The sequence below is a fragment of the Arvicanthis niloticus genome, chromosome 22 (assembly GCF_011762505.2).
Source record: "Arvicanthis niloticus isolate mArvNil1 chromosome 22, mArvNil1.pat.X, whole genome shotgun sequence".
Classification (NCBI taxonomy): Eukaryota; Metazoa; Chordata; class Mammalia; order Rodentia; family Muridae; genus Arvicanthis; species Arvicanthis niloticus.
This window is the reverse complement of record NC_133429.1, coordinates 4,748,011-4,889,619: the sequence shown is the minus strand read 5'-3', so window position 1 is coordinate 4,889,619 and position 141,609 is coordinate 4,748,011. Positions and strand designations below refer to the sequence as shown.

Sequence of the window (141,609 nt, the reverse complement as noted above, 5' to 3'; positions counted from 1 at the left end):
TTGTTTTTGTTTTTTTATCACTATTGCTCTGTAGTAGAGCTTGAGGTCAGGGATAGTGGTTCCCTCAGAAGTTCTCTTATTGTTGAGCATAGTTTTCCCTATCCTGGGTTTTTTGTTATTCCAGGTAAATTTGAGAATTACTCTTTCAATCTCTGTGAAGAATTGAGTTGGAATTTCCATGGGGATTGTATTGGAAAGCATGTGCTTTTTAATTTTTTAATTTATTAAAAACTTGTATTTATCTAATGTGTATATGTATGCGCTCTGGCTTCATGGTATTAGAGGACACCTTGCAGGGATTGGTTCTTCCTCTTATCACATGACTCAGGTCAGCAAGCAACGAGTGCATTTACCCACTAAGCCACTTCACCAGCCTTAAACCACTTTCACTTTTAGGGGCTGGAGAGATGACGCAGTGCTTAGAGTATTTGTTGCTTTTCCAAAGAGCCAGGGCTCAATATTCCTAGCACCCACGCAGTAACTTAAAATCATCTGTAACCAGTTGCAGAAGATCTGGTGCACACTTTTGATCTCCACAGGCATTGTATGCAAGTGGTACACAAATATACATGTAGGCAAAACTCTCATACACATAATTTTTGAGTTGTTTTAAAAGCAAAACAATAAATAAATGAGAGTGATAACACATTTATAACTCTTAGAACATTTCCATCAGGTTTTATAATTTCTAGAGAATTCTACACAAATTATAACACATCTTGCATACCGCTTATTTCTAGAAGTGGACTGCATAAAGAAACTTCACAGGATTTTGAAGCTATTTATTATAACTGAGTTTTCTTTTTTCCATTCCCAGAAGAGTTTGATCCAGCATGTATTCAAACATGTGGACCAGTGGAAGACTTCTATACACTATTCTAATGAACATTACCAAGCATAGTGTGGGATTATAAAGTTTTTCTTTAATGTATTGCATTTATTTATTTATTTACTTATTTGTATGTGGGGAGTTGGGGGGTAGATGCACATGCCACATGGTAGTGCATGTGCGGAGATCAGGGACAACTTTCAAGAATTGGTTCTTTCCTTCCCCCATATGGGTCCTGGGAATCAACTCATGTCATCGGGCTTGGCAGCAAAGACCTTACTCACTGACCCATCCCACCACCCCCATTCTTTTAAACCTCTGAATTGAGATAACTAGAGATGCCTCCACAGGTTACACTGACACCGGTTTTCTCATTAGCCAGTATCATGCTTGCCAGAATGGACTTGGGATAACTGAAACGTCCCACACTCTATCTTGAAAGATAGATGTGTGGATGTTTATACATTTTTGAAAGAAATCACAGCAAGATAATATGCCACACTTGATTGTGCCCATATGGTTTTTCTCCAGTGTAAGTTTAATAAAAGTGTAATTAAAGGTGTTCTCACATAATTTGCATCATAGAGGGAGTTCCTATCATTAACAAATCATTTCATGATGAAAGAAACAGTGAGTAGAAAGTTTGCCCATATTGATGTTATTCACAAGGTGTAAAAAATTTTTGATCCTAAGACAAAATATCAGACAAAGACAACTTACAAAAATGCCTATTTAATCTTGGTTTGAAGGAAAACGGTTTGCTACAGCTTGGAAAGCTTGAAGACAAATGATGCTGATCTGACAGCCTTGTCCTTTCTAAACTTTCATTAAGTCTGGGCCCCAACTCTGAGATGGCACAATGAAATCCAAAGCAGGTCTTCCCTCAGCAATTAAATCTCTGGATATGCCTCAGAGATTTTCCCATAAGTGATTTTCTTAAGTGATTACAAATCCAGCCAGGTTGACAATAAAAATCAGTCACTACCAAGTCTACCTCTTGTCAAGCTGACTCCCAGAAGCACCCATGTTTCCCCTGGCTCTAAAAGGTTTGTGGCCATCTCAGAAAGCAAAATTAATCCACTCTAACATCAAAAGTCCCCAGTGTCTTAGTACCTTGGATGCTTTAAAACTCCAAAGTCTCTTCTGAGACTGAGGGCAATCTTGGAACTTTTAGCCCTTAGGGAAAAGAAGTTATAAAATTTAAGATACAATGATATATATATATAGATATAGATATAGATATAGATATAGATATAGATATAGATATAGATATAGATATAGATATAGATATAGATATAGATATATATTAAACATTTACATTCCAAATCAGGAAACTGAGAATACAGCATGGACAGACCCTGTCAAAAGCAAAGCCAAAACCTAGAAGAACAATTACCAAGTCCTGAAGATCTGTGTCAGCACCTAGGTCTATTGGTCATCTCACCTGAGATTCACTAGCCTTGTGTAAACCCACTCCTCCATTTCTGTTGCTGCTTCTACTTCCTGACTCTTTAGCAGACAAGCCATGGTCTTGGCATCTCCTACAGTCTTTGCTGCTACACAGGCCTCACATTCACAGTCTCCCAGCAACAATAACAATGCTTCTTTTTGGGGAGTTTGTATGTGCTTTGTATGTGTAGTGTATTGCCTTCCTTATAGGGAATCAAACTGTGATGCATATCACCTAGTCATAGTGGACTCGGAGCAAGCCTCCATAAGTACGGAGTTGCATTTGCATACCTGCAAAACCAGCACCATATGATGGATTATGTCACATTCTGCTGCTTAGCTTAACGTGTAGAATGGCCCCCTTCTAGCAGAATAGTAGCCTGTGTATCTTGGTAGTTGAACCAGAAGAAAAATGCTCCCCTGGGCAATTATTTTGAGCAAGAGATCCCTGCAGACTCTCTTTTCACATTACTTCATATATTTACAGGTTGGAGTCTTCAATGGGTAGGTTACATCCTCAATATCCTTCCTATTGTCCCAGGGAAAAATTCATGGTTTATTCTTAATTATGCTAACCTTTTAAGCAATTAGTGTTCTCCACTGTGCATTCCTTTTCTGCAACATTAACCTTGTACATTTTTCATCTTTGTCTCTCTCTCCCTCACTCCTTCTCTCTTCCTCTTTCTCTCCCTCCCTCCCCCTCCGTCCCTCTTTCCCTCTCTGTTCCTCTCTCTGTCTCTCTCTCCCTCCCTCTTTCTCTGTCCCTCTCTCTACAAGCCCAGGTAAGAGTGGTGAGCAATGATCATGACACACTGAATTCAAATTTCCTTGGTCTAATAAAATACATACTTTAATTCAACCTCACACAAATTCTTTGAGCATGAGCAGAACTCTAGAGAACTCATTCCTTTCTGGAACCTAATGGGCAGAGTCTTTATTTTATGGATTTCTGTGGGCATTTTGACCTTCTATATTCTGACAAAATGGCCAGCTAAGCTCTGTTTATATCACTGTAGGGCTTCTCTAGCTTACAGTCACACTTTTCTGCACAGGGTGAATTGGTTCATGTCTTTGCAAGGAACTGCACTGCAAGAAGGCTTTCCCACATTGCTTGCATCTATAAGGTTTCTCGCCATTGTGAATCTTTTCATGGTAACAAAGTGAACTGTGGTAAGTGAAGGCCTTACCACATTGCTTGCATACATATGGTTTCTCTCCACTATCAACCCTCTCATGATCCCTAAGGGAACTGTGGAGAGTAAAGGTTTTACCACACTGACTATACACAAAGGCTTTAACTGAACTATGTGTTTGCTCATGTCTCTGAACCTGATTCATAGAAGGAAAGGTTTTCCCACACTGCCTACATACATGGGGTTTCTCTCCACTGTGAAACCTTGCATGATGTTGAAGGGAACTGGAAAAAGTAAATACTTTCCCACATTGCTTACATACACAAGGTTTCTCTCCATTGTGAATCTTTTCATGGTACTGAAGGTAACTACTTTTAGAGAAAGCTGCTGTGGATAGCCCCAGCCTCATGTTTTGATGGTAGTTCCACTTTCCTGGGAAGGGCTGCAGAGGAGTGAATCAGTACTCTTGTGAACCTTCTGTCCAGTGTAAAATAAAGGGTGGAGCCAGTGATTGAGCAGTAGAAGGGGAGGTGGAGAAAAAGGCTTAGGGGAGGAGTCGGAAGAGGAAGTCAACGAGAGAGAGAGAGAGAGAGAGAGAGAGAGAGAGAGAGAGAGAGAGAGAAAGAGAAGAGCCAGAGGACAAGGGAAGAGAAGAACGTGGCCTAGAAAAACCTCAAGTTATAAGGGATCTCATAGCTGGGGAATAGAGTAGTGCAATGGTAAATCTGCCCAATCAAGGCTTCCAGTTTATATCCATAAATATTGAGTTGTGTTTTCCTTGACTGGATTTATTTGGGTCGGAGATTTACCGCAACAAATTGGTGCCCAACTTATTACTTAGGACTCAACTAACCTCAGATAAAAGCTCATTGCCCCCCCCCCCCCCCCCGAATATGGCTCAGCAGCCTTCTAGGCTGCACCAGCGTGTATTGAAAGCTGAGTGTGTCTGAGGGGCCTACAAAGAACCGCAGAGAGACTCCCTCCCCCAACCCCTAGAGAGCTACGGCCAGGATCAGGAGCAGCACCTCAGCCTGCATCTGGGCTTGATCAGAGCCCTATAAAAACTGCAAGGAGGGACAGGTGATCCTAGAACACAACTGCCTGTGAGGTAGTTTTCAGGCAGAAACAGTGAACTGAGGGCTCTGGACCAGGCAATTCGTTGATATAAAAAAGACACATAACCTTTTGATACTTAAAGATGACAAAAACAATAAATATCTTTTGGGCTTTATGTGATGATATATCAAATGGTTAGACAGGAATCGATTTAGGGAACATAAACACCTTATCATTTATCGGTATTGCAATATTTATTCTCTATTTACTATATCCTCTCAAAAGACAGGGCCCTAGGTAAAAAATTCCTTGCCTTGGAAAAGACATTACAAGTAACACTAGAACTTAAGGTTCAGGATTTTATTGGTCAAAATAAGCAACAGCAAGGAGATAGAGATAAAATTTGGAAACAAAGTCTAGAAGATAATTTACTAAAATTAGCAAATCAAAATAAGCCAGATGATGCAATATTACAACATAAAGAAAAGTTAAGATTATGGAAGCAGGGCTTAGAACAGAAGATACAGGAAATTATAGAGCAGCGTGAACATCCGAAAGAGAAGCTTATGACTTGGCAACAAAGCTTAGAGGAAACAGTAGAACTGAAGACACAGAAATTATAGATCAGAATAAGAGACAGAAAGATGAAAATGAAGGTGGGAGACAGAAGCTTGAAAAGATGATAGAACAGAGGATACAGCAGCTCACAGATCAGACTGAGCAGCAGAGAGAAAATAATGAGGAATGGAAGCAAGACGGAGAATAACCTTGTAAAATTAATCAATCAAAATAAAATGGACAGCAAACTATCAGAGTTACAATATAAGAAAAAATTCAAAATGTTGAGGCAGAACCTTGAACAGAGACTACAGGAACTCAAGGAACAGGAAGAGCGACAAAAGGAGAGCTATGAAGCATGGACACAAACCTTAAGGGAGAAATTTTAAATTTCAGTTAAGGAAAATACACAGGTAGAGACAGAAGAAATAGAGAAATTAGGTTATTTTTCTAATAACCAAGGGTTATTAGAAAACAAACTTTAGTCTATCCCGTTAATATACAACAAAAACCTCCAGACATTGTTTATCCACAGGGTTATGAGGAATTTGAATAGTAACCTGTGGATGTGTTAGATCAGAAAATTTAAGGAAAGTGTCACTAATTTTGTAATGCACTCACCATTTGTCAAACAAATCCTGACTTCTTGGGCTATTAAAAATAGAATAATCCACCAAGACTGGAAAGATATGGCAAGAGCAATACTAGAACCTGTCGAAATTTACAATGGGTTGCATGGTGGAGAGATGAGGCGAGGGAGATAGAATGACAAAATAGAGCCAGGAGAAGACAGATTTCCATAGACCAACTGCTTGGTGAAGGTCACTTTGCTGAAATAGAGGTTCAGGCTCTACTTGATAAAGAAACTCTGGCATTGTGTAGATTGTCAGCCTTAAAGGCCTGGGACAAAGTTGCAGAATCCGGGAAGAGACGAACCATTTACTCAAGTCATACAAGGTCCAAAAGAAACCTTCCCTGACTTTTTCCAGCTGTCGAAAGGAGTGTATCAGATTCAGTAGCAAGAAAGGCAATAATTGAGTCTTTAGCCTTTGAAAATGCAACTGCTGAATGCAAGGAAGTAACCAGACCACTGAGGGCAAGGTCAGCATCAATAGATGAGTGGATTAGATACACAGCTGATGTTGGATCTCACTCAGCTGATATGACGGTAATAGGAGAAGCTGCCATTAGACACCTAGAGATGACCCAAGATTTCAAATGTTTTAATTGTTGTGAATGGGGTCATCTCAGAAATGACTGCGGGAAAAACCAAAGTAATACAAAACGGGGGCCTATGCCTTCTGGAATATGTCAAAGATGTGGCAAAAGCCAACATCTGACTAGGGAATGTAGAGAAACAACAGACAAATGAAGCAATACCCTGCCAAAGAACTCCCAGAGGGGCCTCTCGAAGGCCCCAATGCCAGGCAGGGAGAGTTCTCTTCCTCAGGACAATTAAATGTCACTGCTTCAAAAAAAGATGTTCTGAGACCAGATAAGGCTGAGGCAAGTTTTATAGACAATTCAGAAGGCATCACAGGGAGCCAAAAGCAAATATTTTGGCAAACTTCTATAGAGGATCAAAGACCAAAACTAAGAATACTAGTGAATAATATTGAGATTAAAGGGATGGTTGACATTAGAGCAGATGTCACCATTATCTCTCCAAATTCTTGGCCTGAAAGTTGGCCACATCTATTACAGCAGTGGAAAACCCAAATTAATACCCCTTCAGTGTCAGTGTCTAGTCATGAAACCCATCAGGCTCCTAATAAAAATTTAAAAGTAGTTAGGAAACATTATCAAAGGCAGTCACAGTCTGTCCAAGCTGTCCATAAACAAGATACGGCAGAGGCCGACAATTTAGCTCTACCCCAAGGAGCCATTGCTGCTAAGACACCAACAGCCTTATCACTAAGGTGGTTGACTGATCAACCAATTTGGATTGAGCAGTGGTCTATGACAAAAGAAAAATTACAGGTATTAGAACAGCTAGTCCAGGAGCAGCTGGAGGCTCAGCATATAGAAGAGTCTACCAGTCCTTGGAATTCTCCAGTATTTGTCATTAAAAAGAAATCTGGCAAATGGAGGATGTTGACAGATCTCAGAGCAATTAATAATATTATTCAGCCTATGGGTTCCTTGCAGCCTGGTATCCCATTGCCTTCCTTGTTGCCTATGAAATGGCCCATCATAGTGATTGATCTGAAAGATTGTTTCTTCATGATTCCTCGACATGAATGTGATAAGGAAAGGGTTGCTTTCTCAGTACCTATCTTCAATAGAGGTTGCCCAGTAAAAAGAAATCGTTGGAAAGTCTTACCACAAAGAATGTTAAATAGCCCTACCTTATGTCAATACTTTGTAAAACAGCCATTGGAGATGATTTGCAAACAATTTCCCCAATCCAGTATTTATCATTATATGGATTATATTTTGTTGGCTGATCCAGATATTAATATCATGGAAAGAATGTTTGATGAAGTAAAGAAAACCTTGCCTTACTCAGGATTACAAATAGCCCCTGAAAAAATACAAAGAGGGGATTCCATTAATTATCTAGGATATAAAATAAGTCTACAAAGGGTTAAGCCACAAAAGGTACAAATCAGAAGAAACCAGTTAAGGACCCTTAATGATTTTCAGAAGCTACTTGGAGATATCAACTGGCTGCGGTCAGTGATTGGCTTGGCCACTCAAGAGCTAAGTAATTTATTTCAAACTTATCAAGGTGATAAAGATTTAAATAGCCCAAGGAAACTGACATCTGAGGTTGAGAAGGAGTTAGCCTTGGTAGAAAGAAAATTGCAGGATACACATCTAGATCGTATTGATCCAAAGATGGCCTGCATCTTAGTTATCTTACCTTCTACCCATTCTCCTACAGAAATTCTTGTGCAGAGAGAAGATTATATCTTAGATTGGATATTTTTAGCTCATAAACAGAGTAAGAAGTTAAAAACCTACATTGAGAAGGTCTCTGAATTGATACTGAAGGGAAAAATGAGACTTCAACAATTAGTTGGAATGGACCCTGCTGAAATTGTTGTACCTATTGCTAATGCAGAAATTGCCTCGTTATGGACACAAGATGAACATTGGCAAAGAGCATGCAGTAACTTCTTGGGAGAGATTAACAACAGATACCCTAAAAGCAAGCAGTTTCAGTTCATAAAAAGAACTAATTGGATTCTCCCTCGTATATAAAAGGGATCCGATATCTGGAGTCCCTACGTTTTACACTGATGCTAGTAAATCCAGGAAAGGCAGGATATAAATCAGAAGACATAAGTAAGGTGACTGAGAGTCCCTATAAGTCAGTTCAAAAATCTGAATTATATGCAATAATCATGGTGTTGTCAGATTTTCAAGAGTCCCTTAATATAGTAACTGACTCTCAATATGCAGAAAGGGTTGTTTTATGCGTAGAGACTGCTGAACTTAACCAGGATGATTCTGAATTGACCTCACTATTTATTCAACTACAACAAATTATCAGAAATAGGAGTTACCCACTATATATAACACACATAAGATCCCATACAGGTCTGCCAGGCCCTCTAGCACAAGGTAATAATGAAATCAACCAGCTATTGATAGGAAGTGTGCTAGAGGCTTCAGAATTCCATAAAAAAAAAAATCACCACATTAACAGCAAAGGTTTAAAGAAAGAGTTCTCTATCACTTGGCAACAACCCAAGGAAATTGCGAGGCAATGTCCTACTTGCTCATTATATAACCAAACTCCACTGCCTACAGGAGCTAACCCTAAGGGAACCCAAAGAAATGACATTTGGCAAATGGATGTCTTTCATTTTACAGAGTTTGGCGACACAGAAGAAGAAAAGGGAGACTAACACAACCAACCAAATAGGTGATGTATATATGGTGATGTTTATGTCTCTTATATGGAGACAGCTCTGGAACCGGCTGGGACTAAAATGTCTATACAAAGCCAAGAACACGTAATTGGGTGCTAATTTCTTATGACTTGTTAATACATGCCATCCTTTATGAGGGCATGTATACAAAGTTATATTACTGTTTGATTAAGTGATCAAACTAACCTGAAGAAAGGCAGTTGCCTTTCTTTATTGATCTTCATTGACCAAGCTGTGTGCCCTACATGCTCCATGTGAATGTCCTTATAGAAATACCTGCTGCTTTTAAGTTTCATATGTTGCAGGATAAAAGAAGAGAAAGGCAGCCCTAACAAGATTCATACTCAGGGATGTTGAGACTCCAGGACCTTCTGTTCCAGATTCATGCTTGATTCTACTGCAACTACATTGAGGCTGCTTCTTTTAAGGACTTGCTTCCAGAACTTTTCCAGAACAGCTAGATTGTCTGTCTAGCCTTTCTGACTGTCACAGTCACGATGTTAGCTAAGCAATGAACTTTCTCAGTACATAGTGACTCCAAGGCAAATGATGCCCGCTAGCTCTCCTTTGACTAAGCCAATTTTCCTATTTCCCTTTGGGCCCCAGATGGGAATTCTTTGCCCCAATTCAGCTGGAAGCAGACAAAAGGAGATCATTATCCCAATTCCTTATGTTGGGGTGGATGGTTCTGGTTACTTTAGAAATTATACATGTGTTGTCATTTAAAGGATACTTTACAAATGTAGCTTTGGACAGGGAGGGAACTAGAGAACTTAAACTCAGAGATTTCTACCTTTCCTGTCCTCTTCTCTATCCTTCCTTCTTAGGGAGGGAAGAAAGAAAGGGGGGACATAGTAATATCATAGAAATAGACAAATAGGGTTAGGTTAGCAAATTTACTCTTCAGTGAAACATTACATAGGTATATCTTACGTTGGTGGAAATCTTTATGATTGTTACAAAGTTGAAGTTATAATCTCTTATATTGGTACAGAATTTATTTTGTACAAATTTAGGGTTTTCTCTGATGTGAGTTTCTTATTGATATAAAAGTGGGATTAATATTGTTACTCTCATATAGGCATTGTGCCTATATAACTCATTTAGAAATACAAGGCTTAGACCCAGTCCTTTTTTAACATTTTTTAAAACTGATTTGAGATGGTTGGCTTGTGGGTTAAGGGCCTATAGCAATTGCATGGCTCAGAGCTTACTGTTAGAGTGTTTTCTAGATTTTAATTAGAAATAGCGGAAAGGAGTTAACAGACAACAGTTCATATTGCTTTACATAGATAGTTGGTTTTCAAAAACGTCAGAAGTCCACAGAATTGATGTTACAAGCATTCCTGTATAAACGTTCATTTTATTAGAGACCTGTCTGCTCCTGACAGCTTCCCTGTCTTGGATTCTAAGAAGAAATTGAACATCTTTGGAGTTACTCCAGTTGTGGTGAGACAGCCACTACGCAAGAATTGCCTCTCTTCATCTACAGACAAAATACTGTGCAGAAAAAGGACACACTTGTGGAATAGTTGACTGATTATATCTGCCAAGACAGAGTAATCAGCCCTTAATAATTCTGCATTACTAGGTCTGTCAGATGATCCTGGGCCAGAAGGCTAAAGACCAGATGCTCCAACGTTTTGAAGTAAGGAACTGTCAAGGTGTTCAGCGGTCTCTATAAATTGGCTAAGTTTTAGAAGCCACGCTTTGTGCTTTCCATAATTTCAGTTAATTCAGTCATTCTGGATTTCTGATGGGGTTGAAGACTTATAGTCTCAAAGCCAACCCAGCCTATTTATTTTGAGAAGATGATTTTAGGATGCTATTCATTCTGAAGACAGAACTTAAGCCAGGTTCAGAACTAAGTCTTTTAGTTGAGAGAGATGGTAGAGGTTCTATTTAGTTAACAAAAATGATGGACTGGGTATTAGGTCTATCTTGTACTTTAACAATTACAACATGGTAATATAGTTTGTGTTCAATTTATATCTAAGAGTCTTTTAACTGGACAGAAAGGGGGAAGTGTTGTGGATAGCCCCAGCCTCATGTTTTGATGGTAGTTCCACTTTCCTGGGAGGGGCTGCAGAGGAGGAGTGAATCAGTACTCTTGTGAACCTTCTGTCCAATTGAATTGGTAAATTAAAGGCTGGAGCCAGTGATTGAGCAGTAGAAGGGGAGATGTAGAAAAAGGCTTAGGGGAGGAGTCAGAAGAGGAAGTCTGAGAGAGAGAGAGAGAGAGAGAGAGAGAGAGAGAGAGAGAGAGAGAGAGAGAGAAGCCAGAGGTGGAAGGACAAGGGAAGAAAAGAACGTGTCCTAGAAAAACCTCAAGTTATAAGGGATCGCATAGCTGGGGCATAGAGTAGTGCAATGGTAAATCTGCCCAATCAAGGCTTCCAGTTTATATCCATAAATACTGAGTTGTGTTTTCCTTGACCAGACTTATTTGGGTCGGAGATTTACCGCAACAGAAAGTTTTCCCACATTGTTTACACATGTAATATTTTATTCTGAAGTGAGTTTGTTCATGCCTTTGAACCTCACTCAAGCATGAAAATAGTTTCCCACAATGCTTACATCCACAGGATTTCTCCCCGCTATGAATTCGTTCATGTCTTTGTAAGGATCTGCACAGTGTGAAGGTTTTCCCACACTGTTTACATCCATGGGGTTTCTCTCCAGTATGGGTCCTTTAATGAAGATAAAGAGAATTCTGTGTTCTGAAGACTTTACCACATTGCTTGCATACATAGGGTTTCTCTCCACTGTGTGTCCTTTCATGGTGATGAAGGCAATTGTGTGTAGTAAAGGCTTTCCCACATTGTTTACATGCATAGGGCTTTTTTTCACTGTGAATCCTTTCATGGCATCTCAAGTAATTAAAATGAGTGAATACTTTCCCACAGTTCTTATAGTCATAGGGTTTCTCTCCAGTATGGATCCTCTCATGATACCGAAGAACACTGTGAACATAAAAGGCTTTACCACATTGCTTATATTCATAGGGTTTCTGTCCACTGTGAATTCGTTCATGTCTTTGCAACATGAAGGATTTCCCACATTTCTTATATTCATATGGTTTTTCTCTGGTGTGTGAATTTTCTCATGGCACTGGAGGGAAGTGTGTGTAGTGAAGGCTTTTCTACACTGCTTACATTCATATGACTTCTCTCCAGTATGAATCCTTTCATGACATCCCAGGGAACCAGAAAGAGTAAATGCTTTCTCACAGTACTTACAGGCTTAGGGCCTCTCTTCATGATGCATCTTTTCATGGCATTCAAAGTCAGCAGGATTATTACAGTCTTTACCACATTGATTACACACAAACAGCTTCTCTTCAATATAAGAACTTGGATGAATAAAAAGTGAAGTTGAATAGGGAAAGTCTTTAGAACATTTCTTACACTTACATGGACCATTCCACTCGTGTGTTATCATTTGTCTTTCAACACCTGCAGTGTTCCTGAATTCTTTCCTGTGCTGTTTAGCACACATCCAGTTTCTCTGAAGCATGAGTTCTTTCACGTACCTGGAAGGAATTATCATTAAAAGCTTTTGCACACTGCTTACTTTCATAATGTTTCTCTTCAGTTTGGATTTTCATATGCCTCAGAAGGCATTGGGGAAAACTCAAGTTGTTTTTACAGTCTTTACATTCATACAGTTGCTTTGCATATTTCTGCTATTCATATGGTTTGTGTCCATTTTGAACCCTGATAGGCACATTTAAGGATGACTGAGCACTGAGCACAATTCTGCACATAACCCTTTCCCATGGCTTGAATTCTTGAGGGTTATCTTTATACATAATAGGATGGAGAATCCAGCTGAAATTTTTTACATATTGATTATCTTCTTTATGTTCACAAAGACTCTGTCCCATTTGACTTCTGAAAAAAAAACCAAAGTTTTATTATTATTTTCCAATAGAATAATAATTTTGTACACCAAGAAATTTTATTTTTTAAATGTATTTTTATTGGATGTTCTACTTATTTACATTTCAGATGTGATCCCCTTTCCCCATAATCCCCCATGTAAGAAATTTTAAACATGAGTATATGAACATTCTACAGGGTGGCTTCAGATACTTATAATCAATAGTGATAACTCTAGAGAGTTTTTCTGTTTTCTTTTGATTTTTTTAACAGTGCATAGGTCTTTTGAGACAGAATATCAATCTGTGCCCCAATGGTGGGACAAGCCTATCATTTTCCAAGACTTGGGAGGTGAAGGCAGAAGGATTAGGAAGCTAAGGCCAAGGTCAGGTTCATAATCAGTTTGAGGCTGGCCTAGGCAACACAAAAACCTATTGTCAAAAAGACAATAAAGGGGATAGACAAATAGCTCAGCACTTGAGAGCATATACTGCTCTTCCACGGGGCCTGAATTCAGTTCCTAGCACTCATGTCAGGATGCTCACAACCCCCTGTAACTCCAAGCCCAAGGAAACCTGACACTCCTGGCCTCTGTGAACTCACATGGACATATTCAGGCATCTAGATGTAATTTAAAATAAAACAAGCTGGGTGGTGGTACACACCTGTAATCCCAGCACTTGGGAAGAGAGGAAGAAGGATCTCAGGGTTCAAGGCCAGCCTGGTCTACAGAGCAAGTTTCAGGTCAGCCGGGCTACACAGAGAAACCCTGTCTCAAAATAAATGAATAAATATATAGATAGATGATTCATACATACATACATACATACATACACAGATAATACATGAATAAATAAAAATAAAATTACTCTTTAAAAAGGTAAGTATCACAGAAACACTTTAATGCTATAGACATTTAAAATACAAGAATATGTTGAGAGGGAGGATTTTCTGAATATAAACCTGTGTGAATTTTTGGAGAGTTTTCTAAGACTACATTAACTGGGGTTCAGACTATATCCATATTTGTTTCTTAAATTGCTTCTCATTCAAAGAGAAGTATTGTTTCGGTGTTTTCTGGGGACAACTTACTTTAGATTTCTCTGGGAACAAAAGTCGTTTTGAAAGTTCTGGTCTTTCTGTTCCATTCCTAAAATACAGACCCAGAAAAATAACTGATTATTATAGAATTATGCAAATGTATGAAACTCTATGTAATTTCATAATATAACACAGAATAGGATATATTGACCAAATTTCTGTTTGCATATTTCATAACATATGGGTATGAACTAATGAGCAAGTTATATTTGATTACATCATAGGTGAACTCTTACCTATGGTATGGGCCTTGAATTCCTGATCGTTCCAAGACTTTTACCATGAATGGATGTTGAATTTTTTCAAATGCTTTCTCAGCATCTAGTGAGATGATCATGTGGTTTTTTTTTTCTTTGAGTTTGTTTATACAGTGGATTACGTTGATGGATTTCTGAATATTGAACCATCCCTGCATTCCTGGGATAAAGCCTACTTAATCATGATGGATGATTGTTTTGATGTGTTTTGGATTTGGTTTGCAAGGATTTTATTGAGTATTTTTGCATCAATATTCATAAGGGAGATTGGTCTGATGTTTCCTTTCTTTGTTCTGTCTTTGTGTGGTTTAGGTATGAGTGTAATTGTGGCTTCATAGAGTGAATTGGGTAGTGTTCCTTCTGTTTCTATTTTGTGGAATAGTTTTAAGAAAATTGGTATTAGGTGTTCTTGGAAGGTCTGATAGAATTTTGCACTAAAACCATCTGGTCCTGGGCTTCTTTTGGTGTGGAGACTGTTAATGACTGCTGCTATTACTTTAAAAGTTATGGGACTGTTTAGATGATTTATCTGCTCCTGATTTAACTTTAGTACCTGATATTGTAAGGCCCCCACGAATGGAGGGCCTCACCCAAGCCTCAGGAATTCGAGGCCACCCATTAACTGCAAGACACCAAACTTGATGTAATCAACAAGAGGCATAATTTAATCAGTATAGTGAGGTCAAGACCCATGACCCACCCAGGGGCAGTGGGGTCTGACCCCGGGGCTTTGGAGACAGAGAGAATTTAAAGCTCAAAACCACAACTCGGTGGGGGGGACCACAACCCAGGGGGAGTAAGGGAGGGCTATTGGAGAGCACCTGTGGAAAGTCCCAGCCCATTATTTAGTTTGTGACAGGGTACAAGGAACAGGCTATTCTCTAAGAGCCTATATGTAATCAGCCATCTATCTTGTGGTCAGCCAAGTTCCTGGTATCCAGGGTGCACAGGCACGCTAACTTGAACTCCCAGCTCAAACTCTATTCAATCTATCTTATGGTTAGTTTTTAGTTCCTGGTATCCATAGTGCTTGGTCACGCTGTCCTGAACTCCCAGCTCTGAACTCTTATTTATTTTGTCTTGTGGATAGCTAGTTTCCTAGGACCCAGAGCGCAGAACAAGCTGATCTACACTCTTGACTCCATCTGTGGAAGGTTTAAAAATTTTTAACTCTTTCAGTATCTGTCTACAAAATTTCATCTATTTCATCCAGATTTTCCAGTTTTGTTGAGTATAGCTTTTGTAGTAGAATCTGATGATTTTTTTAATTTCCTCAGTTTTTGTTTCCTCAGTTTCCTCAGTTTATCTATCTTGTTGATTTTTTCTGGGTTTGTTGATATTTTGTATAGTTCTTTTTGTTTCTACTTGGTTGATTTCAGCCCTGAGTTTGATTATTTCCTGCCATCTACTCCTTTTGGGTGTATTTGCTTCTTTTTGTTCTAGACCTTTCAGGTGTGCTGTCAAGTTGTTAGTGTATGCTCTCTCCAGTTTCTTTTTGTAGGTACTTAGAGCTATCAGTTTTCCTCTTAGCACTGCTTTCATGAAGTCCCACAACTTTTGGTATGATGTATCCTCATTTTCATTAAATTCTAAACAGTCTTTAATTTCTTTCTTTATTTCTTCCTTGACCAAGTCATCATCGAGGAGAGCATTGTTCAGTTTCCACATGTATGTGAGCTTTCCATTGTTTTTGTCATTATTAAAGACCAGCCTTAGTCTGTGGTGATCTGGTAGGATGCAAGGGATTATTTAAATCTTTTTGTATCTATTGAGGCCTGTTTTGTGACCAATTATATGGTCTATTTTGGAGAAGGTACCATGAGGTGCTGAGAAAAAGGTATATTCTTTTGTTTTAGGATGAAATGTTCTATAGATATCTGTTAAATTCATTTGGTTCATAACTTGTTAATTTCATTGTGTCTCTGTTTAGTTTCTGTTTCCAAGATCTGTCCATTGCAGAGAGTGGGGTGTTGAAATCCCCCACTATTATTGTGTGAGGTGCAGTGTGTGCTTTGAGCTTTAGTAGAGTTTCTTTAATGAATGTGGGTGCCCTTGCATTTGGAGCAGAGATGTTCAGAATTGAGAGTTCATCTTGGTAGATTTTTCCTTTGATAAATATGAAGTGTTCTTCCTTATCTTTTTTGATTAATTTTGGTTGAAAGTCGATTTTATTTGTTATTAGAATGGCTACTCCAGCTTGTTTCTTGGGACCATTTGCTTGGAAAATTGTTTTTCCATCCTTTTACTCTGAGGTAGTATCTGCCTTTGTCACTGAGGTGTGTTTCCTGTATGCAGCAAAATTCTGGGTCCTGTTTATTTATCCAGTCTGATAGTCTATGTCTTTTTATTGGGTAATTGAGTCCATTGATGTTAAGAAAATTAATGAAAAATGATTTTTGCTTCCTGTTATTTTTGTTGTTAGAGGTGGAATTATGTGTGTAACTATCTTCTTTTGGGGTTGTTGGAAGATTACTTTCTTGCTTTTTCTAGGTTGTAGTTTCCCTCCTTGTGTTGGAGTTTTCCATCAATTATCCTTTAAAGTGCTGGATTTGTTGGAAGATATTGTGTAAATTTGGTTTTGTCATGGAATATCTTGGTTTCTTTATCTATAGTAATTGAGAGTTTTGCTGGGTATAGTAGTCTGGGCTGGCATTTGTGTTCTCTTAGTGTCTGTATGATATCAGTCCAGGATCTTCTGGCTTTTATAGTCTCTGGTGAGAAGTCTGGTGTAATTCTGATAGGTGTGACTTTATATGTTACTTTACCTTTTTCCCTTACTGCTTTTAGTATTTTTTTCTTTGTTTTGTACATTTGATGTTTTGATTATTATGTGATGGGAGGTATTTCTTTTCTGGTCTAGTCTATTTGGAGTTCTATAGGCTTCTTGCATGTTCATGGACATCTCTTTCTTTAGGTTAGGGAAGTTTTCCTTTTTAATTTTGTTGAAGATATTTACTGGCCCTTTAAGTTGGGAGTCTTCACTCTCATCTATACCTATTATCCTTAGGTTTGGTCTTCTCATTGTGTCCTGGATTTCCTGGATGTTCTGTGTTAGGAGCTTTTTGCATTTTGCATTTTGCATTTTCTTTGACAGTTGTGTCAATGTTTTCCATGGTATCTTCTGGACATGAGATTCTCTTTTCTATCTGTTGTATTCTGTTGGTGATGCTTCTAAGACTGTGATTTTGATCCATCCTCTGTTGTGTGAAACATCACACAGCTCCTTCTTTTTTGAAAGCCTGAGAACAGGCCAATCTCAAGGGATAAATTCTAGAGTCTAATTTTGCTTTATTTTTTAATCTTTCCTAAATAAAAAGTAAAGACTTCAACTGTCTAACTCTTCACATGCCATGCCTAAAGACCTTAAGGACTACTATTTCAATATGTTCAGACAAAATTAGGCCCAATCATGGTCAACATTTCTTTTTTTAAAAGAGCAACCTGTAGGAGCTGGGAGAGAATTCTCATGGTTAAGAAAACTGTCTGCTCTTCCATTGGACCCAAGTTCAGTGTTCAGCATCTGCATTCATGTGCACATACCCACACACATGTACTCATAAGTAAAAATGAATCTTTTAATGAAAATATAAACAGAGAAGAAGAATGGAGAAAGGAAAACAATATGTAGATATGGCTCTTAGAATAACAACTACAAACTCAGAAAAGTAAATACTTCTCTCATTCTATGCCAACCATATGCAAGTGGATATCCTAGTTTTCCAGTGTCTCATTACCAAGGGACTCACTTCCAGTAAGAAAGCACAGACATCTCCAGCATGGGCTCCCAGAAAGAGACAAAGGTCTTCCATGACTTCCTTTGCTGACTCAACACTTCTCCTCACTTGAAGTTACTGGACATAAATTTCTGATCCCCAGTGAAGAGCAGTCAATTACTTTATTTTTTACCCCTTTGTTTATTCAGCTATTTAATATGGGTTGGAAATGTGAGTTTGTGGAGGCGAGCACATGTCAGAGGACTTTTGGAGGGAAGTCAATTCTCTTCTACCATGTGTAAGTCCTCAAGCTTGTCAGTAAGCACCTTTACCCAATTAGCCATCTCACTGCCCCCACCACCACCTCTCTTCCCCCTCTGTGTGTGTGTGTGTGTGTGTGTGTGTGTGTGTGTGTGAAAGAGAGAAAGAGAGAGAGAGAGAGAGTCAAAGAATGACTTCAAATATTCACCTTCCACCTTGTTTGAAGCAAGTTAGCCAGCTCAACAGCTTCAGAGTATTCTGTCATCCAAAAATGTATTTGCTTGACAATCATTGAAAATTAATTTTCCCCATTTCTAAGATACTTATTTCCAGTAATATTCTGAAAACTGCACCCTAAAATTCCATTTGAAGTCCCCCCCAAAGGAACAGACCCTCCCATCCCACCCCACCGCCAGGAAAAAAAGACATCTTGGTCGTGTTGTATCAGTCAGGGGCAGAGCAGGTGGCTGTCCTATGTTCATCCTAGCTTGATGCCTGGCTTGGTGGCCAAAGCTGCCTTATGCCTAGGACAGGTAAAGTCCAATCAAATCAAATTCAGGCAGCAAAGCAGAGGAGGAGGAAGATACACAGAGACCTGAAGACTGCTGCATCCACATACGTGCCCTCCAGAGCATGGCACAGGCAAGGCCTAGACACCCGCTTGTGGCCACGCAGCATGGATCGAAGATGTCACCCAAGAGCCAGACTGCAACAGGAGACACCACGATGTGTATGTGGTAGTCAGATGGGAAAAAAAGAGACATGGAGCAGCTTGAGCATTATGAAGAGAGATGGAACTGGAGAGTCTAGGATGTCGAGGAGTACCTGTTGCTGCCGCTGAGGGCCATGTCTGAGTCTGAGGCTACACAGCAGCAGGAGTCAGAGTCAGCGTCCATGGCTCATATTACCACTACAGAACATGGGGATGTGATTGCTCAGGACAGCCACAGAGATCATGTCAATGTCCAGGGGCTGTACATAACCTTGTCAACCCTGATGGCAAGAGGAAATCAAGAAAGCTTGCCTTCCTCATCTTCCCCTCACCAACTGCAGTCCTCTGAGAGTGCTGCCCTGTACCTTTCCTGAGCAACACAGCAGAGCTGGCCCTGGTGGATGGGACAGGGGATGAGCAGGCCCAAAGACATGGAAGAGCCGGTCCCACCACTCTTCCAACGTGAGGTGACCTACACTTGCCACCTACAGTAGATGTGAGACCGTGAGGTCATAAGAACAGGAGAGTTAGCCCTCCCTCCCCTCACTACAGCGCTGGGGAGAGTGGGCCACGCACCTGAACTGGGCAACACAGTGGAACTGGCCCTGAAGGCATGGGTGTGCCAGCCCTAAAGGTGGTAAGTGGCAGAGTTGCTCCAGCCCCTCACAGGCTGCAGCACTTGGCAGGATGGGCCCTGCACCTTGACTGGGAAGCATAGTAGAGCATGCACCCTATGCATATCAGACTAGTGTTGACCTTGTGATTGTACTGTCTCCACCTCCCAAATGCTGAGATCACAGGCAAGCCCAGTCAGACCAGCATTTTAAGAGAAGTCATACTATTTCCTAGGTTGCTCCTGTTCATTGAAGTATTCAGTATCAAAACCATCAGGCATCCAACTGTGTTGTACAGGCCACATATGTAACCAAGGAGGGCTATGAATGTAACACAAAATAGAAAATTCACCTAAAACGTGGAGATTTTTTGTTGTTGTTGTTGCTATGACTGTGCAGTTCTAAAACGTGAATTATAGAGATGACAATATCATGTTGCAATGTTTAAAAGTTACACCCTGTGTGCCCAAAACTGGGATGGTCAGGGCCTGGTACTTCTTTTAATGTGGTCAATTTTTCTTGTCCTTTGAGATTGTTTTTCTCCTTTAACATGTAAAAGTTTAGAATGCAGAAGCATTTCTACCTGTCTTCTCAATACCAGTATCTAACTAGTGAGCCACCCACCAGTACCCAAAAAACATAAAATTTTATTAGAAGTAAACAGTAAAGACCCAGGATATATGAGGAGATTTCTCTCAATATGTTTCTCACAAACATATGTGCAGGCAAAACGTCTATACATATAAAAGTAAAGAAATATGGGTGTCGTTACAGAAACTAAGATGCACTAAGATGTTTTCCATGAGCTTGTCAGGTCTGCTTTCCTACCACATGAGGAGAAAAGGGCTTTTAAAAAATGTTTATTTATTAGTCTATGGGAAAACAACAGCTATAGAAAGGAATGTGAATCAAATGATGTTTTTGTATAAATGGCTGATAATGATGTCTTAAATTATAATAGGAAAGGTGTCTGGGCATGTGGAAAGATATCTAGAAAACTGAGGATTTAACTTGTAGGTCCCTTGCTATGGTTTGAATATATCTAGTCCCTTGTTTAAAAAAAAGCTGGAAATGTAACACCCACTAGGAAATTTAAGAGTTTGGAGCTGAGCAGGGAGGATGGCTCCATGGGTATAAAGTACCTATTACCAAACCTGAGGATGTAGGTTCAGTCTCTAAGATTCACAAGGCAGAAGGAAAGAGCCAACTCCTGCAAAGTTGTCCTCCAACTTCCAGACACATGTCATGGAGTGCTCTTGCCTACACACACACAAACACACACACAAACACACACACAGACACACACACAGACACACACACAGACACACACACACACACACACGCAGACTCAATGAGTAAATGCTGTAAGAGTGATTTTTATTTAAAAGGAGGGGCCAGGTGACATCTACAAGAGGATTTCAGCTCACCCTCACTAACAGGCTGCTAGACTCCTGTCACACATTAGTCGCCTATGATGGGTCTGCCATAAAAACTAACGCAGCTAAGCTTCTCCTGAACCGAATGCATTGTTTTTTATGGTTACTAAATTAGTGCATGGAGTGATGGGAATTCTGACATTTCCATACACACTCTGCTTTGGTTGACTCTGCTCCCTCAGTTTCCTCTCCTGCACCATTATCACCAGTCATGGCCGCCTTCACTTCCATATCTCCTGTACTCTATGACCCGTTTTGCTTGCCCTCCTCATCCCAACCTGCCATGATCTGGTTTCTAGCTTCATGACCTGTAACCTATGCTCACTCCAATACACAAACACATATACAAAAACCTCAAGTTTGGATCTGCATATGAGAGAGAAAATGTGATATCTGCTAGAGTCTAGGATGCCTTGGTATAATAATTTCCTGGTCCATCCATTTGTCCTGCAAATTTCAAATTTTTACTTATAAACTACATTATACAATGGAATGCATCTTTTTAACCCTCATCTTTTAACCCATTTAATCTGTTGGTACCCTGACCCTCTTCTTCCTACTGGAAACAGGTCTGAAGTCTGCTCAGGGAATTCCCTCCTCTATGTCTCCTTAAGACAATAGCTGATGTTGTAACTTTATTTGAATTAAAATATTTTCTTCTGGAGCAAGGATCACAAGACTCAGGAAGTAAAGGTAACATAGATGGGAAGAGATGAAACGTACAAGAGCATCTGATTGTGAGAATGTTCAGGTATCTGAAGGGGCCAGAAGAAGGTATCAGATCTAGAGCCATACTTAGAATAATGAGCCATCCAGCAAGGGTACTGGAAAGAGAACTCAGGTCCTCAGCAAGAATACATTGCACTGAGATCTCTCTCCATATCCTAATTAAAATTCCTTAACAAAAGAAGTTCTGGAGCCAGGAATGGTGGCTCACAGCTAAAATCCCAGCAGTTGGAGACAATAGAATCAGGAACTCAAGGCCAGCCTCAGTTACGCAAAGTTCAAAGCTTACCTAGGCTATATGAGAATCTGTTGCATGCCCCACTCCTACATACACAAAATAAATACATAAATAAAATTGTAAACAAAAATACATTTCCACACCTAGAAATTAGGACTTGGACTGTCATAAATGGACCTGGAGAGATGGGTGAGCAGTTAACAGCGCTTGTTCCTCTTGAATGGCACCTGAGTTCAGTTCCCAGCATGCTTATCAGGTATGTCAGAATCACCTCTAACTCCAGCTCCAGGAGGTCTGACACCAGGCACCCTCTTTTGTTTTCTAGGGGCTCCTGCTCACATGCAGGAGTGCATATCCACTCTCCTCCTATGTACATGAAATTGAAAAAGTAAATCATAAAATGAGCTGAGAAAGACTTGCATTCGTTTCGATCTCTTGCTGACATGAGGCTCAGTATTTACCTCCTCTAGAACAGCAGGGTGCTATCATGGAGTCAATGGTGTTGCCCACCAAACCCTGAACCAAGAACCTTGATCTTGGAGTTTCTAGTTCTCAGAATTTTAACAATAGCAAGTAATCTACTTTATAAGTTAGCCAGTCTTCATTATAGGAACAAACAAACAAACAAACAAACAAAACAAGCCCAGAACAAGCAGATACACAACTCTGAGTAAATGGGGACAAGGAGTTGTTGAAAGTTTGGTGGGCATTTTTTGATTGACAAGCCAGGGAATTAGAAAGCATTAACTGGCATAGCCAGGATGTACACGGCAATCGGCCGGTATAGTGCTTCCAGATCTAACAACTTCCTCTCTACTGTAAGTGAAAAACCAACAGCAAAAGTCACAGCTGTACATCAGAGCACCAAGCAGAAGAGGATAAAAGTTCACAAGAAAGTGTTCTATTATGAATGACATACTTACACATAGAAGCCAATTATTATTATCTTAATAATAATTAAGGTGACCAGTGCCTTGGGGACTGTGAGAGGCTCCAGGAGAAAGGGCAGAGGGCCTTTTTCCTCAAATGTGGTTTTTGTTCCCTGGATTGTTCTTAGATGCGATGTTGTGCCTTCTGTGATGAACATTTACATTCAATGTATAAGACACATTCATTCTTGCTGGATGTCAGAACACAGCTAGAGAACCATCTGATGAAAGGCTATGCTGAGTGCTGTCCTCAGTGTGCCCTGAATCTGGATATGGCCCTCTGCCTTTCTGTTGTGCTTTCCTGGATATAATCTATAGTATGTGTCAGGCTATTGTGTTAGAGTTGGTCTGTCCTGAGAAAGTTCTGGGAAAGGCTGCTCTGTTGATATTTAGTATGTGCTTACTGATGTTTACAGACTTGTTTTTCTGAACTCAAACAACCTTCTTTGGATCATTACTTTCTCCGTTACATTCCTGAATAAAAGTGGACTTAGCCTGAAATAAAGTTGTCTACAGCATCAGGCTATAGTTTGTCTCATTCTTTCTTTTTTTTTGGGGGGGGGGGGTGAGACAGGGATTCTCTGTGTAGTCCTGGCTGTCCTGGAACTCACTCTGTAGACCAGGCTGGCCTCGAACTCAGAAATCCGCCTGCCTCTGCCTCCCAAGTGCTGGGATTAAAGGCGTGCGCCATCACTGCCCGGCTGTCTCATTCTTTCAGGTCCTTAGGTCCCAGGTCCAGTAGACAAGATTTGCAGAGGTCAGCTGAAAAGCAGCAAAAATTAATAAGCATTATGCCACAAATGAAAGGAATAGTGCTTTTCCATTAAAAACAAAGATAGAACATGTAAAACACATAAATGACACCCAGAACCACCCCCTGAGGCCAGTAACAAAATCTCAACAAACAGTAAAGTTTTCATTTTAATCAAAGAGTAGTTTTGAAAATACACATTCAATTGACTGCATATTTTAATCACATTGCATGCAGCCTAAATCTAACTCACTTAAATGAAATTAAAACCGGCTATGATGGCACAGCCCTGTAATGCCAGAAGACAGAGATGACATTTCAGACAGGCAGACATTCACTGGGAATAAGCAACACACATGCCTACGCATCCCACATAGGGAGCCCAAAAGTACAGATAGCACTAAAGTCCAACCTGCAGGCCTCTCAGCTACCCCAAACCTGCATCTCCCAGAGTGCCTAGAGTCCACTGGAGCATCTTGGGATATGTAACCACAGAGCCATCTCACCGGGATCTTGAGAGGAATCTGTTATGATGCTGATGCTGGACTGAAATTTCCTGGTCCTGTTGATCTTTCTATCTCTGCCTCCTGAGTTTCTGGGACTGCAGACATACAACCTCATCCCTAGCTAGTGTATAACTTTAATAGGAGTGCTTTAGGGTAAAATTGTTCTCACTCCTTTTTGTTTGTTGGTTGGTTGGTTTTGAACCAGGGTCTTTGCAGCTTGGACTGGACTCAAACTGAGGAGGAAGTTGAAGTCCTGATTTTCTGCCTCCCCACCTGGGAGATGGAATTACAGGCATGTGCCAATATGCATGGATATTTTGTTTTGTCTTGTTCAATAGAGCTTTGCTGAGAAGATGAAGCTGGCGTCTTGTGCTTGCTTTGTGGCCCAGGTAGCATCACACTCACCATCCTCCTGTCCCTTGTTGTGTAGCAGTTTCCTTGTAGATTGAAATGTTCCACCCTGCAGGGAAGCTCCTGAAACTCAAAGATAAGCAACTCAAATAGCTTCAGGGCGTCCGTGAAACTGCTGGGATTCACCAGGCCGCTGCTTCCCAAGCAGTACAGCTTCAAAGAATCACTCTCAGACAAGCCATAATGAAAACTGTGAGAGCAGACCAAGCAGCCACCAGGAAGGAGCAGACACTAGTGGGGATGCCTGGAAGAGATTTACACCAACAGAGTCACATGGAAGGCATGGATATTCTCCAACTTGGTGAGCTGCCCACAGGCTTGCATAGTGTGCCCAGGTTCCCAGTTTTTGTGAGTTCTCATCTATGCTGTGGTAGCCTGTGGTTATGCAGCTGTCTTTGAAATCATATCTACTCTGATCTTATAAGACACAGACCAACTGAGACACAGGTGACTTGACACCTAGAACAGCAGCCACAGGTTATAGAACATAAGCCATCTTCCCACTTTTGCCTTGGTTGGACACCTTGTACAGACTTCATGCTCTATTGGCTGGAAATCTTGGATCCACACTCTCCAAATGACAGGACACCTAAGCTGGGAGAGATGAGAAAACTTCAGGAACCTTTATAGCTGTTCTTATGATCAGAATGACCCACATTCAAACTTGCTGAAGTCAATAGATACCTCTTTCTTAGCCCAATAGGACATAAAGATCTGCTGAACAACTTAGGACCTCTGTACAGTGACAGCAAAAAGAAGCAATTCTGATTGTTTTAAAGGTTTCTACTGAGTTTCCTGCCAGTTCTCTGGAACCAGAGCCTTGGTAGCCTGGGACCAAAGCAGCAGCTAGCTGGCTAAGCTAGAAAAGGAGGAGGAGGAGGAGGAGGAGGAGGAGGAGGAAGAGGAAGAAGAAGAGGAAGAGGAAGAAGAAGGAGGAGGAGGAGGAGGAGGAGGAGGAGGAGGAGGAGGAGGAGGAAGAAGGAGGAGGAGGAAGAAGAGGAGGAGGAGGAGGAAGAGGAGGAAGAAGAAGAAGAAGAAGAAGAAGAAGAAGAAGAAGAAGAAGAAGAAGAAGAAGAAGAAGAAGAAGAGAAGAGGAGGAGGAGCAGGAAGAGGAGGAGGAGCAGGAAGAGAAAAAAGAAGATGGGGAAGAAAAGGAAGAGGAAAAGGAGGAGGAGGAAGAGGAAAAGGAAGATGGGGAAGAAATGGAAGAGGAGGAAAAGGAGGAAGAGGAGGAGGAGAAAGAGGAAAAAGAAGATGGGGATGGAAAAGGAAGAAGAAGAGGAGGAGGAGAAAGAGGAGGAGGAGGAAGAGGAGGAAAAGAAGGAGGAGGAAAGCCATCTCTTAAACTGAGTGCTTTTGAAATGAGATTCCAGCCATAGCCCTTCACAACCCTGTTTGCTCCCATATGTGGCCAGAAGAGGAGAGGGTTTTAAGTGGGGATGGTTTTTTTTTCATTGCAAGAGCATTTTGGCAATGAATACCATGAAGTCACGCCATGCAACAATCCTCATACAAGAGATTACTGGGAAGAGGAACAAAACCATGTCTGCCACTGACCAGGAAGAGACAGCAGAGGGCTGGACAGAAAGAAAGTCTTTTATAGGTTTTTTTTTTTTTTTTTTTTTTTTTTTTTTTTTTTTTTTTTTTTTTTTTAGTATGTTCAGTGAGCTTGATGGGAAAGTACGAAAGGATAGGAAGCATCATTTGTCCATTAAACTTGAACCAAGCGCAGTAATCGAGGTCAAGCCAGGGATAGGATGTTTTCCTTTTAGGCCATGTCTTAGGTTTGGGGTCAAGTGAGGGTCAGAATGTTCTTTCCCTGGCCCTTTTACTCTACAATGATGGCTGGGGGAGGGGAAATGTGGTTTCACACAGCCCAAGATGGACTCTTAGTATCTATGTTCAACTTCTAATCCTCCTGCATCCACCCTCCAAGTGCTAGAACAATTGTGCATTACAATGCCCAAGTTGCAAAAAATAGGTTCCTGTTTCCACTGCTACTGGTAGTGTCTGTGCTAGGCTAACCAGGTCCTTGGCATCTTGCTCAAAGAATTTAAGAAGGGCTAAAGCTTGCGCCTGAGGAAATGGCTCAAGGGTTCTGATTCCCACGCAGCACCCAGGTCTGGAAGCTGACAAGCTGCCTGGAACTCCAACTCCAGAGGATCAGCCATCTTCAGCAGGCCATCCACACACAAATGACATAGTCACACAGATAACATTAAAAGTGGTAAAAAAAAAAAAAAAAAAAAAAAAGCCTAGGGCTGTGGGCCCTAGACGACACAAAAACAGAAAATGAGATAGTTTTAGCAATGGCAGAAAAGCAGCAAACTCTAAATTCGTGCTGCTTCTCCTGCCATCCTTTGGTCCAGCACCCATTACTATAATCCAGCTGATCTCTGCGCTGTAGCTCCGTAGTGATCTAGTCCAGCAGACAGGCCACGCTCCACGTAGGCGGAGGCAGCCCGTGGTTCCAAGCGTGCGCGGCAGTTGAATTCCAGTTCTAATCCGAGGGAGAGACAAAGGCTTCTGGGAGTTGTGGGCAGCGAGCAGTGCGCACGACCTGGTTAGTGGTGCGGTTGCAACTGTCCTACACCCCGGCCTGGGCCTTGAAAGCCGAACCTCTCGGAGAGGGAAGAGGTTACAGGACCCCAAGCCGGAGTGGGAATGGTATAGGGCCATAGCCAGCCACATGAGATATGGGTGGGTCTGTTATAAGGAGTTTTTGTCAACTACTGTGAGGTCATTTCACACAGCACCCCGTGGTGATTGTGGCATAACATTAACCTGGGTTTGAATCTGAAAGACTGGTAAGGAACCACAAAGACCTTTTTTCAGTTGCCAAGAATACCAGATGTACAACTATCTCTGCTGTGAAAGGACCTTCTAGTACTGCGGCTATTTAAAGACACGTTGGTCTTTAGTGAAGATGTAGACGGAAGTTAAGTTTCCTGGCAGAAGTAGATTTCCACACTGGTAAGTCTTCGCATTAGAAAATTTAGAATATGAAATGGCTCAAAGAATGTCAAGATAAAACAGTAACAATCAAGTCAAGCTGTTGAGAAACACCCACTTTTGAACCAGATCATCTGAAATGAACTAAACAAAATTAAAACTCAAAGTTCTTTAGAAATGCAGGTTTAGGCTTCCCCCACCCACCTAAAATAATTGCATCACAGTCATTGAAAATTAGGAAGAAAGGAAGAAACTCATCTCAGTATCAGATATCTCTGTATTTTTGATAGTTACTAAAGAACTTGTTTTACCTGTCATTAAGAAGCAGGAACTACCCTTTACTGAGCAGAACCCAAGAAAATCTGCCCCATACATTTCTCCATTAGTAGGTAAGACTGGAGACCTCACTGGAGTCATGGCATTTACCAGTTACAGCAGTCTCAACCGGGCTCAACTAACCTTTGAATATCTACACACCAATTCAACTACCCATGAATTTTTGTTTGGTGCACTTGCTGAACTGGTGGATAATGCAAGAGACGCTGATGCCACCCGGATAGACATTTACGCCGAAAGGCGACAGGACCTTCAAGGAGGATTCATGCTTTGTTTTCTGGATAATGGGGTGGGAATGGATCCAAATGATGCCATCAGCGTGATCCAGTTTGGAAAATCAGCCAAACGAGCACCAGAGTCCACACAGATTGGGCAGTACGGGAATGGGCTAAAATCAGGCTCAATGCGGATTGGGAAGGATTTTATCCTCTTCACTAAGAAGGAAGACACCATGAGCTGCCTCTTCCTGTCTCGAACCTTTCATGAGGAAGAAGGCATTGATGAAGTGATAGTCCCTCTGCCTACTTGGAATACTCAGACGAGGGAACCTATCACAGACAACATGGAGAAGTTTGCCATTGAGACGGAACTCATCTACAAGTATTCTCCCTTCCACACTGTGGAGGAAGTGATGACCCAGTTCACGAAGATTTCTGGGACTAGTGGAACCCTGGTGATCATTTTCAATCTCAAACTCATGGACAATGGAGAACCCGAACTAGACATAACCTCAAATCCCAAAGATATCCGGACGGCAGACATCTCCCAAGAAGGCATGAAGCCAGAGCGGTACTCCTTCTGTGCCTATGCTGCTGTGCTCTATATCAATCCTCGGATGAGAATTTTTATTCATGGGCACAAGGTGCAGACCAGAAAGCTCTCCTGCTGCCTGTATAAGCCTAGGAAGTACACATTCACATCAAGCCGTTTCAAGACCAGGGCGGAACAAGAGGTAAAGAGGGCAGACCAGGTTGCATGGCTCGCTGAAGAGAAGGCCCGGGAAGCAGAGAGCAAAGCTCGTACATTAGAAATACTCATAGGTGGAGACATCACGCGGGACTCCAGGGTGATGTTGCGTCAGGTTCAGAATACAGCCATCACCCTCCGAAGAGAAGCTGATGTCAAGAAAAGGATCAGAGACGCCAAGCAGCGAGCGCTCAAAGAACCTAAGGAGCTGAATTTTGTTTTTGGTGTCAACATTGAGCATCGTGGCCATGATGGCATGTTCATCTACAATTGTAGCCGGCTGATCAAGATGTATGAGAAAGTGGGTCCACAGCTGGAAAAGGGCGTGGCGTGTGGTGGGATTGTTGGAGTCATTGATGTGCCCTACTTGGTCCTGGAGCCTACACACAACAAGCAAGACTTTGCTGACGCCAAGGAGTACCGCCACCTTCTGCGGGCGATGGGCGAGCACCTGGCACAGTACTGGAAGGACATAGCCATTGTCCAGCATGGAGTTACCAAGTTCTGGGATGAGTTTGGCTACCTTTCAGCTAACTGGGACAGACCCCCATCTGATGAGCTGCGTTTCAAACGCAGGAGGGCTATGCAAGTCCCAACCACTATACAGTGTGATTTGTGTCTAAAGTGGAGAACCCTCCCCTTCCAGTTAAGTGCCGTAGAAGAAGGTTACCCAGACAACTGGGTTTGTTCCATGAACCCTGATCCTGAACAGGACCACTGTGAGGCTTTTGAAGTGAAGCAGAAGATCCCTCTGGGGATATTAAGAAAGGCCCCAAAGACACAAGAAGAAAGGCAGAAGCAGCTGGCAGAGAAAATCCGCCAACAGCAGAGGAAGCTTAAGGCCCTTAAGAAAATCAAGCCTATCCGTTCTCAAAGTGACCTAAAAAAATTACCCTTGGAAGTGACTGCCAGACCTTTCTCCAAATATCCTGCTTATAGATTTCAGAGTCCTCAGCCATCTTTCCGTGCAGTGAAAAAGAATGCCCGAAGAAGATCCCAGTCCATGCATGCTACTAGATCATTCAGACAGCTCCAAAAGTCTTCTGTCATCTGCACCAACCCAAAATCTCCTGCTCTGGCAGCCCAAACAGAGACCATGCTGCTCCAATCACCTGAGACACCCCAAAACCCAGTGAGTCTCCTGGTCAAAACTATACCCCAGCCCACTCCTCTGGAACAATCCCTGTCACCATCTGCAGTTCCCAGCTGCAGCAACCTTTGGAAGGTTGAGACCCCCAAAGCCATGAGCACCCCAGTGGCCGAGATGCCAGCTCCACTTGTTAATCCTTCACCGGTAACGTTTAATCGTAAGCGGAGTCTTGAGGCCTCTGGTGAAGTAGATGAGGACAGGAGGAAGGGGATGTGCAAACGGGGCAGGTTTACTGTGAAGAAAGAAAAGATTCAAGTAAGTGAGCTCTCAGACAGTGCTGAGGAGGAGACTCCAGCTGACCTCAAGACAGTTCAGAAAGATAAAGGGCTGTATGTAGAGGTACGTGTGAAGGGGGAGTGCTACAAGGGGCATGTCACAGCCGTGGAGGTGGGTGACAACGTGGTCTGGTGGAAAGTCAAGTTTGAGGATGTGCCCAAGGATAGCACACCAAGAGACTGCTGGGTGGAAAAAGGCAGTGAAAATGTCTGGCTGATGAAGCCGTCCCCAGAGTATCAGAGCACTGCCGAGCAGCATGAGCAGGTAGCGTGGGAGGAGGACACTGTGGTCCAGCAGGCTCTGGCGCTGCAGGAAGCCCCCACCTCAGAATGCTTCTGCACTGAACCTGACACTACTGCATCAATGGCTAACCACAAGACCATTGACCTCCTCGTCCAAATTCTCTGGAACTGCTTGCGTTATTTCATGCCTCTGAGTTTTCCCATATCCAAGAAGGATCTGGGTGCTATGAATTCAGAAGAATTATTGTCTCTCCCCCTGAAAGAGTGCTTCAAGCAGTATGAAGTCGGACTCCAGAATCTCTGCCATACCTACCAAAGCTGTGCTGACTCACAAGCCAAGGCCTCTGAGGAAAGCCTGCGCATCTCCCAGAAAAAACTTGAGGAAACAGAGGAGAAACTCCAGAAGCTGCGGACCAATATCCGGGCACTTCTGCAAAAGGCTCAGGAGGACATAAACATCAACGCAGACGACGAGCTGGATGCCTACATTGAGAATCTAGTCAGCAGCGGTGACTGAGGGGCGTGGCTACATCGGCTCCCCTCCTCAACACTTCAGCGGCCTCTGCGGAGGGAAGGTCCATCCCTGCGCTGTGGGAGGGAAAGAGACTCTGATTCTTTGAATCTTCCTCCCTCAATTTATAAATATTTTCAAAGATTTATTTTGCTTCTCATTTGTGTATGTGTGTGTGTCTATCCCTAAAGCACTGACCTCACAGGCAAAAAGAACCAAAGTTCTAAGAAGACCTGAGCTGCCTGCTGTAGGTGCAGGAAACTGAGCTCTCTCGGGTCCTCTGTGTTCACAACAATCACTGGTAACTACTGAACCATTTCTCCTGCCCGCAGATATTTGCGGTTCTGTTTTGTTGTTTAAAGAGGCCATACTTCTTTTATGTGACCTAAGCAAATGCCAAAAATCTTTGCACTGTTTGGGTTGTGGAATCTGAACCATTCAGCTCACAAAGGGAAACAGCCATTCTGAAGCTGGAAAGACTCTGTAGGGCAAGGGTGGTTTTTCTCCTAGAGGGTCGACAATGGGACATTTGATGTAGGTAAGTGGTGAAGGGCCCAGACCTGCCTGGACCCAGGGGCTCAGACCTGGTGGTGGTGGGGATCTAAGGGAGTTGAAGCAGGCAGACAGACTCTTCCCAATGTCCTCCCAATGTCCTGCTCCTTGATCAGGAGTGTGAGAGGCTGCAGTCTACCCAGGTAGCTACGAGGGTCCAGGCAACTTGACGAATGGATGGTTCTTGCCATTCAAACATCTCATGCATCAATCACTCAAATTCCTGTTGAAGGAGCAATTTCCTGAGGCTACTACAGACTCCAGGTTCAGAAGATGACAACTCTGACTATCTAGGTCATTGGCCTGGGTGGCACTGCAAGAATTTCTCTGAAAAGGTTCAACTATGAAGGAGCCTTGTAAAGGAGGAAGCTACATTTACAGCTGCCTCAGTGAGGCTTCCTCCCATTGAAAGCCATTGCTGCTGCCTGTCTATGTATTTCTCTGTTAGGCTGCACAGTACTCTAACCCCTGCTCTTGAGCTGTGAGAAGGTCTCGAGCCCAGTATCTTACTTGTTATGAGCAGGTTGTGATAAGGTTTAGTATCCCCACGGGGAGAGGAGCGACAGGTCCTCTCCACTCAGGACTCAAAGGCAAAAAAGATCCTGAGGATTGACTGTGAGATTTATCAGTTCCACGAGAGGGGAGAGAGTACGCCAGAGATGGAGGTTTGATATTTAATTGCTCTTTAATAATGCACAGCAAACAATATATTAATACCAATGATAAAGCTATCCCCACACTGAGATATTGCCACATTTCCTATACATTGCCTCTATCGATATCAGCACGTTGAACACAAATAATAAATTGCTAGTTACCAAGGAAATAAGCATAACAATAAATACATCATCATTCATGAGTTATATGACCTGAGTTCTTATGACTGCAGTTTCCAGCAGCTCAGGTCCGGAAAGTGCTTGACCACGAAGATGGAGGCATCGGTCTCTGGCTGCTGCTTTGATGGTTGGGTGCAGAGGAGGTGGAGGAGCACATGAGGCAGTCCATGGCTACTAGTGTGATATTGTGCTCCGTCAGGGGCTCCCCTTTTATGCTGAATTTGGGGTTACTTCTGATGTATACGTCAGATAACCAGTCATGTCTGGTTGTCTCTGGGCTGTGACTTCATTACAGCTGGTTATCATACTTACTCAAAACAACTTGTTTTAATGCACAAATATTTTGATTCATAAGGTTTCAAAACAACTTCTGGTTATCACAGCACTTCAAAACAACTTCACTTCAAAGTTGTTTTCTTTCCTATTACGAATATGAAGTCCGTCCTGTTAAGGGCCTGCTCCTTACAGAAGGGAAGGTCTGGGAAGCACATCAGGCCTCCACTCCCTGCCTAGGCACAACCTCAGGGTCTAAACAAAAGCAAAAGCTCCTGAGTTTTGTCTAACGGTTCCAACCCCTCAACTCATCTTATTCTTATTCAAAGCTACTAAGACTTGAAGATGGGGATGTATGATTTGAAGATGGAGACATAGCAATGGAGGACCCTGACTCCAGAAGCCATGAGTGTTTCTCTACTTATGCACACATGGCTTAAAAATGCCTGTTGAGTTCTGGGCTTCTGCTGTGTGTGGTGGGTATGGGACAGGAAGAGGGAGACCACACTCGTAGGGCTTTTTGAGAATACCATTCAGAACTACTCTTTTCTCAAATGTTCTCCAAAAGAAGGGTTTTCCTGAGCTGATGAACATGTTCTGCCCCCCAAATCAAGCTCTTTGTTGATCCCAAAGGCAGGGTGGCAGGGTGTGGTCTGTTTTTGTTCCAAGACACACTACATCTCTCTCTCTCTCTCTCTCTCTCTCTCTCTCTCTCTCTCTCTCTCTCTCTCTCTGTGTGTGTGTGTGTGTGTGTACCTATAGAGGCCAGAAGAGTGCATTGGATCCCCTGGGACTGGAGTTACAGGATGCTGTGAGTTGCCTGACGTGGATGCTGGACATTGAACTTAGATCCTCTGAAAGAGTAGTTTGTACTTCTAACAACGGAGCCAACTTTCCAGCCTCTCATTAATGCTTTCTTATAGTTTTGCTCCACATACCCCTGTGGCCATTGCCAGCAAGAATAAGCAGTTCAAGTCCTTCTACCCTTCTTTGAGGACTGACTCTCTGCATCATTCCAAGAGGCCAAAAAGACTGTGACTCAAAGTGAGGGGAAAGAAAGAGAAAACAAAGTAGGTAGACTCTGCTGAGTAGTTACAAAAATTGGCCAGGATGTGAAAGTAAAGTGTATCCATACCTTTTTCCTGTTCTGACACAAATGGGACACAGACTCTTAACCAAAATGGAAACATTGGCATTGCCTTGGAGCATGTGAGCCACAGTATTGTAGGCACGGATCTGAGCCTGGAGAGCACCTAATAAGATATCCAGGTTCTTGTGTTGGTACAAAGAACTGCATGAGGAACATAGAGTTGGTAACAGTAAAAGAAACAGTTTTTAAATAAATACGAAGGGGCCAGTGAGATGGCTCAGCAGGTGAAGGCACTTGTCATATAAGCCTGGTGATCTGAGTTCAATCCCCAGAACCCACATAATGGTGGTTGGATGGTGGTTGGAGAGAACTGACTCCACCGGGTTGTCCTCTGGCTATCACTAATGCATTATGGCACAGATGTCCCTCCTCCTCCCAGCATCATGCATGCACATACATAAACACACCTAAAAAGAGAAGAGAACAGCAGTCTGGAGAATAGAGGTGGATTAGAGCTGGAGGAAGATATATGCTCAAAAATATTAGGTCACGAGACCCAAAGGACATTTGCTTGCCTCTCACACATACACATATTATAAGCTCTTCTTGGGTAAGCTCTCCTGGTTGTATGTTGCCTGCATGGTAAATGGCTTCCAGTCATTTTTTTGTCCATTGGCTTCTTTTTATACGCTATCTTGACACCCAATGTTCCTGCCCCTTACCAGTCCCTTGGTTGTGGTCCCAGAAATCTATGTAGTAGGCAGAAAGCTAATGATTAATAAATCTTCCATAATTTCCTCCATGTTATACTCCTGGACTAAGGGGGACCATAGCAGTCTCTTTTTCTTCCTTATCCAAAGCTGGAGAGGAAACTTTGGATTGCTGTAATTGACTTGAATCTCTGTCATAAGAGTTTAGTTGGAAACTGTCATATATCCTAGAAAATACAAATTTTACAAGATTGAAAATACAAGGTCTGGGACTGGAGAGTTAGCTCAAGCAGTTTAAGAGCATTGGCCACTCTTGTGGAGGAACTGGGTTCAATTCCCAGTGCCCACGTGGCATCTCACAAGAGTCTGTAACTCCAGTACTGAGTATCCAATGACTCTTCTTGCTTCTCTAGGCACCAGGCTTGTACATAGTAAACAGGCATACATGCAGGCAAAACTCTCATGTACATAATTTTTTAAATAGAAAAAATAAATTGGGAGCTGGAGAGATGTCTCAGCAGTTAAGAGCACTTGTTTCTCTTCCAAAGGTCATTAATTTGATTCCAGCACCCATGTTGTGGTTCATAACTATCTGTAATTCCAGTTCCAGAAGACCCAATGCCCTCTTCTGAGCTCCTCAGGCACAAGCATGTACTTGGTATACATGCATATGTGCAAGTAACACATTCATAATAACATAAAATGAGTAAGTCTAGCAAAAAATAGTAAATAAAAATAAAATATATAAATAAAGATGTGTGTGTGTCCCATGTGGCCTGAGGAAAGTAACATGGCTATGTCAACCAATGACCTCAGGATGGTGAGAGTGAGGAAAGCCAAGGACATACTTATCCCAGAAAAGACATCCTTCTGTAGTTTATTCTCAGGAGTATAGTTCCCTTTACAGTAAAATAAATAAAAGCATATGTATGGTTAAGATCAAGAATATATCAAAATACAAATGAATGATTTTTTTAAATCTAGTCATAGAATAGATTAAAGAGAAAATAGCATAAGGTTGTAATCACTGAGTACCAACTATGACAAAAAATAATAATAATGATGAAGAAAGCTCACTGAACTGGCTGGTTTTGTGTCAACTTGACATAAGCTAAAGCCATCAGGGAAGAAGGAGCCTCGGTTGAGGAAATGCTTCCATGAGATCCAGCTGTAAGACATTTTCTTAATTAGTGGTCAATAAGAGAGGACCCAGGCCATTGTGAGTGCTGCCATCCCTCAGCTGATGGCCCTGAGGTCTATAAGAAGGCAGTCTGAGCAAGCCAAGGAAGCAAGCCAGTAAGCAGCACCCCTCCATGGCTTCTGCATCAGCTTCAGGATCCTGCCCTGTTTAAGTTTCTGTCCTGAATTCCTTCAAAAGAACAACAATATAGAAGTGATGCCAAATAAACCCTTTCCTTCCCAACGTGTTTGTTGGTCAAGTTGTTTAGTCACAACAGTAGAAATGGTGACAAGACAACCACACTTGAAGTGGGCTGGACAATGCCAAATGCCTTTAATCCTGGCACTCAGGAGGCAGAGGCAGACGGATCTATGAGTTTGAGGCCAGCCTGGTCTACAGAGTGAGTTCCAGGACAGCCAGGGCTACACAGAGAAACTGTCTCCAAACACCAACCAACCTACGATTATCCTGCCATGTCTACATCCCATAGTCAGAGTTTAAGAGGAAATCCTGTAAAGACGGAGTTATCTTTTAACTAGTTAGTGAGAGGCAGGGCATCTTGCACTCAATACCCATGAGCAACTGAGCTCCTTCAGTCCATTCTCAAGTTCTCCTGCCTCAGAGTCAGAGACTGACAGTCTGTGAAGCTACATTTCATCTGTCAGTGTAACTCTGAATTTTGAGAATGTTTTATCTTCCTGTGTGGGGTGGGTCCCATCTCAGGTAGCTCAGGCTGGCTACAAACCCCTGTTATCACTAAGACTGTCCCTGAACTCCTTCCTGATCCTGCTGCTTCCGTCTCTTGAGTGCTAGGAATATGCTCCCATGCTGTCAAGTCCGGCAAGTTCTGCCTTCTGTATGCATATACCCCTAGAGTAAGTGTGGGTCTTGTTTTGACTAACAGGCTTGAGTTTGTAAGTTACTGTTCAGTAAGCATGTCCTTGCCCGTAGTGTCCTTGCTTTTAATAATATGCATAATCATGCATAGGCAAATATGGTAATTACAGGATTCCTCCTCTCCCTTTAATTGTTCATCCTGGAACTTGGTTTGCCCTATTATAATATGTACCTAAAAACAGTTTAAGCTGGACTGACACACTGCCTCTAGTTCCAGGTTTATTTGATCATAAACTAAATGCCAAACTAATAATAAAAGGTAATACCAGGATGGGGTTGAAATATTGCTTTGTTGAGCAAGGGATGTGTGTGACGACAGCCAAAACTCACCCCCCCAGGCCCTGTCCATGAACATGTGATGGTGGGATAGATTTGGGGGAGACTTCACAATCTGGAGTGTCGGGTTTACACTCTAGAGGTGGGGTGGGCTGTGGGGTATCTAGTTTCTTCCTCTCCTCTAGACATATTCAATTGCCCCAAAATTTCAAATTATTTGAAATCAGTCCTTCAACCAAGCTCTGGACCCTCTGGCCAGTGCCACTCAAATGGAGAGGTGTTTTTCCACCTCACTAAACTTTTTGAAGTGGCGAATGAACATGTATTTGGATTTCCAGGAGAAGGGAAGTTGTATACCTTTGTTGAGCCACTGACCTTTAGATGTTAGTTGATATCTGGGCCAGCGAGCATTTCCCCTTCCGCTGGAGTATGAGCCCCCGAAGCAGACACTGAGTAGACACATAATGAAAGCATAAACACAGGTATAGCTTATTACCAGATTTCCAAGGGAGGAAGCTGGACTGAGCAGGAAGAAAATTCTCTAGCTTAAGGGGGTTTGGGTTCATTAAAATATAGAGTCCATTTCTTTGCAGACTACCAGTTGCACATTCCCATACACTTCTTAGGTCATATATCATTAGTTTCAACAGTCCACTCAGAACATGGCTACAGAACCTGAAGAGGCCACCTTCTTGTAGCCGGGCAGGAACATGAGTAGAGCAATAGTCACCAACCCACTCACAAAATTTTGAACCCAAAATTTATCCTGTCTACAAGAAATACAGGGACTGGAGCACACACACACACACACACACACACACACACACACACACACTTAAAACATTACATATTGCCTCATAAACAAAACAACCACAAAAAGAGTTCTATTTAACCAGGCTTGTATTTTAAGACTGGCTCACATTCTGGCCAAAGCTGACCTCTAATTCCTGTAAATCCTCCCATTTCAACCTCCCAGATGCTGGGATTTTTGGCCTAGGTGTCAAATAAAACTTTTAAATTTTATTCATTATTTGTGGGTATGTGTGCACACACACTACAGTGTACGTGGAGGTCAGAAGACCACTTCTGTGGAGCCATTTCTCTCACCTGTTATATGGATTCTGGGGACTGAACTCAGGCGATCAAGCATGTGTAGTAAGTAAGCACTTTTACCCAGGGCCGTAACAGCCCTTTGTGTGGAGTGGTGGTGTGGCCTGTAGATGTGGCCAAGGGTGTGGGCTCAGTCGTGCTCATAACTGGGAAACAGGTGTTGAGTCTCACCTTGTAGCCTCACACTTGAGATCCTCCTGCCTTACCAGTGTGCGGATTGGCAACCACTTAGCTGGGTCCTCAACTTGCTACCCCTTGGCTGCTCCAGTCACATGTATGGCTTCAGACAAGAGTCTCATGTATCACAGGCTGGTTTCAGTAGATAGCTAGGGATGACTGTGAACTTCTCATCTTTCTGTCTCCATTTCTAGAGTGTTAGAACTGTAAATGTGAACCACCATACCAGGTTTCATGTAGTGCTGGGGAACTAGCCCAACATGCTGGGCATGTTAGACAAACACTCTACCTAGTGTACTAGAGTCCTATCTTAACACTACAGCCAAGCTGTGTACTCATGGTAGTCCACGTACCTTGGTTTTTCTCCATGGTTAGATTACACATTTGAATTACAGGTACATGCCACTACACCCAATTCTAATATCACTTAGTGCATCCAATAGTAGGCCCATTAGAGAGTTAATATCCAGGGGGAACATTAGAAACGTTTTATTTGTGTGTGTATACATGCTTGTGAGTGCAGGTATAATATAATAGTATAACAGTGATAGATATAGTATATAGTTGTCTTAGTAAGGGTTTTATTGCTGTGAAGAGACACCATGAGCAAGGCAACTTGAACAAAGGTAAACATTAATTGGGACTGACTTACAGTTTCAGAGGTTCAGTGCATTGCCATCATGATGGGAAGCATGGCATCATACAGGCAGACTTTGTGTTTGAGAGCCAAGAGATCAGAGGCAACCAGGAGAGACTCCTTTCTGCAGGCAACCAGGAGGAGGTCTCTTCCACATGGGGCAGAGCTTGAGCATAGCATCTCAATGCCCACCCCACAGTGATGCACATCCTCCCTCAAGGCCACACCTTCTAATTGTAGCACTTACCATGAACCAAGCATATTTAAACCACCACAATAGTATATAATATACTATAATAACAGTATAGGTGATGTATACAGTAATACCTAATCTCTAGCAGACGCTATTTCATGTCTCTACTATTACTGGAGAAATAAACAAATAGGCTCAAGCAAGAGAAATAGGCTTCATTGTGTGTCAGGATGCAATAGAAAAGACAAAATACAACTCTCCTTAAGAAGCCCACACCCACAGTTACTTACCCCACCAAGACCTTTCTCTAATCCCTGTGTTTAAAATCTATACAGCTTAGTAAACTTCAGTGTCAGGGGCAGCTTTGCTTATACACTGAAGACCTAAGCCAGCCTGCTAGCACAAAGTCTTGGGTGTCTGTGGAAAAACACTGAAACAGATGACTAGAAGCTATTGCAAAGAAGCAGCTTTGGTGGATAGTTGCCAGGCTTTAGCCATAGACCTTGTAGATATGTGACCTTGTAGATATGGATAGTACCAACTTAGATTAGGACAGGTGTATCATAGGCGGAGTCATAGTGACCTGTTCCCTGAACCTTCACCCAGTTGACACTCTGTTCTGGAAGATATCTCTACTCCCCCTAAACACCTACACTCCTGCTTCATCCCCTTCCCCACATCCTGCCTTTTTGTGTATATAACCCCTGTGTGAAAAAGTAAAAATTGCAATTTGATCAGCCTATGGACAGATCGCCATTCTTTGCGTCAGCCTGTTTCCCCCACTTTCTCTTTCAGGTGACCTCCCCAGACCCCTGTTTAATGCCCTGCTGGACAGGACACTTCGGCTCTGATAAGAAAGAAAAACAACAGGAAGGAATAAAGGAAGGACAAGTGAGGGTTGACAACATAGTGCATCACACATGGGACAATGACAAACTGTTATCTCTCTAAACACATAGATACATCTATCTTTGCCAATCATTATTTACTGTGTATGTAAATGAGAACTTCACACTCAACGCCTTTGGAAAATCATAACCCAAAGTCTTATTGAGGCAGGAGTAGAATAAGTTCTCATAAGAAAGAGTTAGCCATAAGAAGTGTTTGGATAAATTAAAGGTATCAGGGCCAGGAGGATGGCTCAGTTGGTAAGGGCATCCTTCATCAAGTCTAAGGATTAGAGAAAGGTCTTGGTGGGGTAAGTGTGCTGTGGGCTTTTGTTTGTTTGTTTGTTTGTTTGTTTGTTTGTTTTTCAAGACAGGGCTTCTCTGTGTAGCCCTGGCTGTCCTGGAACTCACTCTGTAGACCAGGCTGGCTTCAAACTCAGAAATCTGCCTGCCTCTGCCTCCCAAGTGCTGGGATTAAAGGTGTGCGCCACCACTGCCCAGCCCGGCTGTGGGCTTCTTAAAAAGATTAAATGCACACGAGCTGGAGAGTGTGTATGAGGCACCTAAGCTGGTGCTGTGATTTGTCCTCTGCAAGCACAATATGCAGTGTTAACTGTTGAACTCTCTCCAGCCCTAGAGGGAGAATTTAGTTGGCTGTATCTATTCAGCATGTACCTACTCAGGAGCAAAACTAGCTTTCCAGGGGAAATAGAAGTGAAGCAGATGATACACTGTTTATATGTATATAAGCTGTTGTTACAAATATGCTCCTGACAGGCAAACAGATGAGATCCTTTCCAATACTAGCTGCCAGACGGTAGTAAGGAGGTAGAAGGAATGAATGGGTATTTTCTCAGGATATGGACACTTGAGAAAACTACACTATCCATGTTGTGTATACAAGATAGGGAGACTTTTTGCTAGAGTCTCACTGTGTAGCCTAGAATGGCTGCTGAGACACTAGTTGGTAGTTAGACTTTGACATGTGTCCAGACACACAGTCTACACAGCGGAGCGGTGTTTATTAACTCATCATTGAGACAGGTGTTTTTGTTCTGTACCATGTTCATAAAAGTGTTCAAATCCAGTATTGGAAAAGTTCTGTGAATGTGGGCAGAGAGGAACAATCAAATAACTAAGTCATTCAGTTAAGAGTTAGGACTTCATTGACTCTTCCTAAGAACTGAGTATAGTCTCCTAGATACCTGTCAGTGTTCTGCTTCCTAAAACATATTTATGATGCTTTAGGAGGCAGTGACAGCTGAGGATGTGTTGGTGAATTTAACCCTGGGGGAGTGGGCTCAACAAAATCATCCCCAGAAAAATCTCTTTAAAGCTATGATGTAAGAAGCTGGTTTCTGTGTGTGAGGCTGTCCGTATTCCTAGACTTAGTTACAAAGCAAGTGTTTCCTGCTTAGCAACACTGCTTAAAGATTTGGAATATATATGTGGAATAGTTTTACGAATAAACCTGGAATTGTTGTAATTTTAATTTAAATCTTAATTTTTTAATAGTCTTTCCTAATTCAGTGGTTTTTCTTTATCTCCATGTTAGGACAAAAATGTGGAGGAAAGGTCTTTGAACACAAAACTTTCAGACAAAGACAAAGGTAATTACTACTTGAAGAAAAAGCAATGTTCCTGGGGAAATGTGGAGTGGAAGGAGATATTTAAAACAATGAGCTAAATAAATTATTCCAGCTCTCAGAAATTATTCTTTAGAACCTCAGATGGGTTGAGTGTCCTCATTCCAAAAATTAAGAATCTCCTAATTCTCTAATCTTGTAAATTCCTTGAGCACAAATACTTTGCTAAAGTGATTCTATCTCCCCTTCCCCGACCTCTGTGTGTGTGTGTGTGTGTGTGTGTGTGTGTGTGTGTGAGAGAGAGAGAGAGAGAGAGAGAGAGAGAGAGAGAGAGAGAGAGAAGGATCTTATGATGCCTAGGCTGTTCTTGAACTCAAAACCAAAGTTGGCACTGAACTGAACTGCTGATCTGCACCCAGCTACCCAAGTGCCAAGATCACAGGCTTGTGCCATGCCTGCCTACGAGTGATACTTCCTTTCCTTCTTTTAAAAATTCATTATTATTCTTTGTGAGAGAGTATGGAGGTCACAACTTGTGGGAGACAGGTTTCTCCTTCTACAGTGTGGGTTCTGGGGATCAAACTCAGGTCATCATGACAGCCAGAGGCTTTACCCACTGAGCCATCTCCTCAGTTCCCTCAAAAGTGATACTTTCTAATGGTTCAATGTATATAAACTTCATTTCATGTTAAAAAAAAATCATTAAAAATGCTTGCTAGGGGAGATGGTTCAGTGAACAAAGCAAGCATGAGGACTAGAGCTCAGATCCACATAAAAAACTGGGCAAGCATGGTGGGCTGCTTTAATCCTGTTGTTCTAGAGGTGGAGATAGGATTCCCAGGGCAAGCCAGCTATCTAGGCTAGCAGTGTCAGCTAAATCTGGATTCAGCCACAGACTGAATCCAGTAAATAAAATAAAGAGCTGCCTCAGTAAATAAAATGATATAAAGAGCAAAATACACCAGCTGTCACACACTAACAGAGAGAGAGAGAGACAGAGAGACAGTGTGTGTGTGTGTGTGTGTGTGTGTGTGTGTGTGTGTGTGTGTGTGTGTGTTAGGATTGCTACTGCTCTGATGAAACACCATGACAAAAAGCAACTTGGGGAGTTTAGGATTTATTTTGTCTCTGTTCCACATTGCTGTTTAACATCAAAGGAAGGCAAGACCAGAACTAAGTAGGGTATGAACCTTGAGGCAGGAGCTGATGCAGAAACCTTAAAGGGGTGCTGCTTACTGCTTTACTGTCTACAGGTTGCTCAACCTGCCTTCTTATAGAACCCCAAAACACCAGCCCAGAGGTGGCCCCACCTACAATGTGTTGGGCCCTCTTGTATAATTACTAATTAAGAAAATGCCTTACAGATGTTGGGAACAAGCAAAACAAGCTTAATCTTAGTACTACCATTTTTTATTGGATATTTTATTTACATTTCAGATGCCATCCCCTTTCCCCATTTCCCCTCCCTAGAAAACCCCTACCTCATGCCCCTTTCTCCTTTTTGCTTTTATACAATTTTTTAAATGTTAACCAAAGGCTTTATAAGTTTGGTAGTGTTCAATATCAATCAGAAGTGTAACCCAATATCCAACCTAGATATATCAACTATATTTGACTGGTGGAGACATGTAAACATCCGCCTCCATGTCCCCCCCTCTTTCTCTCTCTCATCACCTAGATCCTCCTCTCCTTCTCCTCCTCCCCTTCTTACTCTTCCTCTCCGTACTCCTTCCACCTTAGCTCCTCCTACATATCACCTTTCCTGTTAAAATAAAACTTTTCTCTCAAAACATCATTAGAGCATAACTATACCAATTTGTGTCAGTAAAGTACAAGATAGACCTAATACCCAGATCATCATTTTGTTGACTAACCAGAACCTCTGTCATCTCTCCTAACTAAAAGACTTAGTTCTGAACCTGGCTTTTTTTTTTTCTTGGCTTTAGAATGAATGTCAGCTGAAAACCATCCTCTCAAATCTTTTCTCTCAAAATAAATAGCCAGGATTGGCTATAAGCCTATAAGTTTTCAACCCTGTCAGAAATCCAGAATGACTGAGTTAACCGAAATTGTGGGAAGCACAAAGCATAGCTTCTAAAACTTAGCCAATTTATAGAGACCGCTGAACACCTGGACAGTCCCTATACTACAAAACATTGGGGCACCCAATCTTCAGCCTTCTGGCCCAGGATCATCTGACAGATCTAGTAATGCAGAATTATTAAGGGCTGATTACTTTGTCTTGGCAGATATAATCAGTCGACTATTCTGCATGTGTGTCCTTTTCTGGACAGTAATTTGTCTGTAGATGAAAAGAGGTGATTCTTGCCTAGTGGCTGTCTCACCACAACTGGAGTAACTCCAAAGATGTTCAATTTCTTCTTAGAATCCACGACAGGAAGTTGTCAGGAGTAGACAGGTCTCTAATTAAAATGAACATTAATATAGAAATGTTTGTGATGTCAATTCTGTGGAATTCTGATGTTTTGAAAACCAACTATCCATGTAAGGTAATCTGGACTGTTGTCTGTTAACTCCACTCAGCTATTTCTAAATAAAATATAGAAAACACCCTAACAATAAACTCCAAGCCATGAGTATGCTATAGGCCCTTAACTCACAGGCTAACCATCTCAAATCAGTTTTAAAAAAAGTTAGAGAAGGACTGGGTCTAAGCCTTGTATTCCTAAATGTGTTATACAGGCTCAATGTCCATGAGAGTAACAATATTCATCTCACTTTTATATCAATAAGAAGCTTGTACCAATGAAAACCTTAAATTTGAAATCAAAGTAAATTTTGTACCATTTAAGAAATTATATTTGAGTGGATGGTCGTCAGCTGACATTCATCCTAAAGCCAGGTTCAGAACTAAGTGTTTTAGTTAGGAGAGATGACAGAGGTTCTGGTTACTCAACAAAAGGATGGACTGGGTATTAGGACTATCCTGTACCTCACTGGTACAAATTGGCATAATTATGCTCTAAATGTATTTTGAGAGAAAAGTTTCATTTTAACAGGAAGGGTGATGTGTAGAGGGAGCTAAGGTGGGAGGAGTACTGAGAGGAAGAGAAGGAGTAAGAAGAGGAGAAGAAGAAAGAGAGGAGAAGCTAGGTGATGAAAGAGAGAAAGAGGGGGGAGACAGGGAGGCAGATGTTCATGTATCTCCACCAGTCAAAGATAGTTGCTATATCTAGGTCGGTCAGTGAGTTACACCTCTGATTGAACAATTCCAAACTTATAAAGCTTATGATTAACATTATTTTTAAAAAATGTATAAATGCAAAAAGGAAAAGGGGGCATGGGATAGGGGTTTCCTAAGGGGAGTGGGGGGGAATGGGGAAAGGGGATGCCATCTGAAGTGTAAATAAAATATCTAATAATTAAAAAAAAGAAATTATAACTTCATCTTAATAACAATTATACAGATTTCTACCAGTAGGTTATGGCTATGCAATAAATCCTAGCTAATCCCCCCTGTTCCAACAAAACCACTACTTTTCCCTAGAAAGACAGCCTAATATTAACCACCTCAGTCCCCAAGCCCAGGGAATAGAGGCGCCGACTCTTCATTAACTTCTTCAAGCTGATTATGGGTGTTGAGATATTAGAAGGGGGGGGGAGAGAGTAAATTGATAAGCCTCTGATGCTGTGTCTTCACTGCATCCAGCTGAAATTCCAGGACATCAGAGGTTCAAGCGGGTCTGCTCAGCTCACTTGATGAATAGATACACCAAGGCTGTGTGTTCTGCAATATACAATTCTCAAAACAAATTTTAGTATCAAGATAATTTTTTGTTTGAATTCTGGAATCTAGTCTTCTGGCAGCCTGCCTCTCTCATGTCTAATTCATATAATTATGGGAGTTTCTATGAGGGTGTGCTCCCACCATCCTCCCATTTTCACCTCCCTACTCTCAAATTCCCCAACACTAGGGAATCCAAACTTTCAGGCACCAAGGCCCTCCACTTTCACTGATGCCTGGCAAGGCCACCTTCAACTACCTATACAGGTGGAGCCATGAGTCCCTCCCTTTGTGTTCTTGGACTGGAGATTTTAGAATGGCTACTCCAGCTTGTTTCTTAGTGCCATTTGCTTGAAAAATTGTTTTCCAGCCTTTTATTCTAAGGTAGAGTCTGTCTTTGCACTGAGGCAGGTTTCCTGTTTGCAGCAAAATGCTGGATCCTGTTTATGTATCCAGTCCATTAGCCTATGTCTTTTAATTGGGGAATTGAGTCCATTGATGTTAAGAGATATTAAGGAACAGTGATTGTTGCTTCCTGTTATTTTTGTTATTAGAGGTGAAGTTATCTTTGTGTGGCTACCTTCTTTTGGATTTGTTGGAAGAGGATTACTTTCTTGGTCTTTCTAGGGTATAATTTCCCTCCTTGTATTGAAGCTTTCCTGCTGTTATCCTTTGTAATGCTGGGTTTGTGGAAAGATATTGTGTAAATTTGGTTTTGTCATGGAATATCTTGGTTTCTCCATCTATGGTAATTGAGAGTTTTGCCGGGTATAGTAGCCTGGGCTGGCATTTGTGTTCTCTTAGGGTCTGTATGACATCTGTCCAGCATCTTCTAGCTTTTATAGTATCTGGTGAGAAGTCTGGTGTAATTTTGATAGGTCTGCCTTTATATGTTACTTGGCTTTTTTCCCTTACTGCATTTAATATTCTTTCTTTGTTTTGTGCACTTGGTGTTTTGATTATTATGTGATGGGAGGTATTTCTTTTCTGGTCTAGTCTATTTGGAATTCTATAGGCTTCTTGTATGTTTATGGGAATCTCGTTCTTTAGATTAGGAAAGTTTTCTTCTATAATTTTGTTGAAGATATTTATTGGCCCTTTAAGTTGAGAATCTTCACTCTCATCTATACCTATTATCCTTAGGTTTGGTCTCCTCATTGTGTCCTGGATTTTCTGGATATTTTGTGTAAAGAATTTTTTGCATTTTGCATTTTCTTTGACAGTTGTGTCAGTATTTTCTATGGTGTCTTCTGCACCTGAGATTCTCTCTTCTATCTCTTGTATTCTGTTGGTGATGCTTGCGTCTGTGACTCCTGATCTCTTTCCTAGGTTTTCTATCTCCAGCGTAGTCTCCCTTTGTGATTTCTTGATTGTTTCTACTTCCATTGTTATGTCCTGGATGGTTTTGTTCAATTGCTTCACCTGTTTGGTTGTGTTCTCTTGTAAATCTTTAAGGGATTTTTGTGTTTCCTCTTTAAGGGCTTCTACCTGTTTACCTGTGTTCTCCTCAGATTCTTTGAGAGTGTTATTTATGTCCTTCTTAAAGTCCTCTATCATCATCATTAGAAGTGATTTTAAATCTGAATCTTGCTTTGCTGGTGATATGGGGAATTCAGGACTTTCTAGTGTGGGAGAACTAGGTTCTAATGATGCCAAGTACCCTGGGTCGCTGAAGCTTATATTCTTGCTCTTGCCTTTTGCCATCTGGATCTCCTTAGTGCTACCTGCCCTGTCTCTGACTGGAGCCTGTCTTTCCTATTATCTTTGTTGTATCAGAACTGTGTGGAGTGGGTGTTACTAGTGGGGTAAGAGCTGGGGCCCAAAATCTACTCAGTGCTCAGGCACAGACAGGAAAGTACCAGTGCTCCTGGCCAGGAGTGACTTCCTGGGTCCTAGTGGGTCCCAGTTACTCCCAGTTTGGGACAGACTTGCTGTCTGCTCACCTAAGATACTGCCTGGGTTAGAGCTCCTGGGAGGCCTGCTTCCTCTGGGTTCTTAGAGATTGGGGACAGAGCTGCCACCCAGGATCTGCTCAGTGTTCAGGCCCAGACCGAAAGGATAGTACCACCATTTTGTTTTTAGACTCCATTCTTCCAATAGGGAGAAATTACATTCCCCTTTCGCCTGGGAAATATTCTAGCTCCCAAACAGTTCCACGCTGCTTCTGCTGAGAGGGCTCTTATGTGCTTTTGTCTGTAGTGGAGACTTGTAGGCTCCTGTAGCCAGTAGGGTGGATCCTGAGCCCCAGAAATGTTAAATGTGAGGATTCCAGTCTCAAGCCAGTGGTTCTTGGTGTGCCCGGTTCCTCTCTCCTCCGGGCAGATTTAACTGCCCTGAATTTTCTAATTCTTTGCTGCAGGATTTTAAATCCGCAGAGACTGTGAATGCTTGGGCGGTTCAAGTGCAAGGGGAGAGGTGTGGTCCTCTATGAAGTAAGTGTTACTGAGCTTTTGATACTGGGATTGATAGCCCCTCCCGCTCCTGGAATTCAGGTTCTTGGGTCCCCATACAGCATTGGCAGCAGAAGCAAGTACAGTTTTTTCAGGAGACGCACTTTCAGTGGAGAAAGCCAGGTGGAGCAGGGGCTGAGAAAGGGCAGCAGCTTAACTGGTTTGCATATCTGCATACTGAGGGCTTTTCTGAGCATCCTGTAATGTGTACTTCTTTGCACAACTTAGTTGGTCACAGCTCCACCTAGGGATGTGTCTTTGAATATTATACACCACTGGTTACTTTGCAGCCTGCCTTTGCTTGCAATAGTGGCAACAGCTACTTTTAGGTTTTTGTTGTTGTTGTTACTTTTAATTTAGTGTGTCAGTTTAGTGTACGTTGTCAGAAGACAACTTTCAACAGTGCTGTCTTTCTACAATGTGGGACTCAGATACTGAGTATCAACTCAGATACTGGTTGTCTGACTTGGCAGTAACTCTTTACCAAATGAAGCATTGTATGTACAGGTCTTTTCTGAGTGTTAAACTAATCCTACTTAGAATTTCAAGCTTCTCTTAGCATCCTAATCCTCCACCTCAGGTGTGTTTTAATATTAAAATGTCTACCTACTAGGTTTTAGCCAGTCTTGCCTGGTGGTGGTGGATGGGGTCCAGTCTTTCTTTTTGGTTTCTTGTGGTTTTCATATATTAAATTTGCAAACGTTGTCAGATGCTCTGATTTGTCCCTGTCCCATCTGCCTCAGTATGACTGTTGCTGTGGTTTCAGAAACAAAATGCTTTTTCGGTGAGATGTAGAGGGCTTAGTGAAACCCACAAGCTAAGATCAGGAGTCTCATCACAGTCCTGCATGCAGATGCCAGTGAAGAGGTTGTGATTGGGAACTGAGAGATGGTTCTTCTGTATAATGTCTTGCTGCTCAGCCTGATGACCTGAGCGCTCAACCCTTGGCACCTGCATGGTAGGAGGAAAGGACTGCTGTCAAGCTGTCCTCTGACTTTTGCAGATATACTATGGCATCCATGTGCCTACACATGTATGTACACTTGTAATTAAGAAAAAACTTGATGGGGCCTTGTACCTTAGAAATGGGAGAACATGTTAGTGGTGGGAAGGGTGCTTTTGTGCAACTTTAGGCAGCATCTGGGTTTATGATAAGGTGTCATACAATGCCAACTCTAACTTCACGTGGTGAATGAAGACTGTAGAGAGAATACACATACACACACACATAATCTCAAGAGTGAGAATATATTCTATATATATTTATATGTGTGTTATATTTAATTTTACGTGTGTGTTTGTGTGTGTGTGTGTGTGTGTGTGTGTGTGTGTATGCCAAGCTATGTGAACACAGGTCACAGGACAAGTTGGGATACTCTTTACTTTCCTGTCATGTGAGTCCTGGAGATTGAACAAAAATTAGCTGACATTACCCTCTGAGCCATCTCTCCAGGCCTCACGTGTATGCTTTAAATGAGTATGTACAGTGGAGAATACTGTGGTAGGACTTAGCTGTAAATTATTCACTTATTTTAAAAAAATTTTTTTTGAAACAGGGTTTCTCAGTGTATCCCTGGCTGTCCTGGAACTCACTCTGTAGACCAGGCTGGCCTCGAACTCAGAAATCCGCCTGCCTCTGCCTTCCAAGTGCTGGGATTAAAGGCGTTCGCCACCATTGCCGGGCTCTTATTTTAAAATTTTATATGTATGGGTGTTTTGCCTGCATGTTTGTCTAGTGCCTGAGAAGGTCAGAAAAGGGCATTGGATCTCCCAGCACTGGAACTATTCATGGATGTGAGTTACTATGTGGGTGCTATAATCCTCTGGGGGAACAGCCAGTGCTCATAACTATTGAGCCCCGTCTACAGCCCCACATGTGGGGGACTTTTTACACTTGTAATCTCATCATATGTATGTAAGGTTGAGGTAGATTGATTGCCTTCAGCTTGGCATCAGCCTGGGTTACAAGTGAACACCAGGTCAGCTACTGCTGGGTAGGGAAGGGGAAGAGGAGGATTAGGAAGTAAAGGCAAGACATAGTGAATTTAAAGCTATTCTATGCTGCATAAAACCATATGAATATATGTGTGTATGTGCATACATATGCATATATGTGCATATACATACATATATTTTACAAAACTAGCAAATAATATATTTACAAAACCCCATTTATCTTCTTTTGTTAAAAATAGATTTTTATACAGTACATCCTGATTATGGTTTCCCCTCCCTCTACTCTTCCTAGTTTTCCTCCCCTCCCATCTATATCCACCTTTGTTCTTTCTGTCCTTAGAAAACAAACAGGCATCTAAAGGATATTGATGAAGTAAAGTGTAATTAAGATTAAAAACAAAACACATCAGACTAGGACAAAACAAACAAAAGGAAAGGAGGGAAGAAAAGGCATAAGAAACAAATATAGGTGCAGAGACACACATGTTCACACACTCAGGAATCTCTTAAGAACACACTATAAGCCATAATGTATACACAAAAGACCTGAAGGTTAAAAGATATATTCTAAAGAGAAAAGAAAAGGAGAAAAGAGAAGAGAAAAGAAAGGGAGGGGAGGGGGGAGAGCAGAGGAGAGGGGAGGGGAGGGGAGGGGAAGGGGAAGGGGAAGGGGAAGAGGAAGAGGAAGAAAGAGGAAGAAGAGAAGAGAAGAGAAGAGAAGAGAAGAGAAGAGAAGAGAAGAGAAGAGAAGAGAAGAGAAGAGAAGAGAAGAGAAGAGAAGAGAAGAGGAGAACACCACCCTCTGGCTGAGCCTCAGGAGTCCGGGGCACCCCCTCCCAGCCGCTGGGCAGGTATGTGCTGCTGGAAGATGGTGCCCTCGGGCCGGGTGGAGTGAGGCAGCAGGTGCTGGCGGCTGCTTTACTGGATCCCAGTGATGTTCATCAGCTTGTTGCTGGGCTTGTCCTACTAAGCTGGCAGTATCCAACAGAGCGTAATGTCCCTGAAAAACATTGGTGAACAAGTTGTGTATGCCTCATGGCTCATCTACTGTTTGCAATGTTTGCCTGGTCATACTGGAAAACCGTTTTTACATTGCCTATGAATCCTTCAAAAGAATCCCATCTGGCTTATGCAGAGAAAGAATTGCTGGAGAGAGAGCCATCAGGAAATTTTATAGAAACTTAAAATTAATTAAAAAGCTCCGATTTCAGTTTTAAACTCAAATATTAACTCCCGCCAGGGACATATCCCAGGAGAAGCACATTTCAAAGGCTCAAACAGACATTCCAGGAAGAAAGACGCAAGATAGAAATGTGTTAGCCCTTAACACAGTAAAACCTGGGTAAACAGAAGCTACTTAAGCTGACCTTCTTTTAAAGATAAGATGTAAATTTGAGTTACTTAGCAGCTGGACATGGGAACGGAAAACTGAGCAGGTGAGAGAACTGTGCTATGCACTCATTATGAAGGCCACATAGTCTATACCTGACGTCACCATCCATCTGTGGGAGGCTTTCAGTCTACACTTTGTCTCCGTTTGGAAAATTGGAGTATGAACACTGAAGCTCAAGTTCACTTTTCAAAACAATTAGATAAAAACTTTTGGCTGAATTAATATAACATTTTGACAACTTATATTTGTGTAGCAGAGGATGGCCATGTCAGACATTGATGGAGGAGAGGCCCTTGGTCCTGTGAAGGCTCGATGTCCCAGTGTAGGGGAATGCCAGGGCAGGGAGGCAGGAGTGGGTGGGTGGGTGGGTGGGTGGGGGAACACCCTAATAGAAGCAGGGTAAAAGAGGATGGGATAGGAGGTTCCCAGGGTGGGGTGGGGGGAACTAGGAAAGGAGATAACATTTGAAATATAAATAAAGAAAATATCCATTAAAAAAAAGAAAAAAATTATTTTCATATCTTCTAATTTGAAATTAAAGGGGAATAATGCTAATTATTATGAAGAAGATTGCCTGGCAACACTCTATTGTTGGCTTGGATGTTATCAAATCTGTTTTTTTTTAACTACTTCCTCTAATTTATTGTGAAATTACTGAGTTTCTAAGCATTTCTGATGTATTATTCCTCTGCATACATCTTTATCATTACTGTGACCTTTCATCAAAACTCTAATTGTCGATCATACATATTTTTTCTTAAATGCCTGTCAAGATTAAATTATGCAAATCATTTAAAAATTATATACCTTTGGAAGTTTAGTTTACCAAGAACTAAACAAAATGCTGTTTGGAAATGTAGTTTAAGGTAAACTAAAATAATGTGTTTGTTGATGCCACAGCGTTCAGCCTCAGTAGGCATACTCAGAAGCTCGGTGCCTTATAGTCATTATTTTAAAAAAGGAAAATGTCTCATTTAAAAAAATACCTGGGAAGTAAGTTTTATAAATCAACCATTAGAACAGTAGGCTATGTGGTTCCTTTGGTACTGCTGGCTTTGAGAATTTCAAGTACATCAGCCTTTTAAAAAGACAGCTAACTAATTGAGGTAAGGAAGAATTCACTACAAACGGAAAGCCTGGGCGGGAATAGAATACTGAGAGATCCTTGCGGCCACTCATCCTTGCTAACGCATCTGAGAGCTTTGTATTGTGGGTGCTTAGAGAGAACTGACGCCAGCACAGTTCACTGTGGGATCCACGTGGGTGCAGCTCTGTGGATGAGGGTGATGGTTGCTGTCACGTATCTCAAGCTCGAGCATTTGATCTGACAATCTGCTTCAAAGACTCAGAGGATGAAGTATGCTTCACTTTTGGATTCAAGCATGTTTTGATCATTTGTCATTACCTGAAGTGCCAGAATTGAGCCCACAGCTCCTGCTAGAAGTCTTTTTTTTGGAAGCAGCATGTGGTATATTTGCAGATCTATGCAGCAGGTTTTTCTGATAGCATAGTGTTCCTGTATCCATTTTCCAGTACAGGAGTCTATTAGGCACGTCCTTGTATCAAACTGGTAGCTATGGTGAAGGGGAGGGTTTACATTTTACCTGCTAGAATACTGCCATTTCTATTCTCCTCGGGTTGTTTATGTACTTATTTTAAATATCTAAGTCCATACACCTTAGAGTCAAATTAGAAAAAAAAAATTAGTGTTATTCTTTAATCTTTCTTTTACAGTCCAGTCGGTATCCCCATCCCTGTCCATCCTCTGACTGTCCCTCATCCCATTCCTCCTCCACCTTCTCCAAGAAGATGTCCCTCCACTCCAAGCCTCCCCACTCCCTGGTGGCCTCAAGTCTTCTCTCACTGAGGCCAGACCAGGAAGTTCTTTGTTTATGTGTTGGGGTGGGGGCCGGGTGGTGGGCTCAGAACAGCTTATATATATGCTGCCTGGTTAGAGAAACATTTTTAAAAAATTTTTTTCAGTAAAAAAGAAAAAAGGAAAAAAAAAACTCAACATGACTTCATGAGAGAAGGAACCTTCAAAGAACCACTGAGTTTGTTTTCTGTTGGCATCTGTTGACCTATCCTGAAGAGTGGTTCATTTCCCCAGAGAGACTCCCTAGGAGAAAACAAAATTTTCCATCTGCAAGTGGTCATCAATTGGAGATAGCCTCTAGTTAGGGATGGGGCACATGTCCACTTCTCTTTTTAGTTCTATGTAGACCCTGTGCATGCTGCCTCCATCTCTGTGGGATCTTATGTGCTTTGGTCCTATTGTGTTTAGAAGGCTTTGTTTCCTTTGTGTCCTCTATCCCCTCTGGCTATTAACTCTTTCTGCTCTTCTTCAGGGTTTGATGAGCCCTAAGGGAAGAGATTTGATTAGGCATCCTATTTAGGGCTGACTGTTCTAAGGTCTCCCATTCTTTGTGTATTGTCTGATGCAGAAGGAAGCTATTTCAATGATGGCTGAGCAAGGCACAGATCTATGAGTATAGTAGAGTGTCATTAGGAGTCATTTATTGCTATGGTCTTTTCATAGAATAGTAGTATTTGATTTTCTTCTAGGTCCCTGAGCTGTCTAGTCTCATGTCCTTGGTCAAGAAGTTTCAGGTTCTATTTCACATAGTAGGCCTTAAGTCAATGAGACACTATTGGCTCACTCCCACGAGCTTTGTGTCACCATTGCCTTAGCATATCTTGCAGGCAGGGCACCACTGTACATGAAAGGGTTTGTTGCTGGATTGGTGTTGACATGTTTAGTAATGTTTGGTAGTTATGTGCATCTATTGTTTGATAGTTTCACCATATATCTGGCTAGCCTCCACATATGATTCCCCTGCTCAGCACCCCAGGTTTGGGATTACAGATGTCCACCACCATGGCTGGCATTATGAATACCTTGGTTTAGGATCAAGAAATAGCTGCCTGCGCTCACTGTCTCTGCCAATTCTTTCACACGAAGCGAAGCTGAAAGTTAATGTGTTGTGCGAGAAGAAAGCAACTTGAAGATTGGAAAGTAAGAGACTGGGTCTCTGGGAGGCTGAGGCAGGAGTGGTTTGGGAGGTGGCTCAGTGGGTAGCTAGAGTGCTAGCTGTGCAAGCATATGAGCCTGCGTTGGACTTCAGCACCCACGTAAAGCCTGGTGTGGTAGTGCAAGCTTTCAACTCGAGCTCTAGAGGGGACAGAGACATCTCTAGATCTTGTTACCAGTCAGTGTAAGTGAAGTGTCAAGTCCAAGGTTCAGTAAGAGACTCCATCACAAACAGAAGGTGGACAGACAGTGGTAAAATAAGACCTATAAGGTCAACCTCTGGTCTCCACCTGCCTATGTATCTGTGTTTGTTCTATTTAATCTCAAATCCAGGTTTCTACCTCGCCCTTTGATTATTCAGTTCCCAGATAAAACCCTAAAACACATAACCTTTATATTTATATATATAAGCCTTTATAGCACTAGAGCTGAGGGGTGAGGAGACACCACCTCAGGATGCAGCTCAGCCCTTTTGTTCCCACTTGATGCATCTCCCAAGTCGGAAGGGTGGTAGATGGACCTTAGAGACTATGAGCAGGAGCAGTGTCCCGGTTGTCCTGAGCACTCCTTCCCTGGAAAGGTTCCTAAAATCTAGGACAAGTCCTCTCTACCCAGGGCCTATCTATTAGTAATGCCAGTAAATCCTGAGTTTTCAGGCACTTCCTCACATTTCCAAACTCACTGAAAATGACAATCCACACTCACTGATGGTCTGCAGTTGAAGCAGAGAAGGAGTGTGTTGGACCTTTGATATAATGTTTACTGTGTCTGGATACTGTTAAAAGGGGATGCTTGAGCTTTGTCCATGAATTTACTTCAAAGTAGCACTGCAACAGGGGAAAAGCCTGTGAGGCCTGCAAGCCCCTCAGGGATTAGGGAGAAAAGGAAGCTTCAAAAGCTTCATTGTCCATAGCATGGGGGGCGGGTGTTGGGAGTGGGTTGGAGCAGACAATAGGCGGGGGAAGTGGAAGGCAGTGAAATCAGACTGAGGCTTTCCTCTGTGGTGAGCCTGCTTTGTCTGTGGAGGAGCTGCATGCTGGGTCCCCCTGATGAGTGAGAGAGTGAGCAGAGACTCGGTGGAGGCAGGTAATATGTTTAGTGTTCTGTTCCTCTGATCGGTTCAACATCAATTTTGAGCAGAAAGCCAGCATGTGAAATGTCTCTGGTCAAGTTTTAGGTAAAGTAAATGCATGAATAAAAGAAAACAGCACACGTGTGGCATCATTTTAAGTGTATAAAGGGTGTTTCTTCAGCAGAGAAAGAAAGGAATGAAGTGTGTAAGCACTGCCATTCACCAGAACCCCAGTGCGCAGGAAGAGTGCACTTTCCTTACTTGCTTTCAAGATCTAGGTGCTTGGTCTAGTCATGATGTATTCTGTATGGAATTATAATATGTAAGTTGTAACTGTTGACTGTCAGTCTGAGAAAAAGATACCTCTGGGTTCTGTCTCCTGGACAAAAGACTTATGAATTCCATAATAGGTTTATACATGTAGTCTAATAAGAAAAAACTGTACTTGTCCAGATTTAGGCACAGAAAACCTTAAATTCTCAGAGTTTCTTCAGCAACAAGAAGGTCTTAGAGCAATACCTGGATTCATGCTAAAGGTGTGACTCACTACTTGTGACCTCAGAATGGCAGTGGTGACCAGGTAGAGCACATACATGTTGTGGACCAGGATCTGCTGCGGGACTGCTTTGAGGAGAGTGCACTGAATATGTTGAAACTTGGGACATTTGAGTGCCAGTGGGTTGAATTCTGGGCATTCAGCTGGTGTTGGAGAGGTAGTCAGTGTTCAGCTAACATCACACATTCTTTGTCAGAAATGACATCAAAAGATGAGATCACAGGTCACAACCTTCTCTAGTCTCTGGATGCTTTCATTAAAATTAAAAATACATTTATTCTTTCATTTATGGGTGTGCGAGCACATGTGTGGAGGTCAGAGGGTCACTTGTAAGAAAGAGTTGGTTCTCTCCTTTTGTTGTGTGGGATTAAACATAGGTCACCAGGCTCAGTGGTAAGTGCCTTTTCCCACTGAGTTATCTTGCTGTCTCTAAGAGCTTGATCACTGGTCAGAATCATGAAGGACAGTCCTTTTCACACTAACAGGAAATGAAAGTACGATGTCCAAACCCCCTCTCTCCTCTTTCCTCCTCTTGCTGTTTGTGTTGAAACAAGGTTTCTTGTAGCCTAGGCTGGTCTCTAGCTTGTGGAATAGCTGTCCTGAAGTGCGGGCTCCTCAGTGCTGGCACGACAGGCATGAATCTCTTTCCTCTCCTTCCATCCCCTCCCTCCCTTTCCTTCCCTCTCTTTCCTCTATTTTTTCCTTCTTCTTTCTTTCTTTTTCTTTTTTAAATAAAACACTATTTTACAAAGCCATTTCATGATTTGTGTGTAAGATACTGTTCTTAAGTTGATCTCCTCTCTTCCTTCTCCCTCTCCTCCCTTTACCTTCCTTCCCTCTCCTCTTCCTCCTATCCCCTCCCTTGCCAGTCCTCCTCCTGTTTTGTTTCTTTTTTTTTCTTTTCCTAGTCTCTTTCCTCCTCTTCCACCTCCTCCTTTTTTTTTTTTTTTTTTTTTTTTTTTTTTTTTTTTTTTTTGGAAATACGGTTTCTCTTGAGTCAGGTTGGTCTCGGATGTTCTGTGTGGCTGAGGAATGACTTTGAATTTTTGTTTCTCAGGTTTCTTCTAAGTGGTCTGATCCACATGAGTCCTGCTGCCTGCCTGCTGCCTGCCTGCCTGCCTGCCTGCCTGCCTACCTATTGATCTGTAGGCAGTGTTTACCTTTTTTTTTTTTTTTGAGAATTTAATATTTCTGGGCATGTGCTTACGTTTGAATGTAGAAGCACACATTGTGTGTATGTCTGTGCATCATGTGAATGTCTGGTGCCAGAGAAAGCCAGAAGACAGTATTAAATCCCCTAAGACTGGGTATTAGAGACAGGTGTGAGTTGCCATGTGGGAATTGAGTCAGGTCATCTAAAGAAACGCCAGTGTTCTTTATTGCTGAGCCACTGTAGTATTCTCCAGTCCCCCTTAGGTTTTGCTTTTTTTTTTTTTTTTTTCAGTGCTGGGGAATCAAACTAATAGCATCACTGAGTAAACATGTAGCCCCTAATTATTATTATTAGCTGTATGTGCACATGTGCACATGTTCTGGATGCATGTGAAGGCCATGGATCAACTCGGGGCTATGTAACAACATGTTATCTTCAGTTGCAATCTACAATGTGTTTAGAAGCAGGACCTTTGACTGATGCCTGGGCTTGTAAATTTGGTTAGACTGGACTGGCTGACAAGTGAGACCCATCAAAGAGCCTGAATCAGATCAATCAGTCCTGCTTTCTGGGAGGGATCTGGCTTGGGCCCAAATTGTTTTGGTTAAAGTAACTATTATAGCTCCCACGTACCTGGTTTCATCTTTCATCTCCTGACAGTCATGGCTATGTACCTGCTGTGTCATCATGCAAAATGGTAGCCATTTTGATGGCGGTGGGTTTCTCAAACTGGACTTGAGGGTGTGCCAGGAATAGGGCCTGGAACTAGGTCACACAGCCACTAGACAGTAAATGTTCTATTACTCCTCAGAGGAGGGCCTCAACCATTCATGGGGTGTTGTTAACATGTCTGCATTCTTTCATTAAACCAGCAGTACCTGTCATACCTCTGAGATAGGTAGGCCATCTTGTAGCTACAGGGTCCAACCTTTTGGACAGCTATGTTACAGGGTGCTTCCATGGCCCCAAAGTTTGTGTTAACGCTACTTTTGTCTTTTATGTCATGAGCAAACATGCTGAAAGGATTGGAGGATCTGGAAATTGTAGGCTGGAGCAGAAGTCGGCTGGTTTAAAGTCTCAAAAGCCTTTGTGTTTAGTCTCAGCCTCAGTCCAGATTAGGGATTCAGTACCTGCTTTGTGCCATTTCCACAAACTCTGGTATCCAGTGGCACCTGGGAACTCTTTGAACCTGTCTCTTCGTCTTTGGAGATGGGCTCTGAAGGATGGCAGCAATCCTCCTCTGAGACAGGCTCCTTTTGCCGCCCTTCAGCTGGAAGCCAAGATGGGTAGTCTTCTACAAAGTTGGGCTTTTTAGTCCAAGGCTTGTAACTCTTTCAACAGTTCCTCAATGGCTCTTTTATAATTTATTTTCCCAGGAATCCTCTGACAGAAAGGTAGGAAGTATGTATTTAGTGTCTTTACATTCTGGGGTAATCTGGTCCAGGTATGCTGCTCACTGTAATTTCCCAGTGGAGACACTGGGAGGTGAATTGACTCACCTCTGCCAATGTGATGCTGAGAAATGCATGGCTCAGGTCCAAAACAGTGTATACCCATTTCTCTGGAAGAATCAGACTCAGATCAGAGATCTCAGATTTTTTTCCTAAGCAGGAGAGGTATACTCCATGCAGAACATGAGGATGCCTGTTCTTCAAGTCAGGCAACGTGGACAGTGATTTCCCCTTTTGTTTCCAGGGTCACTGAGTATTAGTTGATCTAGACGGAGGTAATTGAACAATGGTAAGAGCTCGGTGTTGGGCTGGTCCTGGGGTGGGGGTTGGTTTCTTTTGACAGAGGTTGGGACACCAGAATTTTGCTGGGTATCTGTAAGTATAACTGTGTCTTATCAGAGATGGTAACAGTTTATGCAAAAGTTCTTGTCCCAGTCAGTTTTCTGTTGTTAAACACCTTTTGAGCTAACTCTAGCAATTTAGACGTACTTATATCTTTACATTTTTCTAACTTTTACAATTTTTTCTAATATCTGGGGCGACTGGATGACAAAGGAAATCTCTTAGTTTCATCTTTTAGAAAGGACCTAGCAAAACATGTTTAAAGTGTCCTTGGTCAGTGTTGGACAGAAGTGAAAATCTGTTCTGTCCAGGCTGTGTGTCTGGCAATGATCCCTTACTCCAGCCCAGTGGGTTTGTTTTTTTGTTTTTTTGTTTGTTTGTTTTTTTGGGGTTTTTTTTTTTTTTTTTTTTTCACTTTTTTCAGAGAATGGTGGGGTTTTAAAAAAAAGACATAAATCATGAAAGAGAAAGAAGTGAAACTTTCTATTTTCCTTCAGGTCAGCCCAGGGGGAACTTTCCCCTTTCTGGGACTGCTTATAGAAGGTACAGAGGAGAGTGGGGCAGAGGGAATGCTCACATCACATAGGGAAACTATTTCCTCCTCCCTGTGTGCATTCTGCTTAGATCAGAGGGGGCCCTGGATGAGAGGTCTAGCCTCTTCCCCACCTTCACAAGGGACCAACCCTGACTATGAGCAGGAGTCAAGCATCAGAGCAAGCAAGTTCTCTTGCTCCCACAGTGGGACAGGACAGGTGGAGGGTTTTTTGGGGGGCAGGGGGAGTTTCTGGGTGACCAAGCAAAGCCAAAAGGATTCTGATCCCCAAAAGGAGAAGGCACAGGTCTTAAGCCAGCTGGAGGGAGGGTCTCACACCAGAGAAAGCCACTGGTCAGTACAGGGAAGCAAAACCAATAGAAACACATAGAAAGGTACACACATATAAATAAATACACACACACACACACACACACACACACACACACACAGATACACACATAATGTTGAGGTAACCTTCCTTACATTACATTAAGGAGTGTCTCTATTTTCAATTGTTAATTCTGTACTGGCAAAGAGTTAAGTTCTGTAGAATTTTGGACAGATAACTAAGTGTTGGCAGGATCTTGGTATTGTTATTTTTATGGCCCATTACTGGGTTTTCTATATTGTAAATGTTTGTCCTTCCTCACCTACCTAAAGAAAATCTCAGAGTGTGTTTTATTTATACCTCAGGGGGATCCATAAAAAGTTTCACAATACACACACACATACACACACACACACACACACACACACACACACACACACACACACGAGGGGCGGGGAGCACATCACACATTAAAAACAACCAGAGGAAGCTGGGCATGGTGGCTCATGCCTTTAATCCCAGCACTTGGGAGGCAGAGAGCAGGTAGATCTCTGAGTTCCAGGCCAGGGGACAGATCGGGTGACTTTCTAATTTGTTTCCTTTTGTGATAGAGGTGTCAGTCCCCTCTTAAGCATTAGGTCAAAGCATTAAGCATTGGCTAAAGGGAACCCTGGGACCTTGGAACATCTCAGGTTTCGAACTCCCTATGAGTCTCCTGACCGCCACACTCTTCCTCACTCCAAGAGGCTCTAAGACCCTCCGGCTGGAATCTGGGATCTTGCTGGGACCTCCAGAAATGCTGTGTGATACTCACCAAGAAAGACTGCTTGGATTTGAGTTGAAGGCATTAGAAAGTCTTTATGAGCCAGCCAGCGAATACACTGGACATTTGAGATCTCACTGTAATCCAGAGCCTTTCTCACAGTGAACTTTTAATCACAAAAACCATGTCCTGTGTTGACATACTTCAGTTAACAAGAACAGTCAGCCAGAAGCAGAGCTACAGAAGCCCAAAAGCAAGGTTAGTACATTTCAAGACTTTCCCATTACTGTGAACTTTGATAGATTGGGCTTTTTAGTTTGGGCAGGTGGGGCTGTCTACAAGCTGCATTTCATTGCCTAAGTGTTTCTTCCACCATGGAGTCGGTTGTGCCAAGGTCTCAGAGTCTACTACGATCTGGAACCCTTTTACAAAGCCATTGTGAGCCAACCACCATGGGTGGTAGGAACTGAACTCCAGTTCTCTGCAAGAGCAGTGGGGGTTGTTAACTGCTGAGCCATCTCTCCAGCCTTTTTAATTTATTCTTTAATACTTCATACAACATAGTTTGCCTGTAATCACCCCACTCCCCTGCCCCAATTCCTCCTATACATTCCTACCCATCCAATGGTCATGTTCTTTTTCTTTTTAAAAATTGAATCCAGTGAGTCAAGTGTGATAATGCATGCCTTTAATTTCAGCATTCAGAACGCAGAAATAGAAAGATCTCTGAGAGCACATAGCCAACCTGATCTACATAGTAAGTTCCAGGCCAGCCAGGGCTGCAAAGTGAGACTCTTTCTCAAAAGTGAAACTGTCACAAGGAAGAAAAGAGATTATGCATAGTAAGTGTAACAAAAGCTATATTTTATTATGCTGAGAATCATCAGACACTGTTCACACTCTACATTCCTAACCAAGTCCTAAGCCTATCTCCCCATGGCTGCTCACCTGTGGGACAAATCTTAGCTGAAGGCCTGGTCCAGTTTCTAACAGAAGTCTCTGATTTGAGAGTCAGGATCCTGAGAGAGACTCTCCAGCTGCAGGACAGATCAATGTGGCATTTCCCCAGATGCGCAGAGAATCACTGGGTTCTTAGACTGTGTCTGGTTATCTTGAATGAGGAATGTCACTGAGTTCTGGTTATCAGACGCAGTCTTGGGTGTAGCAGAGATCCTGACTAAATTATTTTTACATGTCTAAAAGGCATTTTTCTATTCTCATTTTAAAAAATCAAAATAAAATAAAGCACAGAGGTCAATTAGTGATACTCAGACATGCATGGGTGTGAGCCACTCACTGGAGGGAACATGGCCAACCGACCATGGGTTGCACTCCTGAAAAATAACTGATTCACATTTCCGTACTGGCCTTCTACTTACAACAACCCCTGGAGGTGGAGCCTCATGTGCCTCTCCCCATACACGCTGGAAAGTCAACTGGCTTGATCTTGTACAGGTAACCACAGCTGCTGTGAATTCATGAGTGCAGTGGTCATGTCATGTCCAGGAAATAATGTTTTGTCCTGGTTATTAGCATTCTTAATAGATCCCAGTTAATAATTCTTATCAGAACTATAACAAAGATTCTGTATGCTGCCTCTTTGAATTGCTGGTCATCTCCTTTGCTATACAGACACTTTTTGATTTCATGAATTCCCATTTGTCAAATTTGGGCATTATCTCCCATACTATTGAAAATCCATCCTATTTAGAAAATCTTTGGTCAAGCTAGAGAAATGGCTCGGTGGTTAGGTACATGTACTGTTCTAACAGAGAGCCCATTCCCAGTACCCCACATCAGATGGCTCACAACTATCTGTAACTCACCTTTGTCCTTTCTGGCACATGTGCACTTGCCCACTGTGGTGGTTTGAATAGGCATGGTCCCCATAGATTTATGTGTTTGAATGCTTGGCTATAGGGACTGGCACTATTAGGAGGTGTGATCAATACGGTGTGACCTTATTGGAGGAAGTGTGTGGGGCTTTGAAGTTTTAAATGTTCAAGTTACAACCAATGTGAAACACATTCCAGTCTCCTCCTGGCTGCCTTTGGATCAAGATGTAGTACTCTCACGTGCTTCTCCAGCACCATGTCTGCCTGGATGCTGCCTTGCTTGATGATAATGGACTAACTCTCTGAAACTGCAAACCAACCCCAATTAAATGTTTGTCATTATAAGAGTTTCCTTGGTCATAGTGTCTCTTCTTCACAGAAATAAAACTCTAAGACATCTACACACAGACATAAACATACAAATTAAAATAACAAAAATAAACCTTCAAAAGAGATAAAGTCCTTGGACGGACCTACATCTTGAAGGACTTTGCCTACCTTTTGCTATTGCCATTTCAGAATTTCTGGTCTTATATTAAGGTTTCTGATTTTGAGTTAATTTTTATGCAGATTGAGAGGTATAAACATAACTTACTTTTCTACATGTAGCTATTCAATTGTCTCAACACTGTTTTTTAGAAGGCTATCTGTTTTTCAATATGTTTTTTTTAAAAAAATCATATTTTGTTTGTTGGGGCTGGAAAGCTACCTCAGTAGTTAAGAATGCTGCTTTTGCAGAGGACCCGAGTGTGCTTCCCAGGACTTACACTGGAAACACCTGTGACTCCAGCTCTGGGGATCTGAGGCCCCCTTCTAGACTCTCTGAGCACCCACACTCATGTGCACATATACATACACATATCTATGAATAAAATAAAATAATTTAAAGAGAAACCCAATGAGCCTTTTACATGGGTACTAGGATATAACCATCAGTCATTATGATTGTGGAACAAGCATTTTTAACCAGCAAGCTATCTCTCCATCCCAGCACTGCTTCTTGAGAAGCTGTGAATATAAATAGCAAAAAAGAGGACATAAAGAAAACAGGATTGTCTGAGTTTCTTCTCTCTCTCTCTCTCTCTCTCTCTCTCTCTCTCTCTCTCTCTCTCTCTGCTAGAGACTAATGCCATTTACACATACTAAGCAAGTTTTCCAGCACTGAGCCATACCTCCAGCTCTTTATCACCTGCTAATGAAGTAAGGACAGTTCTATAGTGTAATTCTCACCCTTCCTCCTGGAAATGTATGTGGGATATTTTAGGAGTCAAAAGATTTAGTGATGTGCCTGTGAACTTCACCCTAAAAGAGTGATCTGTGCTGGATCCTCCCAAGACATTCTACAGAAAAGTGATTCAGGAAACCTTCAGAAACTTGTCTTTTATAGGTGAGAGTGAGTTGCCTAGTACCTTATGTAGTTAGGATTTTTGGAAAGGTTCTCTGTACATCAGTGATGCCCAGTGATTTGAAATATGGAAAAAGAACATTTTAGTGAATATTTCAGGAATGATCACTTTATGCTATGGATGCAAAGAAAATATATGGGGTTTTTTGTAATGTAATTTGTGACTCCTGAATCTTTACTTTAGAAAAAATTCTGGAAGACCTGAACATTGAAAATTGCCTGGAGAAATCTAAGGTAATTTGCACTTAAAAGAGAAAGCAGTGTTCTCCAATAAATGTGGTGTGACAGGAAACTTGAAAAATAAGCAAGCAATCATTAAAAAGCCTGTGTTTAAAATTGATTTGATCTAAAACAATTCCTTCAAACAGCATTCATAACAACATTTGCAAAGACAAAAATCTCAAATCCACGTGGTTTTATACTGGAATATATGGAGCACTAACTTGTTGCCACAGTATGGCACTTTCTGATGGTTCAGTGGATACAGACATTATTCCAAGCATGACATTATGATAGTATTAAATTACAGTCAGGCTTAGGGTCCCAGAGAAAGTAAATTTCATGTTTGCACTGAGGTCATTTTTTTAAAGCATTGTGCATAGACAAATATTTAAAAATTTCAATACTTTTTGTCCTAACAATCTTCCATAAGAAATATTAAATATGCCAAGTGTGGTGGTACATGCTTCTAGTCCCAGTACTTGGGAGGCAGAAATAGGCAGATCAAGACCAGCCTGGTCTATAGAGTAAGTTCTAGGACAGACAGGATACTCAGAGAAAGTCTATCTAGAAAAATCAAGAGAAAAAAGAAAAAGAAAAAAGGAAGAAAAAAGAGAAAAAACATACTAAATGTAATAAGACTTTATAGCCAATGTTAGCAAAATAAATTTCTTAGAAACACTATTGAAGTACTGTATAGCAATATTGCTGTTTTGACAATAGCTACCTTTAAACCACCAGAAGTGTATTCAGTTTATTCATTTCATAAAAATCTTATAGAGGACAAAAGTAAAATTTTTCCCTGTAAAAATCTCTAAGAATCAAAGTCTTATTATTGAGCATTTTGTTTTTTCCAGAAGTCAAATAATATATGAACGGTGTGAACATAAAGAATACAATCAATGTGGTGAGAACTTCTGGCTACTACAGCAAGAAAACCTTTCTTGAAGTAAAATCACATGAAAGTTAGATGTATAAGAAAGTCCTTACTGATTATTCTTCTATAAATGTGCCCCTCAGATATCACCTCCTATACAATATTTGTACGTGCCAGGAATATAGATAAAAGTCACATGACCTTTGTAGTAATCACAAGAATGCATAGCAAAGAAAGCATGTCTGTGATAACACTTACAGTCACTAAAATTCAATTTGTAGGTAAAAAAAAAAAAAACACAGTAAGAAGAAAAACTGACTACAGCAGCGTGCAGAGCTGTTCAGTTAGCAAACATAGAATGTCCTACTGAACACCCAACCGTCTGAAACAGGGGCATTTGAACGAGTACTGAAGTCCTTGAGATCCCTTATGGAGTAGAATCTCCTATCATATGACGAGTTTGATGCAAGGTAATTTGAGTAGGCTAAAACAGAAAACACACAAATCAAATGAAGTATTATAAATGTTATAAATACATCATGGCGCGGGTTACTGCTGAAGTTAGGTCCCTGGACTATGGACTTCTTCCCTTCACCCCTTCCTATTGCTTACTATTCACTGAATAAAACAATGAATTTAATTATAACATTTTCCACTGATATGTCACATACCACATCCACCCATATCATTCTCTCCCTGCATTTTTGTTACTCTTTTTCAATTTTCCAATTAGCTCTACTTCTACTATTGTTGTATATTCATCTTATGTTACATATAATGTATATGTATGAACGCATAAAATCTACAATCTGCATGTGAGACAAAACATCAAGTTTTTGTGAGGCTGGCTTATTTGACAGGGTGAACTCTAGTTCTGTACATTTTTATACAATGACATCATTTCATTCTTCGTTATATCTAAATAGAACTCTATTGTGTATATATACCACATTTACCTTATTCATCTTTCGACATCTAGTTTGATTTCATAACTTGGTTATGACAAATAATGCTTCAATAAACATGCATGTTCATGTGTCAGTATTTTGAATTCTCATGCTGTCGTCCACTAGCTGCACTAAGTTATATTCTTGTCAAGTTTGCACAAACACTCCTTTCAGCATTATTGTTATTTTCTTAATGCTAGCTGTTTGACTGGTGACATGGGATCTCAGTATAACTTTTACATTTCTTTATGTCTAACAATTCTGAACCTTTTAAATATAGTTTTGGATATGCGTCCTTCATCTTTTGGGAAATATCCACTCATTTTACTTTCCCATTTATTATTTGGGTTGCTTGGAGTTTGTTCATATTTTAATTGTTGGTTCTCTCTCTCTCTTTATATTGTGGGTGGGTGGGTGGGGTGGTCAGAGGACAACTTGTGGGAGTCATTCTCTCCACTTTGTGGCTCCCAGAAATTGAACTCAGGTTGTCAGGCTTGGTGGTAAGTGCACTTACCTGCTGAGCCAGCTTATTGGTTGTAATTTTAATATATATATATTATATTATATATATATATATATATATATATATATATATATATTGATCCCTTCTCAGAGGGATAGCTGGCAGAGCTTTTCTGTCCGTCACCCTGCAGGGTGTATCATCTGTCTCCTATTCGCTTCCTATACCTTGATGTTTCAGAATATTTGAACCTGTTTCCAGCTAGGGTGTGGCTCAGCCCTTGGCACTCACCTTTAATCCCAAATGATGAATGCAAAGTTAGTTTGTAGAAGGAAGCACCCATGTTTGAAAGTCATATCTAATTGAGTGGCAGGAAAAAAAAAAGATGAATCAGAGAAAGATTTGCCAGAAAGGGTATTGCCAGCTCTAACAAGAAGAGAAAGGAAAGGGAAGCTGTGTAAGGGAGAGACAGACAGGACAAGAGGAGAAGAGTATAGGAACACAGTAGAATCTGTGGAGAGCGGTACAGGGTTGAGAGGGAGAGTAGAGCAGCCCAAAGATGGAGAAGGAAGCAGTTTTCCACACGTAATGTAGCAGATGTGCAGCTTGGTCTTCGTGTGGGTCCCAAACAACTGGAGCCGGGGCTATCCCAAAAGCTGTTGCCTGTATGTGGGATATGATACCTTGTCTGACCTCAATGGGAGAGGAAGTGCCTAGCTTTGCAGAGACTTGAAATGCCAGGGTTCAGGGATACCCAGGGGGACCCCACCCACTCAGAGGAAAAGGGGATAGAGATAGAGGAAGGACTGTTGAAGGGGGTAACCAGAAGGGTGGCAGTGAGCAGGATGTAAAGTGAATAAGTAAAAAAAATAAAATTAAATAAAAAACAAAGGATAGCCTTCACACATTGCATAAAAGTATTATGCCTACAGACATCTACATGGTGTCCAGCGGCAGCCCAGACCACAGACACCCATTTGGCCTTTGGTTGTGACAGACATTGACACAGATACCAGCTGCAGCAGGGTCACAGACTTAGATATGGCCCTTGGTGGCAGCTCTTGGGCCAGGCCCTCCTCCTAGCTGCCTGTTCCTTACTGCTGTCAAGTCTCCAGTTACACCTTTCTCCACATTGTTTGAACCTCTAGGCTTCACTTTCTCTTCTGTATCTCCACTGGCTACTCCATCCTTCCCAACTTTCCGTCACACATTCACCCACTGTAGTGGCACTCATGGCAGGTGTCCTCCTTCCAGCCCAGGCAGGTGTCTTTCTGGAGGCTGGTGTGGCTGGTATGGGCACCTGAGTCCTTTCTGGGTTTTTTAAGTTTAAAGATGTATTTATTTATGTGTATCTGTATGTATATGTGCATGTGATACCCAAAAAGCCAGAAGACAGTATCCAATTCCTTCCCAGAGTGGTTGTGAGTTGCCCAGTGTGGGTGCTGGGAATCTATCTCTGCTCATGTAAGACCAGCTAGTGCTCTTACATGGCTGAGCCATTTCTCTAGTTCCCTTTTGTGTTTTAAAGCTTTATATCTCTTGGTTTTTCATTTATATTTCCTATAAGCACACTTAGTACATGTGCTTTAAACTTAAAACACACACACACACATAACATTTACACATACATAAAAACATCATGCCTACAGACATCTACATGGTGTCTAGCTACATGTCAGGTTTAGGTATGGTTCCGATGACTCGGAGTGAGAGACTGGTGGAGATGTTATTGGACAGTACAGAAGCCAGCTCATATGGAACATGATGAAGTCACAGTACCAGAAGTAGGCATTAGCTAGTAAGGACTATAAGCATTACCAGAACCCACAGAGACCCTGAGTGATAGAAGCTGTGGCCTATGGTAAAGGGAAACAGACCCCTGCCATCCACCCCTTGAGGCAGATAAATAGCTCCATTTATTTTCCTATTGTCGGCTTTCTGGGTGGCATCTCTCATGATATGAGGCATTTTGAAGTGCTCAGCCTGTGGGAGCACCTGCATATTTTTGATATTATTCCACAGTGCCCCAGTCCCACGGGACATTAAACTGGGATCAGAAGACCTGGAAGAGAAAACTGGAGTACAGGGGACACAAAGAACAAGTGGCTTGTCTATAGGCTGATCAAACCACTGATTTTACTTTTTTCACACAGGGGTTATATACACAAAAAGGCAGGATGTGGGGAAGGGGATGATGCAGGAGCGTAGGTGTTCACGGGGAGTACAGATATCTTCCAGAACAGAGTGTTAGCTAGGTGAAGGTTCAGGGGACAGGTCACTATGACTCCACCTATGATTCTCTTGTCCTTATCTAAGTTGGTACTATCCACCAAGGCTGCCTATTCACAAGGTCTATGACTATCCAGGCTGGTAAATTTTCATCAAATCTGTTTCAGTGTTTTTCCACAGAGACCTAAGACTTTGTTAGCAGGCATGTATGTCAGGCCTATTGCTGTTTTTAGGCCTATGGCTGATTCTAGACCTTCTGTGTATAAGCAGGGCTGCCCCTGACACACAGCTCAGTGAACTCATTCATATCTTTTTGCTTTAAGATGTGCCAGGATTCCTAACACTAAACTAGTTTATCAGAAGATCCAGCTACAGCCATAGTCATTAGAAAACCCTAAGGGAACAGTGGAGATTGAGGGGAGGAAACGTGTAAGGGGCACTGGGAAGAAGGGGTCTGCTGTCGGGATGTAATGTGAATAAATTAATGGTTAAAAAAGAAAAAACCCTAAACCTGAATTAATTCTAATACAAGAAACATGGACTGTTGGTGATGCTTGCTTTCATGGATGTGGTAGCATATGTATTTCATCCCAGCAAAGGAGATAGAGGCAGGCAGATACAGGCAGTGTTTGTGAGTTGGAGCCCAAGCTGGTCTGCACGGGTTCCAGGCCAGGTAATAAAACAAAGGAATAAATATTAATAAATGCTTAAGGATGACCAAGATATGCTTATTTAATAAGAAGCTAGACACTGACCACAAGTGGTATTATTTTTGTTTCTCCTAGGCTTCTATCTTAACAATTTACCTAAACATACTGCCCTCATATGGTGTGGAACCAAAAGAGGGGCCAGTGTTGTTACAGACCCATACTGTCACTGTTACAAGTCTCCACACCTTACAAGGATACGTTTCTGCTCTTTAAGCCTAATGTAAGAAGCTACACTGTCGTAACTGTTATTAAGTTTTTATATCCTACAAGAATACGTTTGTTTTCTAAGCCTCCGGCAATTCATGCTTTTCAACCTATGATGAATTTGCAACCCCATGATATAAACTCACCCACCCTTTTGCCTTACTCTGAACTCCTGAACCTGGGATGGCAGCCCTTTTGCCTTATGAAAGTGTGTCTTCCCAGACACCTTGGTGACTGCCCTTCCACATGGTGTAGTCTTTTGCTATTTTTATTGCCTCCTTCCTAAAATCCAACTATCCTGGAAGCTGTTTTGCATGGCATTTATTCACCTCACAGGCAGCCTTGAGCCCTAAGTCCTCCAGTCTTCTGTCCAGGTACTAACAGCCAATTATCTTGACAGGTCTTTTCTATCAACCCTAACCCTTTCCCATAAAAGGGACCCCTAAAACCAGTGAGAAGCTGTTCTCTGAAATTCCAACTTTGGGAGAGGCAGCCAGATGGTCAGTTCCAAATTTGGCTTGCTTTAAAGAGTCATAGAATTTTGCTTCAGGTCTAACAATAGACTTAAAAATTGTTATGGTAATACTAAGAAGTGAGTGAGTGCTTTATTTAACAGTATTTTAACAGAAGGATGATCAGTGACTCACAATAGTCTTTGTTTAGAGTTTTTATTTTAAGAGGTTGGGAAACAAAAATCACTGATTAGAAAATGCTATCAAGGGGCTGGAGAGATGGCTCACTGCTTATGAGTGCTAACTATTTTTTCTAGTTTCCTTTCTGTTGCAATAAAATACAGACTAAAACCACCAATAACAACAAAAACTTGGGAGTGGCAAGACTTGGATTAGGATATTTCACTACCGAAACAGAAAATAAACCGATACCCCACTGTTGCTAAGGACGCAGGTTCAGTTCCTAGCACTCACATCAGGTGACTCACAACTGTCACAGTGATCAGGGGGTCTGACCCTGTCTTCTGATCTCTGCTGCCACATACTTATGTAGTACATACAAACTCAGGGGCAACAAACACATGCACACAAACAAAAAAATACGAAAAATACTACTAACTTTCAAAGGGTGATCTTAAACTGGATATCAATATGCAGTGTACTTTTGGACAATCCTGACACACAGAAATCAGATAGAGCACAGCTCTTATTGATGAGCATAAAACTGCCATCACATCATACAGCAGCATGAAACATTCCATTCATTAAGCTATTCAATGTGTTATTATCAAACGGGTGATTCTGTCCAACAGGTGTTAATGGAAATGAACTTGTCACTGCAGGTGAAAGACAGTTTCACAGCATTCTGTCACCAAGCAAAAGTGGGATTTGTGGCTTTGGTGAAGAAAAGAATTTCAAGGTGAGCCAATGTAGATTTAGAGATTAAAATAGAAAGGTGCTCCAGGGAAGAAAATAAGTTCCTTAAAGGTTGCTTAAACCCCTTCATCCCTCCCCCCACAATAAACAAACCTTTAAAAACACTTCTTAGAGAGTAGAGTGCATGACAAAAGTTAAAAGTTAAAGAATAGTTTGATAAACAAAGGCATAGTGAGGCAGATCTCTGTGGGTAATTGCACAGATTTAGGAATGAGAGGCAAGTGCTAGAAAGTCAAGATTATATGTCATTTTAGTCTTAAACAAGAAATTCTGTTTTCTTCTTTCTTGTTCTTCCATTTCTGACACACGGTCTCACTGTGCAGATTAGGCTGGTCATGAACTCATAGAGAACCTCCCAAGTGCTGGGGGGCGGGGGTTAAAGGTGTACACCACCATAGCAGGCTTTTCAATTTGGGTTTTATTAATGGTCTAGCAAAGAGAACCAGAGAATGGGTGGGAGGGTGGGGGGGAGGGGCAGGGGGTTGTTTTCCATAATTTTCTCATTCTGGCATGCTTCAATTTGAACATTTTCAAATTTAGCCTCAACTTCACTTTGAAATTCAGTAACTTAAAATTTCAATTTACAGACTCATTTCACTGTGAGTTTATGAAAGCAAGAATTACCAAATTTGTAGAACATTTGTGTTTACTGGAGGACTGTCCATTGTATCATAGAAAATATTTGAATATCTAAGTTATAAAAGCTAAAACTAGTCCAGATGACTGGAATTAGCCACACACTCACAGAAGTGGCATATTTCATGTTAACACACCTGCAAAAATATATAATTCTGGTCTGGGGCAATAGCTGTAGATAGAGGACTTGCCCAGTGAAAAGACTTGAGTTAAAAACCCCTCCAGAACCTAAGTAAAACCCAGATGCAGCAATCGTACACCTGTAATCCTATATTCCTGTGACAAGACAGGAGATGGAAGCAGAACCCCTAGGAGTTCCCAGGCCAGCTATCATATGCAGCGGAAACAAGAAAGACCCTGCCTCAGCAAGACGGAAGGTGAAGGCGGGCGGACGCTAGAAGCTGCCTTCTGACCTGCGCATGTTCTGCAGCACATACATGTTCACACACACAGATGTTTAAACAGTAGATAAACAGTAGTATGGATTGAGACCAAATAGCCAAACAAACTAAACACTAAACAAACCCCCAAACATTCTGTACATGTCTTTGAAATTTGTAAAATTGAATAAATTTTGCAAAAGCTGAAAAAGAGCAAAATTTCCCTCTTTCAATTAATCAGATCATATTAGGGTTTTCCAGAATTGAACCAAGAAAATTATTAAAGGAGGCACTGACTAGATTGTCATACATGATAGGGGCTGGTGATACAACAATGGTTGGTTGTACCAGAGAAGCAGAGAACTTGGTGGCTGCCCACTGTAAAAAGCTAAATGCCTCAGTGGGTCCAATCTGAGGTCGAAATACTGGAAGCTCCTGGGGAGTCACTAGAACTGTGTCCAAGTTAAGAGGAAGAAGACAGCAGAGGATCACAGTAGCATCAGTAGATGTACTCAGACCAATAGGAAGGCAGGGATGTGCCTGCTGCTTTTGCCTGAGACTTCATCCAGGAAGTTGGGAAGTCACTGTTGGGAGTTGCAGCCCACATTGAGTATGAGTTTCCCCTCCAAGTCACTGCCCGACATATCACTACTTCTGTGGAAATTTCCCCACCAATATACAGGTGCATTTCACCAGTCACGTGAACAACTAAGATCAACTACTACAAGTCCCTCCTTTATGAACTTGATACCTATGATATACACAATTTCTAAATAAAGACAATAACAAAGTTATTTCACCTAACATGATTTTCATGTACAAATGAAAACACATTGTTTCCTTAGGTGTCAAAGTCCCTTGAGGAAAGCTTATTCACTTATTATACCATAACGAAATACGACAATACCAATACATAGCAATACCCAGTATTGTTAAATCAATAAATATATTACATGGTAAAGGAAGAGATGAAAGAAAACATGAATATCTCCTTAATATGTGTGTATATGTCTTAGCTTCATTTCCTGTTGTACTGACAAAATATCCAGGTAAAAGTGACATAAAGGGAAGGAGGTTTATCTGGCTCATAATTCCATCACTGTGGGAAGTCACTATGGCAGTAACGTGAGCAGCTTTCACCTCACACCCACAGTCAAAAACAGAGAGCAGTGAACTAACGCATGTGTGCTTGGGCTCAGACAGGTAACTCCCCACTTTTATACACTTGTAGATTCCAGTCAGGAAATGGCACTTCCAACAGTGGTGGGTCTTTCCACCTCATTAATGGAATCAAGATAACTGGCCACAGACACTCTCAGGGGCCGTCTCACAGGTGATTCTAGATTTGTCACATTGGCAATCGACACTATCAAGTACAAAAATAAACATAATTCTTTTTTTGTTGTTTTTGAGTCAGGGTCTCCTTATGCATCCCTGGCTGTTCTGGAACTATGTCAACCAAGTTGGCCCTGAACTAACAGAGATTCATTTGCCTTTGCCTCCTGAATGCTGGGATTAAAGGGATATGCCACCGCACCCAGCCCAACATATATACTCTTAATGAAATAAGACCCAATATAACTAGAATCCTCACTTCTATAACTGGTCTCACAGACATAGCATATTTATAAGTACCTTGTGATGTCTTTTTGTATTTCTTCCTCTTTAGCAACGGCTAAGCATCCTGATTTTTAAATTTTTAATTTAAAATACATTTTAGTTTTAAAAACCTTGTAAGTAAATAAAAACATCACGCACCCAAATCAACTAGTTCTTTACCTTGGGATGTGATTCACACTTCCATTCTGAGTATCTGGGCCATTTATTACCCTGTTTGGACTGAGTTGTATCCTCCCATGGGTTTTAATCACCAGACATGGCAATAATAAGGAAATCCAGGAATAGAACGTCCTTTCCTTGAGTCCTAGCTTGATTTGTTATTGTTGTTACTAAAACACCGACCAAAATCAACTTGAGGGAAAAAAAGATTTGTTCAATTACACTTTATATTCCAGCCCAAAGAGAAGCCAGGGTAGAAGAATCTCAAGGCAGGAACTTAAGAACTTGGAAGTAGGATCTGAAGAAGAGACCATGGAGGAAGACTTACTCCTCATGGCTCATTCAGCCTGCTGTCTTATATAAGATGGGGCCATGTACCCAGGAGAGGCACTACCCACAGTCGCCCTGTCCCATACATCAGGAAAAAAAAAAAAAAAAAAAAAAAAACGCCCCCATAGACTAGCCTATAGGTCAATCTAATGACAATTTCTCTGACCAGATAACTCTAGCTTGTGTAAAGTAGACAAAAAGTAATCAGAACATCTCCATTGCTGAATGGTAGTCTCATTCCCCATTGGTCATGTGGATCTGTCACTCCAGTGACAGTAACGGTTTTTAGTTAACTCAAGGGCACAAGGAACCCAGAGTAAATGGGTGTGGGTATGTGTGGGTGGATGTCTTAGTTTCTAGTTCAAAGGAATGGGTGGGTGTCTTCATTTCTAGTTCAAAGGAATGGGTGTGTGTTCCTCCTGATGGAACCATAGTATCTACAGAACAGGGAAAAAAATTGCTAGTGAGTTAAAGGGATGATCCCATGCCCCTTGATTCCTGGACCCATAAGAGAAACAGAGTTGTATGAGACACCAATTTAGAGTACATCCATCATCCTGGAGAATCTTGTCCTAGCACTGTCAGCTAGTACCAACTCATTTGTTGTTAATATATTTGCTTTAACTACATCTCAAAAGGCCATTCTACCATTCAAACAACCAAAATTCTTCAGAATAGTAGGAAACAGGATAAAAAAAAATATTCTCTTGTTCCATTGCTTAAGCAAACTTCATAGAATTATGCCATGCCACCATTTATTTACAAGACTTAAACTTAGAAATAAATAGTTTGAATATTTTAGTAATAAACTAATCAGTGTAATATAATTTTAGGACACTTCCCTTCAGGTTATGTAATTTTTGGAGCATTCTATATAAATTACTTTGCATTGAATCTTTTATAATGTACATTTATGGTCCTCTATTACCTGAGGAATTTCACAGATTTTAAAACTATTTCTTACAGTCAACTTTCTGAACAAGTTTTGATATTGGGTGCTTTCTTACTTTGTCCTTTATGTTTGTTGATTTAACAACATGACTAGTGTCAGCCCTCCTAACTTTCTATTGATACTTGTTTTCTTCCCTAAACATTGTAACTTTTTTTTTATAGAAAGGGGATGCAGTAAGAAGTCCTTTCCACACTTTATGCTTAGGAATTCTCTCTAGTATGGGTCTTTTCATGTACTCGAAGGGAACCACAACGAGTGAAGGCTTTCCCACACTGCTTGCATATGTAGGGCTTCTCACCAGTGTGAATTTGCTCATGTCTCTGACAATCACCCAAAGCAGGAAAGGCTTTCCCACACTGCTTGCATGCATAGGGTCTTTCTCCACTGTGAATTCTTTCATGGCGTCGAAGGGAGCTGTAACCACTGAAAGCTTTCCCACACTCCTTACAGTCATAGGGTTTTTCCCTAGTGTGAATCCTTTCATGGCGCTGAAGAGAACTCTGTATAGTAAAGGCTTTCCCACATTCCTTACATCTATAGGGCTTCTCTCCAGTGTGAATTCGCTCATGTATCCGGAAGGTACCAGAAGAGATGAAACCTTTCCCACACTGTTCACAGACATAGGGTTTCTCTCCACTGTGAATTCTTTCATGGTTTCGAAGGGAAGTACGAGTAGTGACAGCTTTATTGCACAGGTTACAAACATAGAGCTTCTCTCCAGTGTGAGTCCGCTCATGCACTCTGCAGGTACTTGAAGAAATGAAACATTTGCCACAGTATTTGCATACATAGGGTTTCTCTCCACTGTGAATTCTTTCATGGCGTGGGAGTGAACTTTGACCAGTGAATGCTTTCCCACAATACTTACACACAAAGGGTTTCTCTCCACTGTGAATCCTGTCATGACGGCGAAGGGAACCACGACTAGGGAAGGCTTTCCCACAGTGGTTACACATGTAGGGCTTCTCACCAGTGTGAGTTCTTTCATGTCTTCGAACCTTACTTGAAGAAGAAAAGGCTTTCCCACATTGATGACATTTATACGGTTTCTCCATGGTGTGAGTATTTTCATGCTTCAGATAGCAGGCAGGATACATGAAGGCTTTCCCACCTCCCCTAAATTTATAGAGACTGTCTTCATATATCTCATATTCATATCCTTTATGTCCCGGTTGAACAGGAATGTGCATATTTAGGGGTGGGAGACCAATAAGTATGTCTTCACACAGTTTTACTCCACAAGAGGTTTTCTTGCTCATAACAGTACCTGGGAACTCGCTGAAGATTTCTTCACATTGTCTACCTTCACTGGGTTTAAACAATAATTCCACCAGTCCACTTCTGTAAAAAGTAGAAGGCACAGTACTCAAATTTCATTTGTAAGTTACCAGTCAAGACAATTGTTCATATTTTACGTGGCTAGAATTCTTTAACATGAATGTGCTAAGTGTCCCACAGGATATCTAGGACATGTGATGTGAAGATAGGTATTCGTATAGATGCTACCACTTCTACCAAGTAAAATAGTCTGCAGATACTGAATGCCTATGCCAGTATGTTTTTTAGTTACTTGTTTATTTTTCATTATTCATTTGTTCGGGAGAGTCTTGCTCCTTGCTGTGATGCTTAAGCTGGCCTTGAACTAACTGCCACCTACTGCTAGAACTGTAATTAGTCAGTACTGAAGGCGACTCTCTATGACACATATTTTTTAAACAAAATGCTTCTACAAAAATGCTTTCAGATTTTAAAATACTTGCATATATTCAGGATATTTTGAAGATGAAAACCAGTGGAAGAAAGACATTCCTTTAACCTTTAAATTATTGTTACTCGGTAAGTAGAAGAGACTGTACAAAGGTCTTGGAGGAAAACTTTGTGGAGTCAATACTCTCTTCACTTTTTAAAAAAATATATCTCATACTCAAAGTCTCAAGATAATGTCATACATTCTCTACTTTTATTATTTATTTAATCTTTAAAACAATATTTTTTTTGTATTTTTAAAAAACTATAAAGATTTGTTTTATTTTTAATTATGTGTGTGTGTACATAAGTGTAGTACCTGTGGATTGTCTAGAACTGGAATACAGATGTCTGTGAGATGCTCCAACATGGATGCAGGGAACCAAACTCAGAGTCTCTTCAAGAATGGTATTTGTGAGCTCAGTCTTCGACCCACTACAATTCTTTACGCATGCGTGCGTGCGTGCGTGCGTGCGTGCATGTGTGTGTGTGTGTGTGTGATGGGTCACCACGCATGCTTTGGGGTGGAACAGAGGTCATCAGGCTTAGGAGAGCACCTTCCCTACTGAGCCATGCTCGTCAGACCTCGCCGTGGGGCTGTGGTAGTGTGTGCATCTGCGCTGTCTGCACGGGAGGTCAGATGAGAACACCAGAGAGCCTCCTCTACCACTTCCCTTCAACCTCCTGAGACAGGGACGTCTTACTGGATCTGGAACTCATGCTACTTTTCTCACCCTTCCAGCTTAGCTGACAGCCAGAGAGCCCTAGGAATATTTCAGTCTCCCCTTTAAGACACTGTGAGTGCTGGGGATTCCCGAACTCAAGTACTAACGCTCACACTGCACGTACGCTTACCCCCAACTCACTATCTGTCCAGCAAATATCATTTGTTTCTTTGTTTTCTTCCCAGGTAACTTTTTTTTTTAATTTATGTATTCCCTTTATGTACTGACCACTGCCCCCATTCCTGGTCCTCTCCTCCCACAGTCCCTCCCCCTACCCCCTTCCCCTTCTCTGAGAGGGTAGAGGACTCCCTGGGTATCCCCCCACCCTGGCACTCCAAGTCACTATATAGCCCATATCATTTTAAAATAATTTTGTACATAAAACAGATTTTGCATATACTTGGTGATCACAAATCAACTGTATCATCTTACTAGTATTATGAATTTTTATAAAATTATTTGAGATTAAATTATTTTGAAGCTGGGTTTATTTTTAAATTTTCTACATTCTTTTAAAAAAATTCTTATTTAGTTATTTATTTTTATGTGTATAGGTGTTTGGCTTGCATGAATGTCTGTGTGACACCTGCATGCAGTGCCTGAGGAGGTTAAGAGAGGGTGTCCAGGGATTTCTAATCCTGGGAATCTAATCTTGGTCCTCTGAAAGAACAATGTTATTAACTACCGAACCACCTAACTACCTTCCATCCCCAAATCCTTAAGCAACAGTCCTCTTATTGGAGGGAACAGGTTACCTTAGATTTCTCCTAGAATCTTCATCGTCATCTTTACTCATCTGGCCTTCCTCAATTTGTCCTAAAATGCAGAGCCAGAAAAATTATTATGAAATCTATCAATATTAACTTCTGTAAGTTCATAGTATAATATGTATATGCCTGGAATATTCACATTTACCCTTTATATTCTAAATCACTGAACAGCATTGGCAAGCAATATAGCTCTCTCACTGTTAAGCAAGAAAATAGCCTCATCCTTACCTATAGCAATCAGGTTTCTGAAGGTTTCCTGCATCACATCTGTGTAGAGTTGCTTCTGGGATGGATCCAGCAAATCCCACTCCTCCAGGGTGAAGTTCACAGCCACATCCTCAAAGGTTAGACAGTCCTAAAGTACACCAATCAGGAAGAAGAATGAGGTCCACAGCGCTGTAATGTAGGTGCACTCCCCAAAGGTCAAAGGTTAGACTGTCCTAAAGTACACCAATCAGGAAGAAGAATGAGGTCCACAGAGTGGTACTATAGGTGCACTCCCCAAGGCCACTCCTTCACTAAGCACACCTCCTCTACCTCTTACACAGCATTCCTGCATTGGATTGGAACTCTTTTTTAAATAGTAGGATAGAAATACCACGAGTATGCTGCTGAATCTTGCAATCTAGCAAGATTTTGGGTGTTTTTTTTGTTTGTTTGTTTGTTTGTTTGTTTGTTTTTTGGTACACATATTAACACCTCTCAAGACAGTCCTGCTACTTACTTAGTGCGTTCACAGCTAACACCCACTATCCTGAGTCCACATATTTTTAGAAATGACTCAATCCAAAGTTTGATTTTTGCTGGTGTCGGTGTACTGCTCTTGGGATGGATGTCAACAGACTGATAGCAAGAGGTGGGGACTTAAGATGTTCCCGTAGAGTTTCTGTACACAGTATGTTAGGTGCTTAACTCCTGCGTTCCTTTTAAATGCTTGAAAATTTCCAACATGATCACCACAGGGAGACCACTTGATCATTCCTAAATTGCCATCTGAATGATGAGTCTTTACTGCATTGCTTTGAGAGTAATTATCACTTTTTGTCACAATTTGTTACAGTTTGATTATATTTATTGTGCCTGCAGTAAGAGAAAAATCCTGGAAGGTACTGGGTTTCTTATGAAGTAACCACAGGCATTCTGGAGAGTAATTTACTAAGCTAATAACCAACATTACCTTTTAAAAATAAATTGGAAAATGTCAAAGAACAATGAAATGATAAGAATGATGTCATAATTTTAGATGCAACACAATCAGTTCAAGATAGCATCCCCTTAAAAGTTACTTACTTATTTTTGTTCAAGTAACTGCAAATAGAAACCAGGCTGGGACAAACACCATCCCTTCCCCACAGAACAAGGAGAGAGGTGGTCCCTACACCCTGTTCCCATTAAAGTGGGCCCGAACTGCCCTATCCAAGTGGTAGAGCACCATGTTCCCTGGGGTGGGGCAGAACCAGCCTGCTGCTCGTCAGCCCTGCTTTTCTGAGTGTCTAGGTGGGGAAATGCATTCAGAAGGGAGGAGGAAAACTTGGTGCTAGCAGTAGCAGCAAATGGTGGGTGTCTAAGAATGAACACTGAACAAAAAACAACACAACTGTCCAAAGGTAGTTTCTGAACAGAAGAAAAAAATGGAACCAGAACCTTGGGGGTAGGGAGCAAGGAGGCACAAAAGAAGTGAGCAAAGCTAGTTCCTTCCTTACTGCCCCGTTGAAGGAGTGAAGAGAGCCCAGAGTGGAACCAGGGGAAGTGCATTAGCACCATCTGCCATAGGCGAAGAGAAGTCAGAGAATAGGACCTTACCTTGGAGACAGTGGTAACTCCCATCTGTCACCTCATTAGGTACCACAGGAGAGCAAAGTAGGTGGGGCTAACATCTGTCCTACTTCTTGTAGTGTAAGGAGCTTACCCAACCTAGTAAAGGATCTAGGTAAGGTGAAAAGTGACTGAGACTGTCACCTGGTGAGGGTTTGGTGCATGCTAGCATCTATGCATCCCCTGCACTGACCACGCCTGGTACTGCAAGGTCAGCCAATGGAGTCTGTCAGAAGAAGATGGGGCTGGGACCCCTTAAGGCCAGAGAACACTTCCAGGACCCTCCACAGTAGCAGTTCTCAACCTGTGGGTCATACATCAGATTTTCTACATAATCAAATATTTACATTAAGGTTCATAACAGTAGCAAAAGTACAGTTATGAAGTAGCAATAAAAATAATTTTATGGCTGGAAGTCACCACACATGAGAAACTGTATTAAAGGGTTGCAGTATTAGGAAAGTTGAGAACTGCTGTATTATGGGATCTTCCTGTCTGATAAGTGAAAGGTCACAAAGACAGAAAAAGAAGGACGTATCCCTTGAACGAACAGCTTTAACAAATCTGGAACTTGGAATAAGCTTAAGAAGGTAGCTACAGTCAAACAATATTCACTGAATTGTCAGTGTGCCATAGCTAGTATCCATCCTGAGAAGAGACCTATCAATAGAGTCTTTCTCTAGAGATCAGCCAATCCATTGTAAACTCATCTCAGTACTGGCGTACATTCATCCACAATAACTGTGTGTGGTACCACATGGAACACTTTGGGGTAGTATCTCTGACACAAACATCCTGAGAAACTAATTCTGCATGGAGCATGGGTTACTAACAAGGTGATCCTGCCCTCTGTCACATGAAGCAATACCAGATGTATGTTGTTTCTGAAGGCATTGGGGACAAACCTAGAGGCTTACCAGGACTGGGGTAAAAAAAAAAACATAATCCAGCACACAATTAGGTGCTTCAGTTGCTACTTGTAGTGTTCCAGCAACCCACTAGGGTTTGGATTCTTCCCACCAGTTCTTGGCAATAGTGAAAAAAAAAAGTTCAGAGCAACCATTACTTTGATCTGTCTTAGGTTTCCCCTTCTGGGGTAGGTAGATGTGTGTATGTTGCATCTCCACAGGAAAAGTCTCTATACAACAATAGCACAATCCTGTCTGACATGAGAGATGAGTTTAATACAAAAAAAAACCTTGTGAACCATGTGGAGGACATGTTCTAGGACATGCCTCATTGTCTGACAGAGACTCATAAAACATGAAGTTATATTTAAAAATGCTCAATGTCAAAGATAATCAGTACAAATAGCATACAATCATAAATTATGTGTGCTATTATACTTAATGCTAGGCAATAAACTAGATTATCTGGAGTGTTGTTAAATCACACAATATATATACATATATATATGTATATATATGTGTAATATATATACATATATATATATATATATTACAAAATTTCTTGCTAAATTTGACTTTACCCATAGTTGAAAAATCACCTACATTTTCCCATTGTGTAAAAACAAAATATGCACCTAGGGACAAAATAATATCATGAACATCATCAAATAAACACAAAAAAGCAACAAAGTAAACAAAATGAATACAGAACAAATCCAATTAACAATTCCAAATAAAAAAGACAATTCCAACTAGCAGAGAAATGAGACAGTGGGCTGACTTTATTACAGATTAGTTACCAACACCACTAGAGACTTGGACAAAGAAACCATAATGCTTAAAACAATATTAACTGCACTATTATCTCGTTCAAAATTCAAAGGAGGTGAAACCAAATGAGATGTCACTTAGTGATAAACAACTTGTGAAACTGTTAAGAAGGACAAACGGGAAAGAAGAACAGGAGAGGCCTCTGTGTAAGGAGCGGCATGAATGAAAGCGAGCCTCTGGAAGCAGCCAGGGCCTATCTGCTCATCAACAGTGTGACCACATGGGAATAAACATGCTGTCACTCAGAGTGACTGCTAACGAATTCCTTAGTTCAAGGATTCCTTGGGTTAGCAAAAATGGTCAGCAGACAGAAGGGTTTGTTATGAAAACCTGGTGATCTGGCGTTAGTCTCTGCACCTGTACAGAAAGGTGGGCGGGGAGAACCGCCTCCATAAACATCGACCCCAGGACTCTATCCACTAGGGATCTGAGCAGGAATGAACATCACCGACTCTTTTATTCTTTATTATGCTTTAGATGGGAGAGAGAACTGAGGCAGGGTCTCACTCTGCAGCACTTGCTGGACTTGACTTACTATAGAGATCAAGTTGTCCTCGACCTCATGGCAACATCCCTGCCACAGCTTCCTGAACGCATGGTTGCAAGTGTGTACCCCCACACTGAACTGAAATATCACCATTTTATACTCAAATCACTCAAGAAATTTAAAGTAGTTTTGTATACTTTTATAGAGATACAATTCTGCAAGGAAAACAAAAAGTGAGATCAGAGAAACTGCCTGTTTCGCTTTTCGTTCACAAGGATGAACCCACCTCTGTGCTTAGACACCATGGTCACCATGTAGGTACAGGTCAAGGTGCTTCACTTCTAGTGAATAAGGGAATCCTGAACATCTAGGAATGTCACTGAAAACTTCCACTTTGCACTGTTATCAGTGTTAACAGCTTCTTTCCTGTACAAAATCAATTCAAGGTGGTGGCCAAACACCTAGAGTTGGCTGAGGATCTTCAATCGTGCTGATGTTCCATGCCATCGGTGCCATTAACAGACTCTCCAACACCAGTAGGATGTCCTACAATTGAACTCTGGCACCTACATTTGGCACTGTCCTGAGAAGTTCCAGCCACTAAGATGGCTTGGCAGGTCTAAAGGGGCTTACCACCAAACCTAAAGACCTAAGCTGGATCCCTAGAACCCATGTGGTGGAAGAACACACACACACACACAGACACACACACAAAGAGACAGACAGACAGACAGTCAGAGACGGACAGACATGGGGGAGGGACAGGAACAGGGAAAGGGATTGAGATTAAGGCAAGTAGCAAGAGAGACAGCTCAGTAGTTAAGAACACTGTACTCTTGAAGAGGACTGGGTTTTGGTTCTCAGACCCCACAGGGGGGCCTAAAACTATCCGTAACTCCTGCTCCAGGACATCACTGATGCCTTTTTCTGGCCACTGTGGGCAATGGCCACACGTGAGATATGTACACACATATATGCATACAAACATTCATACACATAAAAGTAAAGGAATCTTTAAAACAATGAATCCTGACAGTTTTAAGGCCTAGTACCACTCTACTATCTCACTGCAGCCACCAGCCCATGGATACATATACTCTGCTTCTCTCCATCCTAAAGCGACAGAGGCTAGCACTCTAAATGTCTAACTAGCATGAGGTCAGATGCTGCCTGAAAGAAGAAAAGATACATGCATGCTTTTAATCTCTGTACTCAAGAAGCAAGCAGGCAGACCGCTGAGCTCCAGGTAAGCGTGGTCTGTACAGTAAGTTCCAAGCTTGCTAGCCAACAATACATCGTAAAACTCGGTCTCCAGAAAAAATAAATAATTTAAAGATATACTTTTGAAAAAGGAAAAATTCAAAGGCATTCCTACAGTTCCGCAGAGTCAAAGGTCATCTGTCCTAGGCAGAATCTTGCACATTGTCCAACTTTTAAGATTATACCAAAATATACTGTGAAAATGATAAATCCTTTTCTTGACGTACTTTTCCCTCAAACTGTGCAATACAGACATTCTTACAAGGCACACGTTATATTCTGACTATGCCACATGCCTGCTGTTTGCCTGGTGGCATACAGAAAGAGCTCAGGCTGATGGGTTTTGCCCACGCATGTGATCCCGGTAAGCAGCAGTCGCAGACCTGCTATCTCACAATACTTTCTATGCTTGAGAAACACTTTCCCCCCTACGCTTAGATGATGTTAACTCCAGGCCTATTCCTTTAAATCTATGACCAACTCAGACACAAACTTGACAAACGCCCATTTGCCACAGGCTGGAGAGATGGCTCGGTGGTTAAGAGCACTGGCTGCTCTTCCAGAGGAACTGAGTTTGACTCCCAGCACCCACAAGACAGCTCATAGCCCTCTGTAACTCCAATCCCAGAAGAAGGAGGATCTTCTGGTCTCCCTGGTCACCAGGTATACATGTAGTACACATACATATAAAATAAATAAAATTTTAAAAAGAAAAAAAATCCAAATGCCCACAAGTCCCAAAATGTATGGCTGAATGGAATAGTGAAAAACTACTAAACCACCTTTTGAATGTTCTGTTCCTCCAACACCTGCCATCTCTGACCCTCTCAGTAAAAATCAGCACACAATCTTTCCACCCAAAGAACAGGATGACCTCAGGTCAAAGTCCCTCCCCTTTAGCCTTCTTTCTCTACCCTAGCTTACTTGCGGTAGCATGTAAGTGTTAAGCCCTTTTCTGCCTAATCACTGGAATGTATGAAGGCCTTAAAGAGTTTGGGCTTATCGCTATTGCAATACTTCTCACAGTCTAGTCTTCCTCCTATTAGTATGTAATCTTTAAATCACCATCAGTGAACGACCCGTCAAAGGACAGTAACAATGATGTCAGAGAGAAGCACACATCTACTCAAGCGGCGCAGTTACTTGTGGATTCTTTCTAACGAGTTGGGCAGTGTGAGGAAGCGCCTGGATACAGGATTTCTTTTGCACTTTACACATCACTAGGCTGCAGCGGCAGCAAGGTTGAGACTTCAGATGAGCCTACTCATGAATTTGAAAGGTTTTTCAGGAAAACAGAGCCGGGAACCCAACACCACAGCAGCTCCAGTCCACAGTCCACATAAAGGCGAAAACTCCCACAGGACCCTCTGGCGGGTACCACAACCTGAGGGGATCTAGCATAGCGAGGGCGGAGCTGCCGACAGGAAACCGGGTGACAGAACGATGGAGTCACACAGCTCAGGAGCAGGATTGGGAGCCCAGCACCACCCCCTCCCCCGCCCCGGGGTTAGGGGGACGATCGTTAACTTACCGGAGGCCCGCCCACCTCACAAACCCTGCTCGTGCTCACCATGTCTGTGCTCAGAGCCTCCTGCGGCCTCACACCCGATCCTGGGACCAAAGGTCTCCCGGCTACAGTGGTTGAGCCCCCTAGACTTCCTCGGCTGACAGGACCGCTGCACAAGTACCGCTGTGCCAGGAAGAAAGATGGCGGGCAAAGGACTTCCGCCCCGCCCACCCATGCTCCTGAACTGACAGTTCCCACATCCTTAGACACATCTTATACCTGCTTTCTAGGCTTCTAGTTAGTCTGAAGCCTGCTTCTGGTTGACCACAAGAACTAAACGGCTGGACTCTGTTGCTGAAAACAACACCCTTTGGTTGCAGGAAACAGAAAAATCAAGCCAGAACCTTGCAATAGAGAAAGTCATCAAGTGTCCTAGCTAGCGTTGATTCCTATAATCTACACTACCAATCTGCCAGTCAAAGAGTGCCCATTGGTATAATAGTGGCATGGGAGTTGTTGTGGTAACAGTTTTCTGATTGTATTGAGGCCCTCGTTCCAGAAGGGAACTCAAAAACCCTTAGATGGAGAGGTCACAGGCCCTGACCTATTGTTTGGCTACACAGACACGATGTCAAACTGTCTTATAAATATTTACGATTATACTCATAGATTAGTTCTGCTGTCAAGATTAGTGGTGGCCAAAGAAGCTTCTATGTGCAGTGTGGATGATGTTTAATACAGAAATTCACAAATGGTTCAAGTCCTGAGTATAAGTACCTCTTAAATACTTGCCCCGCCACCCCACCCAAGGCATGGAGAACATGACAAATGAAGAAAAGAAAAACATCAGCACTGGAAGGTGGGAAGCACGTCGTGAGTCCTGCACTCTGGACATGACAGACCTGTTGAGCTTGTGAACTCTAAGCCACTATAGTTGCCTGTACAATGGGCTCCCAGCATCCCATTGTTAGCCCCTCCCCCATATGAGGAACTATTAGAAGTTAAAGGCTTGCTGGAGAAGAGTCGCTGTCTTCTTCAGAGATGTAGCCACTGATAAATTGGCCATGCTTCAGTAAATAACTCTCACCCATCTTCATTCAGGTAGACATAATTAAGGTCATAAGGTCACAAACAAACACAAGCAAAACAGTGAAAAGCAGGAAGGGAACTAGCTGGGACCAGGGTTCAGCAGAAGCAGGATAACCAAGTATAATGGTGGGTAGAAAAGATCAAAGTATCTGTCTACAAAATTACAAAATTGTGTAAGAAGAAGAAGGAGGAGGAAGAGGAGTAAGAAGAAGAAGAGGAAGAAGAGAAGGAGGAGGAGCAGGAGGAAGAAGAGAAAGAGGAAGAGAAGGAGAAGGAGAAGGAGAAGGAGAAGGAGAAGGAGAAGGAGAAGGAGAAGGAGAAGGAGAAGGAGAAGGAGAAGGAGGAGAAGAGGAAGAAGAAAAGAACAGAAGTGCAGAAGTGACCAGTATCTGAAGGAGGTATGTTTCAAGACCTGCAATGGAAGACTAAAATAGTGACAAGTAGTTACCTAAGGCACACTATGGTTTTCCCTACACATACATGAGAAACTTTAATTTGCTGACTACTCACAAGAAGATATTTACAACAATATACAACAGCAATCTATGACAAGCCGCAGTGCACTGCCCTCACCTTTCTTCTTGGGCTGATGTGAAGTCACACAGCTGCTATACGGTAAGATTATATGAGATGGATGATGTACTAGCATGGCTGTGTATCCCACGATGCTACTCAGATCTACCCAAGATTTAAAGTTACAAATACTTACCTCTAGAAAATGTCATTTAATGTTTTCAGACACCAGTTGTACTGAAACTACAGAACCCATGCTGCAAGTTAGAAGTAGTTTGACCAGAAGATACTGGCCATGCTCAAAGTACACAAAACTTGGGTAGAGCTGTCTAAAACTCTCTGGGAGCTGAAGCAAATACTTTAGTTGCCATGTACAGAGCAAATGTCCATGTGACTGCCACAGAGCTATGCTGTGTGCTGGTGAAATATCTCTGAGGTCTTGAGGGTGACCCTCCTTCCAAGGACTCCCATGCACTTCACTGTTGAAGACTGCAACAGCCTCATCCACAATTTCCCTGGGCTTTGTCCTGGTTGGGGTCTGTGCCAGCTCTGCTCCTACCATACCATACAATTTCGCCTTGGCTTTAAGAGTGCTAGAGAGATTTCTCAGAATATACAGGGGGAAAAAAATCTACCCTTCTCCCAGCTTTTATACTCTGGACCTGGAGTATTAGAACCATATATTGAGATTTGTTTGTGTTGTCTCATCAGGAGACAGAAGGGGAACACTGACTCATTTAAGCACAACAGGGGGAACACAGACTTATGGTGGCCTTAGTCAGCCTCAAGGTTAGTTGGTACCCTGACTTCCCTCTCCTACGTTAAATTCCGTACCAAGGGAATGGCATGGTGATACACTCCTATAGCCTTAACACTTAGGAGGTTGAGGCAGGACTGTTGCTTTGTGCCAAGCTTAGGCTATATAATGAGACTATGTCTTAAAATAAAACAAACAAAAATATCACCATAAACAAGGTAAACAAACTAACCCATGCTTTTGCAAATATGGGGAGGAGAGCTTTGAAGACCTGCATACTGCCTTCCAGGTCATTTTCCCACATCTTTCATGGATAGCACCAGACTTCCTTCTAGCTCATTAGGCTGGAAATTTTCTAGATCATTACATTCAACTCTCCTTCGATTATAGTAACAGGTTTGATGCCCTTTCTCTCCTCTTGCATTTCCTTAGAAGCCAGTTGTCAGGTCCCAAAGAAACCTGGGAAAATCTCACTGAGTCCTTGTGGCTCTTCCCGCGCTTCTCACTCCAGCCCCGACTCTAAACCTCTCCAGCCCAGGGGCTGCTGGGCTTTACTTCCCTTTCCCCAGCTTCTGATCCCACACAAACCATTTGGCAATGTGCTCTCTTGGCCATTTGGCTCCTGGCTGGCTGGCCCTTGGCCTCTTGCCCTCTTGGTCTCACCTCTTCCTCTCTTGCTCAGCCCCCAACCCTGCACCTAAATGTCAGTCTGGAGCTGTCCAGATGCATCTGGCTAAACTCTTCATTTCTACAATACAACCCTTCTTCTCAACCATACCTTGGAGCACTCACACCTTCATTTTCATTTACCAGTCAGGGAAGCCATGCAGCCACACAAACACTGTAGCTGAGAGACCTTTTATCCCAAATATAAAAATTCATCACTCTGAAGGTCTGTTCTCCATACTGTCCCTGGACACACAAAGAACTCAACCTTTTAGTCACTTCGTAGTGAGCATGGCAATTTCCCATTTCTAATCAGACATCATCACTTCTTATCAAAAATGTCATCAGTATAACTTCATTGTCCATTTTTTCTGCTAACATTCTGCTAACTGTGTTGGTTAGCTTTAACTGCCAATCTTACAAAACCTGTAACTACCCAGGAACCAGGTCTTAATGTGGGACTATCCATATTGGATTGGTCTATGGCCATATCTGTGAGAGAATGTCTTGGTTGTGTTAACTGATGTGAGAAAACCCAGCCTAAAAGTGGGTGACATTACTCGGAGTTCTTTTCTCAAGGAACAGACTGTAACCTGGACTTGTGAAGTAAATAAACCATTCTTTCAAGTTACCTTTTTTTTTTTTTTTTTTTTTTTTTTTGAGACAGAGTCTCGCTATGTATGGAATTATCTGGGACTTGCTATACAGATGTTGGATATGATAACAGATATGATGATAGTCTCACTTATTTACACACTCAATGTGCACAGAGAAGAAAAAAAAACCAGCCTTTTTTATTTTGAGATGGTCTATATAGACCAGGCTGACCTTGAACTTGAAGAGAGCCACTTGTCTCTGCCTCCCAAAAGCCGTGACTAAAGGTGTGCAACCACTCCCAGGCTGAAACTCCAACTTCTGTATATCACCTGTCACTTACTCTCCTTAACTTCCTTAATTTTACAAATGGACAACTGACTTGTATCACCCTGTGGACAGTACTAAACGTCCCACTTTGTCCTCACAGTCTTACTTATGACACATGAGAACTCCATCATAAATTCCTAGGTAGAAATGGAATTGTGGTTCTGGGGTATCTTTCTTCCGGTTATATAATGGGTCATACCCTTGGCTCACACTGTAGGGTATTCTTGCCCACATGCAAACTAAGCAGCTTTGACAGTGTCTGTTCATCTACCAGCTGGACTCTGGCTATGGTTATTTATTTATTTATTTAGATTGGGTCTTATTATGTAACCCTGGCTAGCCTCAAACTTGTGATGTTCTTTTCTTCCAAGAAAGATTTCAAGCTATGGCACCTTGCCCTGCTTAGTTGTGGTTTCAGAATTAACTTCCAGATGACTGGGGACAGTAGACATTTGTACATGGGTATTAAAATCTCTTGGCAGAGTTTTGTGGCATAGAGCTTTATTCCCAGAACCCCAGAAGCAGAGGCAGGTAAATCTCTATGAATTCCAGGCCTGCCTGGTCTTTACAGTAAGTTTCAGGCAAGCAAATGAGACTCTGTCTTAACCTCAACTCCATGTGACTCCATAGTTTTTGTATTAGCTGTCGCCCAGACATCCAGCAAAGTTTTTATCCCATTCACGTACAAAAAAAATTTTTTTTTTTGTTTTGCATATGGTGTTAGTATTGTATCTAGTTCAAGCAAACACTCTCTGACACTACAGTCCATCCCAGCTCCTTTTATTTTATTTATTTTAAAACAGGCCACCACATCAGGCAAAACCGGGCTTTTTTTTTTTTTTTTTTTTTTTTTTTTTTTTTTTTTTTTTTTTGGTTTTTCGAGACAGGGTTTCTCTGGGTAGTCCTGGCTGTCCTGGAACTCACGCTGTAGACCAGGCTGGCCTCAAACTCAGAAATCCGCCTGTCTCTGCCTCCCAAGTGCTGGGATTAAAGGCTGTGCGCCACCACCGCCCGGCCCCAGACATTTTTTTAATGGTAATTGGTTAGCAAAAATTTAGTAGCATATGGTTCCCATTATTTCACCCAATTTTGCTTTACTCCAGTAAACGTAAAACAACTAATCACTGTAGAAGAGAGTTATAATGTACTATAATGCACCAGGGCAACTGGCTGGATATGGGGTTCTTAACCTATTTCCAAGTTAATCAATTTGAATACACTGAATGTCTACATCACTTTGGTTTGGTTTTTGACACACTCTTGCAGCTAGCTCTGGTTGGCCCCGAATGTGGGATACAATCCAAACTGGCCTTTGATTCGTTATCATCTCGCACGGGCTGGTGTTGTGGGCATGTGCTAACATGCTCAACTACATATACTTTTCAGGAGGTGTCCCGTTGGGGAGACAGGAGCACAGGATTCTGCAAGAGTTAGGGTTGGCCGCCGGGTCCCACCACCTAGAGAGCAGAGAAACCATGGGTCCCGCAGCACCCAAGGTGGGTTGTAGGACTGAGGCATCTACCCGGGGAAGACCCGGCGCCTCCTACACTTGCCCCGACATTCACCTCGTCTGCGCCCTGGTTTCAAGAGGGCTCCTGAGGTCGGCTGTCACTGAGCCGAAGAAGCTTAACCGTACGCGCGGCGCTCTCAGCTGACCAGACCGTGCCAGGAAGAAAGATGGCGGGCGAGGCACATCCGCTGTCTGCCGGCTTCCTGATTGGACAGCTGGCCGCAAGGACACTTACCATATCTGAGCCCAAGGCTTCCTGAGGCCCGTGGGAATGGTCTTGGTGTTGGCAGCCACACAGCACACCCTGAACGGCTGCCTGTGACTCCCTCAGCTGACAGGACAGTATCACCACAATGGCCAGGCAAGTAAGAGATGGCCGGCGAAGAACTTCCGCTCCACCAATCGGCGCTTCTGATTGGATAGCTCGTGCTGTACTCCGAGGTACTAATTGGATAAGCGATCAGAGCCCACCCTACCCCCCTACAGTAGAGCATGGTGGTAAATTTTCATAAGTGGGGCACAAATGCCCTGTTGCAGCTATAACTCTCAGAGCCCAGGCAAAAATCCGCTCATCTTGATAACTGCATTTAAACAGAATTTAGACTTGGTTTTTCCAAAGAAAGGCTTTCTCGCTTCCCTCTGGAAATTAAGTTCAGAGTCTGCTTATTTAAAGTCAGATTTACCATGGACACAACCTTAGAGAAAGAGTTCCTAGGCCTGCCGCAGAGAAAAGGGGATGCCCAGCCAGGGCAGGACCACTGGAAAAGAAGAGGTCTAATGTCATATATGAGAAACTTGACATGATGTAGTTTGCATCATAGCAAAGATTTTCCCTACCTTTTCACTCAGTCCATACATTTTTTCAACCAAGAAAAGAAAAATATGGCAAGAGAAAAACAGTTATTCTGTTTGTTTCCGTGTATGTGAAAAGTGCAGTTACACAGCAATCGGGTGCAGGAACCAGTTCGTTTGCTCTGCCAATTAAAGCAATTTTATTAGAATTTTAAAGAAAAATCCCAGGGAAACAAAGCTGTAAGTCACTGCAGGTGCTGGAACAGGAGAGGAGGAGAAAGACATAGCCATGCCACTTGAGTTAAGTCTACATGGAGGTCAGCCACGCGGAGATGTGCAGTCATATGGCAGGGAGGGAACCTTAATGGGAAAAGTAAGGAAGCCCAAAGCTGGAGACTAGGAGTTAGAGTGATCCCAGATAGGCAGAGAGATTAAAAAAAATAAAAATAAAAAATGGGAGAGGGGCACAAATAGATAATAAAGATGACAAACTTACAAAGGCTTAAAAGGCCTACTGTGCTTTTATTCCTGTCATAGGGACCATTGTCTGAGAACAGGTACTATAAGTTCAGCGCCACGGAATAGAAGTATGAGCCTATCAGTTTTCCTGTCTTTGTTCAAACTGAACATCTCTAAGTTAGAAAAGACTCTTCAAAGCTTCCAGATCCCTGACCCCTGCTTTGCAGAGGGTCTTTCTGTATGTTCCCACCCCCTTCATCTATGTCTGTTTCCTTACTACTAGTAAGAGCCTTTCTTTACAGTTTCATTCTGCCTGCAGTGTCTGAGATTCCCTGCTGCTACTTGTTTCACTGAGAATTTTCTTTACTTTTAATTCTTTAACTGGCAGAGAAAAACAAACCCTATCAAAGATGGTAGCAAACACATACTTAGGTTATGACCAGTATCTGAAATAAAAAATAAAAAGTTATCTCTTTCTGAGATTGTGAGTCAGAAAGGTGGGCTGAACCAGCTGGACCTCAGGGAGGCTGGTATGATCTGCAGTGGGAGCGGGGGGAATTCTGGTGAGGAAAAATATAGCCCTGTCTGTTTGTTTGATGTCACCATTAAAACACCAAGAGGGTAGGGGGTGGTGTTCTTAGGGCCTCATGCTCAAGGGAATGTCTTGCCTACAGCAAACAGACAAGGAGAATTTGACAGCAGTAAGGGCACAGCTGAACTGAAGAACAGCAGAAGAGAATGGAGCCAGGCTCACTAGTGGTTCTGAGGGAACCACAATGGGAAGAACCTTGTGTCCCACCCTGATGTGCATCATTTCCCAGAAATGGGTTCAGGTTTCAGAGAGCATTGGTTTAGCTGCCCTCCCACATTGCCATCTCTCTGCTGCATCTCTCTGCTGCATCTCTCTGAAATGGGTTCTAAACTTTAAGCCCCTTTCCATGCTGGGGGTCTGTCCTGATGATCAAATTGTAAAGCTGGACACAACCAAGAAAACCAGTGTTTGAAGATGGCAGGAGGGCTGGAGAGTTGGCTCACCAGTTAAGAGCACTGACTGCTCTTCCAGAGGTCCTGAGTTCAATTCCCAGCAACCACATGGTGGCTCACAACCATCTGTAATGGGATCTGACGCCCTCTTCTGGTGTGTCTGAAGACAACTACAGTGTACTCACATGCATACAAAAATAATAAATTCAAAAGAAGGAGAAGGAGGAGGAGGAGGAGGAGGAGGAGGAGGAGGAGGAGGAGGAGAAGGAGAAGGAGAAGGAGAAGGAGAAGGAGAAGGAGAAGGAGAAGGAGAAGGAGAAGGAGAAGGAAGAAGAAGAAGAAGAAGAAGAAGAAGAAGAAGAAGAAGAAGAAGAAGAAGAAGAAGAAGAAGAAGAAGAAGAAGAAGAAGAAGAAGAAGAAGAAGAAGAAGAAGAAAACAGGAGTGGGTTCCTGGGGGTGTTCCAGGCAGGTCAGATGGAGGACTTAGGAACAAACTGCCGCAGTGCTGGCTGGCATCAGAGCCCTGTCTAAGTCTGCTATTCTCTTCCTGTAGCCCCAGCAGAGCTCTGGTAGTTGAAAAAAGAGAAGAAGTGGGGGTTGGTAAAAATAATGCTAGCAGAGTGCGAAAGGTGGAGTGGGGCATTGAGCCCCTGAGCAACCATGTAAGCATCACTGTTTTTTACTAGGACCATCACAACCAGTCCTAAATGGGCGCTATCATCTCTGGTCATGTGGCTGGCTGGCTGTGGGTGGAACACATGCATGTATAAGTCAATGTATCCTTGAAGCATGAGTCTAAGAGGGGAGGAATCTTGGCCCTGCACATTTCCAAGGTTTGACTGGGGTTGTTGATCTGTTCAGTCCTCCCAGTTTAAAGGTACAGACTCTTTTGGGCCGTTACGTCAGTTTAAGGTGGGGCCTAACATTAGCTTGTGGCCAATTCATATGCTCGTTTGCTTTGACTAAATATCCTGTTGTACAGGAGAAAAGGCTCTTGTGGAAACTTGATAACAATTTTCAAGTGTTCAAGAAGGGAAGGAATACATGCTATAACGGATGCTGTTGCTAAGGAAGGAATCTGACAGCATTCTGATTGTACCTTCTACCTGGCTGTTCATCACCTGTTATGGACGCAATTCTGATTTTGGGGAGCACTCACTGTTTTTTCTAGGTTCTTGTCTCCAAGCAATGATTTGGACTGATATTTGGACCCCTGGATAATACAGGAGACCATTTTTTTTTTCAAGTAGAAAACCAAATGAAGTTGGAAATGTGCCAGTTAGAAACTAGCTCCAAGTTCCAAGAGATTGACTTGGAGACAGTCCTTTTATGAATCTTTTACATATGCATTTTCTACACAAGCTCTTTTATTGCATACAGCTAGCAGTCAGAAAGATTGTCATTCTTGTCTTAATCTTAAAAACTAGATTTGTCTTTGTGAGTGTTTTGTCTGCATGTGTGCAAATATACCACATATGTGCCTGGTGCTCAGCTGGGTCCTGGGAACTGAACTTCAATCATCTGCAAGAAACAGTGTTCTTAACCACTGAACCATCTTTCCAGCTCTTTCATGTTAATCTTGATGCTTCTGAAACCTTTTCCTACACCGTATCCTTCTACTTCAAATAAGTCTCTATAGCGGATGCAGTCTCTTCCTAGACTCCTATTTCCCTGATTAGACCTACAGAGGACATTTAAAAAATATTATGAGCATACTGGGAAGTGTATTAATACTCTTAACTGACTCAAAGATGAACATGGATTTATAGTAGTTTTTGTTCTGAGTTTTTCTTGTTAAAATGCCATGGAACAAATATATTGGACAGGAAATATCTTTTATTTTCTAAATCTGGGGAAGTAATATGCAGTATATTTCCTTATGATGCTGGCCAGTAGCATCCAGCAACAGCACAGTCTGTTTGTTGCCTGTTCAGGGACACAATAACATACCACATACTACTGAATGTCCAGTGCCCAGTCATAGACTAACAGAGGTGATTAGGACACAGTCAAGTTAATATTTGTTTTATATTTGAAATTCATTAGGTTAAGTGCATTTTCAACTTTCTGTTTTCATTTTGTTATTAGCTTTATTGAAACAAAATTCCACCAAAATTGAGATGTATCTCTTTTATTAGAGAACAGAATCCAATGTACATTGTAAGAAATACTTGTGTTTTGATAACATCATAAAGGCAAAAATAGGTCCAGAGGGAGTTAGCTTTATAGTCAGAGGCAGACCAGATTTTATGAGAAAGTAATATTCATTAATGCCTAGGGTGAAGCAGCACAAAAACAGACAGTCTGTTTGCATATGTATTTTAAAATTTGTAAAGCATTATATTCAGAAAAGAATCCAAAATTCCCCTGTTCTCACTAATGTATCTAACGGGTCTTTAGTTTAGTTTTTTTTCCCCGTCTCATTATTTCAGCCTCCTAAGAACTACTTTGATTATTACCCAGGATAAACTAGCCTTCATATCAGTTTATGTACTGAAGGAGGACATCTCATATGTGTAAAATAAACACCAGTCCTGCCCAAAGTTAAAGCAAGAAGAGCCTTAATGTTGAACCATGTTGTCAGTTATGGTTTGTGAACAGATGCACAACTCATTACATGTTACTTCACAAGAAGTGTGATTCTTGTGTTCTCTGGCAAGAAGTCACATATACTAGAAAATGTATCTTTTGGAAGAATGAGCAAAGAAAAAATAAGTGAAAATTGAAATTACCATAAGGGGGAAAACCACCATTATTTGTAAGCACACAATAACAATAACTCAATAGGAAAGAAAAAACTTAAGCCAATAATGAAGTTTATCTAACTTACAGTTATTGCGGGATGTTTGCAAGGATTGACTCAGTAAATGAAGATAACATTTGATAAATGACAAACACACTGGTTAAAATAGTTAAGAAATTCTAATATACAACAAATCTTAAGGAAAACATTTATCAGAAAGTAAAAAATACAAAATTCCCACTACCATTTTATCTGTAAAATCACTGTGATGATTAATCTACATTTATCAACTTGACTGAATGGTGAAAAGTCTAGAACATTAGTAACTCAAACATCTGGGTATGTCTGTGTTATCATCTGAAAAGAATGACTGGGTTGAGACAGCTCTGGTCTAATTAGTGGTTTGGGTTGATTGTAATGCACTGGACTCTTCCTGTTAAAGACCTTTGACTCTTTCAAGACCTTTGTGACGTCTATAAAGTGAACCCCTCTGCTCCACAATGCCGTGATGAACCCAAACAAATCAATTCCTCCCTTTGTTTCTCAGATAGTCACTGAAACTAGAAAATTAACCAACACAGAGAATATAAAATGCGATGGGGGGAGGGAGGGACCACTGCTTAAGGACAGTAAAAAAAAATTCAACAATTAACAAAAATTTAGTTTTCAATGACCCATCAATGAAAATATTTTTGTTTGTTTTATTTTGCTTTTTTTTTTTTTTTTTTTTTTTTGCAGCTTTTAGGAACTTTATTTTCCTTCCACCTTTTCCCCCATTGCTCAGGTGTCTCCAGAGCAGCTCAGGACCACTCAGTGGTGGCTCCAACCCACTCAGTGGCCTGTGCTGTGGGAGCTGCTGACCTCAGTGGCTGGCTGTGCACTCCAGTCTTCCGTGGGGAACTGCTGGATGGGCACAGAGGGTACCTGCACACCCTCAGACCAGTCGGCCACCTCAGGCGGAGCCGCAGTGAACTCAGGAGCCGCACCAGCTTGGTCACAACCATCTCAGCAACAGCCTGTTCCTCCTTCTCAATCTCCTCTGGGCCTCTGTGGAAGTAAAGATCAGGCATTACCTCCCATGGGCGCTCACAGGAGATAGTACCTCACATGTGGAGTACTTCCCGGGCCAGCATCCACCACGTCAGACATACTGAGTAAGCTCCCTTGTTGTTGCACAGGATGGCAATGTCCACAAAGCGCAGGGGAGAATCTGTGTTACACAGAGCAGTGGTGAGCAGGTTGACATAAAAGGCCTCTGTGAGGGGTTGTTGGTCAGTCCTGGGATCAGTCACCACTAGAAGCCGTGGGGCTCCCTGAAGGCTGCTTGGATCTGGTTAGTGAAGGTCCCAGGTGTGAAGCGGCCAGTAATTGGAGTGGCTCCTGTGGCAGCAGCAAACTTCAGCACAGCTTTGCTGGTCAATGTTCCTGGAGGAGATGATGCTGACGTCAGCAGGGTTCTCAATGGCAACAATAGCTCGAGCTGCCAGCAACAGCTTCTCCCAGGTCCTCTTCAGATTTATGATGTAGATACTGTCAGTTTTCCTTTTGTAGATGTACTGTTCCATCTGAAAGTCACGGTTGGTGCCACCTAAGTGGATTCCTGCAGCAAGGAATTTGAGGACATCCTCCTCCCTCATCTGCAGGATGTCAAGGGCTGTGGACATTGTGTAAATTTCCCTTTTAAGTTACGATGGGAACCAAGAACAACGCAGCATGGACCTGTGCCCGGGTAGTGGGGAAAGAAAGCATTCTTTTGCTTTTTAAGAGTGGCCTAGACCTCATACATAGCTAAGGCTCATGACAACTGAACTCCTGAACTCACTGCAGTATTCGGCTACCCAGGTGATGGAATCACAGCCACCCAGAACTTTACAAATTAGAATGTAGAAATACATTTTGATTTACACACGGGCCAAATATGGTTGTATATGAAATGAGAACATGATTTGTTAAAAATGTCACTACTGGGTTGGAGAAATGTTTCAGTAGATAAAAGCACTGACTGCTCTTCTAGAAAACCTGGGTTTGATTTTTACATTGCAGCTCACCATTAACTCCAGTTTCAGAAGATGTGATGCGCTTTTCTGGCCTCCAAGGGTATGGTATACACATGGTATAGCAGCTATACATGTACATAAAACAACTATACATAAACAATAAGAATAAATAAGTCTTTCTTCAAAAGTCACCTTTGAAACTGAAGGCCCTTTCCTTAAACAAATTTTAGACAGTTATCATTTTAACAATTATTTTCAAGAATGGCCATTAGCAGGGCATGGTGGCACACACTTTTATTCCCAGCTATTGGGAGGCAGAGGTAGGTGAATCTCTGTGAGTTCAAGTCCAGCTTGGACTATATAATGAATTTTAGGACAACCAGGGCTACTAAAGAGTTCCCGTGTCAAAAAAACAAAACAAAACAAAAAAAAACAAAAAAACAAAAAACAAACAAAACAAAACAAAACAAAACAAAAACCCTAAAGAGTGTCCATTTGAAATAAAATGTCCAGGGACTGAAGATACGGCCCAGTATTTAAGAGTCCATACTGCTCTTACAGAGGATCTGAATTCAGTTCCTAGAAGCCACATGAAGTTGCACACGACAGTTTATAACAACAGTTCTAGGAATCAGATGCCTTCTTCTGGCCTCAAGGGGAACCTACATTCATGGTGCAAGCTCATACAGAGACAAATACAGATATACATGCAATAAAAAACAACAACAAAAACCCCTATATTTATAAAAGCAATAAACTGACTATTTAATGTTAAATGACTAATAATCATAACACAATTTTTATAACATTTCTCTTAGGTGGCGTAGTTTCTGGAACATTTTATTTAAGTTACTTTACATCAACCTTTTCTTTTATAACATATTTAAAGGACTTGACAAAATGAGGATTTATAGATCCTACAATAGATTTGCTACAAGCCTCAACTTTGATTATTTATTTATTTACATTTTAAAATTTTAGTATCAAGTGCATTCTTAGATATGAGCAAACTGAAGACTGTGACCCATCTTTTCAAATTTCTTACCAGATTGTGCTCTATTGTCAGGCCTAACATGAGGTCTAATCCCATTCCACCTTCACCCTTCAGTCATGTACACAGGTGGAGGGCGTGATCTAGGCCTAGAGAGATTTACATACTAATAATGTACCTGCCGGCCAGAGGGTGGAGCAGATTAAACATTCCTCCCCAGCCCCTCCTCCCTCTTCCCCTCCCTATTTAACTCAGGTCCACCCTGGGTTTTATGGGGTATGCATCCAGATCCATCCACCATCCGCCATGTCAATAAACCGGTTTTGGAAACCCAAGACTTCCTCGTGTGTTAGGGCCTCACTGCTGTGAGGAACCCTGAGGAACCATGAGGAACCGTGGAGACGCCTTTAGTTAATGAGCAGCTGGGCCCAACTTCCAGCTGGAGGAACCCAGGGTTCCCAGCCGACTACCCACAGCATGGCGGGAGGAACCCTGGGTTCCCCAGTCATATTTTTTCCTACACTCTATCACATTTGTGAATTCAAGCAAGAGGATTTAAGGCTTTTCTACACACTTTACAGTGGCATTGTCTTTGCTACACAACAGTGTGAATTTGTTCATGTCTCTGACAATGACTCAAAGAAGAGAAGGCTTTTCCACACTGTTTACACACTGAGATGTAAGGCTTCTCTCCACTGTGAATCCTTTCATGTCATTGAAGGGAGCCCTGAGCAGTGAAGGCTTACCCACACTGCTTGCAGAGATAAGGTTTCGATCCACTGTGAACTTTCCAGTGGCGATGAAGACAACTGTCAACACTAAAACCTTACCACACTGATTACACTTATAGGGCTTCTTCTGGTGTGCATTTGCTCATGTATTCGAATGGAATGGGAAGAAATAAAACTTTTTCCACACTGTTCACAGACATAAGGCTTCTCACCACTATGAATCCTTTCATGACAGTGGAAGGAACTGTGATTGGTGAACGCTTTATCACAAACTTTACATACACAGGGCTTCTCTCCAGTGTGATGTTGTTCATGTCTTCGAAAGGAATATAGTAAATGAAGGCTTTCCCACACTCCTTACAAATATTGGGTTTTCACCAGTGAGAGTTCTTTCATGGTCATGCAAGTTACTTAAATAACAAAGGTTTTATCACGTTTTGTATATCTGTAAGGTTTTTCTCCAGTATGAGTTCATTCATGCCTTTGAATGCTACTCAAACTAGACATGGCTTTCCCACACTGCTTATGTATGTCTGCTTCTTTCCAGTGTTACTCTTGGTTTGACACTGAAGGACACTGTGGTTCATGAGGGCTGTACCACATTGCTCACAGACATATGTTTTCTCTCCATGGCCAATTTCCAAATATATTTGAAGATAGGTCTGCTTTGGAAGGCTTTCTCATATTGCTTGCATTCATATGTGTTCTCTTCGCAACTACCCTCTTGCTTTGGGATGCATTTGGGAAATTAAAAGTGTGTGCCAACACAGCCTGGCTTGAACTTAGGTTTTTATGTTTGCAGTGCGAGCACTTTCAACCACTAAGCCATTTCCCCATCGCTAAACACAATTTTACTAATTTGCTTTCTCTCTTCTACAGAAGTCGAATGATGGGTCTGGAATGAAATGACCCAGAATGAAAGTCTGGGTCAACATAAAGAAACGAGTGAATATGGAAAAATCTTCAGGCAGATTGTAGGTACTGCTGTGAACAAGAAAACTCTCCCTCAAGTTAAAGTATTTGAAAGACAGGTGTATAAAGGTATCCTCACTGGTGACTCCTCCCTAGCTGTCCCTATTCGTGTGCATACTGGACACAAACCTCGTAAATGTGAGTCATGTGGCAGAGGTCTCTGTAAAGCTAAAGAATGTGGAAATCTGGAAAACTCAAGAACAAGAAGAGGAAGGAGGAGGAGGAAGAAGAGGAGGAAGAAGATGGGGAGGAGGAAGAGGAGAAGAAGGAGGAGAAGAAGCAGCAGCAGCATCTAAGTTCAACCAGGTAAAAACCAAGCATGGCATGGCTATGTGTGCCTGTGGTCCTAGCAAAATCTGTGGAGACAGATTCTGAAAGCTTACCAGCCAACTAACCTAGGCAGACTGCTGAGCTAGCTAGGTTAGTGACAGATCCTGTCTTGAAGAATAAGGCAGAGAATGACAGAGGAGGACATCTGATGTCCTGCTCTGCCCTCTGAATGAGCACACATACCTCATATTGATGTGCACACAATACACACACAAACAAAAGTTTTGTTTATAACTCATAAGCAAGCAGGATTGCTAGTTTTATGCACTTTGGGAAATCTTAAAGAAGAATGCAGAAGAAGAACATCCAATGTTCTTAAATGGCTGAGCCATCTCTTCAATGCTCCACAATCTTCTTTTTTAAAAAAAAAAAAAAATAAGACTTCATTATGTACCCCTGGCTGTCCTGGAACTCATTATGTAAATAAGGCTAGTCTACAGTTCTTAGACATCCCCCTGCATCTGTCTCTGCAGTGCTGAGATTGAAGGTGAGAGCCATCATGAATGGCTCAGTCTCATATTCTTGAGAGATTTCTCTTTTATTTGGGAGGAAGAATTACCTTCAGGAATTTTTGTGGTTATCTTCAGTGTTTCTGGCATTTCTGTGTTTGTTCTAAAATTACAGAACCAGAAAAATCACTATGAAGTCTATCATAGAAAAAAACAAAAGCAAGCAAACAAACAAACCTACACCTAATCTGAATAGTTTAAAGATACAGCGTGGCCATTCTTGGTATGTTCTCCAAATCTATCCTTTCTATACTCCAAACCACTGCGCTGCACTGATGAGCAAGATGGACTTGTTCTCAGACTGCGCAGTAAAGAGTGATTTTACCCTTATTTATAAAGACCAGATTCCTGAAAGTTTCCTCCATGACATCTCTGTAGAGTTTCATCTGAGAAGGATCCAGCAAAGCCCAGTCCTCCAGAATGAAGGTCACAGCCACATCCTCAAAGGTCAAAGTCTCCTAGAACATAACACGTTTTCAGAAGGAAAGATGAGATTCACTACACCTTACATTTATCATCAGCTATGAGTTAGCTATAAATAAAGACCTTCATTTAATTCCTAGGATCCCCGTGGCGGAAGAAAAGAGCCAAATTTCCAGGTTGTCCTCTGACCTCCAGGTGCATACTGTGGCACACTTGTGCAAATACAATAAATTAATAAGTAAATAAAATGTAGAAGTAAGGCAGAGTGATAGTGGAGGACACACTACATCAGTATGTGGCTTCCATATATGCAAACACGGGTGAGTACATCCACACTTACACATGCACACACACATACACATTCATGTGTGCCACGCATGGGATGGGAGAGAGAGAGAGAGAGAGAGAGAGAGAGAGAGAGAGAGAGGAGAGAGACAGAGAGAGACAGAGAGAGAGAGACAGACAGAGAGAGAGAGAGAGACAGAGAGAGAGAGACAGACAGAGAGAGAGAGAGAGAGACAGAGAGAGAGAGAGAGAGAGAGACAGAGAGGCAGAGGGAGAGGGAGAGAAAGATACTCTAAAAGAGTATCCAGTCTACCATGATTTATAAGGTAAATATGTCTCTCAATTAATGTTATTGACCTTATAAATGCAGTTATAACATTTTCTTTAAAATCTGCAACACCTATTCACCTATTCATTATTGCCCCTGTTGGGATAGCTTACTCCAGTTTCTTTTTGGAAGATAGCCTTTGCAAAAAAAAAAAAAAAAAAAAAAATCTGCTTAAATTGTCTATCTCTGTTGGCTGAATTATTTTCATCAAGAGAATAAGAACCAGTCTTCTTGTTCCCTGTGGTGTTGAGGCCCAAGCTCAAGTCTCTGTTCGGGCGCCAAAATAATGTTAGGGTCCACACTAGCCCCACGTTGGGTGGCCAAAATAAATGTTGCAGCCCAGGCAAAATGTTGAGGCCTGGACCAACCCACGTTTGGGTGGCCACTGTATCCCGGCCCAAGCTGCTGCTCTGGTCTGCGGGTCGGGGTTCAGCAAGAGCGAGGGTAAGGGCAGACTCAAAGAATGGAGACCAGACAGGGTGTGATTCAATCCCGTTTATTCTTCAGTCTCTCTTCCTCTAAGTGTCTCCTTCTCTGTCTCCTCTGTCTGCTGTGTCTGATTCTCTGATCTCTGTCTGAATCTCTACTGTCTGCCTCTGCCTTTTATATGTCTTACTTCTAAGCCACGCCTCTAAGTTACACCTTTAATCATGCCCTTAGGTCTTGTCTCTAACTCTGATCTCTATACTTCTAAGTCATACTCTTAAGTCACACACCTTTAATCTCACACACCTTTAATCTCACGCACCTTTAATCTCAAGGTATCTAAACCAAGATTATCGGAGTGTGCTCAGCTGTTGTAGGCTATTGTAATCCAAGTCTCATGTCAGGGTATATGGCTCAAGATGGCTGCAAAGCTGATAGCCACTTTCTGCTAAAAGTCGGCCCCCAACACTGTGGTACTTGCCAGATTCTATCTCATGGCTCTGCTCCCCATCAGAGGCCCAGATAGAAGACCCGCATTCCCTCTCCCCCAACCTCCCTCTGTATGGATGTATGATGTCCAAAGAGCCATGGATGTGTGACAGAGCTCTAACAGCAAGCTGCCTTGAGACCTAGGACTCACTACCAGGGAAGTCCACACTACCGGGGAAATCTTGTTCCAAGCCCCTGAGACAAGCCACTGAGAATACCAGACTGTGGCTGTCAAAGAAAAAGCTGAAACAGTCTGTGGCTCTAACTACGAGACAAACAGAACAGATCAATATCCCAATGCTGCTATTAATTACCCCCCCACACACTGAACAGTTTTAAACACCTCTGCTGAAAGAAGATGACTTCAATTTTAAAAAAATCAAAGAAAAACTCAACTAAGTCCAGATACCTCTGACTCCCTGTGGCACCCGAATGAACACCCAGATATGCACGTGCACGCGTGTGCACACGCACACTCATCATAGTTAATTGTTTTACAGTTATAGTAGAGTTATCATATAATGGAGTAACAATATTCCTATAGGATACCTCAGGCTGATGAATACAGTGTCAGGAATGGGTTGCTCCCTCCTCCTCCGCCTCCCCCCCCTCCTCCTCCTCTTCCTCCTCCTCCACCTCCTTCTTCTCTTTGGTTGGGGGATTATATTCATTTTACTTTATGTATTTAGATGATTTGCCTTCACAGGCTTTTGTGCATCGTGTGCAAAGCAATTCCTGCAGAGGTCAGAAGGTGTCAGGTCCTCTGGAACTGGTGTTACAAATGGTTGTGAGTCAGTCACCATGTGGGTGCTGGGAACTGAACTTGGGTACTCTGAAGAGCAGCCAGTGCTCATAACTGAGGATTCATCTCCTTAGCCCCATGGGCCACTTCTTTTGGAGTTATTGGCCAGTGAAGTCCCATAGACTCCCAAACATTACAGGCTATTGCCGATGCTATTGGTTACCCTTCTGAACTTGACAGTAGACAAAAGAGCTGAAGACACCAGAAACTTGAGTAACAGGACATGGAGATATCAATTGGTACTGGCCTAGAAGCTTTATCCCTATTGGCTAGCTTTCATAGTGCTGGAAGGTGCTGGGCACTCCATGAGAGCAGAAAAGTACTCATCAATCTTAGCCAGCTGTGAACTTAGCCAGCTGCAGTCTGTCCAATAATGCAATAGTGGCACACATGTATGACTAACCAACCACTTTCTGACTGTATTTACGTCTTGCTCCACAAGATGAAATCTATATCTGGCACCATTACTTGACCAAGAACCTGTGTCTAGAGAGGTCATAGGCCCTAGGGGGGACCTATTATTATTCTGCTAATTTGGATTAAACTGACTCTAGTGATATATATATTTCAATACTCATCAGATAATCTATTTGCAGTAAACAGATACAAACACCCACAACTGGCCAAGGTAAAGAGAACAAGAGATTTTTGTAGTACACAGACATAATTGGGACATGTGAATTACACCTCTTCCTCCCCCAAGGTTTGGGGGTCAAATTGGAAAAGGGGGCAGAAAGAGTGTAAGAGACAGAGGTAATAGGTGACTGCAAAGAAACATGTTTTCCTGCACGTGTAAATTTAAGTTGGTTGTGGCAGTATGTACAAAACTTGTGCAAGCTCTACCCAGACTAAATCTCAACACTGTCAGCGGAGGTGGGCATAAAATCCTACCCACATCCAGGGAGCTGTTGGCTCTCCTTCTGGAAGGAAAGGATTCTTTAAAAGTGCATCCCCTGGTAAGTTGATCATACTCTAAGTAATTAAAGGCCAAACATCCAAGAATACATAAGCAGCACAATTGAAACTTGATGAATTAAAAAAAAAAAACCAGGACACAATGTCTTAGGTGAGTAGGAAAGGGGTGGTGGTGTATCTGACAGGAATCAGAGGAGGGGATGGATTATCATCAACACACATTGAAATGAAGTTCTAAAAAATTAATAATTAAGAAAGACCCTTTGGTCATTTCCACTCCTCCATCCACCATCCCCCAAAAGGGAGATAAGAGTCATCTATTCGTCACAATCATTTACAAGAGTATCATGGTAACCCCCCCTTACTACTTAAGTGCTGCCACAGGAAGGAGCTACAAGTGTGTCTGAAACAAGCATCCTGAAAATTTCATTTTCCAAGTAGCATGAAGAGACAAGGGAGACTGAAGGAAACAATGAACATTAGTCCTGCCCTTCAGTCATGAGAAGCAACATTAAGTGTGGTCTATTTATTAAGACAACCAGATCTTGAGACCATAGGGAGAAAAGACAATAAATCGGACTTTTCAGCAAGGCTTTGGAAGGAGAAGCATGAAGCCAAGAGGGAGCCAGTGGAGTGTGGCAGCAGCTCCTGGCTTTCTTGGGTTGGGGGTGGTTGTGATTAATCCTGGGCTAAGCCAGATGGAGCTAAGGGAACCAGAAGAGGTCAGAGCATGGGTCAAGCTCTGGGAAAGCGGTAGCGTGTTTTTAAAAATTACATGCAACAGATTGCTGTGCATTTGAGTACAGCTTTAACTATACAGAGAGTGCAAGCTTGCAGAGAACACGGCTTATCTATGTTAAAAAGCCTGCTTGGGAGCCACTGTTTACGGTCACCCACTAACGATGTTGGGGACTGTGTGTATCAGGACCTCTTGAGAAATCCAGTATTCCAAGTCACCTGTTTCAATCATCTAGCCTAGAGAGGAAAAGAAGATGCACACCGTGTTCTCCATATAAAGTGAAGAGGAAAAGGAGGAGGAGGAAGAGGACGGAGGAGGAGGAAGAAGAGGAAGAAGAGGAGGAGGAGGAAGGGGAGGAGGAGGAGGAGAAAGAGCAGCAAGCAGCAGCAGCAGCAGCAGCAGCAGCAGCAGCAGCTGAAACCCTAGCCAATCGGCCATGGAAGATATTGACTCACATGCTTCATCGGGGTCTTGGATTCACAGGGGAAAAAAATGTTCATGTCTCCATCAGTTACTGGATTTGAATTTTTGAATATTTGGCAAAAGCCTATTTGGTATCTACCAACATGTGCTCCTCAAACTGAGGATTGGAAAAAAAAGGAGTCAGAGATGCTGGGATGGATTGCCATTCATTTCTATCACAAGCCTCCACAGAGTCTGGGGCTTGTCAGCGTTAGCTGCAGAAGGCCGTGTATGCCCTGTAACCTCTTGGTGTTCTCTGCTGCTTCTTACAAGTGTTCATGGTATTGCATAGCACTTCTTCCTGTCTCTCCAGCACCTTTCACAACTTTATACCTGTCTCTTGCATGGAGACAGAGAAACCAGAGACAGCTGCTTGTCTTTGTGTGTTGTACTCTCTTTATCACTACTTCCTTCAGAGAACGTCCCAGACTCTCCCTAAGGTTAACTAAAGTGTCATAGCAATCAGCTGAGGTTTGAGCACGTGGTACTGTAACTGACCTTGCTATCAAATCATGACATTGGCACCCTGTGTTGCTGATGGTGTATCCCTACCATATCACTGTACACTTCCTTCTTCCTAGACTGTAAGATGTGTGGAGACAGGAATTCTGCCTGCTTCTGTATTTCTCCCTCTTCCTCAAACTTCTACCATAACATCGAATTCACATTGTAAACATTCACAAAAACGGGTGGTGGGGGGGGAGGAGACAACAAACCACTAGGTCTCCATACCCTCTTAAAAAGTACAAAACTGAGTGGTTCAGTTGCTCCTCACATGCCTGAACAGTTCAGAAATCCACTGAAGTTTGGAATTTTCCCAAATCCTTAGGTACTAAATAAAATATACAAAGCAACTATATACTTGCCCAGTTGTAAAATACCTGCTGTCAGTGTGGGTCAGTGTTCTGACACACAACAGACTAAGTGTGTATTCTAAAAAAGCCTCCAGAGATAAACTACTTGCTTTTTCAAGACAAGGTTTCTCTGTGAAGCCCTGGCTGTCCTGAAACTCACTGTGTAGACCAGGCTGTTCTCTAACTTAGAGATCCTCCTGCCTCTGCCTCCCAAGTCCTAGGATTAAAGGGTTGTACCACCACTGCCTATCGAGATGAAATGCTTTTGCGGTGTTCTTTTGTTTAGCAAAACAGGCAAGGTAGAACCTGAACTCTGCTATGACTACTTTGATGAAAACTGAAAGAAAATTTAATAACTTGAAGCTACAATCAACACCTTTCTTTCCACAATGGTGGATTCCAATTGAGGAAAACCTGGACAGAGGTGTTTCCATGTACCTCACCTTGTAAGAATTTTCAACTTGAGGCCAGACAAAGATCTCAAAGTACCAGTCACCACCACCCCCACCACCCCACACCTATCCCAACAACCTGGAGACTTCTCAGAGCTTGGGTATCACAGGCTGCTGGATTCTGGCCTTAATCCTGAAGGGCCTCCAACCTCAAAGCCCCAGACAGAGAACATGGTTCCAAAGGCCATAAGCCTATGTCATAAGTAGATAGCTCTCTTTACCTAGAACTAGAAACTTCAAGCAAGAAATAGATTGAGGCAGAAAGGGATATAAGAAAACATACAGAGACTATTTCTCACGTAAGTAAAAACCAATTAGGGCAATTAGATCTGCTTTCGGGAGAAAGGATCAAGTACTCAAACACCACAGCTCTTCTCTGCAAGAAGCCCACACAGCCTCCCTTTGATACTGCTAGATCACCACACATCCTGGGAGCAAACGACAGTAGGCCAGAGCTGTCCACAGAGGTCTCTAGTCCGAAAAGCAAGTCACTATGCAGGACAGGACAGCAGGGTACCAGTTACTGGCCTGCCCCAACTGCCAGGAATGAGGAACCAAAGGCACAGTAGCAACCAGTGGCAGACTTGGGCTGCACACCCTGAGGTTGACAGGAAAGATCAGGTTCTGCCACAGATACCAGGGGTAGCACACCCTCGTCTACAGACATAGACCCAACTCCTATTGTTCTGACTTCACCAGTTATCCCACACTCTTCTGTATGGCATCTGTGGCCCCTGCAGGTCACCCTGGAGACAGAGGATACGTTACCAGGAGTCTGGCAAACTCCAAATTTTTAAAATGGCAGCACAAACTGGAGGATACTCCGGGTTATAAAAGACTATCTTCCTATAGCTATGTGATTGTATTTTGTACAGCTTTGTCCAGTGAGTCTAGCTGGCTACCGAACTAGAACTTGTCCCTCTGACCTCTGGGTAACAGCAGAAACAATCACTATTGGGCTGAGCGGGGCACGATAAATAACAGATTGTACCCACAGACTGGGAGACAATGGAATTTTACTTTAAATAAAACTTGCTCCTGGCTTTCAGAGTGGGACTTCTTCTTTCGATTCTTGGTAGGCAATATTCTTGTTTCTACCTGCTGGAAACAGGGTCAGGAGTCTGTTCGATAGACTGTGTCCTATGGAGACAATCACTCATCTCAGAGAATGAACTATGTCAGGCCTGGCCAGCTGTCACTTACTGTGACACTTAAGATGCTTGCCTGAGGCAACTGGCCTTATGGGTAAAGCTTGCACATGCCTTATTATTCAATCTATTCATTTTCATGTAAGAACAGAGGCAAATAGGCCAACAAGGCAATCAAATCAATCCATATTTGACAAAGGTGTAGTCTACAAAGCAATTAAGATAGAAGAAGCAAACCTCTTATCCCTCCCAACATCTGACCCCAACCCTCCCATGCCCCTCCCCATCCCCTCTCCTAGATCTCCCTTAACTGAAGAACTGATAAAGAAAATATGGTACATCTACACAATGGAATATTATTCCACTATTAAAACAAAGACATTATAAATTTTGCAGGCAAATGAATAGATCTCAAGAATATCATCCTGAGTGAGGTAACCAGTCCCAAAAGGACATCCATAGTATGTACTCACTTATAAGTGAGTAGTAGCCATGAATTACAGGATACCTATGCCATGCTGCACAGACCCAAAGAAGCTAAACAAGAAGGAAGGCAGACAGAATCAAGGATGCTTGTGGGGCTGTTAGCTCGCACAGCGGTTGGGCTGCTGTGGTTCTCGAAGGTCTGCCACTCCAGTCGGCTAGAACCATGGCTCTAGGAGGCAGAAGCTAGGGATTCTGATTGAGTTCACTCCATGCTATGCCTGGCAGACTCTGCGAGGCTCCGCCAGGGTGCTGGGAGATCTCAGTTGGAATTCCCGCGGGGGCAGGGCTTTTGAATGGTCGTCTCCAGCAGAGGTGGCCTGACCCCAAAGACTGGTGGTCTGTCCTTGGGCTCCCAGACACTGCTGGGGGGGCTGTGGAAGAACAGAGATATGGGGGCATACGGGACTGGCCTGCAGCTGAAACGAGTTGGGGGGGGGGGGACGACAGTGCCCCGCTTGGCTGGATTATCACTGATTCGGCACTCGCTCGGCTGGGTCGCTGGGTCGGCTAGCTTGCTTGAGTTGGCAGGGCTCTACTGTGAGAGGTCTTCTGGCAGGAGATTAGGCAGTGGCTCGGCTCATTAGTTAGAGGCCTTCTCCACGGTTCCCCACAATGGGGCCCCAAAGACACAAGGAAGTCCACGGTTCTAAAAGCTTTATTGTCATGGTGGATGGCAGATGAAGCTGGCTGCACCCCCAGGAAACTCAGGGTAGACCTGAGTTAAATAGGGAAGGAGGCAGGTCTAGGAAGGAATACTTAATTGGCTACGCCCTCTGGCCTTCAGGTAACTCATTAATATGTAAATCTCTCGAGGCCCTGAGGCCTATAGTCATGCCCTATATGAGGCATGAAGGAGAGGGGGAGGGGAGGGGGAGGAGGAGGGGAGGGGGAGGGGGAGGGAGAGGGGGAGGGGGAACAACACCTGTGGAGGGGCTGGTAGAGGCGTTGCCTTACATGACTGAAAGGCACGGGTCAATGGAAGTTTTGGGGTGGGAAGGGGGCCTCGTGTCAGGAGCCTGGAATCTGGGGCATGGCCAAACACCTACCGTCGTCCCATTAGGGTCTGCATTTCAAGGACTGTGCTCAACCAGGAACCAAGCTATCCTTTCACAAACGTCTGCCCCACAGATGCTTGAATCTCACTCTGAAATTTTGAATGAGGAAATTTGCAACCCTAACCAAAAAAGGAACAAAATTAAATACTTCAGATTTCATCCACAGCTTTTTCCACCTAAGGCTTTCTTTCTTAGAGCAAAATGTTCTGGACAGGGTCTATGTCCCATTCCCAACTCCTCTCTATTTCCTCTCATTCTATAGCTCAAATTGTCCTCAAACTAGTAATAACTAATATCCAAGGCTGGCCTTGAACTTATCATTGGCAACAACTACGTTTAGAGGCTGAGCCATCTTGCCACTTCCTTTCTTTCTTTCTTTCTTTCTTTCTTTCTTTCTTTCTTTCTCTTTCTTTCTTTCTCCCTTTCTTTCTTTCTTTCTCCCTTCCTTTCTTTCTTTCTTTCTTTCTTTCTTTCTTTCTTTCTTTCTTTCTTTCTTTCTTTCTTTCTTTCTTTCTTTCTTTCTGGCAGGTTCTGGCTGGCCTGGAACTCTCAGAGATCTGCATGACTTTACCTCTAGGATTACCTCTAATTTAACTCTGAGTGCTGGGATTAAAGGAATACACCACTTCTTCTGTCTCCAAAAATTCATAATAAAATATTTTTAAATTGAATGAACAACAAGTTCAAAAGTGTATTCATTGTAACAAAATTTGTTGAATTCTAGAAACAAACAAAAAAAAAACAATAAATGTAATACAGTACACAAATAGAATCTTGGATAAAAACTAAGATCATCTCAATAGACTAGACAAAGCCTTTGACAAGATTAAACATTCCTTTTTAATGAAGGCCCTGAGGAATTGAAGGAACATATCTCAACATAAGAGAAAAATATGACAATTCAATAGACATCAAATTAAATGAAGAAAAAAATAAAGTATTTCTTTTAAAACTAGACAAGGGTATCTATTTTTTCCATTATACCATACATTTCAATATACTGCTAAAAGTTAAATCAATAAATCAACAGCAAGAAATAAACCAAGATACAAAAAGGTAAGAAGAAACTCAATTTTCATATAACCCTATTTTCATATAATATAATCTAAACTAGAAAGGCTCAAAGATTCTATCAGAAAATTCTGAAATGTGACATACACTTTAATCAAAGTAGGAAGATACAAAATGCAAATGCAAAAATCAGCAAAGCTTTCTATCAGTAATGAACATACTAGGAAAGAAATCAGGAAAACAATCACCTTTGCCTCATAATAGCATTTTTTAAAATGCAAGGAAATGAATAGGATTAAATCTATGCAAGAAAGTGAATGGTCTGTATGATGAGAATGTTATCCAGACACTGAAGAAAGAACCTGAATAGTTACATCTACACTAGTAGATGATGCTGGAAAAACTAGAGATACATATGCTAAAGAAAGAGATAAGAACACTATTTACCACTTTGAACAAAAATCAATTCAAAATGGAACAAATACTTTGAACCCTATGCCTTATACATATGAGACAGGTGCTCACTTCTGGTTTGCCTCTCCAAGATTTAATTTTGTCTTTTGTTTTTCAAAATCTCTGTCTGTATTAAACTTGTTGTTTATATCCAGAATGAATCTTCTCAATGCATTCAACTGTTTCTCTGTATATCTTGGACTGCCTTGCTTTAAAAAAATTATTATTTTATTTTTGTTTTCTTTATTCATTTCAATATCCTTTGACTCTGTTATTACGTTCTTTGGAAATGTAGAGTTTATATTATATAGTGATACATTTATTGTGGTTTTGTCCTGAAATTTACACATCTATTCAGGCTGATCTCTCTCCCTTTTATGAGGAAGATTTCCTGATTTCCTGATTTTCTTGCCAAGGTTTTCCACATCGGTTGTGTAATACCAAGATTGATTTTGGTGATCACGTATAGTATAATCTTGCCATGCTTCTTTGGCTTTCATTAGTAGGTTTTGACACAAAGCACAATACTTCAGAGGCTGAATATATATGGCTTCCTATGTACAGTTGCCCCAAGAATCTGGTCTTTATTAATTCAGGCCGCTGTTGTAAACCAGTTTATGTGAAGTATATACTTAGTGGCTAGTTTTTATGTGTATTTCTTTGATCTATACTATCATATAACTCAGGTTAGTTTTGAACTCCTCATTCCTGTGCCTCTCCCTCTCAAGTGCTGTGATTACAGTTATATATCATATACCTGACTCACTGGGATTACTTCTAAAATAGGAGTGAAACCCCTTTTAGGTGGTGGTGGTTTCCATGGGTATTGTTGGCATGGATTCTACTTGAAAATGCTTCTGATATTGGTTCTTTTAATTATGCAGAATCCAGTGCTGTGTTTGTGTCTTCCACTCTCAAGTATATTTGGGGGAAAGCAATCAGCTTGGGCACAAGCCATCTATGGGTATACAAACTTTAGGTGTCTCTGGAACAAATGAGACCCTATCTTCTTGATGGGTTACCAGTGGCATGTGTTGCAGACAGGTGGAAACTTATAAAATGAGTGCAGCCCTGAAAGGCAACTGGCCTTTGATGGTCTTGCTCAGTAACAAGCATGGATGTTAGAAAGGCAAGAGACTCCAGTTTCACTTGACTAACGTATCCAATTGCCCAATTCCAGTATGCATAAAGATACTGTTCCAATATGTTAGCTTCTTTTTCATTTTCCTGTTTTCTTTCTTACTATATTTTTATTTTTTAAAATTATTTTTTAAATTAAAGCAACATTGTCTGACTATATATTCCTGGCAGCCTGAATTACTGTGTTTACCTTGAAATCACAGAGATCTTCTTGCTTATGCCTCTCAAGGGATGAGATTAAAACCCCTGTACCTAGCTTTTAAAAGCTTTTATGATTTTAATTTTTATTGCTTTTCTTATGTTTACCCAATTTTATTTATTCTGTGTGGTTATTACCTTACTAAACAAAATCTCACTCCCTTCTTTTATCCAAATAGTCTTTTGTCTTTAATTTATTAATTTATTAATGTATTAATTTATGTGTCTGAATGTTTGCCTGTGTATACATGCAAATGTGTGCCATGTAGATGCCGAGTGTACATGGAGGTCAGAAAATGACATTGGATACCTTAGAACTGGAGTTAGAAATGATTATGACCTACCATGTGGATGCTGGGAATCAAACTTAAGTCTTCTGGAAGAGCATTAAGGTTTCTTAACCACTGAGCCAACTCTCTAGTACTGTTTGTTTGTTTGTTTGATACAAGGTCTCTCTGTGTAGTGTTAGCTACCCTGATACTCACTCTGTAGACCAGGCTGGCCTTGAACTCACAGAGATCTGCCTGCCTCTGCTTTCCAAGTGCTGGGATTAAAGATATGAGCCACCACTGCCCAAATCTTTTTTGTCTTTTAACTTTGATTTTAACTTTTATGTCTTTAAAAAAATGATTTTACTTTACGTGTATGGTGCTTTGCCTGCATGCGCTATGTACCCCTGTGGAGCACTTGTGCTCACCTATTCCCTGAGAAGAGATCTGAAAGTGCAACACCTCGAACTGGAGTTACAGACAGTTGTGAGCCACTACGTGGATGCTGGGAACTGAACCTGGGTCCTCTGGAAAAGCAGCCAGTACTCTTAAGAGCTGCATCACCTCTTTAATCCACTAAATGATTTTTTTCACTTCACACCTTTCTCTACTATACCTTTGCATTGTCTTTATGTGTTTATTGGCAGTATAGTTGAGTTTTAAATGTATCTTTATATATGGTATAGTTTGATGTCTGTGACTTGGTGACATAGTGACATAGTAAGCTGTTCAGTAAGACTGCTGAATGGAACGAGATGTCAGTTACAATTATTCTTGCTCAAGCTACAAATTGCACAGGCTAAGGGGATTAAACAAAAGACAACTTTTACTCAAGAGTTTTAGAACTCGGAAATTTCAAAATGACGTGTTAGCTTGGAGCTGGAAAGATGGCTCTGTGCTTCGTGCTCTTGCTGAAGACTGGCGTTTCATTCTCAGAACCAATACCAGGCAAGTCTCAGTTGCTTATTACTCAGTGCCAGGGATTTGACACCTACATTCACACGCACATACACACATAGACAAATTTTTAAATCTCAAAGTAGCATATTAGTTTAATTACTAATTAAACTGTCCTGTGAACTTGAGCAACTTTATTTCCTACTTCTGATGTAATATAATCAGGGACTACTTACTGAAGTAATAAAATCAGCAAAACACTGCAACAGCGACTGAGAGTTTCTCGTTCCTTTCTTGAAATGTTTTTCTTTTCCTTTTGAAGTTATAATTTACTTGACACCATTTCCCCTTTCCCCTTTCCGCTCTCGAAGCTTTCCCAGGTACGCCTTGCTCTCTCTCCGCTCGCTCTCTCTCTCTCTCTCTCTCTCTCTCTCTCTCTCTCTCTCTCTCTCTCTCTCTCGAAGCCTTCCCACGTTCGTACGCCTTCCCTCTCCGCTCTCAAAGCCCTTCCCACCTACGCCTTGCTCTCTCTCAAATCCCCGGCTTTCTCCATTGTTATCACATCCGTGTACGTATTTGTACATAGCCTTACATTACTTGCATGTATGTCTTCAAGACTGACTATTTGGGTGACCAACTGGTGTGCTCTTCCCTGGGGAAGGCAGTGTCTCCACTCTCAGCACTCCTTACTTGCTTATTTTTGTGTAGAGTTCAGGTAAGAGTTTACCTTTTTTGCAAACTTGTTTAATTTCGTTTAATTATATTTCCTGGAAACAATTTAACTTACAGGCATTTGTATGTATTTATTGCTAAAACGTGGGCACACAGGACTGCTGTAAACTTTGCAAACCGTCAAGGCAGGAAAGTGGCCAACAGCCCTGCCCCCAAGCCTGGGGAGGTCCAATGGCCAGGCCCCGCCCCCAGACCTCCCTAAACTGTCATAACAGCATCTCCAGCCTCTGTAACAGTCACAAAGTTATCTCCAGCCCCTCAATAGGACTCTCTCATGTTATGCTAATTTTAGGTATAAAAAGTCTGAACAAAAGTCACGAATCCCTGAACAGGAAAACCTACCAATCCCGTGTTCCCCCAAACTCAGGACTTTAAACCCTGGGAATCCCTGCCCTAGAACCCCTTCTGTCCCCCACACCCCATATACACAAGAAACCCCATATAAAAGCCATGTTTTGCTCAGTTCCCTACTGTCAGCTCCCTCCTGGGAGCAGAGGCAGACCCTCCTGGATTCATCCCTCCAATAAATCTCTTATGAGACTTGCTGCCTGGTGTGACTCTTTCATCTGAAGAAGCCAAGAAGCAATGAAGAAAAGAGACAAAGAGAAGAAGCAGGGCTGAGGCGCCCGAGCTCCTGAGCTCAACTGGAGATACCCTCCCCTGGGACCTGCAATGCCTCTCCTGAAGAGGCTTTCTTTCACAAGCTATGGGGTTCCTGAGCTCCCATGTCTCAGGATAGCCTTCCATTGGGACACTGTCCCACCTCAGAGCTGCGTGGTTCCTTGGCTTCCAAGGCTCAGGACACCTTCCCATCCCAGCATGAAGGCCAACAGAAATACTAAGAACTATTAAACTATTAAATATAAGAACAGAAAATAGGCATTATTGTGTAGCAGTTTCTTGGGTGATTGAAACATTACATTCTGCAGAGGACTCCTTGAAACAGAAAGTAAACAACTCAAATTATCTTCAGGAAGTCCCTGAAATTGACCAGATTCACTATACTCCTTCCTCCCCAAGAATAAACAGTAAAGAATGCTGCTGAGTCACTCTCAAGTCAAATTGCAAAGATGGCTTTTAAACCAACCAAGATGCAAAGAAGATTCAGGGACAAGTCTAGCTGCCAGGAAGAAACAGAGAGAGCAAAAGTAAGTAGCCTAAAAGAAGCAGAAACCAGAGGAACCAGAGTTGCTTGGAAGAGGCTCAGACCAACTGAGTTACCTGGAAAAACCATTCTCCAACCTGTTGAGTTTGCCTGCAGAATGCAGTGAGATCCAGGCTTCTAGATTTTGTGAGCCATCAGCCATGCTGGAGTTGGCTTTGTGATGTGGCTGTCCTGCTCCATTTCTGCTCCTGTAATCAACTCCTCACCCCTGTAAGTAACTTCAGTAAAACTCACTGGTTCACTAAGTTGAACTTGGGTTGTGTCCGTACTTTGTCTTGAGCAAACAAGCATATGTGACCGTACCACCTCAGAGCCACTTTTATTGCTAATGTGAGGGGTCCACTTAAAGCCAATGTAACTAAAACACCAAGCAGATGACAAAGTTTTATTGTAATCAAGCCACTACTGATCGATCAGGGCCACACAACAGTGGATGCAAATAACTTTCTGCAGCTCCAGTACAGGGAATTTGATGCTCTCTTCTGGCCTCTGTGGGCTCCTGTATGCACATCTTGCACATAAGCTCATGAAAGCACACATACATACATATGAGAAAAAAGTTTAAAAGAATAGAATATGATAACTTATATTTTGAAATTATTAATTACTTTAAAAAAGTCTAAGATATCTAAGTGTAAGTGGATTTTAATTTGCCAGTGCTAGAATGAATTATATACAGTATTCCTGAATAAATCATGTTTTCTAGTTTATTTGCCCTAAGCAATATTTCTCACTTCTTCCTTTATTTAACTGCTTAACAGACATGACACATTTCAGTAAGTACACATAAACATAAAGCAGCTTTCCTGTATGAGTGATTTTTCATATACAGCCAGAATATTATGATCACACATTATGCCAATCACAACTGAAAAATGGTATTAAACCCCAACTGATACCACACTTTAAAAATAGCATAAAACACAAAACTTGTAGTTTGCTTCTGAGTTTGAGATTTATGCCAGTTATATGGACGTGTGCTGACATATCCAGAGAACACAAAATGCACCTTTACATATTGGCTTTCCAAGGGAATACAGACAGGCACCTCAGATTCTATTCTGTTTTTCTTTGCCTTGGTTGAATTATTCCTGTATCCCCCATCCCTCACTTTTACAAAGTACAGATTTACATAGCCTGGATTCAATTGGAACTTACTCTATAGTCCAGCAGAGCCCTGACTTCCTGAGTGGCTAGGATTGCAGAAATTGGCTACCATGTTCAGTTACTTTTGTTTATAGATCTTATTTTAGTCAGATAAATGGTTTCAACTTTGGTTGATAATCACACTTCTTTCACAAAAGTGAAAGGATCAACTTGTGAACTTACATTGTTCATGCTTTTGTACTAAAAGCACTCAAGCCTCTATTATTCGTATTCAATATTGTATCATTAATACTCTATTAAGCTGCCATGTGAGGAATGTAGGAAAATGGTAACATTTGTAACAAGTTTTATTAGGCTTGGATTCTGATAACATTCCTAAACATACGACTTAGTCTATATTCTAGGTGAATTTTGAAGAGAAATATTACAAGAATGCCAAAAATACGAGAAAAGGTGTATTTGAAAGATGGCGTCATATAGCCCAGGCTAGCCTTGAATTCTTTTTTGGGTTTTTTTGTTTGTTTGTTTGTTTGTTTGTTTGTGTGGTGGTTGAAGATGCTTGGGCCATGGGAAGTGCATGATTAAAAGGTGCGGCCTTGTTGGAGCAGATGTAGCCTGGTTAGAGGAAGAACATCACTGTGGAGGTAGCTTTGAGATCCTACACTTAAACTCTGCCCATGTGTGGAAGAGACTCTCCCCCTGACTACCTGAAGAAGTCAGTAATCTCTTCCTGGCTGCCTTTAGATCAGGATATAGAACTCTCTTCTAGCACTATCTCTGCCTACACACTGCCATGATTCCCACCATGATGATACTGGACTGAAGCTCTGAAACTATAAGGCAGCCCCAATTAAATGTTGTACTTTATAAGAGTTGCCTTGGTAATGGTGTCTCTAAACAGCAATGAAACCCAAAGTAAGACAAAAGTTGGTTCCAGGGACAGAGGTATTGCTATGGTAGCCCTCACCATGTTTTTATTTGGAGGATTGTGGATTAGGGGAATTTGAATTTAGAAAGCATTGGGATGCTTTAAATGGGGCTTAATGGCATATTCTAGTAGGTATATGGAAGATAATTGGTGCTGAGGGTGATTTGAACTCTGAGGACTTGGCTCAAGTTGCTTCAGAGGAGAGGAATTTTAGTATGTTGTCTGGAGATCTATCTTTTGATGTTTAGGTGCATAATGTGGCTGCTTTTTGCCCTGTCCTGGGGAGTCTGCCTGAGGCTAAGGTGAAGAGATTCCAGATTGGTTGTGTGGAGGAAGGAGGTCTCAAAAAAGCCTAGCATAGACTTTGCCCTGTAGCTCACTCTTGTGAAGAGGGTTTTGATCAAGCATAGCACAGTGAGAAAGGAAAATTACAAAATATACGGTTCAAAGATGAAAGGGCACAAGGAAGTGAAATGGAGCTAAATCCAGTGTTTCAAGGATACAAAATGGAATTAAGGAGTGGTGACCTTGGGGCAAGATCTTACCCAGCTAAGCTTATTGTTTATGCTTGTTTGCAGCTGAATGAGGGGACAGATATATCACGTTAGGTGTTATTATTACCTGGTTATTGTTTTCATTTGGACTTTTAATCTGAAATGAACTACAATCCAGAAATGGAGGGCACACCTGTGATCCAAATCTTGAGGCTGGAAGACACGGGCTTTTGATCCAGATCTTGAGGGAATAGTCGCCATGAAAAGCTTAGGTCAGACACGGTAGTGCATGCCTTTAATCCCAGGAGACAGAAACAAACAGATCTCTGAGTTCAAGTCCAGCCTGGTTCACAGCAAGTTCCAAGTAGAGAAAAGCTGAGGACCAGGCATACATACATACCTTTAATTCCACAACTCAAGAGACAGAGACATTTAGATCTCTGAGGTCATGGTCATTTTACAGAGCAAGTTCCAGGAAAGCCAAGCTTAGGCAGTAAAGGATGTAAATAGAACAAAGAAGCCATGTTCCAGCCCCAGCAAGCAGCAGAACTCTTCAGCTTGGTCATGTGGCTCTGGCTTTAGAGTCAAGAATAAAAGGATTACTGAGACAATGATGCTATTTTCAGGAACTAAAAAATTAGCAGTGATTAAGAAGAGACCAGAATCACTGTGTTGCAAGAAACTTATGGGAGAAAAGATTTTCTTTTAGTTTATTACAGCTACAATAGCAGAGAAGTCAAGGTGGAAGGAACTTCAAACTGCTAGACACATCACATCCATAGTCATAAGCAGAGAGAAATGAATGCATGCATGCTTGTCTCCTTGCTTGCTTGATTTCTCATCTCTTAAACAATTCAAGATCCTTCCCCTAGGTAATGGGTTGTTTACTGAGTATTCCTATATCAACTAACAATAAAGACATCCTCCCTATACATGCATGAACCAGACAATTCCTCAACATGAACCTAGGTTGTGTCAAGTTCACACTTAAAAATTTCTGATCACAGATGATAATACAAGAAATCATATCCTTGTTTTCAAATGATTTGCTCACATGCTTAAGACCCTAAAGACTGTACAGGAAAACTCTTTGACCTAATAAACACTACAAAAATAAGCAGGATATGCACACAAAACCACTCATACTAAAGAAAAGACCTTAATATGAGGAGAGTGGGGCACATCTTTAATCCTAGCACTTAGGAGCAGAGGTTGTAGAATCTGTCTGAGTTCCAGGATAACCAGTGCTCCTTAATGAGTTTCTGTCTCAATCTCAATCTGAAACCAAAACCAAAACAAGCTAAGCATGGTCACCAATGCACTTGTATAATGAACATAGTAAAACAAGCCTTTTGACACCAAAGCCAGCTTAGTAGGGATCCCAAGGTTGCATCACCTGAGTTGTTGCATAACCACACTCAGTTATATCACTCACTCAAGATAAACAGACCTGGCCTAGAACCCCATGATGCCTAGTGGGACTGTATATAAGGAGAGACCAAGAGCAATGCTCTGTTTTGTACATATGGAGACACCACCTTGATTTGCCCTACAGCTGAAGAGTCTCCCCTAGGATCCTGACCTTAGAATCAGAGACTTTCATTAGAGACTGGACTTAATGAGCTAAGATACATGCACAGGTGAGCAGATTTGGAGCGGTAGACTTAGGACCGTATACACAGGAATTTAGAGTGTTGAACTTTGTGTGGAGACCTTCAGCATAATAAAATGTAACTTTTGTTATACAAACTACCACATATCTACCTTCTTGTTCATGACAACTTGTAATGCCAGCTGTCGTATAGAGAAAGGTAAGTCTCTGGAGCTCATTGGCAAGCCAGCCTAGCTCAATCAAAAAAAAAAAAAAAATGGCAAGCTAGTTTCAAGGGAGATGTGGACAATGTATTTTAGGATGACACCTAAAGTTGTCTTACAGCTTTTATACACAGGCTTCATATACCAAGACTCATGTGCAGACCCTTATGCATGTGCACACACAGATTTAATGTGAGATCAGACCTTTTGAAACCTCCAGAGGAAAACATATTAAGATACAGGCATAAACTGATACATTTACAACCTGCACCTAAGGCTTAAGGGTCATATTTTTGAAGAGCAGGAGGAAGAAAAGATTTCCTGTGACTTGTGCTTCCTAGAAATACCAGAAAAAGCTATATCCACGAAATCTCATCAGTGTAACTGCTTAAAAAGATGTGAGAAATGATGACACCATTAAACAAGCTAACACGGAAGGAAGAAAGCTCATGAGGCCTCAGCCCTAGACAAGGAATTATAGCCAACAAAGAAATGCTGAAAGTGGGAAAAATAGTCTCTCCAGGAAAAAGCACACCAATTAGTTATCCAGACTGTTTGAGAAGGATGAGAAGGCGTGGCCTTGCTGGAGGAAGTGTGTTGTTGACGGTTGGCTTTGAAGTTTCAAAAGCCTGCATCAGGCCCAGTGCCTCTTTCTTTGCCTGCTGCCTGAAATCAAGAAGTGAAGCTTTCAGCTATTGTTCGAGTGCCCAGACCTGCCTGCTTCATGCCATAAATGGTAATGAACTAACTTTCCAATTTGACTAATAAGATTAGCCAGAACAAGTAAGATCCAAGGTCAAGGAAAGCCTCAGTGAATAAAGTGGGGACTCTTCAAGGAAGACACGCACTGTGAACTTTGGGTCTACACATATGCCCGACACAGATGTAAATACTTATACATGTGTACATGAGCAATAAGAGAGAGAGAGACAGAGAGAGATGAGAGAGACAGAGACAGAGATGGAGACAAAGAGAGAGAGACACACAGAGATTCAATACCCTAAAGGAAGAAGCTACAAAAATAATAAAAACATATTATGGATTTAAAATAAACATAAATAATAGAGAAAAACACTACTTTGCTCTAAGGCTGCCAGGTTTATTTTTAATTTTAATTTATATGTATTTTTTTTATTTTTTATGTGGTTTTTTTTTCCTGCATGTAATTTGGTACCTGAGGAGGCGAAAAGGTGTCTGACTCTGTAAGGCTGGAGTTGAAGACTGTTATAAATTGTTATGTGGGTGCTGGGAATCAAATTTCAAGTCCTCTGGAAGAACAGCAACTGCTCTTAACTGCTGAGTGTCATTTCTACAGCACACATTTTCTTTAAAAAAAAAAAAAAAGCTAATATTTTCTTTGTGTGCCATAGTGTATGGAGGTCTGAGGGAACCTTGTGAGACTCGGTTCTCACCTTCCACCGTGGGGGTCCCAGGGACTGAACTCAGGCTGACACATTTCACTAGGCCAGCCTGTCCGTTTTGAATGAGGCCTAGAGCAACATAGTGTAGTATGTGATGAACACAGATGCAAAAATCTCAATTAAAATTCAAATTAAGTTCAGCAGTACATAAATAGGGTAGACAGTATTGCTAATCAAGGACCATTTTTAACAGACAGAAAATATTGATAACACCAGGGTAGAAAACCTTTTATTTTTATTCACTGATTTATAATAGCTCCTTGCATATAATTGTTGTTCAATAAATGAGAAAATATAATAGATTCTTTACATTTGTTTTGCTACATTAAAGGGAAACATCCACATGGTATCTGGGTAATGTCAAAACAACTATTTTAACCAATCCCATGCCTCCCCACCCCCACTTTTCGTCAGTTTCCCATTTGGCTTTTTCATGAGAATAATAATCATTAATTGATTAATTATATATGTGAGTGTTCTTGCTCAGTATTGTGGAAATCAGAAGACAAGTTATGATAGTTTTTCTCTCTCTCCACTATGTGAGGTTGGGGATTGAACTCAGATCTTTCAGCTTGTGTTATATCCTTGATGTGCCTGTCTGCAGTCCCTAGTTTCCTCCACAAAACCCTAGGCAATTGATTGCATCTTGAAAACTGTCCCGAGATACCCGCTAGCTACAGGCACCAAAGCAACACAGCTTGTGATTCTACAAGTGGCCAATATTTCAATTGTTACTTGACAATCCCAGAATTCAAGTTTGGCAGTCTCTGGAGGTGTGGGCCAGCCCTTCTGGCCACTGCTTGGTAGAGCCTTGCTCAATAGGTGAGTCTCTAGGGCTCACTCAGTTCCCCAGGTTGAGGAGTTGCAGCCTGGAGACTGAGGAGGTCCATGTAGGGTTTGCAATCAAGGACATTCCTCTTAGGTTGGAGCATAAGCTTTGTTTCAGTCACAGAGGCATAAAGTGCCTCTCATAAGTTTGGGGAGTTACAGAATTGAAATAAAATCTCTTGTCAAATGGGGGGACAAGAGAGTCCTTGTCATTCTGAGGTGGCTGCTGCAAAGAAATGCCTGACATTTGGAGCTGTGAGGAAAAAAAAAATCGTTGCTTAGTATCAGGGTTTTGTTGTTCTTGTTTATTTACAACAGTTTCAAAGAGATCAGGGATGCGAGGAAATCCCTGTCATGTTGAAAGTCCCAAATTGAGGTTGATTTAGGTTTGAGGATAATGATACTGGTTACTGACCCCAACTCCAGGACTGTGACTGGAGAGCCTCGTCTTGTTTGCCTTGTCCTTAAAGACTTAGAGGTAACTTTCTAATAACTGGACCAGAAGTGGAAGGATTTCTTGATCTCGTGTCCTTAGATGTTTTTGTAGATGAGAGAGGGTCTCTTCCAAGCTCCTCCTTCATTCTTTATGCTGTGGTTTGCATCATAATAATGGGAGTGGAGAATCTAGAACCCAAGAAGCAAGAGGCCAGCAACAAAGTAGTTACAGAAGCTTCTTGAGAGGTTTCAGGTATTTATATGAAACACCAGAAAGTTACCATCTAACTTCAGGGCAAAAGAAGTGGCCTGGGAAGGGCTCAAAAGTAGAGCAGGACATAAAACTATTTCTCTGTTCTCTCTCTTAGTGAAAGAAATTCTAAAGTCTGGGTCCCGTGATCCATCAACAGGGAGGGTGTTTGCTGCTAACTTCTCATCCTCTTTGAACACCACAACCTTGGTCTGCTCTAAAACCTGTGAAGATTGGCCTTGGTGCCTGTGTATTGTCTTTGTCGACAGCCTTACAATGTGAACCACTTCATGATTGAGTGTGACCTGTGCCAGGACTGGTTTCATGGTAGCTGTGTTGGGATCGAAGAAGAAAAGGCAGTTGACATTGACGTCTACCACTGCCCAGACTGTGAGGCTGTATTTGGGCCTTCCATTATGAAAAATGGCATGGATTATCTAAAGAGCGTGAAACTCTCCAGAGGGAGCCAGTGAGGACTGGGAGCTCTATCTTTATTCACCAAATCCAGGGTAAGATTTTGACAGCTCTGACAAAATGATTTTGAAGCCCACAGAAGTCAGTTGACAGTGAAATTCCTGGAAGAAAGTAGTTTCAGTATACCTATCCTTGTCTTGAAGAAGGATGGGCTGGGGATGACACTTCCACCAGCATCATTCACTGTCAGAGATGTGGAAACAATATGTTGGTTCTGACAGAGAGATTGATGTGATTGATGTGGCATGTCAGGCTAGCAGCAAGATGATGCTGGGTGATTTTGTGAAATATTATTACAGCAGTAAGAGGAAAAAAGTCCTTTAATGTTATTAATTTGGAATTCTCTAATACTAGACTTTCTAACATAGTAGAGAAGCCCAAGATAGTTAGCAAGCTTTCCTGGGTTGAAAACCTATGGCCAGAAGAGTGTGACTTTGAGAGACCCAATGTACAAAAGTATTGCCTTATGAGTATGCAGGATAGCTATACAGATTTTCACATTGAAGTTGGTGCACTTCAGTCTGGTATCATGTACTTAAGGGTGAGAAGATCTTCTACCTGATCCACCCAACAGATGCTAAACCTGACTCTTTTTGAGTGTTGGAGCAACTCTTCTAACCAAAAAGAAATATTCTTTGGTGACCAGGTAGACAGATGTTACAAGTGTTCTGTGAAGCAAGGACAGACATTTTTCATTCCTGCAGGATGGATCTATGCTGTGCTGACCCCTGTGGATTGCCTAGCATTTGGGGGAAACTTCTTACACAGTTTAAACATTGAAATGCAGCTCAAAGCCTATGAGACTGAGAAGCATCTGAGTACAACAGCTCTCTTCAAGTTTCCAAGCTTCGAGACCATCTGTTGGCATGTGGGAAAGCACATCCTGGACATCTTCGAAGGTTTGCGGGAGAATGGGAGATGTCCTGCATCCTACTTTGTCCGTGGTGGTAAAGCTCTAAGCTTGGCCTTTCAAGCCTGGACAAGGAAAGAAGTTCTGCCAGACCATGAGGATGAGATCCCAAAGACAGTGCAGACCGTACAGCTCACTGAAGATCTGGCTAGGGAAATCTGTCTGGTTGAAGATACCTTCCCAACAGAAAACCCCGAGGACAAGTACGATCTTTAGGCTCCAGCAGGTCAATACCAATTCCTCTTTCTTAACTAGGCCAGCTCATTCCACTTCAGTATTCACGTCTACATTATCACTGCCCTCCAAAAGTGGTTCAGAAAAGAAAAGCCCAAGGTATAAAGATATCTTCAAGAAGAAAGAACGAGCGAGCAAGGAGAGTCCAGCTCTGGGGCTTAGTTATCAACATAGCTGTAATTTCATGGATCTAAATAATCATCAACAATGGAAGGTAGATTCTTCCCAAAACGTAGAGTTTAACATCACCAGCACTTGTTTGAATGACTCAGATGATGACTCAAACTATGACAAAGTCCTTGATGGAAATGAGAGCCTGGCACCTCTGTTGATGGCTAATGGCAGTGCCAAGAGGGTGAAGAGCTTGTCCAATTCTTGGCAAGCCAAAATCATAAAGAAGGAAGATAAATCAAGGTTGGTAGAAGAACAAGTGATGGTGGACAAGTTTGGCTTGGATTCGGATGATGAGCTGCAGATTAATAAGAGACTGGGCAAAGAGAACGGGAGTCTGGTAGTAAGACCAAAAATTCCCCAAATTTGCCCCATGTGAAGTTTTGCTCTGACCAAAACCAAAGTCATGAACCAGGGAAAACTGATATCACCATTGTAGAGAACTATAAATAGATGAGGAAATGGCAGAAGGGGTTGAAGGCAACCTTAAGAATGGAAGTGAATTGATGGAATTCTTGATCCACTTAAGGCCAGGAAACAGGTGGGAGGACCTGGCTGTGTTGTCCTCACTGATGACCCAGACTATTCCAGCAATAAGGAGGATAACCAGGACACTGTGTTCATGGCTAAGTTGCAGTCCTCACCCCCTTCACCAGCTCTCTCCAGCCTTCAGGCATTTTGGAGTGGGAGGCAAGACCAAGGCAACAAAAGTACCAGCAATGCCTTGGGCACAGTGTCTAACAGTCCTGTTTCTCAGCACCACCCCAAGAAAATGGCCCATCAAGCGGCTAGCATACTGGAGAACTGAAAGTGAGGAGGAAAATGCCTGTGTGAATGAGCAGGACAGCTTGGGAACATGCTTCAAGGAAGTTAAGTATATCTACTTATCCCTGGAATCTGATGATGATGATGACGACGACCTTGTTTTGAGATCTCCACCAAAGAAAAGGAAGATATCAGATAATGACCCACGGGTTCCTAGGGCAGGTGAGATCCCAACACTACCAAAGCAGGACCATCCTGTACTCGAGGGTACCAGGGTTGCCTCAATTGAGAGAGGCTTGGCTACAGCAGCTACAAAGTTGGCACAGCAGGTGAACAACATGAAGCTCTCTCTCTCTGACTAATCCACAAAAAAAGCAGCCAATAAACAGAGAAGATAAGACTTAAATCCATACCCTCAAACTTCAGCTTTTCTGTTGCCTGATACTTAGGTGAATATATATTTTAGTAAAAATATCCTATTTAAATGAAAATTAATAGGATTGTGTTTTTAATAAGAAGTTCTATAGAGTTGAAGAGTTTCTTAGAAATGACTTCTAGGCTGTTATTGGGACCCAGCCGAGATCAGGCAGGTCAAGAACCTTTTTTACTAAAACCTGCCCCTGTCGTTTATATCTCAGTGCTACGTGTGACTTAGAAATAAAGAAATTTTACTGCTTTAAATAAGCTCAAGATGAAGAAAACAAAAGGACTACAACAATAAAATATAAGCAAAAGGCTCACCAATATCTGTCTTGAGACTGTATATCCTATTTTGAGCTTTGCTTGGGTCTAGGAACTTCTCCTGGGATAGACTTCACCAAAATAAATGTATTAGAATCCCATTGTTACCAAACAGTTTTAATCAAGATATGCTGAAGATTTTATTATTTCCCAAACACACATGTCACTAGTCAATCATAAGGTGGTTTTATGAAGTCTGAGATGTATAATGAATGATTAAAATCTTTGGAACAAAAAAAAAATGATATCTTGCCTAATACAAATAAAGGGAAATCTCTGAATCTTTGTTTGGATGTGTTGTCTTCTAAAGAGTCACGCACCCAAGGTTTGTGTCCAATGCTGGAGGCTAAAGGGAGCCTCTTGGGCTATCACTTCGCTGATTTATAATTTCAGTTCTTCACCATTGCTTCATAAGTAAACTGACTCATGAAAGTGGTTGGGAAGTGTAGCCAGCAGGGGTTTATTTGGGAGTAGCATGATCCTGAGTTGTACATTTTGTATCAAGCACTTTACTCTCTATTTCTCAACTCCCATGGAGTGCACATTCTTTTCTTAGACTGATTCTCATGCCTGTGATGCCTTATCATTGGTGCAAAGAAACGCAGCCAGTCAAGCGTGCACTGAGATGTTTGAAACACTAAATCCACTATAAAGTTGCTTTTCTTAGCTATTTTAATGCTTTGGTTTGCTTGTTTATTTTGTTTTGAGATGTGTTCTCTCTAGGTAGCCCTGGCTGTCCTGGAACTCACTCTGTAGACCAAACTCACAGATGAGTTTCTGCTTTTCTCCGTCTCTCAAGTGTTGTATTTAAAAAACCATAGGCTACGTTAGCCTTCTAAGCTATTTTTAAAAGATGTTTTAATTTTATTTTATTTGTATGAGTGTTTTCCTGCTGCTTACATTGCACCATGTGCATGTCTGTGCCTGCAGAGACTGAAAGAGGGTACTTGATGCCCTAGAACCAGAGTTATAGATGGTTGTGAGCTGGCTAAGGATCGTGTGAACAGAACTCAGGCCCTCTGTAAGAGCAGCAGCTCCCTAACCACTGAATCATCTCTCCAGCCTTATTTCTTAGTTCTTTTTAGCATTAATATACAGCTCATTGATGCATTCAATTTTTAAAGATAGTATTTACAGAGTGGTTAAAATATTATTAAAAATAAAAGCAGAATTTAATGGCTTACAATATAGTTCATAAAGCAGTAGAGAGTCCATCAGAAATCACAGTCTAGGGGCAGAGGAAAAGGGCTCAGAGGTGGGGGCATGGGCCATTGGCAAGTGCATCTGATGCACACTTGTGCATCATACTTATGTGGACTCAGTTCAGATCCCCAGCAGCAGTATAAGGAGCTGCAGATAGCATGCGTGCCTGTAAGCCTCAGTGCTGAGGGGTCCAGAGACAGAATGGCTCAATTTGCTTGTTAGTCTGCTTAGGTTCAGACTCATCAAGAGTCCATCTTAAAGGGAATAAGAGACCGGGAGTCCTCGTCTGGTCTCCATGTTGTGGTTCTTGCTCTGGCCTTGGAGTGTACTTGGGTTGTGTTTGCCTGTATACACTGTGTATACACTATGGACACACATTCACAAACACACACAATAAATAAATAAGGGCTAGAGTTTTCCACATAAGAATAAAAATACGCCAGAACAGCGTACACTTCAACATAGCCTAAAATCATCTAGAGCAAGCATACCTATTGATCAAGGTCCATACCCTGCCAAAACAAGGTGGCAAGAAAGCCTACTGTGTTCTGACATGGACCACAGGATGGATACGCAGTCTGAAGGGTCCAGAAGAAATACCTACTGTGGTCAAGAAGTGCTGTTGCTTCTGTTTCATTTTGGATGGGAGAGAAGCCTGTGAGAGTTACCCCTACCAGTGCTGATAGCAGTCAATGGGTGCTGAAGAAGATCTTTTTTTTTTTTTCATTTTGCCGCTACATGAGAAAGTGATTGCTAATATTTATTTATTTACACCCCAAATGCTGCTTTCCTTCTAGTTCCCCCTCACAAAGAGTCCTTCCCCTTATCTCCCCACCCCTTGTCCTCTGAGGATGTGGTGGCCCCCTGGGAAATGGCCAACTAATGACTGCCTCAAATTGAGACTCAACCCATGGGAGAGAGCCAATCCCTGACATTATTAACAATACTCTGTTAAACTTACAGACAGGGACCTAACAAAACTATCTTCTGAGAGGCCCCACCCTGTAGCCAACGGAAAGAGATGCAGACACCCACACCCAAACATTAGATGGCGCTAAGGGAGTCTTATGGAAGAGTTAGGGGAAGGCTTGAGGAACATGAAGAGGGACTCACACCAACAGAGTCAACTAACCTAGACACTTGGGGATCCCAGAGACTGAACCGCCAACCAGTGAGTGAACATAGACTAGACCTACGCCTTCTGCTCACATATAGCAGTTGTGCAGCTTGGTCTTCATGCACATCCCCCAACAACTGCAGCAGAGACTGTCCCTGTATCTGTTGCCTGCCTGTCTGCCATGGATCATGGTCTCCTACTGGATGCCTTGTCTGGCCTCAGTGGGAGAGGGTAACACCTAGTACTGCAGTACTTGATGTGCTCCCAGTGGGTGTGGGTGGGTAGTAGGCTGGAGGGGGATGAGGATGGAAAGGTCGGGGTGGGGAGGTGGGGACGTGGTATAAGGCGTGAGGAGGGTGGAATGGGGTAGGATCTGATGAGGGGTACTGGGAAGAGGGGGCTGATTTGGAAGTTAAGTGAATAAATACATTAATTAAAAATATTTAAACTGAATTTTCTGACTCTCTGGTTTTCTCTGTCTCTCTGTCTCCCTCTCCCTCTCCTTCTCCCTCTCTTCATCCTACTAAATGTTTTTATCTCAAGCACAATTGATGACATTGTTATATAAAGCAAAATGATGGGGTTTGACATATTAACCACAATATTATACAATGTTGCTATAATTTTAATTAATTAATTAATTAACATCCCAAATACTGCTCCTCCTGGTTCCCCCCTAACAAAGTCCCTCCCTGATTCTCCCTCCCTTTTCCTCTGTGATGGTGGGTCCCCCTGGCTATCACCGAACCCTGACACATCAAGTCTCTGTAGGATTAGGTGCATCCTCTCCCACTGAGGCCAGAAAAGGCAGGCCTCTGCTACATATGTGCCAGGGGCCTCAGTCCAGTCCTTGTAGGCTCTTAAAACTCAGTCTCTGAGAACTCCCTAGGGTACGGATTAGTTGACATTGTTGGTCTTCCTGTGGGGCTCCTATCTCCTTCACGGCCTTCAATCCTCCAACTCTTCCATAAGAGTCCCTGACCTCCATCCGATGTTTGGCTGTGAGTATCTGCATCTGTTTCAGTCAGCTGCTGGGTGAAGCTTCTCAGAGGACAGTTATGCTAGACTCCTGTCTGCAAGCATAACAGAGTATCATTAGTAGTGTCAGGGATTGGTGCTTGCCCATGGGATGGGTCTCATGTTGGGTGGGTAATTGGCTGACCATTCTTTTGGTCTCTGCTCCATCTTTGTGCCTGCATTTCTTTAAGACAGAACTAATTTTGGGATGAAAGTTTTCTGGGTGGGTTGGTGTTCTTATCCCTATACTGGGGGGCCCTGCCTGGCTAACAGGAGGCGGCCTCTTCAGGTTCCATGTCCTCACTGTTAGGCATTTCTATTAAAGTCACCTGCATGGACTCCAGGAATCCTCCCCTACTCCAAGTCTCAGTGACTGCCTAGAGATTCACACACTTCCTCCTCGGCAGCTGCAGATTTCCATCCATTCTCCTGACCCTCTGGGCCTCTCTCCTGTCTCTTACCACACTTGATCCTGCCTTCCTATTCCCACTCTTCCTCTCCCCTTTCCCCCCAGGTCCCTCCTTCTCTCTGCCTCCCATGACTTTTTTGTTCTCCCTTCTAGGTGGGATTTCAGCATCCTCACTTGGGTCTTTCTCCTTCTTTAACTTCTTTGGGTCCATAGGGTGGATCATGGGTATTCTGTATTTATGGCTAAAAATCCATTTTATCAGTGAGTACATACCATTCATGTTCTTTTGGACCTAGGTTACCTCACTCAGAATGATATTTTGTAGTTCCATCCATTATGTTCTTGTTTTTAATGGGTGAATAGATATTCCATTATGTAAATAAATCACATTTTCTGTACCCATTCTTCACTTGAGGGACATCTGGGTTGTTTCCAATATCTGGCTATTATGAATAAGGCCACTATGAGCATGGTGGGGCATGAGTCATTGTGGTATGGTGGAGCACCTTGGGTACATGCCCGGGAGCGGTATCTCTGGGGTCTTCAGGTAGGATTACTTTCTAATTTTCTGAGAAATGCCAGATTGATTTGCAGAGTGACTGTCAAGTTTGCGATCCCATCAGCAATGGAGGACTGTTCATCTTGTCCACGTCCTCGTCCAGCGCGTTCTGTGGCTTGAGTTTGCGTCTCAGCATTCTGATTGTGTAAGGGTGGAATCTCAGGGTGGTTTTGATGTGCATTTCCCTGATTACTAGGATGCTGAACACTTCTTTAAGTGCTTCTCGGCCATTTTAGATTCCACTGTTAGAATTCTGTTTAGCTCTGTACCCCATTTTGTAATTGGGTTATTTGGGTTGTTGGTGTCTAACTTCTTGAGTTCATCATATCTTTTAAAATATTAACCCTCTGTTGGATGTAGCATTAATGAAGTTTTTCCCAATCTGTGGGGAGCCATATTGTCTTATTGTTCTTTGCCTTATAAAAAGCTTTGCGGTGATGAGATCCTTTTTATCAACTATTGATTTAAGACCTGAGCCATTGGTGCTCTGTTCAAAAATCATCTCCTGTACCAACGCGTTTAGTCAAAGTAATTAATCTAAATCTCTTACCTTAACCTCGGGGCAGACCCTTTGGACAGTGGCAAAAAGCAGCCACATTCTTCACCAAAATTTCATAAAAACCGTCTCTAGGCCACGTACTATAACATTTTTTTTCTCCACTGAAACCTCTTGAGCCAGTTCTGCACAGTTCCCATCATCCTCAGCACCAGTTTATTCTGGACTCCTTCTAGGATGGCCCATGAAGCCCCACTTAAAAGCTCTGCTGCTTTCTACATCCAAAATCCAGTTTCATGAGGTCCCATTTATTTTTTTAGATTTATTTATTGGTTTTTTAGTGTGTATCTGTTTGTTTTACATATTGTGTACACTATATATCAACAAACCAAATAATCCCACTAAAAAGCAGAGTGCAGATCTAAACAGAGAAATTCCAAAAGTCCTCTACTGTTTACATGAGAGGTTTTGTTAAGAGGTTTATCTATTAGTAAGAGTGATGTCTATAATCATTACAAAACCAGACTCCTGTTAGGCTATCTAGCCAGTCAAAAAAGTGAAGGATACACTGTGTTCTGAGAAAGCCTGTTTCCCTAAGGGTTGGGGGTCATATATGGGCAAAAATAGTTGACAAAATGAGTACTATTTCATAATTAGAGAGAACACAATGTGGCAGTTTATGTCCATAAAAAAGACAGAGTCCCTGAGCCTGTACACATTTTATTAGACTAGAAGGATGAGCTATTTGAAAAGGTCTGTTAAGCCACAGAAAGGAGAAATAAAAGTTACTCGCATTAGATACATAAACATTGACTTGACAGTTTGTCTTACTCCAGCATGCAGCTGATTTGCCCAATTCAATGGTCTGGTTATCTATAATGGGATGACACCCCAAATGCTTTCACTTATGATATCGTGCCAGACAACAGAAGATTTAAAGCAAATGACAAATCTCAAGCAAAGGCTGAGGGATAAACATTCCCCACTCGGGACTCACATTATAGAGCTTGGAATAGAGCTTGTGGGAAAGCAATTATGCTTTGGGGAAAGTAGTTTGGTTTCTTCCAGGAACAGTCATTTTGCACCTTACCTCCCAAAGATGTAATGTGGCCATATGCTAAACTGGGTATTGCAATGAGTAAGATTGAGTCCATAATTGTCCATTGAAGCACGCTTTATTTGGAGTGCACCCAGGACTGCCTCTCCCTAAGCAGGAATTTTAAAGAGCATCCCCTGCCAATCTCTGTTGGGAGCCGACTTTTAGCAGAAAGCGGCTAGATTATCTTTGCAGCCATCTGGAACCATATACCCTGATAAGAGATTTGGTTTTCAATAGCCTACAACAGCTGAAGCACACTCCGATATCCCACATATTTTGTGTTGCTGTTTACTGCCCCCAACTGCAAGGCGCACGTGGTAGCCACGCCTGCAAGGCATGCAGTTTACGTGCTGTCCACGTGCTATCCAGGCCATATATGCCTGTAAGGCGCACGTGGTATCCAAGCCTGCAAGGCACACAGTGCACGTGCTATCCACGCTATAGGCGCCTATAAGGCTTACGTCATATCAACACCTGCAAGGCATGTGGTATCCACACGCCTACAAGGCACGTGGCAAAAGCATATAAATACCTCAGAATTCCCTTCAATAAAAGAGACTTGGTATGAGACTTGAGACTTGAGAAAAGAGACTTGATCACATCCTGTCCTGTCTCCATTCTTCGCGTCGCTTGCCCCACACTCTCTCTCTCTTGACCAGAGCACTTAGCCCCAAAAGCGTTGAGGCAAAAGCGTTGAGGCAAAAGCGTTGAGGCAGAGTGCAGGTTCATAACAAATCTCTTGAGGTCCTTTTTATAGGTGAGATAAAAGTGTTCAGAGGGGCAAGAAAGTTGGCTGTATACATACATCATCATGTCAATATGGTCACAAGTTTAGTGTACGTTGATGACATGTTTTGCAGTTTACATCAGATCTAGGAAACAGAAACTAATTCTAAATGACAAACACAAACCTTAACTTGAAGGATTTAACACAGGACAAACGGGAACTCTTATTTTTTAGCTAGAAATAGAAACCTTAACCTGCACAGGACAAAGAGGAACTTATTCTTAACTGTCCTAACTCCAAACAGAAATCTTAACCCGCAAGATACATTGTTCCTGTTTTGGTTTCACTTGTGGACATTACAGCTTGCAATTGTTTCTTGTAATTTGTTCCCACAAAGAGGGTTCTTTTCCTTTTCTTTCTCCTTTGACTCCCTTGCACCTTCAAATACACACAGGAAGTGATGAAGCAGCAATCCTCTGTAACTCACGTGTGAGAACACATTAAGGAGGAGAAAAGGGAAAGGAAAAATGAAAACCTTGGTTATTATGAAAAGATGTGTTTTGTTTTAATTCTGTCTCTGCGTATGTCAGCATGAGAGTGTTGGCGACAATGGAGGTCCAAAGAAAAGGACAGGTCGAGGCGAAAGAGACGGCTCAATGGTTAAGCTGTTCTTCCAGAGGACCCAGTTCAGTTTCCAGCACCCATAGGCAACTCACAAGTGTCTGTAACTCTAGTCCTGAGGGATCTGACACCCTCACCCAGACATACATGTAGGCAAACCACTAGGGCACATAAAATACAAATAAATAAATCATTAAAAAGAGGGTGTCAGATGACTTGGACTTCGAGTCACAGGCACTTTTGAGTCACATGTCATGAGTTCTGGAAACAAATCCAATTCCTCCTTTAGCCCAGCAAACACTCCTGACTACTAAGCCATCTCTCCAGCCCCAAGACAAACCTTTATTACCAATTGTTTTCTTAATCTTTGACATTCTGACTCATGAAAGACAAATTAACAAAACTGTTCTAAATTTTCTTTTCTAAAAATGCCACTGTCTGATGCCCTAGGGTGTTAAGCAATTTAAACAGTTTCTTTATTGATTGCTTTTCAAATTTGAAAGCTGTCTTTAAAGCATGGGCCTTTTTTATCCATCTGGTTTTTTAGATTTTTTTTTTTAGGGGGCAAAGGGTGAAGTTTTCTCTGTAAATATGGAGGTCCTGCAACTTGCTAGGCAGACTAGTCTTAATCAATCTCAGCTCCCCCTGCCTCTTCCTCCTGAGTACTGGGATTAAAGGAATATGCCTACCTACTACTGTCCCTTAATACTAGTGCTTCCCAACAAAGAGACTTCAAATACCATGTCAGAGAAAATAAGATCTTTCTACTGTCATCAATAAACATGCCTCATCATCAAAGAAAGATACTGCCACATGTAAAAGAATGGAATAAAACCAACAAACAATGGGCATTCATGTTAGTTTTATGTCAAAGTAACACAACTAGGCATGTGGGAAGAGGGACTGTAAAGTGAGAAAACACCCCCGTAAGATCATTCTGTAGGCAACTCTGCAGTGAATTTTCTTGTTTGCTTTATTTTCAAGAGAGGATCTCACCCTAGGCATCTGTGACTGGTCCGGTACTTGCTAGGTAGAACACACTCATCATGAACATGTAGAGAACCACATCTCCCACTACTGACTCCACCATGGGATTAATGGCATGCACTACCATAAACAGGATCATTTTCTTAATTAATGATTGATACATGTGGGTCCAGCTCATTAAGGACACTGCCATCCTGGGCACATGGTTCTCTGTGGTATAAAATAGCAGGCTGAGCTATCCATGAGGAGCAATGCACTAAATAACCCTCTCCACGTCCTCGGCTTCAGGTTCCTGCCTCCAGTGTCATGCCTTGACATTCTGCTTTGACTTCCTTTGATGGGGAATCACTGTGCTGTGGGAATGGAAGTGAAAAACAAATGTTTATATTCCACATTGGCTATGATCATGGTCTTTTATCACAACAAAAGAAACCCTTACCATGACAAGGGCATACCTAGTATATATAGTATCAGCAAAATAAACTAGTAATAAGAGGGTCACTTAGTGCTCATTAGAAGAACAACACACTAAGAGGAAATTACAATCCTAAACACACATGCCAAACACGTGCGTGTAATCAAACTTGTCTATCAGTTATGAAAAGTCAGTATTTACAGATGAAGCTCAGCTCTGTAGGTGCCTTAAATACCTCTACTATAAATCAATAAGATGTGATTTGTATACTAAAAAGGAATTGACATTGGAATTATTAAGACCATAAATGGTTCTTACAGACACCTACAGCCAATTCACCTGAACAATGTAAATTTTTCTCAGACTCGGTTGAACTTTCTCCAGTGAATAGGTGGAGACTTTCTGATCTTGCCCAAGAAAAACTATTTCTGAAGTTCAAGGGCTGCTCTTCATGACACTAAATCATCAGCAGAGCTCTCCTGTCGTTTGTGTTCATCTAGCCACTGAGTAATTGTACTTCCCTTTGGTGTCTTTTAATTAAATTGGTAGAAATAGATACATTGCAGTACCAAGTGTGAGAAAGTCATGGTCTTTTGCCTCACTGCTGATTGAGGTTCCCTAGCATGTCCTGTATGTGGCTCCTGTGCTGGATCCTACGGAACCTGCTCTGCCCGGAAGTTCTGTGTTTGCTTGGTTGGTTGGGGTTTTTTGTTCGTTTGCTTTTTGCTTTTTCCTCCACTTTGGGAGAAAAAGTTGGAATGTACAGAGCAAACTTAAGGCACTGTCTTTGTGGGAAAGGCAGGTAGAAAATAATGGGTATGCAAGGACCTGAGTGAGTGCACCCCAAATCCCAGAGCATGTTGTATTACAATGCAGGAAAATCCCAAAATGGAACAGATTCTTTCCAGAGACCAAAGATAATGTGTTGTTTGTTTGTTTTTAATTTGTTTTTGTTGTTGTTTATTTTGCTTCCTTGTTTGGTTTGGTTTGCCTTTTGGAAATAGTTTCTTTGGGTACTGTTGTCTATCTTAGAACTAGTTCTCTGAACCTGGCTCATCCCCAATTAGTGATCGTCCTGCTTCTGCCTGAGGACTGCAGGATTAAAAATACCTGCAACCTATTGTCCTGCCACCTCTCCGCCCACTTTCATCAGACCTTCTGACCAGCAAGCATACAAGTTAGACTCCCTCCCTGCACCTATCTCCCCTACCCTTGAGTCCTTGGGGCACGACCAGCTGTCCTGACAGACCTCCGTTTTCCTGCCACTCCTTTGCCTAACTCTATTAAACCTACTGAACCAGAACCATACAAATTAGATTTCCTTCCTGCAGTCATTTCCCCTGCCAGCCTGTGAGTTCTCTGGGGCATGCCCACCTGCTCTGAGCAGCCTGCTATCCCTGCTGAACATTTACCCTCCTGCCACCTCTCCACCCACACTCATCAGACCTGCTGATCCAGAACCATACAGCACCAGGATCATAGAGGGTAAACAGAAACATCTAGGAACTAAAGCCATCTAGATGGCTAAAGGTCGATGAAAGAACACAATCAACAAAAGCCAGGGCAATATGACACCTCCAAAGCACAGCTACCCCACTACAGCAAGCCCTGGATATCCTAATACAACTGAAACTCAAGAAAATGACATTAATACCAATATAATAAGGATGATAGAAGCCTTTAAAAAGGAAATGAATAAATTCTTTAAAGAAGTACAGAAAAATACAGTCAAACAAGTAGAGGCCTATAAACTGAAACAAATATACCCCTTAAAGAAATACAGACAAATACAATTAAATAAAAACCAAAATAAAAGACCTGGAAGTGGAAGTAGAAGCAATAAAGAAAACACAAACTGAGGGAATCCTGAAGATGAAAAACCTAGGGAAGAGAACAGGAACAACAGATGCCAGCATCAGCAACAGAATACAGGAGATAGAAGATAAAATCGCAGGTGTAAAAGACACAATAGAAGAAATTGATACACCTGTCAAAGAAAATGTTAAATATAAAATAATTCCTGACACAAAACATCTAGGAAATCTGGGATACCATGAAAAGACCTTACCTAAGAATAATAGAAATAGAAGATGAAAAGTCCCAACCCCAAGAAACAGAAAATATTTTTCAACAAAATCATAGAAGAAAACTTTGCCAACTTAAAGAAAAAAATGTCTATAAACATACAAGAAGCTCACTAAATATCAATCAGAGTGGACCAGAAAGAAATCCTCCCACAACATAATAACCAAAACACAAAATCTACAGAACAAGAAAGAAATATAAAAGCAGCAAGGAAAAAAGACCAGGTAACATACAAAGGCAGACCTATCACAATTACACCTGACTTTCAAACAGAGACTCTAAAAGCTAGAAGGGCCTGAACAGGTATCTTTCAACCTCTATAAACCATAGGTACTAACCTAGACTTCTATACCCAGAAAAACTCTTAGTCACTATAGATGTAGAAAAAGGCATGCCAAGACAACTCAAATTCAAACAATATCTATCCACAAATCCAGTCCTACAAAAAATACTAAAAGAAAAACTCTAACCAAAGGAGAATAACTACATCCAGGAAAACACAGGAAAAAAGTAATTCTATACCAACAAAAGAAGAAGGAAAGCACGCACGGGCATGCGTGTGCGCGTGCACACACACACACACACACACACACTAACATCATCAACATCAAAATAACAGAAATTAAAATCACTGGTTTATTAATATCTCTCAACACCAAGGGATTCAATTCTTCCAATTAAAAGAAACACACACACATACACACACACAACCTAACAGAGTGGATGTGAAAAGAAGAAAATAGAAACAGTCATTGAAGTCTCCCAACCAAAAAAGCCAGGACCAGATAGTTTTAGTGCAGAATTCTACCAAACTTTCAAAGAGGAGCTAATATCAATACCCCTCAAACTATTCCACAAGATAGAAACAGAAGGGAACACTGCCAAACTCATTCTATGAAGTCACATTCACCATGATACCTAAACCACACAAAGACTCAACAAAGAAAGAGAATGTCAGATGAATTTTTCTTATGAACACTGATGCAGAGATACTCAATAAATACAACCAAATCCAGGAACACATAAAAACATATCATCTATCAAGATCAAGTAGTCTTTATTCCAAGGATGCAGGGATGGTCCAATATATGAAAATTCATCAATGAAATCCACCATACAAACAAACTGAAAGAAAAAGTCACGTGATTATCTCATTAGATGCTTTTAAAAAAGCCTTTGATAAAAATCCAAAACCCCTTCATGTTAAATGTACTAGAGAAATCAGGGCTACAGGGCTCATACCTAAATATAATCAAGAAATACACAGCAAGTCAATAGCCAACATCAAATAAATGGAAAGAAACTTAAAGCATTTCCACTAAATAATCAGGGACGAGAGTGCCCACTCTCTCCCTGCGTATTCAATATAGTACTTGAAGTTCTAGCTAGAGCAATAAGAGGACTAAAGGAGATAAAGTGGATACAAATTAGAAAGGAAGAAGGCAAAATATCATTGTGGGCAATATGATAATATATATAAGTGATCTAAAAAATTCTACCCGAGAACTCCTACAGCTGATAAATAACTTCAACAATGTTGCTAGATACAAAATTAACTAAAAACAACTCAGTAGACCTCCTTTATACAAATGGTAAATGAGCCAAGAAAAAAATTAAGCTAACAACACCCTTGCCAATAGCTACAAATACTATAAACTATCTTGGTGTAACTCTAACTAAGGAAGTTAAAGACCTATATGACAAGAACTTCAAATCACTGAAGAAAGAAACTGAGGGAGATCTCAGGAAATGGAAAGATTCCTGAAATAAACCCCACACTTATGGACACGTGATTCTTGATGAAGATGGGAAAATCATATAATGGAAAAATGCAAGCATCTCTAACAAACGGTGCTGGCTAACTGGATGTCTGTATGCAAAAGAATGCAAATAGATTCATATCTATCACCCTGCACAAAACTCAAGTCCAAGTGGATCAAAGACCACATGTAAACTGGATACAATAAGTCTAATAGTACAGAAAGTGGGAATAGCCTTGAGTTCATTGGGACAGGAGATAACTTTCTGAAAAGACCACCAATGGCTCAGGCTCAAAAGATCAACAATTAATAAATAGGACCTCATAAGAAAGAAAATCTTCTGTAAGGCAAAGGACACTGTTAATGGGACAAAACGACAACCTACAGATTGGGAAAGGATTTTCACCATCCCTACATCTGAAGAAGGCTATTATACAAAATATATAACAAATTCAAGAAGTCAGACAACAAACCAATATAATCCATTTAAAATGGGGGTACAGAGCTAAACAGTGAATCCTCCACAGAGGAATCTAAAATAACTGTGAAGCACTTAAAGAAAACGTTCAACATCCTTAGTTATCAAGGAACGGCAAATCACAACGGCCCTGAGATTCTATCTTAAACCAGTCAGAATGGCTAAAATCAAAATTTCAAGTGACAGCACATGCTGACAAGGGTGTGGAGAAAGGGGAACACTCCTCCATTGCTGGTAGGATTGCAAATTTGTATAACTACTCTGGAAGTCAATCTGGCCGGTTGCTGAGAAGATTGGAAATGTTCTGCCTGGAGACTCTGCTATACTGCTTCTGGGCATAGACCCAAAGGATGTGGCACCATAGCACAAGGACATGTGCTCCACTATGTTCATAGCAGCTTTATTTGTAGAAACTGGAAACAGCCTAGAACGTCCCTCAACTAAAGAATGGATACAGAAAACGTGGTTCATTTACACAATGGAATACTCTTCAGCTATTAAAAATAAAGACATCATAAATTTTGCAAACAAATGGATGGAACTTGAGAATATCATCCTGAGTGAGGTAACTCAGACCCAAAAGAACATGCATGGTATATATTCACTTATAATTGGATATTAGCCTATGCTAATAGGTAACAGGGTACCCACACTAAAATCCACAGACTCAAAGATGCTAAACAAGAAGGGAGGCCCAAGTGAGGATGCTTGAATCTCACTTAGAAGGGGGAATAAAATAGTCATAGGAGGCAGATGAACTGGGGGACTGGGTGTGGCAGGGAATAGGGAGGGTAATGGGGGGGGAGGGGCTTCAGGATCAGGTGATCGGGTATAGCAGGACAGGGGCCCAGGAGAATAAATGGAAATCTGCTGTGTGGGGAGCCTAGGGGTATCTCAAGGACAAGTCAGAGACCTGGGATGGTGGAGACTCCCAGGAATCAATGGGGGTGACCTTAGCTAAAACTCATAGCAGTGGAACAATAGAATCTAAAGAGGCCACCTCCTGTAAGCCAGGCAGGAATACCACTAGAATGATAGGGACATCAACTCACCCACAAAACTTTCAACCCAAAATTTAACCTGTCTACAAGAAATTCAGGGATGGGAAATGGATCAGAGACTGAGGGAGTGGCCAACTAATAACAGGCCCAATTTGAGACCCATCCCATGGGCAAGCACCAACCTGTGACACTATTAATGATACTCTGTTATGCTTGCAGACAGGAGCTTAGCATAACTGTACACTGAGAGGCTCCACCCAGCTGCTGACTGAAAGAGATGCAGAGACCCACAGCCAAACATGGGATGGAGCTCAGGGACTGTAATTGGAAGAGCTGGGGAAAGAATTGAGGGTCCCAAAGTTGGTAAGACTCTACAGGAGACAACAGAGTCAACTAACCTGAACCTCTAGGGTCTCTCAGAGACTGAACCACCGATCAGAGTATATGCACAGGCTGGACCTAGGCCCCCACATATATGTAGCAAGTGTACAGCTCAATCTTCATGTCCGTCCTCCAACAACTGGAGAGCTGGCTATCCCTAAAGCTGTTGCCTGTCTGTGGAATAAGTTCCCCTACTGGGCTCCCTTGTCTGGCCTTGCTGAGAGTGGATATGTCTAGCCCTACAGAGACTTGATGTGCCAGGATGTAGGGATACCCAGGGGGACCTCCACCACCCTCTCAGAGATGAAAGGGTAGGGGGGATGGGCAGGAGGGACTGTGGGGTGCGGTGGGACAAAAGCAGTGGTGGGATGTAAAGTAAATTAAAAATAAACTTAAGAACTTTTTTTTAAAAATGCCTGCTACCATGCTGGGCTTCTTTGTTTAGTTTTGAGTCAGGGTCTCACCCTGTAGCCTCGAAAGTCTTTGAATACACAGAAGTCTTCCTTTCTCTTGGGGACTGTGGCATTAAGAACTTGTATCTGAACTTGTCTAAAATGCTTTGATACTTTTCTGAGCATTGGAAACGCTTCAGAAAGTTCATATGAAAGACAAGTCTTTCTACCTGCTGGAGGAAACTTTTTTTTTAATTTGAAAATTACTTGAGTGTGCTGTACATTTATAATATTTTTATTGCACTAGTATGCAGTTACTTTTTCATTTTATTTTTCATTTATTTTTCAACATTTAATATGTTACCATTTCTTTATTTTGTTTTGTTTTGAGTGACAAGGTCTCTCTGTGTAGCCCCAAAACTGGCAGTGTTAACCAGGCCTGTATTCTAGCCCTCTGGATCTATTTTTTGACTGACAGGATTACATTTGATAAGCCTTGCTAACTGCACATGACATTTCCCATAGTCATCTGATTTTAAGCTTATGCAGTCCAATTATTTTGAAGAAAAAAAAGTAACAGAAAAAGAAAGATTATTCTCAAACATTCATTTTGAGAACACACTTTGCCTTATTACACATGTATCTCAAACTGCTCCCTTGTATGTCAGCCTATTTCTCATAATCCCCATTGATTCCAAAAGGCATATTGAAATACAATAAGGAGTTACTAAGGCGTTACTAAGGATAACTTGTTGCTATTTTTAAAGCAGGTATAGATACAAGCCACTTAAGACGATTATTCACAGAAGAGTACCCACAGGGTGCTAAGAGCACTGTTCAGAGAGAACTATGTAGAGAGTCCATACCAAGTGGAGTTCCAGGTTGCTCCATTTTCCCTATGCTTGCCTGCTTCACTATTGTACTAATCTTGTTATCAATTGCAGCTGCTTCCTTTGTTTTACAATTTTAGCTTCTCACATTCTTCTACCAAAGTACTCTACCACCTTTAAATCAAGCTCATTTCAAGTTCTCTGATGGAGGGCAGAATGAAGTTCTATTCTTGACTGTGATAGCACAGGAATAGCCCTCCTCTAGTTCCTGGCATAGTCCTGTTCCCCACAGAGCGTCCCTGATCCATG

General features: G+C 41.8%; 2 protein-coding genes and 3 pseudogenes across 4 annotated transcripts; 2 read left to right on the top strand and 3 right to left on the bottom strand.

Annotated features, from left to right (window-relative positions):
* The first annotated feature begins 26,862 nt into the window (after window positions 1-26,862).
* Window positions 26,863-31,023, top strand: LOC143435941 (ATPase MORC2B). The gene has a single exon (XM_076919703.1). The coding sequence runs from the start codon at window positions 27,810-27,812 to the stop codon at window positions 30,879-30,881; it is 3,072 nt and encodes a 1,023-aa protein (XP_076775818.1). The 5' UTR covers window positions 26,863-27,809; the 3' UTR covers window positions 30,882-31,023.
* Window positions 31,024-69,592: 38,569 nt separating this feature from the next.
* On the bottom strand, window positions 69,593-90,380 carry LOC143435947 (uncharacterized). Of its 3 annotated transcripts, none has more exons than XM_076919711.1 (4): window positions 90,149-90,380; window positions 77,875-78,001; window positions 77,632-77,692; window positions 69,593-75,746 (listed from the first exon to the last, which is right to left on the bottom strand). In XM_076919711.1, the coding sequence occupies exons 1-4, from the start codon at window positions 90,149-90,151 to the stop codon at window positions 74,606-74,608; spliced, it is 1,332 nt and encodes a 443-aa protein (XP_076775826.1). In that variant the 5' UTR covers window positions 90,152-90,380; the 3' UTR covers window positions 69,593-74,605. The 3 variants fall into 3 exon arrangements, with proteins under 3 accessions (XP_076775826.1, XP_076775827.1, XP_076775828.1); XM_076919712.1 differs by lacking the exon at window positions 90,149-90,380 and adding an exon at window positions 89,969-90,115; XM_076919713.1 differs by lacking the exon at window positions 90,149-90,380 and adding an exon at window positions 84,518-84,720.
* Window positions 90,381-95,691: 5,311 nt separating this feature from the next.
* LOC143435949 (small ribosomal subunit protein uS2 pseudogene) lies at window positions 95,692-96,555 on the bottom strand (annotated as a pseudogene).
* A 1,919-nt stretch (window positions 96,556-98,474) lies between these two features.
* LOC143436476 (uncharacterized) lies at window positions 98,475-99,197 on the bottom strand (annotated as a pseudogene).
* Window positions 99,198-99,525: 328 nt separating this feature from the next.
* On the top strand, window positions 99,526-125,930 carry LOC143436475 (histone lysine demethylase PHF8 pseudogene; annotated as a pseudogene).
* Window positions 125,931-141,609: the final 15,679 nt, after the last annotated feature.

Coding starts and splice junctions, on each gene's coding strand:
- LOC143435941 (XM_076919703.1), top strand. CDS start 27,810: ATGGCATTTACCAGTTACAGCAGTCTCAACCGGGCTCAACTAACCTTT.
- LOC143435947 (XM_076919711.1), bottom strand. Junction 77,693..77,874: donor CAGAAACCTGATTGCTATAG/GTAAGGATGAGG, acceptor TCTGCATTTTAG/GACAAATTGAGGAAGGCCAG. Junction 75,747..77,631: donor GATTCTAGGAGAAATCTAAG/GTAACCTGTTCC, acceptor TACTTTTTACAG/AAGTGGACTGGTGGAATTAT.